At 37.8% G+C, this 144,179-nt stretch overlaps 1 protein-coding gene, 1 non-coding gene and 1 pseudogene across 4 annotated transcripts; 1 reads left to right on the top strand and 2 right to left on the bottom strand.

The window, feature by feature from the left end:
• Window positions 1-50,842: 50,842 nt before the first annotated feature.
• On the bottom strand, window positions 50,843-61,176 carry LOC136152679 (large ribosomal subunit protein uL1 pseudogene; annotated as a pseudogene).
• A 294-nt stretch (window positions 61,177-61,470) lies between these two features.
• On the bottom strand, window positions 61,471-143,220 carry CENPC (centromere protein C). 3 transcript variants are annotated; one of them, XM_065914013.1, is made up of 19 exons: window positions 142,999-143,220; window positions 137,789-137,835; window positions 136,171-136,244; window positions 135,233-135,327; window positions 132,428-132,533; window positions 125,671-125,941; window positions 124,204-124,419; window positions 119,512-120,116; window positions 98,814-99,005; window positions 94,988-95,252; window positions 87,988-88,131; window positions 86,776-86,858; window positions 77,313-77,372; window positions 73,514-73,618; window positions 71,835-71,963; window positions 71,344-71,439; window positions 69,043-69,197; window positions 63,393-63,483; window positions 61,471-61,866 (listed from the first exon to the last, which is right to left on the bottom strand). In XM_065914013.1, exons 1-19 carry the CDS (start codon window positions 143,014-143,016, stop codon window positions 61,796-61,798), a joined length of 2,823 nt encoding a protein of 940 aa, XP_065770085.1. In that variant the 5' UTR covers window positions 143,017-143,220; the 3' UTR covers window positions 61,471-61,795. The 3 variants fall into 3 exon arrangements, with proteins under 3 accessions (XP_065770085.1, XP_065770087.1, XP_065770086.1); XM_065914015.1 differs by having other exon boundaries at window positions 61,471-61,616; XM_065914014.1 differs by having other exon boundaries at window positions 136,171-136,241.
• LOC136153105 (U6 spliceosomal RNA) lies at window positions 85,633-85,739 on the top strand. The gene has a single exon (XR_010660345.1). It is a non-coding gene; the product is annotated as a U6 spliceosomal RNA (small nuclear RNA).
• Window positions 143,221-144,179: the final 959 nt, after the last annotated feature.

Here is a 144,179-nt window from a genome sequence, read left to right as displayed (position 1 = left end):
AAATTTATCCCTTTTATATTTTTGATGTCACACATTATCTTTTTATGCTATGATTTTATTACCAAGTTGTAGTAGGTATGGTTATTTTTAATGCTTTTTTCCTTTAAGCTTTTTGCTCGTTAGTTTAACACACTATTCTTTAAAAAGATACAGTATTCTAATTCTGACTAGCGAATTATTACCTTAATCATCTTTTCATTTCAGCTTGCAGAGCTCCTTTCAACATTTCTTGTAAGGCAAGTGTAGTGATGGTAATTTCCCTGAACTTTTGCTTGTCTGTGAAAGCTTTATTTCATATATGACAGATAACTTTGCTTAACAGAATATTTTAGGCTGGTAGTTTTTATCTTTCAATACTTTAAATAAGTATTCCACTCTTTACTAGCTTGCAGAGATTTTGCTGAGAAATCTTTTGATAGACTTATTGGGATAACCTTTGTAGGTTACTGTCTTTTTACCCCTGGATGTCTTTAAAATTCTTTATCATTGACCTTCATTAGTTTTAATATAATGTGTCTTGGAGAAGGTCTTTTTGCATTGAGACAAGATGTTCCATTAACTTGGTGGACTTGTATATCCAGTTCCTTCCCAAGTTTAGAAAGTTTTCAGCTATTATTTCTTTAAAAATGATCGCTACTCTCTTCTACCACTCTTCTTCTGGGATACCTATTATTCTTGTGTTGACTCTTCTACTGGAGTCAGATAGTTCTCATGGGTTTTTTCATATTTTAAAAATATTAGTTCTCTCCTGTTCCACCTGAATCATTTCTACATTTCTATCTTAAAGCTCACTAATTCTCCCATATAACCTGCTGTTTCCAATGCATTCTAATGCATTCTTCATCTCATTTATTGAGTTCTTCAACTTCAGAATTTCTGTTTAGTTCTTTCTTAGACTTTTAATCTCTCTAGTATTCTTCCTATTTATTAATCTTATTACTGAGATCACTGTATTGCCTTTCTGAGTTTTCTTGTAGCTCACTGGATTTCTTTATAACAGCTATTCTAAATTCTTTATCAGTCAGAGCATGATACTCCATGTCTTTGGGTTTAGTTGCTGGAAAACTGTCATTTTCTTTTAGTGATGCTATATTACCATGATTTTTCATAGTATTTGATAAAAAGTGCCTCTGTTGATGCAGTTAAAGTAGCAAACACCACTCTTATTTAGGCAAAGATCTGTTTACTTTGATTCTGACAATTCAACTGGTTGGTATTTAGGAGCATTCCTTTTGTTTTTTAAAAGATGGTGGTATAGTACAAGTGTTTGGTTTCTTTTAGGAAAGGTGACTTACTACTAAGGTTGGAAGCTACATTTCAAAAAAAAGTAGCAGGAGGGCAGGACTTGGAGGTGTGTACTTAGCACTTGGGGCTTTGGCTATGCCAATGGCTTAGTGGGGTGCTCCTCAAGTTGGCAGATCTCAAAGGTCCATGGGTGGTCCCATTACCTCCCAAGGCAGACAGCAAGAGACATTTCTCTTCAGTTCTCCTTGTCTGCCTACTTCCCTTTTTTTTTTTTTTTTGCCTCCCCTCACTCAGTGTCGTCTCCTCAGAGAGCAACTGGTTCCTCCAGCTGTAGCTCACGTGGCAATGCAGACACCCTACTCACCACCTTCACCCTCCACTTCCTCTGGCCAAAAAGTCCTGCTGCTTCACTGCCTTCTCTGCCATCATGAGTTCCCCCCACCTCCTTCACTCTCCCTCCACCTCCATAGTTCAGTCCACCCACTTACAGGTGCACAGATGGATGAATCTCTAGGGTTTCCTGGTATGCTGTACAGAGGTGCTATTTTTCAATTATGGATGCATCAGTTCAGTTCAGTCGCTCAGTCGTGTCCGACTCTTTGTGACCCCATGAATCGCAGCACGCCAGGCCTCCCTGTCCATCACCAACTCCCAGAGTTTACTCAGACTCATGCCCTTTGAGTCGGTGATGCCATCCAGACATCTCATCCTCTGTTGTCCCCTTCTCCTCCTGCCCCCAACCCCTCCAAGCATCAGGGTCTTTTCCAATGAGTCAACTCTTCGCATCAGGTGGCCAAAGTATTGGAGTTTCAGCTTCAGCATCAGTCCTTCCAATGAACACCCAGGACTGATATCCTTTAGGATGGACTGGTTGGATCTCCTTGCAGTCCAAGGGACTCTCAAGAGTCTTCTCCAACACCACAGTTCAAAAGCATCAATTTTTCAGATCGGGGGGGGGGGGGCGGGGGGAGAAAACACCAACATGATGCTGACATCCCACTTCAAGATAGGTTTCTTCACATTGTTTCTAAAATCCAAATAAAATTATTTGAATTGCTGGTGGGAATGTAAATTGATATAATCACTATGGAGAACAGTATGGAGATTCCTTTAAAAAACTAAAAATAAAACTACCTACCATGTGACCCAGCAATCACATTCCTGGGCATATATCCAAATAAAACCATAATTCAAAAAGATACATGCACTCCAATGTTCATTGCAGCACTGTATATATAATAACAGGACATGGAAGCAACCTAAATGTCCATTAACAAAGGAATGGATAAAGAAAATGTGGTACATGCATATAATATTACTCAGCCATAAAAAAGAATGAAATTGTGCCATTTGCAGAGACATGGATGGACCTAGAGTCTGTCATAAAGAGTGAAGCAAGTCAGAAAGAGAAAACAAATATCATATATTAAGGAATATATGTAGAATCTAGAAGAATGGTATAGATGACCTTATTTGCAAAGCAGAAATAGAGACACAGATGCATAGGACAAACATTAAGGATACCAAGGAGGGGGTGATGAATTAGGAGATATTGATACTGTGTATAAAACAGATAATTAATGAAAACCTACTGTGTTGCACAGGGAACTCTACTCAATGCTCTATGGTAATAAATGGAAAAAAAATTTAAAAGAAAAAGAAGATATATGTAATCATATAGCTGATTCACTTTGCTGTGAAGCAGAAACTAACACAATATGGGAAAGCAACTATATCCTAATAAAAATTAATTTTAAAAAGTATATATGCAATATATATATTTTACAAGCTTACATGTCTTATTTTTCTGAAAAGCTCATTTTAAATTGATGGTTCATCAGATAATAGCATCTTAAAAGTGAACATTAAAAACATTTTAATTTAAAAATATCCCAAAATGAGTGTTATAGTACATGCTGTTAGTGTTGATGACTGGGGAGCCCAAGAAACTTCTGCGATATATCACTGATGAAGATGAAGTTCCTACTACTCTTGATATATGACTATGTCCACAATATCACAGCTCATGTGTGCTAACTGATGTTTTAAGCCAAAAAGGTCACACATCAAGAAACAGACTTGACGTGGGATATTAAACTGTATCTACACATAAATTTCAATAAATGAACCATTTTATAATCCATTTGTGGAAAAAAATCCATTGCTTATATTTGGCACATAAGCAGAAGCTTATGTTTAAATGAATTTAGTGTCCACAGTCTCCCTGTCAATATCAAGTCATAAGGTAAGATTCTTTTTCTTTTAATGCATTGAAATTTTTTATAAGTCACCACTGTGTACATTGGAATCATTTGATAACTGGTGAGAAACCTGGGTAAATTAGTTACTTAAAAAACAAAGTACATGTATAATGAGCTAGACTGACAAAACTCAAGGATCTATACTCACTTTGGAAAACCCTAAAGAAGAATGATACTTCATCAAGTAATCACACACACATATTTTCAAAACTAAACAATGGTCAAACAGTTGTTCTACTCCAGATATGTCTATAGATCAACAAACCTCCTATTGTTTATTAAAAGTTGTTTCTATTTATCTTATGTGTTTAACCTATGTCTTTAAAAGGTTGTTTCTATTTGTCTGATGTGTTTAAACTATGTTTACAATTGGAAGAATTATCCCTAAAAAAAAAAAAGAAAAATAGGCTGAACAAGACAACCAAGTCTTTGCAGTTCTCAGCTTCTTTGACTCTGCAGGTAAAGTTCTTTACAATGCACAAGTCTTACAAATAGTAAGGAAAAGTTGGCAAGTTCCTCAGGGAAAGGAAAACAGCTAGATATGGAAAGTGCTAGAAATAGAGTAAGCATAGTCTAACTGAACAAACTCCAGTCATAGGAAAGTCAAGGGAAATATCCCTGCCTTATTACAAGGAGAGTTTCTAAGAAAACTCAGAAGGACCACTAAAAAAACAATTGACCAAATTCTGCTTCTGCAGTTATGACTAATCCCTAAAGATGAGCAGTCAATCTGATGTGACAACTTTTGACCTTTCCCATCAAATACATACTAATAGTTTCTAATACCAAAGTAAAGTCAGAACCATTTGCCTGAGTTTGAATCCTGACTCCGCCGCTTCCTAGCTGTTGTGATCTCAGGAAATTCACTCAGCTTCTCTCTGCAACAATTTATTTTTAAAATTGATGCAAGTATATTATCTGTCTCGTGGGGTTGACATAGATTAAACAAGTCAACACATGTTAATGCTTACAGTGGTCCCTGCCACATTCAAAGAACTAGGGTTTTCTATAGCTAAATATATAGATGTTTTATTCCTTTACCTTTGCTTCAGTTGGTATTTTCTCTCCTAGTTTAGCAGTGTTTGTGAATTAGCAACCATTAATTCACATTTTGGAGAAGGGAATGGAAGTCCACTCCAGTATTCTTGCCTGGGAAATCGCATGGACAAAGGAAGCTGTCGGGCTTCAGTCCACGGGGTCAGAAAATGTTGGATACGACTGAGCGACTAACACAGTCCTTTCTCTAACACAATCCATATTTACTCTGTAAAATAATGAATACATAGTATAGAAACATAATATACACAATATATTTGCATTATATATATTAATACATTTCATCCACTAAAAAAAAAAAGATTTGAAAATCTGCCATTTGTGACAACATGGTCAAACCTTGAGGGCATTATGCTAAGTAAAATAAACCAGACTCAGAAAGACAAATTTTTTATTTGCCAAACTCCTAGAGGCAGAGATAAGATTGGTACTTGCCAGGAGCTTGGCTGGGGGAAATGGGGAGATGCTGGTCAGAGGGTATAAACTTCCAGTGATAAGAAGATTAAGCTCTAGAGATCTAATACACATGGTGACTATAGTCAACAACACTGTATTGTATACTTGAAAGTTACTAAGAGAGTAGATCTTAAATATTCTCATCATAAGAACGAGAACAACAAAATGGTAACTATGTGAGTTGAAGAATGTATTAACTTTTTGTAGGAATATTTTGTAATAGGCATGTATCAAATCATCACACTGTACACATTAAATTTACACAATATTATATGTCAGTAAAGTTGGGGGAAAAGTAATATAATAGAATATATTTTATTTATCCTTTTGTCAAGTAATTTATAACTTCTAAATATTTAGACTTATAGTATTATAGGCCTCAATGTCTTTTACTTCTCTGGGTCACACACATGTAATCAAGGCCATGCCCCCTGAGTAGGGGAGGGTAGCCATGCCACTGTCTCATGCACATTTCCAATTAACTATGGGATTTCTATAGCCTAATCCAAGGGGTTATAAGCTAGACTTGAAGACCCAAAAGGCAAATATCATATCTGTTTTACTCATTGCTATATACCAAGTGTTAGCAAAATATATCCCACAGGCCAAATCCAGCCTGCAGCCTGTTTTTGTACCATCCATGAGCTAAAAAGGCTTTTACATTTTTAAATGGTTGGGGAAAAGTCAAAAGAATACTATTTCATGAACAACTAAAAATTATTTAATACATGAAACTCAAATTTTAGTGTCTATAAATAAAGTTTATCAGCCACACTGATTTGTTTATGTATCATGCATGGCAGATATAATGATATAACGGCAGAGCTGAGCAATTATAACCAGAGATCTTATGACTCTCAGCCTAACATTTGCCCCCAGCCCTTCATAGAAAAAATTACAGACCTCTGCTACATAACCAGTGCTTTTCAGAATATCTGGTACATAAGGTATTCAATAAATGTTTCTTACCTGAATGAGTTAGAGGATAAATGAAAGTCATCTAGTAACAATTCATGTGAATCACTGTCAGATGTCATAATTGTAGCCACTTTTTAGAGGAAAGGGCTTCCCCTCACATAGCATAGAATTAAATGTCATAACCACTTGCTTTAAGCAACAAATTTTGAAATAGAAATTTGATTTAAAAAGTTGTCTGGTGCACTTGGAAATACAGAAAGTGTCTCCAAGATGCCTCACAGTATAGCAAAATGGACAAAATGGATAAGTTTACTGAGGTCCAGGGCTCAGAGACTTCATGAAGGTTGAAGTTCAAACTTGGTTGATCTTAAAGAGAACCAGAGAGAACCATCTTAGGAACAGGATGCAGGAGACAGGAATCCCATTAATTAATTTACCTCATAAAATACAACTGTTATTCCCCTCAGAATCCTAGCATATTCTCCCTCTAAGGAAGACCTACCTGGAAGAACAAACTATGAACATGATATTAGCTGGTTCAATGGATTAGCAACATGAAACTGGACTGCCTATTGTACTTGCCTCCAAAGAGTTGGAGGTGATTCTGTGTGACCCAAGCCTCTTTTTCTGTGGTCAGTGCTCAGGTGAAGATCACCAGCCCCTGATGATTGATATTCTCCTCTTCTATGCTTCCATGGCTGACCTGCCTCCCCTTATCTGTGGCATATTCATTACATACATGTATTAATTTTATTATGCTACCATCAATTGTAGAAGCCTGGGACACATTTTGACTTCAGTTGACTTTGCCTATTTCTACTATAATGTATAATATATGTGTTGATTTTATAAATTAACCTAATGTAATAAATATTATTTTCCAAATTGCTGCAGAAGAATGACAAAAACCTCACTACATTATACTGTCAACTAGGTATGTAACACACACACACAGAGTATGTGTGTATTTTCTACATATGACCCATTCACCACATATATACATAAGAACAAAAACTTGCTAACTTTAATTACTCTCATATACATCTAGAAGAATATTTTGTTGCATTTGGCTTTGAGGCTCTCAAGTGATTAATACTGGATTTATATAAAGTTGCAACAACTAACTTTCAAAAGGAAACACATTACAACTACCATAAATGGTGTGTTAATAATTATAAAAAGTCATAAATGGTTTTATAAGTAGCAAATTGCAGTTAGAACACTAAATGATGATAAAATCGTTGTGGGAGAAGCCAAGGCATTTAAGCAATTACTTAAGTGCAGTGATGAGCTAAGTGTAGTTTCATATTTAAAAGCAGCCAACATGAAAAATAATTTTAAATAACTTTAGCTAAAATTTCCCCAGTGCTTTCTGCGTGCCACACATTTTATGTGCATTGCCTTTTATTTAATTCTCATAGCTCTGTGATATAAATGGGCTTCCCTGGTGGCTCAGAGGTAAAGAATCTGCCTGCCAATGCAGGAGATGCAGATGCAATTTCGAGCCCTGGGTCAGGAAGATCCCCTGGAGAAGGAAATGGCAACCCAGTGCAGTATTCTTGGAATATTGGAAAATTGGAAAATCCCATGGAAACTGGAAAATCCCATGGACAGAGGAGCCTGGCGGACTACAGTCCATGGGGTCACAAAAGAGTCGGACACAACTTAGCGACTGACCAACAGTGATATAAATACCATTTTCTTTATTTTTCCTGGTAATAAAACTGAGGCAGTATTGTGAAAAGATTATACTTTAAGTGCTTGAGTCAGAGTATTTCAGTTTAAACTATGGCTCCACTACTTATAACTGTGCCATCTTAAGCAAGTTATTATCCTCTCTGCGCTCTACATTTCTCATTGGTAAAATGAGGTAATATTTGTAATTACCTCAGAACATCTCACATTCTAGTAAAGTAATGCTCAAAATTCTCCAAGCCAGGCTTCAGCAATACATGAACCGTGAACTTCCAGATGTTCAAGCTGGGTTTAGAAAAGGCAGAGGAGCCAGAGATCAAATTGCCAACATCCGCTGGATCATCAAAAAAGCAAGAGAGATCCAGAAAAACATCTATTTCTGCTTTATTGACTATGCCAAAGCCTTTGACTGTGTGGATCACAATAAACTGGAAATTCTGAAAGAGATGGGATACCAGACCACCTGACTTGCCTCTTGAGAAATCTGTATGCAGGTCAGGAAGCAACAGTTAGAACTGGACATGGAACAACAGACTGGTTCCAAATAGGAAAAGGAGTACATAAGGTTATATATTATCACCTTGCTTATTTAACTTATATGCAGAGTACATCATGAGAAATGCTGGGCTGGAGGAAGCACAAGCTGGAATCAAGATTGCTGGGAAAAATATCAATAACCTCAGATATGCAGATAACACTCCCCTTATGGCAGAAAGTGAAGAAGAACTAAACAGCCTCTTGATGAAAGTGAAAGAGGAGAGTGAAAAAGTTGGCTTAAAACTCAACATTCAGAAAACTAAGATCATGGGATCCAGTCCCATCACTTCATGGCAAATAGATGGGGAAACAGTGGAAACAGTGGCTGACTTTTGTGGGGGGGGGCTCCAAACTCACTGCAGATGGTGACTGCAGCCATGAAATTAAAATACACTTACTCCTTGGAAGGAAAGTTATGACCAACCTAGACAGCACATTAAAAAGCAGAGACATTACTTTATCAACAAAGGTCCGTCTAGTCGAGGCTATGGTTTTTCCAGTGATCATGTATGGATGTGAGAGTTGGACTGTGAAGAAAGCTGAGTTCCGAAGAATTGATGCTTTTGTACTGTGGTGTTGGAGAAGACTCTTGAGAGTCCCTTGGATTGCAAGGAGATTGAACCAGTCCATCCTAAAGGAGATTGGTCCTGAGTGTTCATTGGAGGGACTTATGTTGAAGCTGAAACTCCAATACTTTGGCCACCTGATGCAAAGAGCTGACTCATTGGAAAAGACCCTGATGCTGGGAAAGATTGAGGGCAGGAGGGCAGGAGGAGAAGGGGACGACAGAGGATGAGATGGTTGGATGGCATCACCGATGGCCATGGGTTTAGGTAGACTCCACAGTTTGTGATGGATAGAGAGCCTGGCGTGCTGTGGTTCACGGGGTTGCAAAGAGTCAAACACAACTGAGTAACTGAACTGAACAGAATGTTGTCATTAAAGAAAAAATTAGATAAAAAGATAAAATAGTGAAATAATTAGTTGAACATAGGCACATAATTAGAGAAGGAAATGGCAACCCATTCCAGTATTCTTGCCTAGGAAATTCCATGGACAGAAGAGCTACAGTTCATGGGGTCACAAAGAGTCAGACAGGACTGAGAAATTGGGCACACACACGGGCACATAATACCTACTTGAGAGATGCTTGACATCATTAAAGAAGTTAGATAACATTCATGAGATCACAAAACTTACAAGTTATAGGAGCAGGATAGGACCTGGGTTCATTTCATTCAAAACCCATACTCTTGATGTCTAAACTCGAAGGCCTTTGTCTACTTAACAACTGATGAATTTACTTTAAATGATTCTAAGACATCTTAAATTCTATTACCCTTCTTCAAAGATCTCCAGATTGTTTTCAGGCTTTTTTCCCCACCTTCCCTACCCTCAAATCAATGTCTGTAAGAGGAAAGGAAGGAAAGTGGCAAGGAAGGATGTGCATTTTCTATGGGTGGAGTAGACACCACAAAAGATAACCTAGCTTGAAGTGGCTGTTGCGCCTTTCCCTAACATCTTTCCCTAGCGAGTGAACAGCCTTGCAGCTAAGGGGCTGTGCACAGGGAGCGATTATCAGGAGCACCAATGCAGGCAGAGTGGGAGCTGAAGGGGAGCCGCCACAGTGACAACCAAGGGTCACAAGAGGACCACATACAGCACTAGTTGTTTGAAAAAAATCTCTTGTCCCTTTTCTGTAATTCATCCCCATTCCCAGCTCCCCTCATCCCCAACACTCTCCCAGCCCACACAACACTGAAAGGGTAAAGTGACAGACCTGGGTTTGGGGAAGGAAGCAAAAATAGATCACGCTCCTACCCCAGTGTAAGTGACAGAGGCCAGGCCAGAGCTAGCAGAGGGAAATAGTGAGTCACACAAGAGAGAGGATTTCTAAATTAGTCTACACCAAATCCTTGATACCTTCAAGTGGCTGGCAAGTTATGGAATCCCCCCCTGAAAGTCAATAAGGAGTGGAAAAGGGAGAATCAACCATATAGGGAAAGGTACTGACTAGAGTAAAGCAAAACTGTTTCGTGCTTGTACCCTACCAAATTCAGGCATTTTAATTAACTGATGGGATAACTATATAGCTTTATAAAATTATCAGTGTGTTTATTTGCTTAATGTGCATATTTCTCTCTAGACTACAAGTTCCACAGGGGCAGAGGTTACTCTCCCAGTAGCAGTCCAGCACTTGCACACAGCACTTCTCACATCAATATTTCTTAAATAAATAATTGAGTCTACAGAAGATAAGTCTCTTGAATTTTTCATTTTAAAGTTCTCAACAGCTCAGAATAATCCCCCCCCAAAATGTACCTTGTTGTATTTACATATGAAAGATATCCTAATTATCAGATGAGTTCATTAAAAAATGAGACTTTGAGGCAGGAAAACATTTTTGAGGAAAAAAAGAGAGAAAGGAGAGAGAACTTTCTGCCAGAGGTGTCCTTTCCTCTGGGAATGTTATTTTCCGTGTGATATTCCTTGGAAGGAGAGGACTGTGGAAAAATAGAATAAGATCCGTCTGATGGGGAAAAAAGTCTCCAATAAGTAGCTGTTGCTTGTTCCAGAGAAAAGGCAAATGGGGTGGGAGGGAAAGGGAGTTACTTTTTCCTATACTTTCCTTCTCGTTATAATGTCTCTCAAGGTGATATTTCATCCCAGAGTGATCGAAGTCCCTGAAATTTCAAGAACAGGCAGGCCTTCTTTTACAAGCAACAGTAAAAAATTTTGAGCAGCTAAGCATGTTACTAGGGAATTAATAATAAATCTGTACAGATTGATATTCCCCTGAGATAAAAGGAGAGAGAAAATATTAAAAAACCAATGCTCTTGGCAAATGAAAAACTAATGGAGTGTTTATTTCTCCAGGGAGGGAGGGACGCAGTGCTTGCTTTTATTCCCAAGATTGAAGGCTGCCAAGTGGCCTAACGGGCAGGGAGATGGTCATGTGATTCTATGAGACCATTAATGCTGACAGACCAAAGCATATTGCCAAGGAAAGAGCCAAACAGACTTGGGTCAGAATGCCACTTTTATTGCTCATTAGTTGTGTAACCTCAGCCGAGTAATGTAGTGTCCTTGAGCCTTAGTCTTTGCAAGAGAAAATGGGGATAACACCTACTTCCTGATGTGTGGAGAATGAAACAGGAGTATCTGCCTACTGGCTAAGATCTAGTAAGGACTCAAGAAATTCCTATTTTTTTTTCCCATTATGTACATTTTTATACTTAATTTTCATTCAAAAGAGCCTCTTTACTCCACATAAACTACCTATTATTTCACATACTACTCTACTTTGATAATGCAAGATCCATAATCTTGGAATATCTTTCTTATCCAACTTCATCATATCTGATTCAATAGACATCAGTTCCTTAAAAGTACCGATCATGCTTCTTTGGATTTCATCCCAAAAGATGAAAAGTTGGATTTCACCAACTCTCAGTCCCCACTGCCATTAGTCACTGGTGGATTATAAGATCTGTGAAGCCAGATCTATATTTTTTTCACCATTTTACCCCAGTAGCTAACACAGAACTGATTACTTGGAGGTTCTCAGTTGGAGAAGGCAATGGCACCCCACTCTAGTACTCTTGCCTGGAAAATCCTATGGATGGAGGAGCCTGGTAGGCTGTGGTCCATGGGGTCGGTATGAGTTGGACACGACTGAGCAACTTCACTTTCACTTTTCACTTTCATGCATTGGAGAAGGAAATGACAACCCACTCCAGTGTTCTTGCCTGGAGAATCCCAGGGATAGGGGAGCCTGGTGGGCTTCCTTCTATGGGGTTGCACAGGGTCGGACACGACTGAAGCGACTTAGTAGCAGCAGCAGCAGCAGGTTCTCAGTAAATGTCTATTACCTGAATGGATGATTGTAAGATATACTAACCAAGACAAGCTAACTGCTGTACCAAACTATCTCAACATCGCAGTGTCTTAGGCCAGTAAATGTGTATTTTTTCACATACCCACAGTTGAAAGTAAGTTAGCATGGAACTGAGCTCTGCAGAATCATTCCAACAGTGGGATCTTTTCATCTAGCATTTCACTTCCTCCAGGCCCTCCAAATCCCCCACTGAATCTTCTATATCCACCCAGTAATTAAAGAAAGAGGAGGGCTTCCCTGGTGGTCCAGTGATTAAGAATCCGCCTTGCATTGTAGGGGACACCACTTTGATCCCTGGTCCTAGAAGAATCCACATGCCTCAGGACAACTAACCACGTGTGCCAAAACTACTGAAGCTGTGCTCTGGAGCCTGCAAGCCCACAACTACGGTGCAGCCACGACTGAAGCCCGCATGTTCCAGAGTCCATGCTCTGCAACAAGAGAAGCCACCACAAGGAAAAGCCCACACACTGCAACTAGAGGGTAGACCCACTTGCCACAACTAGAAAAAGCCCACATGGAGCAACGAAGACCCAGCTCAACCAACAACAACAAAAATAAATAAATAAAATATTTTTTTGAAAAGCAGAAAAAAAAAAAAAAAAGAAAAGGAATCCAATAAGAATTTCCAGGAAGATTACAGGAGCCAGGTCTGGAAGTGACTCATCACATCCCTTCACATTATGTTGACCAGAACTCAGATGTATGGGCTCATCCCCTGCTAGAAAATGTAATACAACTATGTCCTCAGCAGGAAAAGGGGAACTCCTAGTCAGGCTCTCACTTAACAAGTCAGACCATATCTGTTGAGTGACTAAGTGACTAGCATTAAGAACTGGGCAGACAGCTATCATCTAACAATTACAGTCATGGTTTGGGAACAAGATTCTAAGATCACAGAGGCTAAGGAGGAAAGAAAACAATAAGGTAGAAGAAACCAGAATCCAAAATAAGGGACCAGAACTAAATACAAGGCAAAAGTTCTACAGGCCCAAAGACAAAGGCTGACATCATAGCTCAATATCATCAAATGTCAACACCAAAACAATGGCAGTAAAGGTAACTATTCAAGTTATACCTGCTTCAAGTTCACAATATTCTAGAAACTGAGACAGGCTGGGTTTCATGTGAGATCATATGCCTCAATGTGCAGATTTAGGAATTTAGAGGCAGGAATTTGTCAGTAATGCAAGTAACCAAAGCCATAAAACCTGCACTAGATATGATGGGGAAACATATGGACCCTCCAGAGCCTTAATCTCCTGGATTCCTTGTTTCCTCAGATCAAGGGACAGATTCTAGAAAGATCATGCTTTTCTGGAAGGGAAAGGCCTTATCTTAATCAGTTTGAGCTGTTATAACAAGATACCCATAGACTGCTGCTGCTGCTAAGTCACTTCAGTCGTGTCCAATTCTGTGTGACCCCATAGACAGCAGCCCACCAGGCTCCTCTGTTCCTGGGATTCTCCAGGCAAGAATACAGGAGTGGGTTGCCATTTCCTTCTCCAATGCATGCACGCATGCTAAGTTGCTTCAGTCATGTCCGACTCTGCGATCCTATGGACAACAGCACACCAGGCTTCTCTGTCCACAGGATTCTCTAGACAAGAATACTGGAGGGGGTTGCCATTTCCTTCTCCAACCCATAGACTAGGTGGCTTAAACAACAAACACTCCTTTCTCACATTTCTGAAGGCTGGAAGTATGAGATCAGGGTGCAAACATGGTTGGGTTCTGGTGCAAACCCTCTTCCTGGTTATAGAAGGCCATTTTCTTGCCACGTCCTTCCTCACATAGTAGAGAGCAGAGAGAGAACCAAGCTCTCTCATGCCTCTTGCTAAGAGGGCTCCACCCTTATAACCTGATATCACCCACAAGCCCCAACTCCAAATACCATCACATGGAGGGTTAGGCTTCAATACACAAATATCGGAGGGGGACACATTCAGTCCATAGCCGACCTTATCCTGGAGGACAGGTAACAGATGCCCTGCATTTACCAAGGGGGCAGGGACCTGCATCTCCAGCTGTCATCTTAATGAGGTCCCTTTGCTTGAACGAAAACAGGACCAGCACTTCCTACACAACTGCCCTGCGCCTCTGCCCTCGATAGAACAATGACAGGATCGCTCTCCTTTCTCACTTTTGGGTTTCCCTTTTCAGCACATTCCCCCCCTCCCCTGCCAAGCACAGTAATTAGTGGGCTTAACTGTAAATTTGTTTTGATTAATTAGTCTCAAAGCTGACTTGGCATGTATTGAGACAGTGGAGAGGGTTCTAGATTTATTTAGTGTTCAGATCCCTGCACTCTCTGGGATGCCTCTGTCAGCAACAAAACTTAAAGCTCAAAACTGTCTATGTTAAAAAATGCTTTATGTACCTAATTAACTATTTGTCACTTTGAGGTAAGTCCAAAGATAAAATCTCACCATCCTGTGTAAGGTGATGGATGTGTATCTTTTTATAGTGCCATGGACCAGGAAACTCAAGAATCAATTTCTAGACTTGGGAACGACGACAAAATTGTCTAATGTATTAATTTGTGCTGTGACACATTACTCATGATGTAACCTTCCAAATGGCTTCTAAAATCTTAAAGCCCCCCACCAAGGAAGTTTTCTTAGGTTTCTACCTCCAGGAATCAATGTAAAAACTGAAGCTGGTAGTATTTAGCCCAGCAGAGCTGAGTTGAGTCATAAGATTTGTGGGAAGAGAGTTCAACTAATAGGTTGAAAGCCTGAATTCAGACATTATTCCCGCCAGTAACTGGCTGATGAGGAACCTCAGACAAACAACTGAAATGAGTTTAAAAGTAAAATAGGGAATATTTTAGCTCCTATAACTAAAACGTCCAAGAATTGGTCTTTAGACCCAACTGACTCAAGGAGGTTGAATCATGTTAACAAACCTCTGGATATGTCCTGTCCTTAGCCTCTCTTTACTTTTGTTTCTAGCTTTATTCTGCAGACAGCATGTCAGAGATAGCTAGGGCAGACAGTCCATGGCAGTTCCACGTGTAGCAAGTCTTATAGCTGTCAGTCCCATTAGAAGAGAGTGCTTCTCTCTTTGAACTTCCATAAGCAAATCATTATACTAGTCTCTGACTATCTCATTTGGGTCATGCACCCACCCCTGAACCAATCACTGTAGCAAAAAAAAAAAAAAAGAAAAAGTAAAGGTGTTATTGTTCAATTTGGTCTGACTCTTTGGAGTCAGTGGACTCCATGGACTATAGCTTGCCAGGCTCCTCTGTCCATGGAAATTTCCAGACAAGATTATGGGAAGGGGTTGCTATCTCCTTCTCCAGGGGATCTCCCCACCCCAGGGGTCAAACCCTCACCTCCTACAAGTCTCTTGCATTGCAGGCAGATTCTTTACCACTGAGCTACCAGGGAAGCCCTAGGATAAAATAAGTGGAATCCTACAGGCTATGTCTTATATCCCTTCCTATGGTAAGATACAGAGGGGGGAGGGGATTGAAATTTTCATAGAATTTTCATAGCCATATGCAATTTGGAAATGTTGTCCAAGAGATGAACGGTCAGATGCTATTATCAGATGCAAAGGAAGGATAGGATGGACAGACAAAAACACCATTAATTTGCACTATCACTTATTTAAACCAATAACTTATTTGATCTGAAAAATAGGCATAAGAATGTCTCCATTCACTTTACATGGGAGCATAAAAATAAATCACAAAAAAATGGCTCAAAAAAAGAACTTTAGGGAATAAATACACCTGTTGTATATTTCTATTGATATAAATTTGTATTAACACTTTGGAAGACAATTTGGAAAAAGTCTTGTAAAACTAAATATTCATAAACCCTACAACCTGGAAATTTCACTTCTAAATGGTAGAAACAAATATTCCGTCTGCTCCCTATGGTTCTCACTATTCCTCTGTTGCATTAGGTTTGGTCATATGGCTACTTCAGGTAAAGGAAATGTAGAGAAAAGTCACCTGTCACTTCTGAGATAAGGCACCATAAAGCCCTGGGCAGTTCCATTGTGTCCCTCTTCACTTCCTAGGAATTGAAGTTCTTTAAGACACAGCCAATGAGGAGTCTGGTGGGCTACAGGTCATAGAGTCCCAAGGAGTCGGACATGACTGACCATGCACATATATGTAAAATGATGGTGTAACCTCAGCCCCTGAGGCTCTGCCACCAAGAAATCAACCTTTGTTGTATGAAGCCATCTATGTCTAAGGGTTGATTTGTTATCACAGCATTATCTGCTCATCCTGTCCGACATAATACAATCCTCAAAAGAAATATTCACACAGGTACAGGATAATCATAGCAATTACCTTTTTTTCAAAGATTTTTTTGATGTGGACCATTTTTTAAAGTCTTCATTGAATCTGCTACAATGCTGCTTCTGCTCCATGTTCCTGGCCCTGAGGCATGTGGGATCCCAGTTGCCCTGCTGCTGCTGCTGCTAAGTCACTTCAGTCGTGTCCAACTCTGTGCGACCCCATAGACGGCAGCCCACAAGGCTCCTCCATCCCTGGGATTCTCCAGGCAAGAATACTGGAGTGGGTTGCCATTTCCTTCTCCAATGCATGAAAGTGAAAAGTGAAAGTGAAGTTGTTCAGTCATGTCCGACTCTTAGTGACCCCATGGACGGCAGCCTACCAGGCTCCTCCATCCATGGTATTTCCCAGGCAAGAGTACTGGAGTGGGGTGCCATTGCCTTCTCCGCCCAGTTGCCCTACTAGGGACCAAACCCGCATCCCCTGCCCCCATTGGAAGGCAGAGTCCCAACCACTGGACCATCAGGAAAGTCTACTAAAAATGTTTACACAACTCAAATGCCTACTGACAAATATGATGCATTAAGGAAAAAACACAGTATATTTCATAGTAGAATATTATACAGCCATAAAAGATATTGCTACAAGCAACATTATGTGTACATTTTAACAACATAATGCCAAGTGAAAAAATCAACTCCTAGGAGAATGCATATTTGGTTTAGTGCCCTTTATACACTCTACCACGTGTAAAATAGACAGTGGGAACCTGCTTACAGCACAGGAAGCTCAGCTTAGTGCTCTGTGAGTTACTTAGATGGGTGGGATGGGGGGAGAAAGGAGACCCAAGAGGGAGGGGATATATGTACACATATAGCTGATTCACTTCCTTGTACAATAGAGACTAGTACATTGCAAGCAATTATATTCCAATAAAAACAATACATTTTGTTATTTTAAAATAATAAAAGTTTTCCCATTGAAAAAAAATTTAATTAAAAAATAAGCAAAGAAAAATATATTATCTAGGCACACAGGTAATTATGTTTTTAAGCAAGAATATGATCACAAAAATCAGTATTATTTACCTGGGGAGATGAGACAGGAGATAGGAGATAACACACAGGTAAATATGGTTATTGGTAATTGCAGTGGACTGAATATTTGTGTCCCCACCCCCAGACTTCATATTGGTTTGGTCTGAATCTAGGAAGATAAAGATGGTATTTGAAGAATGAGACTCAGAGCTATAGAATCTTATCAAGGGAACTAATTCCTCCAAATTTTAGTTTGCAAACTTGCCTCCTCCATAGAAGGGGCAGACATTGCCAAGCCTGGAACACTGTTGGAGTCTGTCTTGGGCTAATCAATCTCCTAAACTTATGCCCATTTTCCCTAATGCTGACCCTCTCAGCCTGTTACTTTAAGATGCCATTTATCATCATACTTTCCCAGTATCTCACCTACCAAAACATGGCTTTAACAACAAGCCTGAACTCTTTTTCTCTCCTCTCCACACTCTAAACACTCACCCAGGGCAATCTCAACAAAAAACAGCTTCAATACCCTCAACATGTTGATACATTCCAAATTCACACAATTCTTTCCTGAAGAATGGAACAGTAACTCGGCTCATTTATCATCTCCATTTGGTGTCTGAGAAACACCTTTAAATCAAAACATACAATATTCACCTTTAATCCCTCCCTCCCAATTTTTATTCCTTCTCCTCTTTGATTAATGCTACCACTAGTTACCCAGTTTCCAGAATCATGGATCTGAGGTTCATCATAGGCAATACCCTATCTCTAGATGCCTTGGACAATGGTGTCACCTTTCTCATGGGACCATCACCAGTGACCAGGTCAAAATGAAAGTCTAGTGGAGACATGTGGACTTTAAGACTCTTCTTAAGGACATGTGAGTCACCCCCAGGAGTCCCCACAAGCAACCAGGAGGGATTTTAAAAAGACCAGGTTCTAGAGTATGAGGTAGAACTATGAACCAGGGGAATTTAAGTTATGTAATTTTACCAATAGACTGGTAAGACCTAGACATATTTAAATTACATAGTTTGATATTTGTTTCTTCCACTATATTGTAAATCTCTAGAAATTATGGATTGCATTTTATTAATCTTTACCTCAGTGCCTTCCATGGTATCCAGCATATTGTAGATACTTGACAATACTATTTAAGTGAATAAATCAGTACACCATGTAGCTTCATTGGAGCTGTTTACATTTGTATGATTGAGGAAGTTTGGTGTCACGGTGAGCCTTCCCCCGTGTCTCTGATCCCAGGAGGAGCCCATACATCAGGATCCATCCCCATAAAAGCATCTTTCAGAGCAGGGCTTTCCAATTGCTTGTCAGCAAGTCATCTTGCCTTATACTTAACCCGTTTTCTAGCTCCACAAAAAATAAGCAAACAACATAAAAAGGAACGGGAGATGCGACAGTTCAGGAACAAATCACTCACTCTGTTTTGGAAGCATTTGCCTCAAGCATTTGGCAGTGTGATTCATAACAAATTTTTTCTCTCTCCTTTTTCTTTTCTTTTTTTTTGTTTGAAGCATCAATGAATAATATCATAAAAAGAAGCATGATACTTTCATAGAATGTAAATGAGGCGAAATAAAGAGGATGTTGTTTCTACTAGAATCAATATTTACCAGTCTGGTTAAACTTTATAGAAACCATGATGAATGGGTGCCTGCTTACGGTCAGGGGAGTGTAGTGTGGTGTATCTGTTATAAGCTATCCACTGGAAACTGATTATTTTCCCTCTTCTATAATTCTAGAGTTGTTTTTTTAAAGCACGTTCATTTATTTACCTTGTGGGATTCCACATTTTTGTCAGGTCATTTCCTTTATGTTATAAGAACCAATGTCAGATGTTCATTGTGGTGACACTTGTAAAGCCACCCAGTGGAATATAATGAGGCCTGCAGTCAATAAATAAATAATGTTGACCTGAAAAGAATAGTGAAAGCATAACTTCTCCCCACTAGTCACTACTGACTGTTAACTGCTCTACAAATGCCAGGAAAAGAATACCGTGCCCATGGCAACCCAGCAGTTGAACTCTAATGGTGAAGTTCTTTTTTTTTTTTTTTCAGTCTTGGAAGAGGGGCAGATGTGTGTTCACATGCCTCCCATAGTTAATAATAACTTCTAAATCTGGCATTTCCTGATAATGCAACAAGCTTATAAAATAGCTTTCATCCAAGACCTTAAAAAGACCTAAAATCAAGCAAGTATTATCAGCATTTGAAGGATAAGAAAACCCCCAAAGATTATTCAGCTCGCCCAAGGTTAGACAGAAAAACTTATGAAAGCAAAAATACAGCTCAAGGTAACCAACTCCCAGTCTGCTGTTCTAATTAGACAATCCTCTCCTGGGCTGGACTCGGAGCTCTGCCTTAGGTTCTCAAAAACTTCTGATAGATCCGTAAGTCCAGGGAACACTCCCCATGGGCAGCTGTGGTTAATTGAACACCTTGCAACTTAGAAGTTTCTGTTGTTAGCCTCGTTAATTAGTTTAAAGCATTTCTCACACACACACAAATTCTCAAACACATGAAAATTAAGGAGTTTCACCTTCTTGTTTTATAACCTCGATAATTAAGATGTTAGAAACAAATTATAGTGGAAATGAATGTATCACACCTCTACTTACAACTCAGTAGAAAGTAAAGCCACCAGCTGTATTTGTTACCGAGCCCAAGCTCATTCTGCTCACCTGCCCAACAGGCTAACAAATCAGGAGAGGAGTTGTTGGAATAAGGAATAACGACTTTAATCAGAAAGCTAGCCATGGGAGATGGCAGAGTAGCTTCTCTATCTTCCCTCAGTCCAAATTCAGGCTCCTTTTGTATACAAGAGGGGGAGGGGGAGGGACCCACTGCAACACTGACCAATAGCTGAGCTGAACCACTAACGGTCACGGGTTGACACTGACCAATAGCTGAGCTAACCACTAACGGTCACCGGTTGACCCTTGATCACCAACGGTCACTTGCTTGGGGGAGGGGCTCACCGTGGGATCACTATGGAAGCTGCGCGGGGCTTCTCTAGTTGGCGCCTGCCTGGCTCCCAATGCACCCCGAGCAGAAAGGTGTGACTCCAGAAAGCGGCAGGGTCCAAAGAAGCACCTGGCCGCTCCAGCATCGTGATCCTCCAGCCCTGCATGGAGCGAGGCGTGCAGGCACAGGGTCTGAGGAGGCAGGCGCCCTGGGCTCAGCCTGCCGTTGGCCGCATCCCAGAGAGCTCTTGATGGGCTAGGTCGATATGGCAGCTGGCACCCCGAGAGCAGAGCTCCCACCTGCCAGCTTGTGCAGTGGGTGGGCAGCAGGAGCGGGCCAGCCTGGTGGGTTAGGTGCAGCATGGAGCAGAGAGGTGTGGCAGAGTGGCCCCTGCCTCCGCAGAGCATGAGGGCAGTGCCAGGGAGCGGGGAGGGAACGGACCAGCACGCCTCGGGGTCGGCAGGGGAGGCCACAACTACATACTGAGTTAGGGTAACTGCGAAGAGGCTGGAGGTGCAAAAGCCATCCACAAACACTCCCTTCATGATGCAGAGAGTGTTTCGAACAAAGTAGCAGCAAAGAAAACAGGAGTAGGGCTTCCCTGGTGGCTCAGTGGTAAAGAATCCACCTACCAATGCAGGAGACATGGGTTCGATCCCTGGTCCAGGAAGGTCCTAAGTGCCACAGGGCAACTAAGCCCCTGGTCACAACTATTAAGCCTGTGCTCTAGAGTCCAAGCTCCACAACAAGAGAAGCCCCCGCTCAACACAGCTAAAGAAAAGCCCGAGCAACAGCGAAGACCCAGCACAGACAAAATAATAATAATAATTAATAATAAAGATAATAAAATATTGCTTACAACCGGCAAAGCACTCAAGAACACTAAGTGATAATGTCTTAGACGATTTTCCTTTCATCTCTGTGTTGCTGCCATTCCCTACACCGTGACCACCTCTCCTTTCTCATCTCTCCAACACATTAACTCCTCAAAGACCCAACTTATGAATCACCTCTTTCCTGAATGCTTACCTGCCCTCTCCAGATGCTGTCTCATGCCTCCAGTCTAAAATATAGCCCTCTCTGCTCCCATCAGAGAAGGCAATGGCACCCCACTCCAGGACTCTTGCCTGGAAAATCCCAAGGACGGAGGAGCCTGGTAGGCTGCCGTCCATGGGGTTGCAGAGTCGGACACGACTGAGCGACTTCACTTTCACTTTTCACTTTCATGCATTGGAGAAGGAAATGGCAACCCACTCCAGTGTTCTTGCCTGGAGAATCCCAGGGACGGCGGAGCCTGGTGGGCTGCCGTCTATTGGGTCACACAGAACCGGACACGACTGAAGCGACTTAACAGCAGCAGCAACTCCCATGGTCTTCCTGACTTCTATTAACCACCCCTCTTCCTATACTTAAATGGCCTCTCGTACATTAGACTGAGCTCCCAGAAAGCAGGAAAAATGCTTTCGTTGGTAAAAGTGGGAGAGAAGTCAGGAACTATTTCTCATCTCCTGTGATCTGGCTTGAGACACAGAGGGATTTTAGGAAAATTGTCCAAATCTGGAAAAGGGGATTTCAGCTTCAACAGGTAAAGAGTTTAGAAGTTGTAGCTCTAATTATCCTTACAACAAGGAGAAAGCTAAGCAAGCTGAAAATCAATGACTTTTCTTGAACCCAGCAGAGAACGGAGGTTGCAGAGAAAACTGCCATCCCAAAGTCTGGAGAGACAGGTGAAACCAGAGTTACAACTAACATCTGCTTACCTGTAGTAGAAGCCACCGGAGCCATTAACCAAAGGGAACACTAAAAAGGCAATTTTGATGAATTGTTGGAGGCTGAGTGTGGGCCAGGGTGATTGGCATAAACTCCTGTGAGCGGCAGTCTTAAAGGACCCACACACCTTTGTGGGTTTTCTCTCTAGGAATCTGCCAGGTTCTGGTAAGAGCCAAGAAAAGACCCTATTGTGGCTTTGGCAGGGACAAGAGGAAGGTAACTGTAACCAGAGTGAAATACCCAGAGCATTCTCCTTACAAAGACCTAGAAAATTTCTAAGGGAAAAGATGAGACTATCACACTGGGGAAGGCCTTTTTCCTGACTCCAACACCCTCTAGCCTTGTTGTATCAAATAAGGGGTAAAAGTAACACTGAAGCAAAAATGAAAAATACTTCTGATAATCGTAGCCCAGGCCCACAAAAAGATTAAAATTTATTTTAAGATTGTAAAACACTTTCCTTGCCTATCCCTTCGCACCACATCGACAGAGCTCCAGTAAAACGGTAATGGATTACAGCGAAGACGGCTGTGAGGTGAAAACTCTTACGTAAGGAGTTCTTAGGGAACAACAAAGACAACAGGGGTTGTAAGACAAGGACATTCAAGGAATCTGAAGACTGATACAGCACAGCTACAGCAGACTAAACAGTCCGTCTCCCAGCCATATGAAAAAAGGAAAAAAACCTATTTACCTCAGTTTCCAAAACTTCATACAACAGGTAAAACTTTCAACAAAAAATTGCAAAACATGCCAAAAAGCAGGAAAAATCAACTTGAAGGGTTTATGAACATTAAAACCAGAGTCAGATCTGATACAGATTTTGAAATTTGTCAAACAGGGAATTTAAAATATCCATGATTACTATGTTAAAATCTCTCACATAAGAAGTAGACAATATGTCAGATCAAATGGGTGATGTAAACAGAGAGATGGAAACTCTAAGAAAGTAACAAAAGAATACGTTAAAAATCATAAACACTACAAAAATGGAAAATGGCTTTGATGAGCTCACCAATAGACAGGTCACAGACAAGAATCAGTGAGCTTAAATGTGTTTAAATAAAAACTTCACAAACTTAAATGCAATGAGAAAAATGAATTTAAAAGAAAAAAACAGAACACCCAAGAAACATAATTTCAAAAGATATGACATATGTGTAATTACACTACCAGAAGGAGAAGAAAAAGAGAACAGAGCAAAAGAAATATTTGAGGAACTAATGGCTAACAATTTTTCAAAATTAATGACTGACACCCAACCAACACATCCTGGAAGCTCAGAGCACATCAATCAGGATAAATACCAAAAAACTTTACACTGAGAATATCATATTCAATTTACAAAAAACAAAAGACAAAGTCTTGAAAGAAGTCAAAAGGAAAAAAATCTTACCTACAGAAGATCAAGGGTAAGTAGTATAGCAGATTTCTCAGAAATCATGCAAGTAAGAGGAGAACGGAATGAAATATTTACTGATGACAGAAGAAAACTAAAGCTGAAAAATAAGAGTATTACTTTATTAATGAGGGGGTGTTACTTTTTAACAACTTTTTAATGTACAATTGATATATATTAAACTGCACATCTAAATTATATAATGTAATAATATTTGAAATGTGTATATGCCTGTGGAGCCATTACCACAACCAAGGTAATAAATATATCCATCACCCTCTCAAAGATTTGTCTTGTGCCTCTCTGCACTTCCTCCTTCCTAGGCTACCTTGCCTCTCCTCCCCAGGAAATCTGTGATCTGCCTTCAATCACTATAGATTAGCTTGCTTTTTCTATAACTTCATGTAAATGGATTCATACAGTATATTCCCTTATGTGTGGCTTCTTTCACTCAGCATAATTATTTTGAGAATTATCCACATTGTAGTTTGTATCAAAAGTTGATTTCTCATTATTGTGATCATGGATTCTATTTATGCATATTCCACAAATTTTCTGTTCACCTATTTGGCTATTTGAATTGTTTCCAGCTTAGAGCTATTATGAGTAAAGCAGCAGTTAGCATTCATGTAAAAGTCTTTTTGAACATATACATTTTCATTTCTCTTGTGAAAATACCTAGTATTAAATAGTAAAATAGATGGATTATGCTGTATGTGTACGTTCATTTAAGAAACAGCCAAATTGTTTCACAAATTATTTGTAACACTTTTCAGTCTTGTAAGCAATGTATGAAAGTTGATCTCCTCCACACCCTCACCAACATTTGATATTGTCAGTGTTTTTAATTTCAACCATTTTAATAGGTTTGTAGTGGTACCTCATGGTTTTAATTTGCATTTCCCTTATGACTGGCCAGCAGGAAGAGCTAGCCAGCAGCCTGAGCAGTACACAGACAGCATCAAGGCCCTGGGGCGGTGTTAGTCACTCAGGCATGTCCGACTCTTTGCGACCCCCATGGACTAGAGCCCACCAGGATCCTCCAGCCCTGGGATTTTCCAGGCAAGAGTACTGGAGTGAGCTGCCATTTCCTTCTCCAGGGAATCTTCTCGACCCAGCCCAGTCTCCCGCATTGCATGCAGACTCTATGATCTGAGCCACCGGGAAGCATTATGACTAATAACGTTAAAGCACTTTTTCTTGTACTTTATTTATTCCCATGTTTCTTCTTTAGTCATATATTTGCTCAACTCCTCTGCCTGTTTTACATATGTTTTTGTTTTCTAATTGAGTTCTAAGAGAGCTCTTTACATGTTCTTAACACAAGTCCACCATCAGATCTATGATTTGCAAATGTTTTCTCCCAATCTGTGGCTTGTCTTTCATTCTTTTAAAAGTGTCTTTCAAAGAGAAGTTTTAACGCTGCTTAAGTCCAATTGATCAATTTTGTCTTTTATGAACCATACTTTTGGCGTCGTATTTAAGAAATTTTGCTCGACTCATGGTCATAAAGTTTTTTCCAAAGTTTTTTCCTAGGAGTTTTATAGTTGTAGATTTTGCATTTGGTTTTATGATCTATTTTGATCTTGTTTTGTATATGATACAAGGTATGGTTTGAAGTTCTTTGTTTGGTGGGGTGGTGTGGCACACGCCTGTTATGCCAGCACCATTTGTTGAAAAGTCTATCCTTTCTCTGCTGAATTGTCTTTACACATTTGTCAAAAATCAGTTGGCCATATACGTGTGCAATATTTGTGTGGGTCTGTTTCTTGACTTGCTATTCTATTCCACTGATGTCTTTGTTTGTCTTTACACCAGTACCACCTACTCCTGATTACTTAGCTTCACAATAAGCCCTGAAATCAGGTGTCAGTCCTTCAACTTTGTTTTCCTTTTTAAAGTTTAATATACAACTGGCTATTCTAGGTCCTCCGCATTTCCATATGAATTTTAAAATCAGATCATCAATGTCTATGCAAAAAAAAAAAATCTTGCTGGACTCTTATTGGATTTCATTAAATCTGTTGATCAGTTTTGGAAAGCTTTACTTCCTAACAAGAGTGAGTCTTGGGACTTCCCTGGTGGTCCAGTGGTTAAGAATCTGCCTTGCAATGCAAGTGACTTGGGTTTGATTCCTGGTCAGGGAACTAAAATCCCACAGGTCACGGAGCAGATACGTTCCAGCACCACAACTTTTGAGCCTGCACACTCTGGACCCTGCACTCTGCAGTGAAGGGCACATGCCACAACTAAGACCCAATGCAGTCATAGAGAAGTGTAGAAAAAAGTAGTGAGCCTCCCAACCCATAAAAACAATATATCTAATGAGGTCTTCTTTAATTTCATTAATTTGCAGATCTCAGTATACTCATATTGCTTTTCTTTTATAATAACAGATTTATTCCTAGGCATCTTATGTGTGATGCTATCATAAATAATACTACTTAATTTGAATCTTTAATTGTTGTCAAAGTATATAGAAATACAACTGATTTTTGGATATTAATCTTGTACCTTGCATATGTGGTAAAGTTACTTAATACTTCTACCATTTGGTGTTTTTTTTAACATTCATTAAAGTTTTACTCTCAGAAAAAAAGGAGAGTTTTACTTCTTTCTTGCCATCAGTATGGCTTTCTCCCCCTTGCTTTACTGCCCTGGCTTTATTCTACTATAATGTTGAGCAGAAGTGATGAGAGCACAATTCCTTGTCTTGCTGCTGAAGTAGGTGAGAAAAAAGTCACTGTTATGTTTGATGTTAGATGTGAGTTTTTTGGTAGCACCCTTTATCAGATTAAGAAAATCTTTATTTATTTCTGTTTTACTCAGCAGAGATGTTAAATTTTATCAAGTAATTTTTGCATCTATTGAGATAATCATATGGATTTACTTTTCAATTTTGTTGATATGATAATTTAATTGATTGATTTGGGGATATTAAAACAACTTTGCATTGCTAAGACAGTCTCACTTAATCATGATGTAGATGCTTATGCTATATTTTTCAATTTAGTTTGTTTTGTTTAGAATTTTTGCATCTATATTAATGAGGGATATTAGCCTATAATTTTCTTATAATGTCCTTGTCTTGTTTTGGTACACTAGTTATGATGACCTCATAGATAAGTTAGGAAGTACTATCTTCTTCTCAATGTTCTACATGAACTTGTGTAGAATTACTATTATTATCCTGGGTTAAAATAATGGAAAGTTACAAGTCTCTAAATGTGCAACCATAGAGAGATGGTTCCATAAATGTGATTCATCTATACAAAAGAATATTATGCAGTCAATAAAAATACTGTTTAAAGTATTTTCAATTATATGTAAGTTTAGTTAATGGGATGGGATGGTGGGCTTTTGATTGCTGATTTAGGGGACTTGTTCTTATTTTGCTATTGTTGTTTTGTTTTTCTGTAATAAAACCATAACAATATAATCTAGTAAAATGATTTTTTAAAGATACAACAGTGTTCTGCCTCCCCATGACTGAGAATTCAATATACCTTTGGATTAAATTTGGTTTTTTTATGTTGAACATGATCATTAGTTATATAAATGTAAAGGAAGTATTTCCTTGAATAGCCTTGAAGAAAACTGTAACACTGTGACATTATCTGCATTCAGCTGATTTTTACTTAGTTTTTTTCTTTTTTTAGTGTCTGTGGTTGAACAACTATCTCTGTCCCTATTGTGTTTATACAGGGAGGGAAGGAAAAATCCCTGTAGAACTTATGTCTTATCTCTGTATACATAACTAGACACTGTAAATTGCTAGCTGCTTTTGTAAAGATGTATGTTCTTATTCAATTTCTTATGAGTGATGTAGGGTGAGAACCACGGCACTGCCCAAGAGACATTTATGAATAATATTTGATGCAAGAAAAACAGAAAGTAAAACAACTGAACTTTTGATGTCCTTTATGTAATGTTAATTAAGATTAAATCACCCCAAACTAGCCCATCTAATGTAACTTTCTTGCAGTAGTTTTTACACCACTCTGGATGGGATAGGGTTTCCTCTAAATGAAGCAAGTACTTTCTCTCCAGTCATGCTGGGGAAATGCCACTTAGGATGGGAAGTAAGAATTAGGAACTTAGCTTAGACTGAGACAAGGACCTGAACTCAAAGATGGGGACATTTAATGAAGCGGATACCTGTCCAGTGCAACGGGCAGCAGGAGGCAGGGAGGGAGCCCCCTGCAGGACGCTGAGGGTACATAAGTTTCCAGAGGAGCCTTCGCGGCCACCTTACATTAACCCCTGTGTTAGACTAATGGTTCCATATTAGTATTATTCCAGGAGAGTCAGCAAAATCTTGCTCCAGGAGGCAGCTGGGTTTACGCTGTGAGACATGAAGGGAAAGGCCTGGGAGTGAGACACAAAAGGAAGAGTGCTGTCTGCTTCCTGGAGGCCCAAGTTGAGGGAGAAACTGCAGAAACTAACAGAAGAAAGTCCAGAAGAGCAGTTGATGACAGAGACAGTGACAGGCTGAGTGCAGGTAGCTGGAGATGACGATGAGGATCCTGTGACCAAATGTATGTGGGAGAGCAATGGGGAATTCTTAAGAGTGTGGGTGGTTTGAAGAGAAAGAAAGTATGAGATCATGTGTAGGACAGAATAAAAAGGAGAATTAAGTTATGAAACATAGTTGTGCTTAAATCCTGGCTTTGCCGCATATTAGCTGAGTGACCTAGGGCAAGTAGTTTAGCCTCTCTGACCCTTATTTTCCTTATTTGTAAAATGGGTATAGCAGTAACACTACCATAAATGGATCGTTCTGAGGAGGACGTGAATTAACACACAAAAAGGGGTCACCATAGCATTTAATGATGGAAATATATTCATGATGTATTCAATGAAAAATGTCACAAAATAGTATGTAGATTTTAATCACATGTGAAGTGACTTAGCAGCAGCAGTCAATACACAGAGATAAATAAAGAGAAATTATGGAAAAATATACTCCAATATCTCTGGATTGGGAGATTATAGGCCCTTTTAATTTTTCCTTTTCACATTTCTGCTCCTGAAGTTACCTATAGTTAACTTTTGTAATTTTATAATAACTTTTATAAAAATATATATATATATATTCATCATGTAATAACAGAGCAGTGTAAGATTTTGGAAAGTTGAATGATAAAATCAGATTCTCTAATTATGCCCCCAAGAAATTAACTTTAAAGCTAACATGCCCTAAGAATTCACGGAAAAGGAATTTCCACTTGTTTGTTTACTATATGATATTTAAAAGTTATAGTACTCGCTGTTACCCTTTTAAGATGCCCTTTTTTAAGGTGACTCCATCCTTATCAGCAAAGGAGTCCATGCTAGACTCACTCTCAGGGACTAGGCAGGGAATGAACAGACCTTTAAAGATGGTCACCTAGGGACCTCCCTGGTGTTCAGTGGTTAAGACTCTGCACTCCTAATGTGGGGTGCAAGGGTTCAATCCCTGATCAGGGAACTAAGATCCTACATGACATGCCACATGGCCAAAAAAGAAAAAGATGATCACCTGGTGACACAAAAGAGGCTATATGTTAACCTTACCTTTTTGAAATACTGCACAGCACTGGCCACTTAGTATTGGATAAAAAATAAAGATACTGTTTATACATCGGCTGCCTGCATATTCACAACAATCTTATAAGGAAGGTACTACCTTTGCCAAAATGTTCAGTGAGGCCCAGGAAGGTTAAATAATTTGCCTAGACCACACAGCCAGGAAAGGATCAAACCAGTATCCAAACAAAAGCCAGTCACCCAGTTGCTCTCAGGCTTTCAACCACAGGAACTCAGAAGCCCGTGTGCACACACACTCTACATGGGAAGTGAAAGAATGCTCAGCAGACATTATAACCCATGATTCCCAAGGTTCTTCCAGCACTTACCTGCAGACTTCAGAATTCTATATTAGCTTACAGTTTTGAAGCTAAATGGAAAAGGAAGGAATACTATCAATAAAAACATTGAAAAACAAGAATGGCAATCACCTTCTTATGCAAACAGTCTAAAGCCATATATTACAGTGCTCTGTGACAATGTAGAGGGGTGGGATGGGGGCGCTGGAGCGAGACTCAAGAGGAAGGTGATATTTGTATACTTATAGCTGATTTATGTTGTTGGACAGCAGAAATCAACACAACATTGTAAAGCAATTATCCCCAGTTAAAAATAAATTTTTTAAATAAATTAAAAATAATAAAATAAAAATAACTTCATTTTTTCTTAAAAAAACTGCATAAATTTAAGAACTAAATATTACAGCAGATCTACTTTTATTTTCCTTAAAAACAAGACAATAGACCCAAAATGGAGTCACTTATGCTAAGCCCCATGTCACCAAACCAAACTTAAGATCAGTTTTGACTTTCCCAGAAATGGAATCTTAAACCAGTCAGTCAGGATAATGTAATCAGCACCAGTTAGGTAATCTGCCTGATAAACCCTTACAATCCCCTAAAGGAAAGTGACTTTGCCAAAACCAACTTCTCTTTGTCTAGTATAACTTCTTCATTTTCGTTCACTCCTGACTATAAAATCCTTCATTTTGTACAGCTCCTAGAAGCTCCTTTCTCTCTGATAGACAGGATACTACCCAATTCATGAATCATTGCATAAAGCCAATAAGATCTTTAAAATGTACTCAGCTGAATTTTGTTTTTTAGCATTGTGATTATAGAATGTAGTACCATTCATTCATTTGCTCATTTATCCCACAAATATTTACAGAAGGCCATTATATTCCAGATACTGTGTGGCAGGCATAGAGAGTGTCTCAATGGCTCACTTGGAGGTGAGTTATTATTTCAAACTCCTCAGATCACCACCCTCTGAGATTCAGCATTAACAGAAAGAGAACCACACCAGCCTCCACACACAAGCTTCCCTCTGCAGTCACGTTCACATAGGCACAGGTTCTCCCATGTGCCCTAAACAAGGCACAGATTCTGTAGTCTGCCCTGTTAACAGTCATTAAAATTTTATATCCATCTCTAGGAATTATGATGGAAGCAAATACACGTGTACGGATAGGGTTCCAGACAGGTTACTCCCCAGACATGGCAAAGTGAATATTTTAAGTGGAAGGAGTTTCAGAAAACAGTAAAAGCAGGAAGGTACAAGTTTCTCCCCAGAAACAGATCATATAACCTTCATGTGGGAGGTGCCCTCCCTACACACAGAGGGAAGGAGCATCCTCATCTCCAAAGACAACTGAACACCAAGAAGACACAGAACCAGCAGGCCTTGCTGCGTTTCCCCCAGTTCACTGCCCTTGCCTCATACTCTGACTCATCACACGTCTACATGAAGGCCTGCTTTTCACCAAACCTAGCGTAAATACGCAAGTGTGTTTCTTAGGGTCTGCGTTTCCTCAATGAAGTCTCCCATGTCACATAAAACTTACATAAATCTGTACACTTTTGGTTACTTGTCGTTGTCTGTTTAATTTTTAGACCCAGTCAGGGAGCCTAAGAAGATGTAGAAAAACTTCTTCCTCCTTCAATATACAAATAGAGGGGATTTTAATGGAAAGACACTGATGACCAGCAGATATGCGCATAACCTGAGTGCCTCTTTATCTCCAATGATTTTTTTTTAAGGGTCTATGAAAATTACCGTCTTCTGTGAATGATAAATCCAGGTCTGGTTTTACACATTGAGGGCACTGTGTTTGCAGGGGGATGGTGTCTTTCTCTCTTCAAATGCAGGGAAAGCTCCCTTGGAACACAGCTTGCATCCTTTATTGTGGAAGGCCTCCTTGGTGATGGAGTCATTATCTTGCTCAGCCCTAAGAGAAAGTGTCCCTTCTTTCCTGTATTAAAGTGCCTGCTCCTTGACTCAGCTATTAAAATGAGGGAGCAAATAGCTCCTTGTTCTAATTTTCCTTATCAGCCTCCACAGGGCCCATTTCGGGCTGTCTGTAAAGTGTTAGAATGCAATTGTGTGCTTGAATAAAAAGGAGAAACTGAATTAGAGCCTCTTAAGACCATTATATTGTCTTATTTAGTGACACTGTTTGCCTCTTCATTACTAAGCAATGAGCTAAGTGTTCTTTCTGAGTAATAATGACACCACATTTAACCACCACTCTCCTCTTTGCAAAGCACTTTCGCATGTGCTATCCCCTTTGATCCATGCAACAACTCTGGAGCAGATCAGGATGGTGCTCTAATCATCAGCTTACAAAGGAGGGGACTGCATCAGGGTTAAGGTATAGCTTTAAAACTTCAAAGCCAGGATTTAAAAGCAGATGAGCCCGGAATTGGAGCACAGCTCATCTAGCCTTAGTTGGATGCCACAGGTCATCTTCCCAGTTCATCAGAAACTCAACACTGAGCCTCCCTGCCACCTCTGGGTAGACGCCCTCTGCCCTAACATATATGATTAGCCTTTGAGAGGACAGAAGCGAGGGAAATCAGGAGCACATTAGTGGACAAAACATATTTGTTACTAATCCATACATTATGGGGAACAGGCCACCTTTAAGGGGTTTAAGTTTTTGACCAGCAACCTTAATTGTGGGTATTAATGTGAATATTCTCATAATCTGCTTAGATACTCTATTGTAAGTTAGGAAAGGTCCACATTTTTTAGAACATTTCCGCATTGTCACAAATAATCTTTGGTTGCAAATGACTCTAGCAGGTACATATGTTTCTTTCAAAGGTAAACCTGATCCTGGAAATATTTGTACAGACCAACTTTATGACAAACTATATTTCATAAGGAGTTTTTCATATCTAATACAATTCCCCAAAGAGGTTATTTTATGATGCAAATAATTTCTCCTTGACTAACTACATCAATCAATTTACATTGTAAGTAGAAGGTTATATTCAAGCAGAAAAGCACATATAAGACAGTTAGATATTTCGGTTGCTTCGTTTAAATCAGCTTTAGTCTTTGCTGAGCACCTCCTGTGTGCCAGAAGTCTCTAGAGATTGGGATTTCAAAGATAAAAATACAAACCCTTGTGCTCTGGTTGCCCACAACCCTAGATGGAAAAGAAACTAACTAGGAAGATGTTCTAATTCCCCCATTTGATGGTTTGCAAATGCCCAGCAATTTCTAAAAATAATTGTGTCGTTACCAAAAATGAGTTGCATCATTACCAAAGATAGCATCTTATCTAAAATGCGAAGCTTTGGCAAAGATCGACATGGTAATAGTCTGGTTGGATGTTGAAAGGCCAAGGCAGAGAGTAAAAGGGCCAGGGGAAGACGATCAAGGGGAGATGTGATGTAAGACCTCCACGCACCACCAGGGGGCTCTCCCTTCACAGGAGCCAGCGCCTTGTCCCGCAGCTGTTAAAAGGTCGGCTGAAGCATATTTATGATTTTAAGAATTTATCTGAGCGAAAATTGACTAAACATGAACAGCACCAAACTGCAAGTGGTTAAGAATGTCCCTCTTACAGGAGCTAGAGGAAAAACTTTTACAGAGAAGAAGGGGAAGCAAAACAAGGACATTATTTCCTTGGCTATGTCACAAGCAGTTCTACTATTTGGGAAATTTTTGTTGCTTGTTTGTCATTGGTTGCCCTTAGGTTTTGATTTCTTAACCTGGAGGCACTGTAGTCTAAGCCTTGGGGTCTCTTACACGGGCTGCTAAGGTATCAGTCTAATGGCCTCCTTGTTCAATTACCTTAACACAAGCGTGTTTATTCTACTTGGGAACGTCTTTGGAAAGGCTCAGAGAAACGTCTCAGGAGCTACTCCCCAGGGTGGTTCCTGGAAGAGAGAAAAGTGAGTGAGCTTATGTGCCAGGCTCCCCCCGTTTTTATAACTTTATTTATTTTGGGCTGTGCTGTGTCTTCGTTGCTGCTCAGGGGTGCTCTCTAGTTGTGACCGTGGGTTTCTCACTGCCGTGGCTTCTCCTGTCGTAGAATGCAGGCTCGAGGGCACGCAGGTTTCAGCAGCTGTGGCTCCGTAGCCTTAGTTGCTCCGCGGCATGTGGGATCATCCTGGACCAGGAATCAAACTTGTGTCTCCTGCATTGGCAGGCAGATTCTTTACCACTGCAGGCTTCTATTTTTTATTGATCAAGGTTCACCTCCATGGCAATCTATAATAGATGGTGCAAATCAGTCCCTTCTGTTCACTAAGAAAGACAGTCACCACTCCCATGAGCTGATGTTGTGTACTAATTCAAGCACAGAGGGAATACCTGGTGAGGTGAGGGTGAGGCAGCAACTGAAAAAAGACAGGGGAATGAGTCGGATAGAAGGATGAAGAAGGGAGGAAAGAAGACTCTGAGAATCATATTTACCATTGATCCCAATACAGCATACCTTCTCATTTCTTTTTTTCAGACAAAGTACATAAAATAATTGCATGAATTTCCCCCAGAACATGCTAACTGGAGACTATAGGTGAGAATGCTTTTTTATACGGTCTTAAGGAATCAGGTTTCTCTCCTTGAAACAGTTTCCAGTGTACGGTCATTAGCATTATTTATTAATATCTATAGCTTCCACTAAACAGTAAGTTTTTGATAACAAGGATCACATTTGATTTTTATTTCCATTATACCCTCGAGTAGCTGCGACTTAGTAGGAGCTCAGCAAATGAATGAATAAGTGAATGAGTGAGCTGAGGGCTCCAGATTGAATCACTGAGTTGTAGGCACTCAGTTACACCTTGGCTAGCTTCTCTGGTGATACCATTAAGTAGGTGTAAACTGTATTTATTCTTTGTCTTATTTTTTGAATAGTCTGTTTCAGCAGTGTGTAAACATTAAATGGTCTTGTTTTTTATTTCCTCTGTGTGTTAAGTCCTCCTCTCCTCTTCTGTTTTAGCTCTTGGCATTTTTGAGCAAGAAAAAAGAAGGAAAATGCTTTCGTTTTATTTGTGGCTGCTGCTGTAGTCTCTCTAATACATGGATGCCCTCTGGTGGCAGGTGTCTAAATGCTGGGGCTCTGCTGGGGAGTGGTGTGTGTGTGTGTGTGAGTGAGTGGAGGGTGGGGCGTGGGGGGTTCTGCCAAGGCCTCTACACTTCGGAGTCCCTTGATGTGGGAGATCCAGTCCAGCTCAACTTCCCCCCATGACCCTGAGCCCCTATTTCTGGTTGCCTATCCCTCAGGTTCCTGCAGTCGCCTCACTTAGCAATCAAACCTTTTAGACAGATGAGGGCAAAGTACTGGCAAGAGGGCTCAGGCCAAGCTACTCCTAGTGTACTTGTCAAGGAGGATCCTTTCACACTGTTGTGGCGATGTGACGTGGTGATTCCTCTCCACATAAACAAAGGGAAGGGAAGGAAGCGAAGAAGGAGAGGGAGAGAGAGAGAGTGGAAGAGGAGAGAACAGAAGGTGTAAAACTGGATAAAATTATCAAAAGCAACCTTTTCAGGGAAATAGACATCCTCACTCTGAGCTATGATCTTTCCTATTCCTCTCCTCCACCTGATTTTCTGGACTTGGTCCTTTGCCTTCAAATCACCGCCAGGTGATTAGAGGCCTGCAGCTAATGTAATTCCTGTGGTGCTGATGGTATTAATGAGTGCTGTAATGGTTTAGCCTATCCAGATAACATATTTGCAATTTACTGGTTTCTTCAAAGATTTACCTATAAGGAAGAGGAAAAAAAATTATAATTTTGAACGCTATTGCAAATCAGTGAGGGAGATATATTAGAAGAAAAAGGTAATGACTCTTTCAGTTCTTCTTAAATCTATCATTAATCTAAGTTGCTGCCTCGTCTCTTTCCTAAAAGCACTGCAATGATATTTGTAGAGTTAACGAAAATTATAATAATTTTATAAGATTTTGTGACACATTTTAAAGTAATTGGAGACCTCCTGATGTGCCATAAAGTCAGGAATTTAAATTCACTGCACTAAATAATTAGATAGTTTGTGGAAAGCTTATGCATTAAGGGACATCCAAAATGAGGCCAAATACCCAAATTCTTCCTCCAGAACCTTGGTTTTAAACATTAAATCATTATGATATGCTCTTACAGTAGCTGCATGTGACAACTGGGTATAACCGCTAGAAGTTCTGTAAATTAGATGATGTGCTATGTCTTTATCTGCAACAGTTAAACTTTTAATCCAAACTGGAGTTGTTTAGCTTGCAGGGTCAGAGCGCCACCTGCTGGTGCAATATGTAAATTCACACACATTTCCTTGATAATGAATGTCTCCCCAGTCTTTTGAAAAGTTCAATTTGCAGAGAAAGATAAATATCATATATTACTTGTGTATGGAATCTTAAAAATGATACAAATATTTACAAAACAGAAATAGACTCGCAGACATAGAAAACAAGCGTATGGTTACCAAAGGTTGGGAGGGGAGATAAATTAAGAGGTTGGGATTAACAGATACACACTACTGTATATAATTGACAAATTGCAAGGGGGCTTTCCCAGCAGCTCAGGGGTAAAGAATCCACCTTCCAATGCGGGAGATGCTGGTTCAATCCCTGGGTCAGGAAGATCCCCTGGAGAAGGAAATGGAAACCCACTTCAGTATCCTTGCTTGGAAAATCCCAAGGGTAGAGGAGCCTGGCGGGCTATAGTCCACAGGGTCGCAAAAGAGTTTGGCATGACTTATCAACTAAACAACAACAAGGACTTACTGTATAGCATAGGAAACTAACTATATTCAATATTTCATAATAGCCTATGATGGAAAAGAAGCTGAAAAAGGATAGATATATATTCATAATTGAGAAGTTAACTATATTTCAATATTTTTAAATATCCCAGAAAAAGAAAGTTTGCTTTATACCATTCCACTTTTATGGAAGACCTACATTTAGTATCTGTTGCTAATGGAAAGAAATCCAAAGAGGATTTTTACCTTCACGAAAGAGGGTAAAAAGCAAAAATAGCGTTGTTTCTTTTGCAGTGAGCACTTAGGGAGGCAGCTGGTACCCCTAGTAGGGAGAGTGGTTCCGCCAAGCTCCTTCCCTGGGCATTACATGCAACATCTCAGCATCAAGCCCCCATAGCTGTGGACTGTGTCTGCGAGCATCTGTGCTTCATGTGGGTTTATTTCGTGTGTCTGTTAGCAAGATGTGTCTTAAGGTTGCTTCATTTTATGCCATTTCAGCTTAAAAGGGTTTCAAAGGAACACTCAACTTTTCAATAGCAGGGAACCTGTCCTCTGGTTAGATTTTTTTATTACCAAAAATCAAAACAATAAAATTTAATTTCAGAACAAAAATAATGAACATAAAAATGTGTTCATCCTTTTCCTGAGATCATTCAAAACCTTCTAAGTTTCTAAAAACCCACTGAACTCAGAATTAGAAAACCTGGCTCTACCAATTTCTAGCCAGGAGACGATGTACAAGTTTTTAACATCACTGAGCCTCAGGTTTCTAATCCATAAAATTTGGGTTAAAAAACTGCTCTGGATGAAACAAGATGACACAGCATGCTGACAAAGGAAGAAAATATGCTGAAGGTTGAGAAGTGAATGTAGAATGAGGAATTTACTCACGTTGATCACTAGTCCTGCAAGATAAGATCTGTGGCTAGTTGAAAAAAGAGAAGTTACTAGTAAGAGGATCACAGACATCATACAATGAATATAGCCTGATGGGGAAAAACTAAAACCTAGACTTGGAAAAAAGATGAAAAGACAAGAGACCAGAGATCATAATGAAGTGAAAGAAAAGGTAAAAAGGGGAGAGAAAGGTCCAGAAGGATGCAAGATGATGGTCAGTGATTCATCCCAGAGCATCCAGAGGATGACAATGTCACAAATGCAAATAAAGGTAAATGTCACAGGATTACAGGTACCACAAGACTGGGCATTGGCTCTGTTGTCCAGTGGATGCTGATGGCTGCAGGAAGACAAGACCACCAGCAGGAGCCAACATCCTTATGAAAAGCAAGGGTGAGATCAATTCAACCAAGAGCAATAGAGAATGATGTAAGGGGGAGGCATCAGCACCCAGACAGGTGAGATTTTTGCTGGAGAAGTCTCTCCCTCCTTGTCTCCCTCTCTATATATACATATATGTATATATAGAGAGACATATTTATATATATATGAATTAATACACATATATGACTTAACAGAAAGACTTCCTTACAGGAAGTCTTACAGTTGTTTTAAGCTTTACTAATTCCAAAATTATAAATGCTACCAACTTCCAAAACACATCATTTAAGGGTTTAACTATTTAAATTTTATTCACCCCTATTAAGTTTTGTGGGTTTTGAATACAAACTTCTCATTTTAATTTGCAGTTTCAGTCAGCATTTGCCACCTTCAGTAAAAAGGACTGAATACATTTATTCAGTCAAGTTGATTCAGACCTACTAAGATTCACAAGAGTCCCCATCATGGCAGAGGTGACTGTGGTCCCTACTTCATTTGATACAGGAAGGCTGAGTCTCCTTTCCTTCTCAGTATGACCATCTTCATCTAGCAACACATTTTCATACCTTCAGATATACACAAGTATACAGAGACCAATTCAAAAGCCTGGGATATGGGAAAGCTTCCAAGTTTGTTCCTGGAGGTGCATAAAACAGCTGGTCAGCTATTAAGATGCAGCACCATTTCAATTTCCAAAAATAAGGTTCTACTCCTGGGGAAATACTGCTAAATGTCCCAGGAAATGGCATAGATTCCCTGGCTTTCAACTTGTCCTTTCTCCCTTGTAAAAGAAGTCAACTGTGTTTAAAAAAAAAACAACATATTTTAATAAAATTGCAATCAATTTTACTGTATGTAATGTATACGTTAGGTTGTGTCCATATATTGTTCATATATTATGCAATGTATGAAACAAATTTTCTTCAAAAGTACAAAAATTGTGGCTATGCTATTTTTAGCTTGTGTTCAGGGGTGGAAGAGTAGAATAGCTAAAAGCAAGGACTCTGGACACTACCTGGGTTTAAAATGTTTCTTTTACTAACTGAACTAGGTAATCTCTGGCTAATTAACCACTTGAGCCCCAGTTTCTTCTACAGCAAAATGAGGATGGTAATAATACTCCTGGTAATAATAACCTGGCCTGGCTCAGCAATAAATTGAAGTGGAAAGTTAAACCTAACTTACTCTTGAATCTTCTTTCTTCCAAATTCACTCAAGAGTTATTCCCTTTCCCTTGATCTCTTCTCCCTATATATGAATTTGGGGCTAGAATGTAAGACAATTAACTTCATTCAAATTTCAGGGAGATCTTAGTATGTTTGAGCTCTGTGTCTACTCACTGTAATCAACTTTAAATGTTAGATTCTAACATCAGAATGTCACATTCTCTTTAAACCAAAAAGAAATGTGGATTTATTCTCAGCAAGCCAAATCTTCATTCCTTGGTATTCCCTGAACACAAACAAACTGGAGATTTTTTAAAGGTTAAAATACCTTTGGAAACTGTAACTATTATGCCTTGCTTTAACTAATTAACCTTTCTATTGAACTAATGACAGGGTTAATTAGCTCAAACAGATAAACAATTTAGTTTGGAGAAGGAAAAAAGCGTTGGAGATTAGAATCATTCTTTTGCCATCTAGTGGTTTCATTCTGGTAAATAGATCTCTATAAAAGCTAGATGATACATTGTTCATCTATATAATTATTATATCTCCTCATGGTAAAAGAGCCTGCTGATGAAAGTGAAAGTGGAGAATGAAAAAGCAAGCTTGAAAGTCGACACTCAAAAAGTTAAGATCATGGCAGCCAGTCCCATCACCTCATGGCAAATAGAAATGGAAAAAGTGAAAACAGTGACAGATTTGAGGGGGGCGGGCTCCAAAATCTCTGTGGACAGTGACTGCAGCCATGAAATTCAAAGATGCTTGCTACTTGGAAGGAAAGCCATGACAAACCTAGACAGCATACTGAAAAAGCAGAGACATCACTTTGCCCACAAAGGTCCATAGAGTCAGAGAGATGGTTTCTCCAGTAGTCATGTAGGGATGTGAGAGTTGGGCCATGAAGGATGAGCACCAAAAATTGATGCTTTTGGATTGTGGTGCTGGAGAAAACTCTTGAGAGTCCCTTGGACTATGAGGAGATCAAACTAGTCAATCCCAAAGGAAATCAGTCCTGAATATTCATTGGAAGGACTGATACTTGAAGCCGAAGCTCCAATACTTTGGCCACCTGATGCAAAGAGCTGACTCACTGGAAAAGACCCTGATGCAAGATTGCAGGCAGGAGGAGAAGAGGGCAACAGAGGATGAGATAGTTAGATGGCATCACCAAATCAGTGGACATGAATTTGAGCAAACCCTGGGAGATAGTGGAGGACAGAGGAGCCTGGTGTGCTGAAGTCCATGGAGTCACAGAGTCGGACATGACTTACTTAGCAGGTGGACAACAACAAAATAGTATTTAAAGCTGCCATTTAAAACTGCTAGATGATTGCATTTGATCCTTTTTCTAAACATGTAAGATACTCAAATGCTTACCATTGATATCCCTCTGAAGGAAAGAATGCTTTCATATACAGTTGGTAATAAATGAGACAAGATGATGTAAAGAATAGCTCAGTTCACAAAGAAAGACTGAAACGTGTTCAGCTCTGTGGGCATCTTACTAATAAGCTACATCCTCTGCAAGTGTATAATTTCTAATTTTTATCAGGACATTTAAGGATATCCTTGGAAGACACAATGAACACAATTTAGACTGTTTAACTTGCAGATAGAGTATTGTTGTTGTGATACTGTTGTTAACTTTCCATTCTCACCTCATGATGGCCACTTCCTTCACATCCCTCACTTCTTTCTGTTAAGGAGAGAACCTGGAAGTTACCCTTGTCTGCAGAGACCTCTGCATTAGCTCAGAAGACACAGCCTCAGGGTATCAGTTGAAGGTCAAGAAAAACATTAGATTCTCTAAATAGTGGTTCACTTTTATTTCTTCCAGAGACTTGAAACATCCTCTTATTTACATAGCACATATAAAACAAAATTCTCCTGTTTCCATGGCTTCATAAAAGGACTACCAGAGATAAGCTTTGAAGTTAAAATAGAACCCACAGCTAAAACAAGCAAATCTATAATTCCACCAAAACTCTAAATGCACATTGGATTACAGGCACATCCATCCTTAAATAATGACTTAGTGTATCTCATAGATAATGTTATAAATGAAATCACTAGAAAAGACTTCCTAACCTGGACTAAAGTAAATGGCCATTACCTAGCTACTAAAGTAAGTGGTCAAGCCACTTATGACTGCCTAAGACTGTGTCTTCATTGCAAAACCTAAGGACTATGTAATTATCTGAATTCATAAATTCCATTGTAATAAAATAAAACAATCTGCTGAAGAGAGGAGAGGTAGAAATGATGATGGAGAGGAATAAGGCAAATGATTTTCCTGAAATACTCTTACCGGGAGGTAGCCCTGATGGAACAGAAAGAGCACCCGGGCTCTGTTACCAGCTCTACCACTTATTTGTTGGTGACCTTGGGAAAGAACCTCATATTTGAAGGGCAGTGTTCACTCATTTCTGTAAATAAACAAAATGGATCTCAGAAATCCCCAACAAATCTTAAACAAACAAAAATATGTGCTGACTGTGAAGGATCCTGATTTCATCTGTAATTACTATGCACAATCCCCATCTTTCCCAACCCTCCCACTCCCTCCATTCCCCACCCATTCTGGAAAAAACTTTCCAAAAATATGCATGCATAAGAAGGGCCTTAATCCAGTTGGGCTGAGAGTGGTTGCAACATAAATGGGAGGATTCAATATGCTAATATTGGTAGTGAGTGAAAGTTGTCTGACAGATTACAGAACAGAAAGACAGGCTGCCAACAGCAGCAGTGTAGGGGGGGTGTAGGCAGGGTGGGAAGGGTGAAGAATGACAGCGACGTGAAGGACACAGAGAGTCTTCTCAGAAAACAGATGATCCAACAGAGAGTAAAAATGAAGGAACTTGGTAACACTTCCAGGTAAACTCTTTGAATGACTAATTAACCTCCTCTATTGAATAGGGATTGGTGATTAGAAAAGGTTTGAAAGTCAAAAGTCAGAATGGGAAAACAGAGCACTATATGGTTATCCTCTTTCCCCACCCCCGCTGCAGGGAGCTGAACGAGGCTGTGTGCCAGAAAAGAAGCAATTCAGAGAAATTTCTAGAAATGAAATTCCAGGAAAGAGCCAATACTACTCTAGTCAATAAATTCAACAAGTGTGTGTTAACAGCCTACTTTTTGCCAAGAAATATTCTTGCAGTAAAAGAAAAAATTTTAAACCCGTTTCTTTGTCCTCATGGAGCATTTTAGTAAGGAAGGACTGACCACAAGCAGTACCAATTTTTAAAATTCACGTGTGAATTAGAAAGTGCTATGGGGATTGGTAGACTACTGGTGGCTCAGACGGTAAAGCGTCTGCCTGCAGTGCAGGAGACCCGGGTTCGATCCCTGGGTTGGGAAGATCCCCTGGAGAAGGAAATGGCAACCCACTCCAGTACCCTTGCCTGGAAAATTCCATGGACTGAGGAGCCTGGTGGGCTACAGTCCATGGGGTTGCAAAGAGTCGGACACCACTGAGTGACTTCACTTATGGGAATTGGGGATTCTCCGGCAGTCCAGCTGTTAGGGCTCCACTTTCACTGCTGAGGGCCTGGGCTCAGTCTCTGCTCTGGGAACTAAGATCCCACAAGCTGTGCGGCACAACCTAATCAATTAATCAAGTGCTACGGGGATATATAAAGTAGGATATGGGTTCCGGGGTGGGATGGGTAGACTGAAGTTTTTAACTGGGAAGTCAGGACTGGAAGGCTTCAAGGAGGTGGCATCTGAACAAAGACTAGGTAGTGGTGGTGGGGGTGGGTTCTGTGGCTGGCCATCTAGGGAAAGATGGTGAAAGCAGAGCATGCCACATGTCTTCCAGGACCTGCAAAGGAGCCAGGGCGGCTGGACGGAATGAGCAGAGAGGAGAGATGTAAGAGAGGAAGGCGAGAGCTGGTGTAGGGGCATGTTGGAAGCCACCGAAAGGACTTACACTTTGACTTGGAGCGCCTGGAAAATGAGCAGATTGTTTGAGCAAAAGTCTGACTTGATTGCTTTAGGGATCTGGGCTCAGTCTGGCTTGGTTTGTTTCATAAAATTCTTTGTATAGAAGAAGGGCAAACATAAAACAAAACTGAGATCTCCAAATCAGTTCACTCTTCATTCAATTAACAAATAACTGTTGACCGATCAAGGGCTTTCCAGGTGACACAGTGGTAAAGAATCCACCTGCCAATGCAGAAGACACAGGAGATGTGGGTTCCATTCTTGGGACAGGAAGATCCCCTGGAGTAGGAAATGGCAACAGACTCCAGTATTCTTGCTGGAATATCCCATGAACAGAGGAGGCTGGTGGGCTACAGTCCATGGGGTTGCAAAGAGTCAGACCCAATTGAGCAATAATACTTTTACCAGTGAATTTAATGAAAACTTGACGTTAGAAATTGAAATTGTATTACTAATGATCTCACTTTTTGCATTGTTAAGTTTATGATAGTTTACATTATAATCTGTAACTAAAATTACATCTCTGAGATTTTACATAGATTTATTTTAAAACCAACAACAAGCATCCCTTAGAAGATAATTGTAATCTCATAATTTGCAGCATAGAACCAAGAGTAACAACCAGAGAGCTGTATGACTTAAGACATACTGATCCGTACTATTTCTGCTATCTTCTGTGTTCATCTTTGCAAATTTTTTTTCAGTAGTACAATCTCAGTTTTCTTCACATGAGGTCTATTGGTCATAAACTTTGACTGTTTTCATTCTAACAGTCTATCTTATCTTCACTTGACTGTGTGACTCGGATATATTCTAAGTTCAAAAATCTTTTAATCTCAGACTTGGAAGGAATTTCCTTGGTTTTACACTGCAAAGTATTGCTAATGAGCTGTCTGAAGCTGATTCTTCTTCCCTTGTAAGGATCTTTTTTTTATTTGTCTCTGAAAGCTTTTATTTTTATTTATTTTTTTCTTCTTTTTTTTTTTTTCATTTATTTTTATTAGTTGGAGGCTAATTACTTTACAATATTGTAGTGGTTTTTGCCATACATTGACATGAATCAGCCATGGATTTACATGCATTCCCCATCCTGAACCCCCCACCCTCTGAAAGCTTTTAGAATTTCCTTTTTATCCTTAAGAGTTCAGAAAGTGTTATCAAAATGTTTCTAGATACATCTTTAAAATTTTTTCTCCTTGCCTCTTAGAGGATTCTTGCAATATGAAGACTTTCTTCAGATCAAGAAAGTTGTCTTCTGTTGTTGCTTTTCTCCTTTCCACTATCCGTTCCTTCCTTACAGAATTCCTATTTATGCTGTACCCACTGAATCTATCTTCTCTGTTCCTTAGCTTGTCTATCACATTTCACATTTTTTTTATTTATCTCTGTCTTTCAGAATGCCAATTACTTTGTTGACTATGTTCTAGTATTTATCATATCTACTGAATGTTTAAATTTCTAACAACTGACTTTTCCCAATTGTTTTTTTTTCCCCCCCCACCAATAGCCATGCTTGTTTTATGGATCAAATTTCTTCTTTCATAATTCAAAGACACCAACTGAATTTTTTTACTTTTTTTACATTTTCTTATCTAGGTTGTTTCTGTCTCTTCCAAGATGGTCGTTGCTTCAGTTCATCTTGATCTTTCTTTTTCAGGCTGTATTTTTTCCTCCTTTTATGGGTTTATTCTGCACTTTGACTGTCTCCTTAAAAATCCATTCATTTGAAGAAGAAGGTAGGTGTCACAGAAGGGCATGGCATTTATTTTTAGGCAGGCTTCTCTGTAGGGTGAATACCCTGCGAGCAGCCAGCAGGCCAACAGGGGTTGCCATTTGACAAAATAAGGACATAAAGTATTTTAGAATTTTGTACCCATGGATGCAGCTGTCTGTCCTTTAAACTCTCCTCAAATCTATTTTTGAGGACTTAAGCTCTGTTCAACATCTTTCTCAGGGTACAATACCCAAACCAGGAACCTGTTCAAGAACTGACTCCATAATATTGAGATAGTCTGTCTGGTACGTAACAGAAATACCAAAATTACCTAGCTGATTACTATTATGACAAGTTTTTTGAGTAGCTTTGGGTTTACAGAAAAGAGTGTAAAGTACAGAGAATTTCCATATGCCTGTTCCCTTCCTGATATATATACCAGTTTCCTCTATTATTAATGTCTTGTGTGGTGTATTTGTTACCATTGATGAACTATTTATACCTTGCATTTTTTATTGAGCAGTTATTGTCTATGTTTGACACAGAACATTATATTAGTTTCAAGTGTACAATATAATGATTTGATATTGGTTCAGTTCAGTTCAATTCAGTCGCTCAGTTGTGTCCGACTCTTTGTGACCCCATGGACTGCAGCATGCCAGGCTTCCCTGTCCATCACCAACTCCCAGAGCTTGCTCAGACTCATGTCCATCAAGTCGGTGATGCCATCCAACCATCTCGCCCTCTGTCGTCCTCCTCTCCTCCTGCCTTCAATCTTTCCCAGCATCAGGGTCTTTTCCAATGAGTCAGTTCTTCGCATCAGGTGGCCAAAGGATTGGAGCTTCAGCTTCAGCATCAGCCCTTCCAATGAATATCCAGGATTGATTTCCTTTAGAATTTGATGGATTTGATTTCTTTGCACTCCAAGAGACTCTCAAGAGTCTTCTCCAACACCACGGTTCAAAAGCATCAATTCTTCTGTGCTCAGCTTTCTTTATGGTCCAGCTCTCACAGTCATACGTAACTACTGGAAAAACCATGGCTTTGACTAGACAGACCTTGGTCGGCAAAGTAATGTCTCTGCTTTTTAATATGTGGTCTAGGTTCGTCATAGTTTTTCTTCCAAGGAGCAAGCATCTTTTAATTTCAAGGCTGCAGTCATCATCTGCAGTGATTTTGGAGCCCAAGAAAACAAAGTCTGTCACTGTTTCCATTGTTTCCCCATCTATTTGCCAGGAAGTAATAGGACAAGATGCCATAATCTTAATTTTTTGAATGGTGAGTTTTAAGCCAGCTTTTTCACTCTCCTCTTTTACTGTCATCAAGAGGCTGTATTTGTATATATTGGAAAATGGATCACTTCAGTAAGTCTAGTAAACATATGTCACCAGACACAATTTTCTTATGTTGAGAACATAAGATTCACTCAGAAAATTTCAAACATGCAATACAGTATTATTAACTATAGTCACCATTTGGTACGTTATATTCCCAGGGCTTATTTATCTTATAACTGGAAATTTTTACCTTTTGACCCTCTTCACTCATCTACCATCCCCTACCTCTGGTAATGACCAATCTTCTTATCAATGGGTTTTGTTTTTGCTTTAGATTCTACATATAAGTGAAATCACACTGTATTCATTTTTCTTTATCTAACTGATTTAGCATAATGCCCTCAAGGTCCACGTTGTCAGATAGCAAGGTTTCCTTCTTTTTTATATCTGAATAATATTCCATTTTATATGTATGTATATGTACATATATATGTGTGTGTGTGTCTCTGTGTGTGCGTGTATATATATATATATACCTCTCATGTCTTCTTTAGTAACTCAGATAGTAAAAAATCTGCCTGCAATGCAGGAGACATGGCTTTAATCCCTGGGTTCAGAAGATTCCCTGGAAAAGGGAATAGCCACCCCCTCTAGTATTCTTGCCTGGAAAAGTCCATGGACAGAGGAGTCTGGCTGACTACAGGCCACAGGGTAGTCAAGAGTTGGACACAACTAAATGACTAACACACACACACATATAGATCACATCATCTTTATTCATCCACCAATAGACACTGAGTTTGACTCTATAGCTTGAACCTTGTAAATTATGCTGCAATGAACATGGGAGTGCAGATATCTCTTAGAGCTGGTGTTTTATTTCCTCAGATAAATATTCAGAAGCAGAATTTCTGAATCATATGTGGTTTTATTTTTAATTTTTTGAGGAGTCTTCACACTGCTTTCCATAGTGGCTACATCAATTTACTTTCCTATGAATAGTCAAATAAGGAAACTAACAATTTTCTTTTCATTTATGTTCCACGTGTTGACTTGATTACAGAGTAATCAGGATGCCTGAAAAAATAACTACCTATGAATCCAGAAGGGCAAGGAATATCAGAATAATAATAGCATCAGAAGCCTGGAAAGATTGAGGAATTAAAAATGTGTGTCTCATTATTGTAACAAAATGTGTTTCTGATATTTTTCTGCACAAATTTTACACATTGAAACACTGTTAAACCTTCATATGTGTGCTCTATGCAATAAACTTTGCAGGTAAAGCAAAAAAAAAAAAATGTGTGTCTCATCTATCATAAACTTGGCAAAGGAACAAAAAACAATTTGGTAGGCATGTAGTGAGCTTGTCAACTTCACATGCCAACTACTGTCCTAGTGCTTTATACAGTGATTTTTTACTGATTAAACTTAATATAAACCAAGAACTATGACATAATACTTAGACCCACTTTCCTAACAAATCCTTTAAAATTGAGAACAGAAGACTATTTCCTTAACAATGTAAAGAATATGAAGAATATTTATCTTAAATCAGCATCCCCCTTAACAGTGTAAAACTAGATACTTAACTTTTGAAATCAGGAACAAAACTTTGCTCTGATGCTTCTGGCCAAAGCACTGAAATAGAAAACCTAAATAAATGTATAACTTTCTTATAAAAGAGAAAAAATACACAGACATGCACACATACACATACAGACACACACAACACATACACATACACACATATATACATGTATATATTCTTTGCAAGTAATTTATAGACTGAATTTATATTTACCATATAAGTCTAAGAAAAGCAGCTGAAAGTTTATCAGAATTAACAAGTTCAAGAAAGTGATTAGATATTAAATACGGGAAATCAATTATTCTCTACTATCTCAGCATTAGCATTAAAATATTTCATGAGAAAAAGTAATGTTTCTTTTTTCCAGTTTTATTGTGTTATAATTGACATATATCATTGCCTTAAACTGTACAACCTGATTTAATACCCAACACCTCACACAGTTACAAATTTTTTTCTTGTAATAAGAACTTTTAAGATCTACCTTCTTAGCAACTTGTAAATATATACAATAAACTATTATTAACTATAGTCACCATGCTATATTTTATATCCTCAGAACTTGTTTATCTTATAACCAGAAATCTGAACATCTGATCGCCCTCACCCATTTTGTTGAGCCTTTACTTCCCCCTCTCCACCTCCCCTCATCCTCCACTCTGCCTGTAGCAACCACCAATCTGTTCTCTCTGAGTCTGACTTTTTAGATTCTACATAAAAGTGAGATCTTGTAACATTTGTCTTTTTCTGTCAGTTTTATTTCACTTCGCATAAAAATAATCTGTCTTAATAAAAGCAACAACAAAAACAAAATTAAGTGTCAAATGGTAAACTGCTAATAAGGCTCCAATTATTTAACCTTCCTGTATCCATGCCGTTTGCCACGTGACTTCACAGCTCCTCTTACCAAAGAGGTGGAGGCACTGTATTTCCCCTCATAAAATCTGGACTGCCCTTGGTGACTTGCTTTGGCCAAAAAAATAAGTCTAGGGGTTTTAGAAACTTTAAATATTTTTTCTTGCTTGCTCTTTTCCTAAAAGGAAAAGAGCCAAAAGAACATACCTGGGACAGCCATCTACCCTGCTAGAAGAAGAAATATGCACAGAATGGCCAAGTTATACTGATCACTCAGGCAAAGTCATCCTAAATCAGACAACATTCAGGGGACACCCCACTTCAGATACAAGTGGCCCAGCCAAGACTAGCAAATTTACCTAACCAATCAACAACTAACCATAGACAAATATGAAAACTCAGTCAAGACCATTCAAATCAGGTCCCAATTAGCCAACCCACGGAGATGCATTAAGAGAAATATCACTGAAGTTTTGCAGTTGTTACAACAGTGCTATGATGACAATAGATAATACATACTATTTTAAAATATCACTAACATAGAAGCAATGCCACTGGCTATGCTATTAACTGCCTCTCTTGAGACTCTGACCCTGTGTCCCTAAGGATGAGTATTTAGAGTATTCTTGTCTCTTGGGAGAGAGTTGCCCAAAAAAGAGGCATTCCGGAAAAGATCACCTTGGGACTTGGCATGAAAAAAAATTAAATTTTACTATATTAAGTTATTGATATTTTTGTGTTTTTTGTTACAGCAGATAACCTATCCTAAATAATATAATGGGTGTGTTCGGTCATGTTCAACTCTTTGCAACCCCATGGACTGTAGCCCTCCAGACTCCTGTCAAAGGGATTTTACAGACAAGACTACTGGAGTGGGTTGCCATTTCCTTCTCCAGGGGATCTTCCCGACCCAGGGATTGAACCCATGTCTTCTGCATCTCCTGCATTGGCAGGCAGATTCTTTACTGCTGAGTCACCAAGGAATCTCCAAATAATATAGTACCTAAGATCAAACTGACTTTCACAATCTTCTGTTTTACTTAAATTCAATAACAAAACACTCTGAGCTTAATTATTCCCTGCCTTGCTTATATTCATCATGTCCTCCTTGATTCAGACCTTTCAATACATAATGAATTATATACAATATATAGAGATTATATCCATATTATATCATAAATATATTAATTATACATATATATGTTCTTTGAAATAATTTATATACTGAATTTATATTTATAATAATATATATAACATGCTTATTATAAATATAAATTCAACATAAAATATTGAGATAATATAACAATAATATAATAATAATGTGTCCTTGAACTTACACATTCTTTTTTTTTTTTCATTTATTTTTATTAGTTGGAGGCTAATTAGTTTACAATATTGTAGTGGTTTTTGCCATACATTGACATGAATCAGCCATGGGAGCTTACACATTCTAATGTATTGCCTAACACAATAATAGTTGGTAAATCATTAAGTCCTTTGGGTCAAGGGGACTGAGAAGTACCAACTTAAGCCAAAAGAGTGGGTCTAGATCAAACCAAAGATAATTTTACTGAGAAAGTAGCTATTGTACACTTACTAGATGCCCAGGCATAAAATGAACATTATTGGAAGATACAAAGAATTATGCAGAATTGTCCTTATGTTGGCACATGTATAGGTTATTTTCCTAAAAAGATGTAAGCTTCTTATAGGCAGTTACTGGGCCTTACGTATCATTTGTTTCATAGTTCTAAGCATTAGGCAGTAAACCACTAGCAAGACCTATGTGTACAGTTTTTCACTAGATATGGTATCTCCTACAAATCCTTAGAGTGGCTTTCATTAATTTTGAATCAACTGCAAATAATCACAAAACATGTAAAATTTAAACTAAAACCACTACAGTATTGTAAAGTAATTAGCCTCCAACTAATAAAAACAAATGGGAAAAAAAAGGAAAAAATAAAATAAAATAAAATTACTCATTAGGAAAGAAAGTAAATTGAAAGAACATTTGGATTGCAATTTATAATGTGCAAATTCAAATCAAAGTAAGTAGAGAAAAAGAATCTATGGCGTTTTTGACACTGCCTTAGCTATGATTTCTTGGATATGACACCAAAAGCATACAAAATAAAAGCAAAAATAAACAAGTGGGACTATTTCAAACTAAAAATCTTCTATATGATAAAGGAAACAATCAACAGAATGAAAAAGTAATCAACAGATTGGGAGAAAATATTTTCAAAATGTATGTCTGATAAGAGGTTAATATTCAAAATACATCAAGAACTCATACAATTCAATAACAAAAAAATGGACAAAAGACTCAAGAAGGCAAATGGCCAATGAGTATATGAAAAGATGTTCAGTATCACCAATCATCAAGAAAATAAAATCAAAACCACAATGAAGTATCACCTCTCACCTCTTAGAATTGTTTTTATCAAAAAACAAAAGACAATAAGCCTTACAACAATGTGGACAAATTGGAACCCTCGTACACTGTTGGTAGGAATATAATATGGTGGAGTTGCTACGGAAAACAATATAAAATTCCTGAAAAAATAAAAAACAGAACTACCATATGATCCAGCACTTCTTTGTATATATCTTAAGGAAATGAAAGTAGGATCTCAAAGAGATATCTGTACCCCTTGAAGAATTATGTTCCTTGAAGAATTATTTACAGTAGCCAAGATATGGAAACAAAGAGCCATCAGTGATGAATGGATAAGGAAGATACAGTATATACATTTAAATGGAATACTATTTAGTCTTTAAAAAGAAGGAAATCCTTCCATATGCAACAATGCAAATGAATCTAGAAGACATTATGCTAAGTGAAATAAGCCAGTCACAAAAGGACAAATACCACATGACTCCACTCATGAGGCATCTGAAGTAGTAGTGGATTTTGCCAAGGTCTTAGGGGTGAAACAGGGAGTTGCTGTTCAATGAATATAAAGTTTCACTTATACAAGATAAACATGTTCCAGAGATATACTGTACAACACAATGTTATTAACATGTTAACAAAATTAAATTGCGCACTTAACATTTTGTTAAGAGGGTAGATATCATGTTAAATGGTCCTACCACACCAAACAAATGAGCACAAGGAAACTTTTGGAGGTGATGGATATGTTTATTACCTTGATTATTGTGAATTCATGGGCATGCATATACATCCAACTCATCAATTGTATACATTAAATATGTGCAACTTTTTAATATTACAACTCAATGCTGCTGCTGTCCAGTCACCAAGTCATGTCTGACTCTTCACGACCCCATGGACTGCAGCACACCAGGCTCCCCTGTCCCTCACCGTCTCCCCGAATTTGCCCAAGTTAATGTCCACTGAATCGGGAATTTCATCCAACCCTCTCATCCTCTGTCACCCCCTTCTCCTCCTGCCCTCAATCTTTCCCAGCACCAAGCTCTTTTCCAATGAGTCGGCTGTTTGCATCAGGTGGCTAAAGTATTGGAGCTTCAGCTTCATCATCAGTCCTTTCAAAGAGTATTCAGGATTGATTTCCTTTAAGATGGACTGGTTTGACCTCCTTGCTTTCCAAGGAACTCTCAAGAGTCTTCTCCAGCACCACAGTTCCAAAACGTCAATTCTTCAGCACTCTGCCTTTTTTATTGTTCAGCTTTCACATCCATACATGACTCCTGGGAAGACCATAGCCTTGACTAGACAGAACGTTGTCAGCAAAGTGATGTCTTTGCTTTATAACACTGTCTAGGTTTGCCATAGCCTTCCTGCCAAGAAGCTATCGTCTTCTAATTTCATGGCTACAGTCACCATCTGCAGTGACTTTGAAAGTCAAAGTGTTAGTAGTTCAGTCGTGTCCGACTCTTTGCGACTCCATGACTGTAGCCTGCCGGGCTCCTCTGTCCATGGAATTCTCCAGGCAAGAATACTGAAGTGGGTAGCCATTTCCTTCTCCAGGGGCTCTTCTGGATCCAGGGCTCGAACCCAGGTCTCCCACATTGCAGGCAGATTCTTTACCATCTGAGTCACCAGGGAACCACCGACTTTAAAGCCCAACAAGAGGAAATCTGTCACTGCTTCCAACTTTTCCCCTTCTATTTGCCATGAAGTGATGGGACTGGATGACGAAATCTTAGTTTTTTAATATTGAGTTTTAAGTCGGCTTTTTCACTCTCCTTCTTCACCCTCATCAAGAGGCTCTTTAGTTCCTCTTTGCTTTCTTCCTTTAGAGTGGTAACATTCGCACATCTGAAGTTGTTGATATTTCTCCCAGCAACCTTGATTCCAGCTTGTAGTTCATCCAGCCTGGCATTCTGGATGATGTGCTTTGCATAGAAGTTAAATAAACAAGCTGACAATAACAGCCTTGTTGTACTCCTTGCTCAATCCTGAACCAGTCAGTTGTTCCATACGGGGTTTCTAACTGTTGCTTCTTGACCTGCAACCCGGTTTCTCAGGTGACAGGTAAGACAGTCTGGTACTCCCATCTCTTTAAGAGTTTTCCACAGTTTTTCATGATCCATATAGTCAAAGGCTTAGCATGGATAACCAGAGCCAGACATTCTGGAGTGTGAAGTCCAGACATTCTGGAATGTGAAGTGGGCCTTAGGAAGCACTGCTGCCAATAAAGTTAGTGGTGGTTTTGGAGTTCCAGCAGAGCTATTTAAAATCCTAAAAGGATTACAACTTGATAAAGCTTTTTAAAAAGTGAAAAAAATTCTCCTGTCATCCAATTAACCTGGAGTGTCTTATTAACCTAGGGTGGTTGAAACTGAAGAGGCAAGACACTGCAATAGCTGATAAGTCATAGGTATTTTTAAAACGCTCAGATAAATGAATTTATCTAAACTATTAACAGGTGGCAGAAAAAATATTGAGGAAAAATAAAAGAATAAATGTAAAAGGCTGTAAAGGTTATAAAAGACAGAGTCAAAGGAGAATATACATTGTATGGGTTGCCAATGGTGAAAGCAACATTAATGCAAGGGTTGAGAAGATAAATGGAAAAACAAGGACAAGCTGTTTTCAGAGTATAAATATCCTAAGGCAAGGTTTTATAAAACAACATTTGGCAGTTTTACAAATTGAGCATAATCATACCATACAACCCATGCATCACATTTCTAGGTAGTTGACCGAGGTGAAAACTTATGTTCACACAAAACCTAGTCTCAAATGTTTATAGTAGCTTTATTCATAACTGCCAAAAACTGGCAGCAACCAAATGTCCTTCAGTAGGTGAATGGATAAAAAAACACTGATGGTTCCATACAATGGAATTGTTTACAAGTTAAAAAAAAAAATTATTTATCAAGCCCCCAAAAGGCATGTAAGAATCTCAAATGCCTATTGCTAAGTGAAATGACCCATTATAAAAAGGTTATATACTATATGATTCCAAGTACATGACATTCTGAAAAATGCAGAACTAAAGACTATAAGAAGATCACTTTTTGCTAGGCTTCAGGCAAAGGAGAAGGTGGTTAAAGAGGCAAAACACAGGGAATTTTTAAGTCAGAGAAGCTATTCTGCATGATTCTGTAAGTGGTGGATACATGACACTATGCATTTATCAAAACCCATAGGAATTTATAGTACAAACAGTTAAATAAAATATATGGAAATTTTTAAAGAATTATTTAGGTCAGAATATCTCCAGATAGAATGCAGATGTGACAAAACAATCTAACTGTATTAGAAATGCATCAAACAACTTCACTGGTGAGAGAGATATGGGTGCTGACCCAAGTAACTCTGGAAATGAGTGGAGTCTATTAGACTAAAGGCAAAATAATGGTGCATAAGCATTATATTATAGTTGACTGCTCCTTCATGGATCACAACCTTGGTCTGGCAAAGGTGCTTGCATAACTCAATGAAGCTACGTGCCATTCTTTAGAGGGTTACCCAAGATGGACAGGTCACAATGAAGAAAGAGTTCTGACAAAACGTGGTCCACTGGAAGAGGAAATGGCAAACCACTCCGGTATTCTTGCCTCAAGAACCCCATGGACAGTGTGAAAAGGCGAAAAAGACATGATGCCAGAAGATAAAGCACCCAGTTGGAAGGTGTCCAATATGCTCCTAGGGAAGAATGGAGGGCAATCACTAATAGATCCAGAAAAAATGAAGTGGCTAGGCCAAAGCGGAAATGACACTCAGATGTGGAAGTGTCTGGTGGTGAAAGTAAAGTCTAATGGTGTAAAGAACACTATCACACAAGAATCTGGAATATTAGGTGAATGATCAAGGTAAACTGAATGTGTTCAAGCAGGAAATGGTTAAGAGTGAACATTAATGTCTTTGGAATCAGTGAACTAAAATGGATAGGAATGAGTGAATTTAAATCAGATGACCATTCTATCTACTACTGTGGCCAAGAATCCCTTAGAAGAAATGGAATAGCGTTCCTAGTCAACAAGAGTCCAAAATGCAGTACTTGGGTGCAACCTCAAAAATGACAAAATGTTCTGTTTGTTTACAAGGCGAACCATTCAACGAGAGAGTAATTCAAGTCTATGCCTCAACCACTGATGCCAAGTAGCTGAAGTTATTACCAGTTCTGTAAAGACCTATAACACCTTCTAGAATTAACACTAAAAAAAGAAGTTCTTTTCATCATGGGAGACTGGAATGCAAAAGTAGGAAATCAAGAGATACCTGGAAAAACAAGCAAGCTTGGCCTTGGAGTGAAAAATGAAGCAGGGCAAAGGCTAACAGAGTTTTGTCAAGAGAACACGCTGGTCATAGCAAACGTCCCTTTCCAACAACCCAAGAGACAACTCTACACATGGACATCACTAGATGATGAATACCTAAGTCAGAATGATTAGGTGCTTGGCAAAGATGGAGTTCTATACAGTCAGCAAAAACAAGGCCTGGAGCTAACTGTGGCTCAGATCATCAGCTCCTTCTTGCAAAATTCAGGCTTAAATTGAAAAAAGTAGAGAAAACCACGAGGCCATTCAGTTCAGTTCAGTCGCTCATTCATGCCCAACTCTTTGCGACCCCATGGACTGCAGCATGCCAGGCCTCCCTGTCCATCACCAACTCCCAGGGCTTGCTCAAGATCATTCAGGTATGACCTAAATCAAATCCCTGATAACTATAAAGTGGAGGTGACAAGTATTAATAGAATTAACAGATTAGGTCTGGTAGAGGGAGCATCTGAAGAACTATGGACAAATGTTTGTAACATTGCAGAGGAGGCACTGACTTAAACCACCCCAAAGAAACAGAAATGCTAGAAAGCAAAGTGGTTGTCTGAGGAGGCTTTACAAATAGCTGAGGGAAGAAGAGAAGCAAAAGGCAAGAAAGGGAAAGATATAACCAACTGAATACAGAGTTCCAGAGAATAGCAAGGAGAGATAAGAAGGCCTTTTGAGATGAAAAATGCAAAGAAACAGAAGAAAACAATAGAATGGGAAAGACTAGAGATAACTTCAAGAAAACTGGAGATATCAAGGGAACATTTTGGTTTGGATGGGCATGATACAGGACAGAAACAGTAAGGACCTACTAAAAGCAGAAGAAACTATGAAGCGGTGGCAAGAATACACAGAACTATACAAGGTGTTAATGACCTGGATAACCATGATGGTGTGATCACTCACCTAGAGTCTGACAGTCTGGAATCTGAAGTCAAGTGGGCCTTAGGAAGCGTTACTACGAATAAAGCTAGTGGAGGTGATGGAATTCCAGCTGAGCTATTTAAAATCCTAAGATGATGTTGTTAAAGTGCTGCTACACTGAGTGTGTCAGTAAATTTGGAAAACTCAGCAGTGGCCACAGGACTGGAAAATGTCAGTCTGTATTCCAGTCCCAAAGAAGGGCAATGACAAAGAATGTTCAAAGTCCTGTACAATGCACTTATTTTACACACTATCTAGGTTATGCTCAATATCCTTCAAGTTAGGCTTCAGCAGTATGCGAACCAACAAATTCCAGATGTATAAGCTGGGTTTCAAACAGGCAGAGAAATCAGAGTTCAAATTGCCAACATTTATGAGATCATGGAGAAAGCAAAGGAGTTACAGAAAAAGATACTTCTGCTTCACTGACTATGCAAAAGTCTTTGACTATGTGGATTACAACCATCTATGGAAAATTCTTGAAGAGATGGGAATATCAGACCACCTTAACTGTTTCCTGAGAAACCTGTATGTGGGTCAAGAAGCAACAATTAGAACTGGACATAGAACAATTGAGTGGTTCAAAATTGGGAAAAAGAGTACAAGGCTGTAGATTGCCACCCTGCTTATTTAACTTTTATGCCACGTACATCATGAAAAACGAAAGGGCAGATGAATCACAAGCTAGAATCAAGACTGCCAGGCGAAACATGAACAAATTCAGGTATGCAGATGATACCACTCTAATGGCAGGAAATGAAGATGAACTAAAGATCCTCTTGATGAGGGTGAAAGAGGAGAGTGAGAAAGTTGGTTTGAAACACAACATTTGAAAAACTAAGATCATGGCATCCAGTCTCATCACTTCACGACAAACGAAAGGGTGAAAAGTGGAAGCAGTGACAGATTTTATTTTCCTGGGCTACAAAATCACTGCTAACAATGAGAGGAGCCATGAAATTAAGACGCTTGCTTCTTGGAAAGAAAGCTATGACCAATGTACACAGCATATTAAAAAGCAGAGACATCACTTTTCTGATGAAGTCAAAGCTGTGATTTTTCCAGCAGCCATGTATAGAAGTGAGAGGAGGACCATAAAGAAGACTGAGCACCAAAGAACGGATGGTTTTGGAATTCAGGGGAGAAAGTGTTCTCAGTGAATTTAGACAAAGTGTAAGTTGAACTTTAGTAACAGCCAGATGGGCTTTAACTTTCATTCATGTTTAAACTTCCACAGCTAAGAAAATATGACAAGTGCAATGCTTTATTCCATTTTTGACTGGTTGTGAGCATGTGAAATGAGAGCAATTATACATTAGTTTGAACTTTCTTTGGCATTGCCCTTCTTTGGGACTTGAATGAAAACTGACCTTTTCCAGTCCTGTGGCCACTGAGTTTTCCAAATTTACTGACACATTGAGTGAAGCAACAGGTATATTGTTACTCTGCTTACATAATTTCTATGCAGAGTATATCATGCAAAATGAAGGTGTGGATGAATCACAATCTGGAACCAAGGTTGCCAGTAGAAACACCAACAACCTCAGACATGCAGATGATACCAGTCTAATGACAGAAAATGAAGATGAACTAAAGAGCCTCTTGATGAGGGTGAAAGAGGAGTGAAAAAACTCACTTGAAACTCAAAATTCAAAAAACTAAGATCATGGCATCCAGTCCTATCATTTCATGACAAATAGAAGTGTAAACGGTGACAGATTTTATTTTCCTGGGCTCCAAAACTCACTGACAGATGTGAAATTAAAATATAAAAATGTTCCCAGTGCACCAGGCCCGAGCACTTGTCTCATGCATCCAGCATGACAAAAACCACTACAATACTGTAAAGTAATTAGCCTCCAACTAATAAAAATAAATGAAAATATATATATATAAAAATTTTGTCCCCTCTTTCCTCTTTCCCCAACTCCCATTACACTTGTTGGAATGCTTGTATCATGGGTTTTCGGGGTTCTGTTCATTTTTTCAATCTGTTTAAATTCGTTGTATACTTTTTTTTAGAATTCACCTTTTTTTTTTAGATTTCACTTTTTCCATTTATTTTTATTAGTTGGAGGCTAATTACTTTACAATATTGTAGTGGATTTTGCCATACATTGACATGAATCAGCCATGGATTTACATGTGTTCCTCATCCCGATCCCCCCTCCTACCTCCCTCCCCATCCCATCCCTCTGGGTCTTCCCAGTGCACCAGCCCCAAGAACTTTCTATTGATATACATTCATATAAATGATCTCTACTATCTCAAAATATCTATGCTATTTGCTGTTGAGCCCATAATTTTTATTTTTAATTCAGCCATGCTTTTCAACTCTATAAGTCTGATTATTTTTTAGTCTATATTTCTCTATGGATTATGTTATTTATATATTTTTTTTGTTGACTCACTTTAAAATTTTATGTTTTTTTGAGCTTATCTATTAATTCTTTATTGAAGTCTTTGCTAATCTATCATCTAAGCCCATGCAGACTCAGTTTCCATTAATTGCTGCCTTTTCCTCTTAGTACGTTTCACACTATTTCTTCCCATTTGTGGTTGAAAACTGGGCATTTTAGTTAATTTATTATAGCAACTCTACACCATGTATCAAAGTAATGCTCAAAATTCTCCAAGCCATGCTTCAGCAATATGTGAAGCATGAACTTCCAGATGTTCAAGCCGGTTTTAGAAAAGGCAGAGGGACCAGAGACCAAATTGCCAACATCCACTGGATCATAGAAAAAGCAAGAGAGTTTCAGAAAAACATCTATTTCTGCTTTATTGACTATGCCAAAGCCTTTGACTGTGTGGATCACAATAAACTGTGGAAAATTCTGAAAGAGATGGGAATACCAGACCACCTGACCTGCCTCCTGAGAAATCAGTATGCAGGTCAGGAAGCAAAGTTAGAACTGGACATGGAACAACAGACTGGTTCCAAATTGTGAAAGGAGTACATCAAGGCTGTATATTGTCACCCTGCTTATTTAACTTGTATGCAGCGTACATCATGAAAAACTCTGGGCTGGATGAAGCACAAGCTGGAATCAAGATTGCCAGGAGAAATATCAATAACCTCAGATATGCAGATGACACCACCTTTATGGCAGAAACTGAAGAAAAACTAAAGAGCCTCTCGATGAAAGTGAAAGAGGAGAGTGAAAAAGTTGGCTTAAAGCTCAACATTCAGAAAACTAAGATCATGGCATCTGGTCCCATCACTTCATGGCAAATAGATGGGGAAACAGTGGAAATAGTGGCTAACTTTATTTTGGGGGGCTCCAAAATCACTGCAGATGGTGATTGCAGCCATGAAATTAAAAGACCTACTCCTTGGAAGGAAAGTTATGACCAACCTAGACAGTATATTAAAAGCAGAGACATTACTTTGTCAACAAAGTTCTGTCTAGTCAAGGCTATGGTTTTCCAGTAGTCTTGTATGGATGTGAGAGTTGGACTGTGAAGAAAACTGAGCTCTGAAGAATTGATGTTTTTGAACTGTGGTGTTGGAGAAGACTCCTGAGAGTCCCTTGGACTGCAAGGAAATCCAACCAGTCCATCCTAAAGGAGATCAGTCCTGGGGTTCATTGGAAGGACTGATGTTGAAGCTGAAACTCCAATACTTTGGCCACCTGATTCGAAGAGCTGACTCATTTGAAAACACCCTGATGTTGGGAAAGATTGGAGGCAGGAGTAGAAGGGGACGACAGAGGATGAGATGGTTAGATGGCATCACTGACTCAATGGACAAGAGTTTAGGTAAATTCCAGGAGTTGGTGATGGACAGGGAAGCCTGGCGTGCTGCAGTTCATGGGGTCACAAAGAGTCAGACACGACTCAGCGACTGAACTGAACACTGTGTATCAAGATGCTAAACAGTGTATTAAAAAGCAGAGACACCACTTTGCCAACAAGGTCCATCTAGTCAAAGCTATGGTTTTTCCAGTAGTCATGTACGGATGTGAGAGCTGGACCATAAAGCAGAGTGAGTGCTGAAAAACTGATGCTTTCGAATTGTGGTGCTGGAGAAGACTCTTGAGAGTCCCTTGGATAGCAAGGAAATCAAACCAGTCAATCCTAAAGGAGATCAACCATGAATATTCATTGGAAGGACTGATGCTGAAGCTCCAATACTTTTGGCCACCTGATGCAAGGAGCCGACTCACCGGAAAAGACCCTGATGTTGAGCAAGATTGAGGGCAGGAGGAGGAGGAGGAGGCAGCAGAAGATGAAATGATTGGATGGCATCACTGACTCAAAGGACATGAGTTTGAGCAAATTCCAGGAGAAAACAAAGGACAGGGTGGTGGGCTGCAGTCCATGCGGTCACAAAGAATCAGACACAACTAAGCTACTGAACAATAGCTGCCATAATGAATTCTCCAATGGATCTGAACAAAACAATTTGAAAACCTTCTGGAAAGGATCCCATTAAGAACATTCGTGATTCATCGTTAAGAGGTCAAAATATCAACATGAACACAGAAGTCTGGAAGAATTTGATCACAACCCTCATGGATGACTGAATGGTTCAAGATTTTAGTGGAGGAAGGAACTGAAGATGTGGTGGAAACAGCAAGAGAACTAGAATCAAAAGTGGAGTCTGAAGCAATGTGATAATTGCTACAATGTCCTAAGATATCCTAAGATCAAGATTGCTTAAGGATGAGAACAGAAGGGTGTTTCTTGACATGGAATTTATTCCAGGTGAAAATGTCAGAAAGACTGTCAAAATGACAGGATTGTTTAAAATGACAACAAAGAATTTCGAATTTTATCATTGATAAAGCAGCAGCAAGATCTGAGAGGACTGACTACAATTTTTTAAGAAGTTCTTCTATATGGAAAACTATCAAAAAACACTGGCATGTTACAGAGAAATCATTTGTGAAAGGAATGCAGCAATTGATCAGTGTGTTTGTTTTTTTTTTAATGGGGCAATATCATTAACTGGCTTAAGGCAGTTAAGCTGTGCCTTAATACAGATGTTGGGGCTTGCCTATGGTGCTGTTAATGTACAAAGACTGGACATTCTGCTAGCTTTTCTTGTGCAATGACACCAGAAAGTTAACAGCTAAGTGGATGCTGTACACAAGCTCATCATCCATCATCTTCACATGGCCAACAGCCACTAACAGACACAGCATCTTCTTCATCTGAAACTTGATCATGGACTTTACTTCATCAACTTTGGCCATCATGTTCTCATTCTGGGTCAGCAAGGAAGGGAATTTGCCAATATTATTCAGGTGTGGGCCCAGGATTTGTGGGACCTGCTTAAACAGAGATTCTGGAGTCAAAAAGTCATACTTGTTGGATAGCTTCTTGACCCATTTTCTATTCTTATTGAGTTTCTTCAGTGCCTTGATGTTCATGTGGGAGATTTATCCACAGTCTTAGACTCATCACAGTGCTGCTGGTCTCCCAGAACATATACAGAGAACTTGGTAAGGGGAATGAACTTAAGCCTGACAGTGCTGAGAAGTGTTTGTCCTTCTGAGGTCACAGTTCTTCAGGCTGATCTGAAGACCCACCATTTCCAGAACATTTTGATACTTGTGTTGATTTCCATGCAGGACTTCCTGCACTGTCTCCATACAGAGTGTCACAGGAGACTTCACTGCTCATGGTGCCTTGTGCCACAATAACTAGAAAAAAGTTGCTGTCTTATTTTTAAAAATTGCCACAGCCACTCCAAACTTCAGCAACCACTACCTTGATCAGTCAGCAGCCATCAACATCAAGCTAAGACCCCCCACCAGAAAAATGATGATGACTCATTGAAGGAATCAATAATGGTTAGCTTCCTTGAAGTATATGCATTAATTTTTAGACATAAAACTACTGCACACCTAAAAGATGATAGCATAATGTAAACATAACTATTATATACACTGGGAAATCAGAAAATTCATGACTCACTTTATTACAATATCTGCTTTATTGTGGTGGTCTGGAATCAAACTCATGACATTTCCAAGATTTGTCTGTATATCCTCGAGAGCAGTGATTTTGGTATTCATGTTATTTACTATGAATATGGGCAACACTACAGGTGATGTGTATATCTGTAAAAATTAGAAAATACATACATACAGACGTTTGATGTTTACTGAAACAAATATACAACACAGAAATTTTAAAACTTAACAATTACAAATATACCCATCTCAACTGTACAATGTGTTTTATATGTATGTATGTATGTTTATATATATACACATGTACTTAAACTTTGCTTCATCTTTCAACTTTTTATCTGAGTAAAAAGAAGAACACTTTCCTCATTCAGGAGATTTTTGATGTTATAATAATTACCTAGAAATAAAATAAGAAAGTTAAAAATTACTTCCATAGGAATCATTTCCTTTTGATTAAATATTTAGTCATCACTATGTCAGTTACAATATATAGTGTCAAAAAAATTAACTCATCTAACTTCAAATAACTTTTATCTAATTCTACAAACTGAAAAATCTAACAGTTAACCACCACCTATGATCTAGATAAAGCTTGAAAAAACACAAACAAACTTCACATCATTCTAATAATGAATGCAAAAACAAATTAGACAAAGGTGTAGGTAGGGGAAAAAAAATCTCTCTCTGAGCCCAATCATGTTTTGGGGTTGTTGTTTTTAACTGAAATATAGGTGATTTAGGTGATTTCCAATGTTATCTTAGTTTCAAGCATACAATAGTGATTCAATTATTTCTGTAGACTATAACCTATTTGAAATTATAAAATATTTTCTAGACAGCCTTGTATCTTTTTATTTTCCTAGCAGTGTGTACCTCATTCCTCTTCCTGTCTCTTGTCCCTTCTCTTTTTCCCTCTCTGCTGGTAACCACTAGTTTGTTCTCTATGACTCTTGTTCTTGCTTTGTTATATTCATTTATTTTTTAGATTCCACATATAAATGAAAACAAACAGTACCTGTCTTTGTCTAACTTACTGAACACAATTATTACGTCTTTGGAACCACTATGGATTCCTCTAAACAAGACATAGACAATATATAGATAAGTATAAAAGATACTTATAAAAGATAAGTAGAGTATAAAAGTAAAATAAAATTTCAAAGTTAAAAGGCAGCAAATGTAACTCAAATAAATGAGATAATAAATAACAGCAAATGCAAAATACACATGGACAGCTGCGCATAAGGCAAATTTATAGTGCTGAGTACAATACTGTGACTTTTCTTAAGACTTTTTATTAGAAATTCATACATATTAGGATTAACTTAGTTAATGAGTTTCAACTGTTCACAACAGTGTTGGCACATATAAAGGACTACATAAACTTGGCTATTATTATAGCTTTGTTTTTTCATTAGAATGTAAGCTCCACAAGGGCAGGGATTTTTTGCCTGTTTGTTCATTTATGTATCCCGCTTTCAAAGCAATGTTTAGTAGACTCTTAATCACATTTGTTAAATGAATGAATGAACAAATTAAAATTCCTACTTCAAAGACTTTTGCTCTTCAACAGCTGATGAAGGACACTATTCTGTATGTTTAAAATAACCAACTAAAAATTGTTTGATTACATAATGTCCTTGCATAGGGGAAATAATTTTCCTTCTACACTGGAGACAACATTATCTTCCAACTAAGTATTTTTATATTCAGCAATTAGCAACTCTTATTCAATTTTCATGTATCAAAATACATATATACCAACATTTATCTAAACAAAAAAATTAAAATATGCACCAAAACGTTTGAAATCAGTTGCATCATGCTTCATTTTGACCATTGTGGTTTCCATTTTCATGGTGTTCATGAGCAACTATACAAGTATTGAGCTATGTGAAAGAAAAAGTTTTTAATTACTCTTACCTGAAGGAACATAGAATGAATCCCCAGTGGTTATTATATAAGGTGTTTCATGTAAGGTACATAAAAGGTGACCAAGATTAACATAAAAAACCTGGAAAAATAAAAATTAAAATCTCAATTTCAAATTGTAATACAACAACTACACTCCAAAGAAACTTAAAGTAAACATTGAAGGCAAAATAATGGTCCAATCTAGTCACATAAACTTTACGTGAAAGTGAGTAATTTTCCTAGTGGAAGCAGAGGGAAGATTAAGCAGAGAAGTTAGAGAAATCTGAAGCATGAAAAGTACTTTCACTGTTGCTGGTGCTGAAGATAAGACAGTCATGAACCAAGGAGTGTAAGCTATTTCTAGACACCCTGGCCAGGAACCTCAGTCTTACAATGACAAGTAACTGAATTCTGCCAACGAACTGAATGAATTTGAAAGCAGGTTCATTCTAAGAGCATTGAGAGAGGACTATAGATCTCTGGACATCTTGATTTTAGCCTAGTGATACTCTAAGCAGAGAACTCAGTCAAGCCCACCCAATTTCTAACTTATACAACTATGAGATAATACATGAATGCTGTTTCAATTGTGTAGTAATTAAGTAAAGCAGTAATACAGGAAACTAATACAAGAAATTTCTTTTGTTATTATTTACTGTTTTTTTAAATTCAGAACCACTGTAAAGAACATCACTTAAGAAGAGTAGCTAGGTTTTACGTATACCTCTATAAAGGTTACATGCTTTGGTATATGTAACTTAATCTGACTGATGAATCTAAAAGATCAATAAAAAAATTTTTTTAAGTACACTTAAAGCATCAAGATTAAGAAAGTAAAAGAGGATAAATGTAGTGCTCAATTGTACAGGCTTCCATAGTCAAGCAGGGCAAATTTTACATTTTACAGAGATAGCACCTGATAATAGTCTGTTTTATTTTGACAACTAAATACAAAATGTAGGGCCCTCAAACTTTGATATTCAAATTCTGAGATTCAGCCATCAAGAATATTTGCCTCAGAGAATTATGCCTCCTGCTCCTTCTTTTCTTACCACTTTTGTTCATTTAATGTATGCATCTATCAGTGAGACAGCACTATCTTAAGAGCTTTTCACAAATGAAGAAGATGAGGCACAAAAGAGTGTAAATTTCCAAGGTCACAATGTAAATGGAAGAGCAGGAATTTGAACTCGGGTACCTTGACTCCAGAATCCATGCTCTTAGTCACTACAATAAACTCCCTCAAAGGAAAAAAAAGTTCTTAAAGTGGTTCTAAAGGTACTTTTATAATTTAATAAAAGAAATAAATGTTTATTATATACCAAAAATAGCCTTAAAAAAAAAAAAGTTAACACACACTATACCCAGAGGTCAAGTACACGTTTCTAAATGTTGTTTGCATGTCTATTCAATTTGGCTCTCTAAGCATACCTCTCCCCATTTCTGTAAACATTTTACTAAGAATGCTTTTGAAATACACAAAAACAGAATGACACTCTCCCACAAATAAATATCAAATCCCAATAACCCTCTCTTTTCAAAATCTGTTTTCCCTATCACATATTATTTTGAAATGAATGCCCAGCACCATAATCACCTGTAAGGATTTCAATGTGTACTGAAAGATCAAAGTCCTCTTTTAAAACACAACAACACTGTTGTCACACGTAAAAATAAATGAATATTTAGTATTAATATTAAATTTGAATTTGAATATTCAAATTTTCAAATGTCCATGGAGATAATCAATGTCCTGAATTTTGTATTTATTATTCTCTTGTTTTCATTACAGTTCTTACCAGGCAAAAATGGATCTTTAAAAAATAACTTTTTTATTTTGTATATTTCTGAATTTATATAAATAGAATTAGATTGAATGTATAACTCCTTGATTTGTTTTTCACTCAGAGTATGGGCATTTTTAGTACATATTTATTTGCTTCTTATGTTTTTGCTTCTGTAAAATATTTTTTTTTTAATAACATATCTGCTTCCTATTGAGTTATCATTCTCTTTGAAATTTTAAAATATTTACATTCTGGATACTAATCACTTGTTGGTTATCTATATGACAAGTATTTTGTCCTAGTTTTAGCTTAAGCTTTCTTTGCTTAAGCTTTCATTATAGTCTTTTGAATAAGAGCTGTTGTTAATAATTTAATCAAATAAAATTTTCTTTTTCATTTGTTTCAATTGGGATTCAACTAAGAGGCAGTGCTTAATCTATGGTCAGTGCTTGATCTATCTTTTAAAACACTCAGTCTATGGCATGGTTCTCAATCTGGGGGTGATTTTTCCCCTCAGGGGACAAGTGGCACTGTCTGTGGACACTTTTAATTGTTACAACTAGAGCACTCCTGGAATCTAGTGCAGAGAGGCCCTAGATGCTTGTGAACATCTTACAAGGCACAGGGTAACAAAATGTCGACAGTGTCATGGTTGAGAACCCTGATCTCTGTACATTCCACTTGGTTGTCTTTTTTATCCCTTGCATCTTATTTAGTAAGTAAATCAAGCAGCAAAATTTGTTTTTAAAATCTTTACACAGGTGGATTTTGCTGGGTAAACCCAGGGTGTCATTTGTAAAGTCTGCTATTCTTCGCTTCCTATAAATTGGCTGCTAGATCCAAGGACTTAACTTCAGGTGGTGTTATGTACAGGTTTTGTTTTGTTTCTTAAAGGAGGTGGGGAAGACATGACTATTTCATATGCAGTGTTGTATTCTTCCATAGGAGGCACATAATGTTTGGCAGTGTTCTTTTTAGATGTTAGTGTACAATGATGCTAGATCCATCAGTTTATTGGGTGTTGTAAAATGGTAATATTCCATCCTAACATTCCTTCTTCTATTAACTGGAATATTTCTAAAAGGGTAAACTTCCCTTCCTCTATTATTTGGTTACCTAGTAGTACAGTTTATATTAAAACAGCAGATTAAATGTTTAATTATTTCCCTTTATTTGCCATATTTGTTGTCAAAGTGAGTTGTCATAGTATTTGCCAACAGCGATGAAATAAGTTTTTCTTTTTGTAGTAGTCTTACAAATTCACGGATTTAGATATAATTGATATTTATCAACCCAGTGAAGTTATTCTTATTGATACTCAAGTTTTCACATCTTTGTCCAGAGAAAGCATTTTCAAGCTGGATTCTGAAACCTTATGACCCAATTCTAATGGTTTTTGATAGTTTGCTATCAGATATGATAAAATAAGTTTATTTAGTCCCAGGACTGGGATCAGACATTTCTTAAGGAACTCTGGTTCCTTTAAGTGTGTTGTGTCACCTTTTGGTCTTTTAGTTCTGGAACAATTATTGTCTACTTTTTCAAATATTTCTCCCTTTTGTTCATTTGGGTTTTTTCTAGATTCTGTTTTAACCTGTTCTTCCATATCATCTAACTTTAATATCCATTTCTTAATATCCTCTTGTCCTCTAGGAAAGCCCCACAACAAACTCTCACAGTTAATTTGTTAATTTCTCTGTGGTTTGATTTTACTAAATCTACCACTGCTACTTTCTCCCTTATTAGTAGTTCTCCATCTTGCCCTTTTGCTTCTCAAAAGCATATACTTAAAAGTGTGCTTCACTCTTTCAAAAATGTAAAAATATTCCCGTTATTAAAAAATTTAACTCTGATTTTCATTATAAAAAGTTAAAGGCAATATTTAGAAGAAATAAAAATAAACTATAATCACCTACTAACATGTTATATTTCTATAGTTCCTTCAAATTTCTGTCATTTTTATTTTAGTCAGAAAAAACCAAAAAGAATTTTCTATCTTGTAATTTGCAAGATAAACATTTAAGGATTAACCTTTAAGGATAAACATTTAACCAAACTGCAGATAGAAAATTTTTCCAATACAATTATTCTTCAAAATGTTTCATACATTACCTGGAATATTTAAGTGCTATATAACCGATTAAAATATGTGTGTGTGCTAAACTGCCTCAGTCGTGTCTGACTCTTTGCGACCCCATTGACTGTAGCTCGCCAGGCTCCTCTGCCCAGAGGATTTTCCTGGTAAGAATACTGGAGTGGGTTGCCATTTCCTCCTCCAGATTATTATATATAATGGTTTATTTCATTACTAAGTCAAAAGATACATATAAGCATTTTCTTCCCACATTTCAGTGGTTTCCAATGTCAGAAATCACTCTCAATGTTAAAATAAGTAACTATGTTCAGGTTCCCTAGCTTTTATTTTCCTAGGAAAAAATTCTGAAATGACATTCATAACTGAAAGTCTACAAATCAGTTATAGGTTATAGTTATAAATCTACAAATTATAAATCCAAAAATGTCTACTAAACTCAGTAATTATAAAGTATGCCTTATTTTTAATATGGATTCCTTTGAATGTTAGGTTAAACATTTTCAAATATTTACTAGATATTCAATATTCCTCCCTTCTAAAGGAATAAAAACATTATATCTTATTAATACTATTAATAGTATTAATACTATTAGTTTAATGATGACATTTCATAACACTTATTTTCATTATTAACTGTTTCTTAATGATTACACAGGGATTATCTACTACTTCAGTTAGTTTAATATGTTATTTTTACTCTTTTAATATGACCTGGAGATCTGCAACACTTTAAGACTGGATTAAAGAAAACCTTTAAATACTTTAGATCTGGACTCCACATGCCATGTGGCGGTGGCGGTCTAGTTGCTAAGTTGTGTCCAACTCTTGTGACCCCAAGGCCTGCAGCCCACTAGGCTCCTTTGTTCATGGGCAAGAATACTGGAGCGGGTTGCCATTTTCTTCTCCCGAGGATCTTCCTGACCCAGGTATCAAATACGTGTCTCTCGCACTGCAGGCAATCTCCTGCACTGCAAGCAATTCTTTACCACTGAGCCACCAGGGAGAAGGAAATGGCAACCCACTCCAGTGTTCTTGCCTAGAGAATCCCAGGGACGGGGGAGCATGGTGGGCTACAGTCCATGGGGTGGCAAAGAGTCGGACATGACTGAGCGACTTCACTTTCACTTTCAGCCTTTCCTTTCTCCAGGAGATCTTCCTAAGCCAGGGACAGAACCCAGGTCTCCACACTGCAGGCAGATGATTTACTGTCTGAGCCACCAGAGAAGTCCAAGAATACTGGAGTGGGTAGCCTATCCCTTTTCTAGCGGATCTTCCCAACCCAGGGAGCGAACAGGGGTTGCTGCATTGCAGGCGGATTCTTTACAAGCTAAGCTACCGGGGAAACCCAGGTACATTATTTAGTACTTATTGAAGTAACTAGTTCCCAGTCTCAATGTGCTGTTAATCAGTTACATGATTTTGAAGTCTTTTAAATGCTTTATTTCTAAACTTCATGATTGGAGAAATGAGATTTAGACTTAATCTCAATAAACCTCTCCAGCTCTAAAATTCTAATGACTTGTTTGCAAATCTAATTTTGAAAATACTTTTAAGACTATTCCCTAAACTTCTAAATCTCAAGGCTACTACAAGTACTTTTAAATATCCTTCGGTTGACTGATTTTAAACAGATGAAAAAAACTAAAAAATTACCTATGTACTATAGTAACAATATCATTTCTGAGAAAATATATTTTCAATGCTTCATCAAGCCCAATAACTCAGAGTTGTGCCAAGATCAAAACATATATATCAATATATGGAGAAATGTACTCACCAATGTATCGAGGCCTACATGCTGCTTTCCCTTTTCTTGATTTGGTCCTAATATCAATTTTCCAGTAGAAAAAAATGGTGTATCCAATGTTTTATATACTTTCAACTCATCATGTTCAACACAAAATTGGTATGTATCTCGTGGCCTTATAAGATCTAAAGGAGAAAAATTAATATAAGTATAAAGTAATAACAATGACATTGATATAGCATATACACACATGTGTGTGCATGCTAAGTCACTTCAGTCAACCAACTTTTTGTGACCCTGTGGACTGTTAGTAGCCAGCCAGGCTCTTCTGTTCACAGGATTCTCCAGGCAAGAATACTGGAGTGAGTTGCCATTCCCTTCTCCAGGGAATCTTCTCAAACCAGGGATCAAACCTGCATCTCTTATACACATTCATAAATAAAAACATAAACCTGTCCTAGAAAGATAGATGTGATTAAGAGCACTGACTCTGGACCTAGAAAGGTGACATCATATCTTTGTCTTCCAAGCTGAATGACCTTAGCCAAGTTGCTTATCCTCCATCTCACTTTCTTTTCTATAAAATGTGATAAAAATAGTTTATCTATATTAGAGTTGGGAATATCAAATGAGTTAATGTGTATAAAGCATTTAAAACACTGGTACAAAGTAAGCATTCAGTAAGCTTTGCTAATAATATTATTTTATTATTATTAACAATGGCGGTATTATTATTTCCCCCATAATAACTCAGATGGAAAACAAAATCAGCTAAGAGACAAGAAAAGATTCCTTATTCTTAAAAAGTTCAATATAACATAGCCACACTACAAATGTATCATCATCACACCAATAAATTTACTTTTGTGACTGATTAAGTAACAATATTTTCTATTTATCAGGTAGAGGCTCTAAATAACCAGAGTTCTAGCTGTAGCTTCCAAATTACTATATCATTTTTTAAATTTCCCTTTTACTTACAAACTTTTCCAGACGTATAATTAATACATTTTTTATCATCAGCTTCCGACTGTACTCCCACAGACGACAGGATAGAGACAATACATATGCTCAGCAAATGAAAAGTGATGAATTCTTGAAAACACACCTTTTTTACTAATACAGTATACCAATGTTTTCAGTTAAGACACTTCACTAAAAAAAAATTCTCTGTACTTTTCCCTCTATAGCCAAATCAACAACTGAATATAGAAATATCTTTGCTACTTAAGATATCAATGGAACCTATTCCACAGTCAAAATTTTAAGTGTAAACTGTCTCTCTGCTTTGACATACTTATCTTTTGATTTAGGATAAATAGTCCTCAGTACTCACTAGTACAGTCATGACAGTTGTTAAAACACTTAAGTATTTCCTATATGTAAATATTGCCTGGCTGGGAATTAGTTGAGTGTCCATTACTTAACCCCACCACACTATAGCCCATCTCTTAGGACCTCCAATGGTATCCTAGACACTAAATGTTTAGTACCTGTTAAGTGCAGGAGGAGGCTTTTGGACCCTATGTCTGCCTTAAACATGACATTTGTTTGACTGACTGATGTCCTTGCTACATAGCACCAAGGGCTGTCTAAACCCAGCCACAATCCCTACCTGATCTCTGAGATCAGGTAGGGAGTATATCCAGTGTATCCAGGAGTCTGCCAGTTAGTTTGCTACAATTCCCCCTGAATGTGCTTCCTGATAATTCAGTTGGTAAAGAATTTGCCTGCAATGCAGGAGACCCCAGTTCAATTCCTGGCTTGGGAAGATCCGCTGGAGAAGGGATAGGCTACCCACTCCAGTATTCTTGGGCTTCCCTTGTGGTTCAGCTGGCAAAGAATTCACCTGCAGTGCAGAAGACCTGGGTTCAATCCCTGGGTTGGGAAGATACCTTAGAGAAGGGAAAGGCTACCCACTCCAGTATTCTGGCCTGAAGAATTCCATGGACTACAGTCCATGGAGTCGCATAGAGTTGGACACAACTAAGCGACTTTCACTTTCACTTTCACCCTCAACAGCCCTTGTCCCCAAGTATCCTCCTGATCAAAGAAGGCCTGGATCCTACTAGAGGAGGCAACATTCCTGATGGTAGCACTTCTATCACAGAGGACAAATGCATGGTACTCTATGTCCCTGGAGGTTGTCTACCATCAACTTCCCCACAGTAGTCCTCATACAGGCTGCTTATTTGAATCAGACTTGCTACTGGACTTTGGCTCTGAAAGATCTGAGGAGAGAAAGGGAAAGTAGAAAAGCCAGCCTTCAAGAAAACAGTTTGTTCTTACTAGATATTAAATTAAGCATTCTCAGAATCAATCTGAGCTTACCCATAAGAACAGTCTCTCGTGTTTCTGGGTCCTTTACCCTTGTTGGCTGCAGAGGATCTCCCAGAGGTATATTCAGATTTACCATGAATTTATTCTCTGCAAAAGAAGTATCACTGAAATACTATTTACTTAAAACTCTTTTCCATTAAAAAAAAATCTAGTATGAAACAGAGCTAAGGACAAGTTTGTAAAGGAGAATGGAAGAGGCATATTTCTTCCTGTTTATCAATGACCACTTTGATGCGTGGACAAGATAAGTTTCATTTGACAGTGCAATTTACCCATGTGGAAATGTTTTACACTATGATATTAATGATTTTTTAAAAAGAATAAAATTAGTTTACTTTCAAAATCTGAAGAAAAGTAGGCATTAAAAAGAGAATTTACCCTTAAGTACTATTATATTCTGAAACCTTTAGAGGTATATTTCAAAATCTGCAAAGAGCTATTTTTCAAAATACTGTTATTTAAAATAAGGAAAAAGTTCATACTTCTTTCATCATTTTCAAGACAGATTCTTTTCCTATTAGCTGTTGTAATGACTCTTCCCAAGTTTCCTTTTGCTTTCCTTTTAGATGATACTGTGTCTGGGGACAGTATTCCACCAATCACAAATCCTCCTGAAATTTAACCCCAGAAAAGGTAAATTATCATACCTAGCAAAGTGAAAATCTTGAAACAAAATTCATTACATTAATACAGCACATTTCCTTTCAAAGCACAGAAGAATACATTATTATTACTACTCTACAGCTAATTCAAGTAACACAAATAGCAACCAATTTCACTTAAGTCTCTCTACTATCCTAAATCTGGTGGCTCAGTCAGTAAAAAATCCACCTGCAATGCCGGAGACCCGGGTTCAATCCCTGGGTCAGAAGATCCCCTGGAGAAGGACATGGCAACCCAATCCAGTAATCTTGCCTGAGAGGATCCTAGCAGGCTACAGTCCACGGGGTCACAAGAGTCAGACACAACTTAGCAACTAAACCATCACCACTATCCTAAATCTAGACATACTGATGAAACATAACTGAATGATCTCTATTGCTTGAAATAAATAGTCATCAATGGAGGTATAAAAAATGAAGGACACAAAGATTAGCAGTGAACTATTTATAGTAATCCACATGTCAGTTTAGTCCTTTGACTCAGAAATATCGATTAAAAAAAAGGAAGTAACTTTAATATAACACTATTTTCTCTCACCCTCTATAATTTTTGTACCGAAATATGATAAGAAAATGGAATGAGAAAAATAATGGGGAATATTTAATCTTTTCCAGTTAAAATTTTCTCATGTTCTGATCTAATGTTTCATTTTATGCAATTAGAAATCTTATTGAATTGTATAAAAATAACGTGCTCTATGCTCAGTCGTATCTGACTCTTTGCTACCCCATGGACTGTGGCTCGCTACGCTCCTCTGTCCATGGAACTTTCCAGGCAAGAATACTGGAGTAGGTTGCCATTTCCTTCTCCAAGAGATCTTCTTGAATCAGAGATCGAACCTACTGCATCTCTTGGGTTTCCTGCTTTGGGGGTCAGATTCTTTACCACTGGGCCACCTGGGGTAAGTGTTAGTCACACAGTCATGTCCAACTCTTTGCAACCCCACGTACTGTAGCCCAACAGGCTCTTCTGTCGACCGAATTCTCCAGGCAAAAATAATGGAGTCGGTTGCCATTTTCTTCTCCAGGAGATCTTCCCAACCCAGGGATCAAACCTGGGTCTCCTGCATAGCAGACAAATTCTTTACCATCTGAGACACTAGGAAAGCCACCTGGGAACACTCTATAAAACCACACAATCACTTCAAATTGGTAGCAAAGAGAAAAAAAAAAAAAATCAGCATCTCTATAGTAATCAGAGAAACCTGGACTTGACTCTATTCTTGTCACACTGTTGGAGGATGATGATTAAATAAGGTAATGTTATACTTGTAGTGTTATACAGACTTGGCTTCCCTGGTGGTTCTGCCTGCACTACGGGAGACCTGGGTTCGTTCCTCAGGTCAAGAAGATCCCCTGGTGGGCTACAGTCCATGGGGTTGCAAAGAATCAGACACAACTGAGTGACTTTCACTTTTCTGGCACAACACATATCTAAATAAATTAGAGCAATTATCATTATTATTTTTTAATTTGAGACACCAAAATACAAATTTTACCTGATGGCCTTCCCTGATAATTTATTCGTTCCCCTCGCCAGTATTCCAAAGGTTTTGATCGTGTTCTCACAGTTCTTCGAACATTTGGTGTATTGGAGGGCAATACTGTAAAAGACATCACACAAAAATATACACATGTGTTGAGCTGGACAAAACTCCAGTGAAAAGACTGATATTACTTTCTAGAATAGGAATGCTTCTAGACAAAACACTAAAGATACAAATTTTAAGATATATTTGGGCTAGTAAAGAAATGCCAATGAAAAAATATACTACTAGATTGGAAAGATGTAAAAATTTGGTAACATTCATGGTTAATGATGTTAAAGGTACACGGAAATTCTCATATATTCCTGATAGAAATATAAACTTAAGACAATCTGACAATACCTATAATTGTAATACTCTGAGATGGCAATTTCATTTTTAGAAAATGAATTTGCAAAATATTCATAAAAATGGGCAGATCTAGGTATAAAAACATTCATAGTAGTACTGTGTATACTATGGAACCGAAACAGAAAGGAACCGAAAACAGAAGTCAAATTGAAAACCATCTAAATGTTCCCAATAGGAAATGTGTTACTCAGGGTAGTCATAGACGCATGTGTTTGTGTGTATACACACGTATCTACACATTTTATCTTACCAATGCAAAGTTCTACATGCTAAGTTTGCTGGCTATATAATCAACTTTCTATGTTCTTTCTTGTTTCTAGTTTGCTGGATTTCTCCAATTCTGAAAGCGGTTTATCAAAATCTCTAACTGTATTGCTTAAAATCTCCTTGCTTTTTCTCAGGTTTTTTTTTTTTTCCTTTATACATTTTAGTTGCTAGGCTGTTTGGTACATAGTAGTTTATAATTTTTCTATCTTCTTCAATAAACTGCTTATTTATTATTACAAGCCCTTTATTCTGTTCACATTTTTAACTTAAAATTTCACTTCACCTAATATTAAAAATGCATCACTACATTCTTTCTGTTTATATTACTCTACTTAATTCTTTGATAATCTTTTATTTTAAAACCTGTTTTACATGATATAAACATATAGGTCAGTTTGTATTGTTTAACCAAATCTGTTAGTCTCTATCTTACTAGAGGAATTCAATCCATTCATGCTTATTTAGTATAACAAATATGGTTCTTTCTATTCCTTCCATTTTACTTTAGATTTTCTTGTTATTTTACATCAATGATTCTTTTTTAACCCTCCTTTTCATTGGTTTGTTCAGAATATCATTTCTTTCCTCATACTCCAAACCTTGGTCATTTCAAAGTTTTACTGTGCTTTTTCAGTCTAATTTACCTTCCTATTCCTGCCATTCAAATCATACTCATTTCTCTATGATTATATTAAAAACTATATTCCTTACCAAGACATCATCTTCTTTCTTCTCTCACTTAGTAAAACAAAACTTTTAGGCTACTTTTATCACCCCTCTGCCACTCCTACTCATTATACCAAGTTTTGTTAAGATAGTGCAGATTTCAAACTATCATTGCAAAAATTCTTACTTAGTACTTATAAATCCTCAATCATACTAGCATTAAGTAGTAGACACACCCTCAGGTGTGAACAATGAGATGCCCCTTCCCGAGGATACATGTGGAACTTATGATATACTCAACTGAATACGGCAAAAGGAAAGGGAAGTCACTCCTGTGATTATATCATGATTCTACACATAAGACACTATCTAGCAGAAGCAGAGAAAAATTCTTCCTTGCTCACTGTGAAGAAGCAAGCTGCCACACTGAGAAAAGAGTCTATGAAAAGGGTCATGTGGCAAGGAACTGCAGGTGACCTCTAGAAATTAAGAGGCCCATGGCTCACAGACACCAAGAAAACAGGTATCTCAGCCCTACAATTCCAAGGACCTGAATTCTCCTAACAACCACATGAGCTAGAAAGAGGATCTTGAGCTCAGATAAGACCATGGTCCAGGCTGACACTTTTGACTGCAGCCTGTGAAACCCTTTAACAGAGAACCCAGCTAACTTGTACCTGAGCTCCTGTCCCATGGAAACCACAGGATAACAAACATGTTGTAATCTGTAGTAATTTGGTACATGGCAACAGAAAATAAGTATACATTACTTAAATTTAACCATATATTGAGAATCATTCCTCTCTCTCTCCTCTCTTTGAACTCAGTCCTGATTTATATGCTACTTGGTTAAATGACCTTACATGGCTATTTTCCATGGAGGATGATAATCCTGCATTATGTGCAAAATAAATTCAGTTATCAGAAGGAAAGATATCTTGGCTAATTATAACATGGATTGTAATACATTTCTGAAAGTAGGCTACTTTATTTTTCCAGAGTTACAAAGATGAATAATGCTAGTCTTTTTTTTTTTTCCTCCTTTATATATAACTGCTGTCTGGAAGCTTCCTTCTATCCTTGAAATTTAGGAATTTTATTCAATTCTGTCTAGAGATGTATATTCTTCATTAATTTTTACTAGCAGCTGATAAACTCTCTCAAATTGCAGATCAAGCCTATCTTTATTCCAGTAAAGTTTTAAGTAGTATTTTAATTTTTTTTCTGAAAATTCTATTATTTGCATTTTTTATATGTTGTCTCCATGTTATTTCCATTGCCTATATTTTCCTCATGGTTTCAATCTTTTTTGTATTTCTGTTCTGATAAATTTCTTCCATGTCAACACCAGCTACTAATTTAGCACTCAACAGTATTCATCTTTATTTATCAGTTCATGTACTGAATTTTTAAACTGAAAAATTATGCTTTAGCAACCAGAAAGCCTTCTGTGATATATCATATTTCCTTCATTGTTAAAACTGTTATTTATCTACAAAGGTTCTGGCTCACTAGAATTTGTCTACTGTTGATTTTTCTCTCTTGTGTTGCTGCAGACCCTCTCAGGGACATTTATATTTCTCTTTGCCTACTCTGACTCACAGCATGTTCCACTTCAAGTCAAGCAAGTGTGTGTGTGTGCACACATGCACTTAGTTGTGTCTGACTCTGTGACCTAATGGACTGCAGCCCACCAGGCTCCTCTGTCCATGACACTTTCCAGGCAAGAATACTGGAGTGGGTTGACATTTCCTACACCAGGGGATCTTCCCAACCGGGAGAGAGAAGCTGCATCTTTTGCGTCATCTGCATTGGCAGGTGGATTTTTCACCACTGCACCACCTAGGAAGCTAAGCATTGAACATTGAGAAGTACAGCAGTATCTCTTCACATGGACCCACAAAATACTAACTGACAAGATGTGAGGTTCTGGTGGAAGCACTTAGAGAAACCTTCATCCCTACAGGTCTTGTCAAGTATAAATGCAGAAGCCTTAAGTATAGGGAGAAAAATAAAAAGTCACTCCAATCCTCCAAACATGAGAGGCTGCATGAATCTTAATCCCCAAGTAGGCCTCTCCATGGGTTCCTTAGCTCCTGGCTTACTCATCCTAGTTACTGTTCTGTTTAGGTGTGAACTGGAAAAAAATGAGAGAAGTTGTCATGGATGCCATCTACCCAGAAGTTACATTTTATAGAATTCTCTACCCTAGCTTCTTACATTAGGTAAGATCAGCTCCCTACTACTGAGCAATGAGTGAGAGGATTATAAGATTTATAAATGGACAATAAAGAAACTCTGTGGTATGTGATGATTTACCATGAAATTAATGAAACAAAATATGAAGTTTTACATTACCTGACAATTAATCCAAATAATATTTCCCCCACTTGAGAAAAAATTAAATTATATTTAGAAACAGAGGTTTTATAATAATGTGAAAATATCAAGGGAAAAATAACCTTACCTAATTTGTGATGCATCTTGCTCTCTGGTGGTGAATTAGATATTTCTTCTCTTGAATCATCTGTAAATTGCAAAAGAAATATCATGAGCAATGGCTCCTAATTTCATGTTGAGTTAAAGTATGTAATAGGTCAACTTCAGAATAAATATTAAAAAAAAAAAATTCAACCCAACAATACATTTTACCACTCCCTTTGCTTTCCACTGCTGAGGATAAAAGGCTAATGAAACCAGTATAACATGTCTACAGGTTTTGTTACAATGAATATATCTTAAGAGGATAATGGTTACAAGTAACAAAAACAACAGGTTTTAAATTGCTTGTGGACTTCAAGTGAAATAAGCCACTGGATGAATAAAAATGCTGGGTGTGATTACGAACAACTGCTGACTTAATAATGCAACCTATGATTCTTAAAGTTCTAAAACAGTGCAAGTGTACTGAATTTAGTTGGCAGGGTGACAATTAGTGTGGCAAATAGCATCTAAACATAGCAGTCATTAATTCTTTTATCAACAGGCAAAGTTTAATTGTCTTCTTGAAGCTCCACTGGCCTCAGTGAGTTGCTTGACTAATGAATGCAGAAGAAGTGACATTCTGGGGCTTTGAAGGCTAATTCCTCAGGAGACATTCAGGTTCCACCTGGATCGCTTGGGATGTCAGTCTGGGGAAAGACAGTCACCATTATGAAAACTGACTATCCCAAGACTGCCGTGCTGTGAGGAAACCCAAAACAACCATGTGGAAAGGGCATGCGGAGGAAAAGAGATGCTTGGCCAACCCTCAGTTATTTCAGCCATCCTAGCTGAGTATCAAATATATAAGTAAATAAGTCACTGTGGACTTCCAGCCCAGTTGATCTTTCAAATGACTCCAGCCCCAATGGCTTGCATCTAACTATAAATGCATGAAAGAGCCAAAATGAGAATGGCCCACCTAAGTCACCCCACAGAACTATGAGAGATAAATCGTTAAACTAAGGCACTAAAATTTGGATAGTAAGTTATGCAGCAATCTGAAACTATAACACTGAACATACAATGAACCACCTGAGATTTTTAATACAATTTTTATACACCATACATTTCCTGAAAAGCAGGTCTAAGCTTTCATTTTATTCCCAGGTAAACAGTAGAAGGCTTCTTTTTGGGAATCATGAAAATGTTCTAATATTTACTGTTTTTTCGCTTTTTTTTGGTATGTGTGCTCAGTCATGACCACCTCTTTACAACCCTATGGACTTTAGCCCATCAGGATCCTCTGTCCATGGGATTTCCCAGGCAAGAATACTGGAACGGGTTTCCATTTCCTTCTCTAGGGGAAATTCGTGACCCAGGGATTGAACTTGAATTTCCTGCACCTCCTACATCCACAGGCAGATTCTTTACCACTGAGCCATCAGGGGAGTCCAAATCTACTGTGGTGAGTCATAAATCACTGTATATACACTGTAAATGGATTAACTGTATGGTATGTCTATCTTTTAATAAGGGAGCCTTATCTTAATAAAGCCACAAGGGAAGCCCTATCTTAATAAAGCTATTATCAAAAAGAAAAAAGAAAAATCCAGTCTCCCATGTAATTCCCATTAGAACAAGTAGAGAGCTAGTAATTTCCAGAAATTTCCTAAAGCAGTTTGCCTTAGAGGCAGCTATTGGGGCCAAAAAAGGAGCAAAGCAAATGAGCAAAATATACTGAAATAATGGGAGTCAGGCTTCTCAGTATCTTTGAGAAAGGGTTTATTAAAATGGAAAAGTCAAGCATGCTGGACTGGAGTTGGAGGTAATGACGTGCATGCGTGTAATACAGACACACCTCAGAGATACTGAGTGTGTGCTTCCAGTGCGCACATGCTTAGTCACTCAGTCCTGTCTGACTCTTTGTGACCCCATGGACTGTAGCCCATCAGGCTCCTCTGTCCATGGAATTCTCCAGGCAAGAGTACTGGAGTGGGTTGCCATTTTCTTCTCCAGGGGATCTTTCCAACCAAGGGATTGGACCTTCATCTCTCGCATCTTCTGCACTGGCATGTGGTTCTTTACCACTGAGCCATTGCAATAAAACAAACTTGGCAATAAAGCGAGTCACATGAATTTTCTGTTTCCCAATACATTATGTTTACACTATTTTCCCCCCAATATTTATTTCCCAATACATTATGTTAACACTACAATGTAGTCTGTTAAGTCTGTAAAAGTGTTATGTCTAAAAAAAATCAATGTATTTTAAATATCTTATTGCTAAAAAATGCTAACCATCATCCTGAGTCCTCTGTAGGTCAGAACTTTTTACAACAGTAACAAAGACCACTGATCATGGATCACCACAGGAATAATGAAATATCGCATGAATTATCAGAACATTACACAGACACTAAGTGAGCAAACGCCACTGGAAAAACGGTGCCAATAGGCTTGTGTGATATGGAGCTGCCATAAAACCTCAGCCTGTAGACAACGCAAACCTGTGAAGCACAATGAAACAAAGAGCAGTAGAGCCAGGACTGCCTGAATAAACACAGAAATAGATATAGATGCTTATGTATGTACAGTGTACATATATGTGTGCGTGTATCTATTGCCTGTCTCAGTCCACTGAGAGCCTAGAAGCAGTAATATCCCAGGAACAATGAGCACACCTAGTACCCAAATCTAAGTTTCTAAATGTCATCCCTCCACCAGGTTCCTTTGGCGAAATAACTGATTCCAGAGTAGAGACAGGGAAAACAGTCTGGAACATCTTATGCTAAAAAATAAAAGTATTAAGAAAAAAAAGATAAAAACATGACAAAAGATCACAAGGACCAGCTGAAAGGATGCTTCCTCCTAGTCAAATCTGACACAATTTTTTTTTTTTTAAACATCTAAATGTCTGGGTGCTTCTTTATTTTTTTATTATTTTTATTACTTGGAGGCTCATTACTTCGCAACATTGCAGTGGGTTTTGTCATACATTGACATGAATCAGCCATGGAGTTACATGTATTCCCCATCCAGATCCCCCCTCCCACCCCCCCCCCCCCACCCAATTCCCCTGGGTCCTCCCAGTGCACCAGGCCCGAGCACTTGTCTCATGCATCCCACCTGGGCCGGTGGCCTGTTTCACCATAGATAATATACATGCTGTTCTCTCGAAACATCCCACCCTCGCCTTCTCCCACAGAGTCCAAAAGTCTGTTCTGTACTTCTGTGTCTCTTTTTCTGTTTTGCATATAGGGTTATCATGACCATCCATCTGAATTCCATATATATGTGTTAGTATGCTGTAATGGTCTTTATCTTTCTGGCTTACTTCACTCTGTATAATGGGCTCCAGTTTCATCCATCTCATTAGAACTGATTCAAATGAATTCTTTTTAACGGCTGAGTAATATTCCACGGTGTATATATACCACAGCTTTCTTATCCATTCGTCTGCTGATGGGCATCTAGGCTGCTTCCATGTCCTGGCTATTATAAACAGTGCTGCGATGAACATTGGGGTGCACGTGTCTCTTTCAGATCTGGTTTCCTCGGTGTGTATGCCCAGGAGTGGGACTGCTGGGTCATATGGCAGTTCTATTTCCAGTTTTTTAAGGAATCTCCACACTGTTCTCCATAGCGGCTGTACTAGTTTGCATTGCCACCAACAGTGTAAGAGGGTTCCCTTTTCTCCACACCCTCTCCAGCATTTATTGCTTGTAGACTTTTGGATAGCAGCCATCCTGACTGGCATGTAATGGTACCTCATTGTAGTTTTGATTTGCATTTTTCTGATAATGAGTTATGTTGTGCATCTTTTCATGTGTTTGTTAGCCATCTATATGTCTTTGGAGAAATGTCTGTTTAGTTCTTTGGCCCTTATTTTGATTGGGTCATTTATTTTTCTGGAATTGAGCTTCAGGAGTTGCTTGTATATTTTTGAGATTAATCCTTTGTCTGTTGCTTCATTTGCTATTATTTTCTCGCAATCTGAGGGCTGTCTTTTCACCTTGCTTATAGTTTCCTTTGTTGTGCAAAAGCTTTTAATTTTCATTAGGTCCCATTTGTTTATTTTTGCTTTTATTTCCAATATTCTGGGAGGTGGGTCATAGAGGATCCTGCTGAGATTTATGTCAGAGAGTGTTTTGCCTATGTTCTCCTCTAGGAGTTTTATAGTTTCTGGTCTTACATTTAGATCTTTAATCCATTTTGAGTTTATTTTTGTGTATGGTGTTAGAAAGTGTTCTAGTTTCATTCTTTTACAAGTGGTTGACCAGTTTTCCCAGCACCACTTGTTAAAGAGGTTGTCTTTTTTCCATTGTGTATCCTTGCCTCCTTTGTCAAAGATAAGGTGTCCATAGGTTCGTGGGTTTATCTCTGGGCTTTCTATTCTGTTCCATTGGTCTATATTTCTGTCTTTGTGAAATATGGCACAATTTGAGTACCAGAACAAATGATAAAGATTACAACCCACTGAATAAAATAGGAACCTAGCAATAGTCTGTAATAATATAAACAAATATATAATGAATAAACAAATGCTTAACATGCAAACTAAATGACAGAGAAAGAATTAGGAAAATATAAAATAGTAATTTGGTACCATCATTAGTGAATTCAGGTGAGATTTTTCAAAAGATATGAATACTGGTGTAGAAATTTGAAAAGGACAAGTTATTAAAATAGTGTCACAATATCATTCCACAAAATACTTATAAATTACTAAAGAGAAAAACCCTATCTGAGTGGAGAAACCTGGAAGACAATATCTCAAACAAGTAATGAAGATTAAAATCACCAGTAGAAGATGGGTCAGCACTACTCCTGCTGCTGCTGCTAAGTCACTTCAATCACGTCCGACTCTGTGCAACCCCATAGGTGGCAGCCCACCAGGTTCCCCCATCCCTGGGATTCTCCAGGCAAGAACACTGGAGTGGGTTGCCATTTCCTTCTCCAATGCATGAAAGTGAGGTTGCTAAGTCGTGTCCGACTCTTCATGACCCCATGGACTGCACCCTACCAGGCTCCTCCATTCATGGGATTTTCCCAGCAAGAGTACTCCAGTGGGTTGCCACTGCCTTCTCCGGGGTCATCACTATATACCTTCTAAAATGAAGCATCATGTCTGCAGCATTTCTGTCAAATATGCATGGTTCACATCTAATCATGAAGGAGTATTAGAGAGACTCAGATTGAAGGTCATCCTAAATAATGAAAAGTCTGTACTCTAAAAAGCGTCAAGGTCAGGAAAGAAGAAGCCTAAAGAACTATCCCTTAAGGAAACCAAAGGGACATGAAATCTCAACAACCCATCATCCTAGAATGGATCCTTAACCAGAGAGAAAAAGGAATATTGACTGAACTCCTGATGAAATCTACATGGACTCAATGAAGGAAGATTAGTGGCATATTAACGGTGAATTCCTGACTTGGATCACTGAAGAGTGATTATGTTCTTGTCTTGTATCATGTCTGCACACTCATACATAAAAATATGTATGTGACCTGCTCCCAAACAGTCCAGAAAAAGACTAATAAACATATATAAACATTTATGTAGAGGTGACAGAGAGGAAGATGAAACAAATATTATAAAATGTTGACAACTGTGGAATCTGGATGAAAAGGATATGGTATTTGAGTAGATCTGAAATTATTTCCCAAAAAAGTATGAGAGAAAAAGAAAAAAACAAAAAACAAAAAACAGAGACAATTCCAGAATTTCAAAGGCTAACAAAGTCTAATAAACATGAAAATGAAAGAAACAGGTTATCTACAAAAATACCTAAAATCCTAATTCTGCTCTCTCCACCTTCCACTTCTACCACCCTAGTCCAAGTTACCACCTCACACAGGAATTACAAGTCTCACGAACTGGTCTTCCTGCTTTCAACCTTACACCTGACTCCTTGAACTCATTAGTCCACCTATTAGTCCAACTCATGTAGTCTACAGCAGCCACAATGATTGTTTATAGGTTAGTCACGTCTCTCCTCTGCTCAAAATCCTCCAATGGCTTCCCATACCGCGTCCTAAAGCCCAAAACCTTGTAAGTAGTCTTTAACACTGTAGAAGATCTTTCACTCTTGTTCCCTCTGTGACATCATCTCCTACCACTCTCTCCTTTCGTTCTCTTCCTCCTCCCCCACCTTCCCAGCCTCCTTGGTGTTTTTCAATCAGAACTGAGTCTTCACCACATCAAAACCTTTGCCCTCATCTTCTATCTGCATGGAGCGCTATTTCCTCATTCAGTTCAGCTCAGTCACGTCCGACTCTGCGACCCCATGAATCGCAGCATGGTAGGCCTCCCTGTCCATCACCAACTCCCAGAATTTACTCAAACTCATGCCCATCGAGTCAGTGATGCCATCCAGCCATCTCATCCTCTGTAGTCCCCTTCTACTTCTGTCCCCAAACCTTCCCAGCATCAGGGTCTTTTCCAATGAGTCAACTCTTCGCATCAGGTGGCCAAAGTACTGGAGTTTCAGCTTCAGCATCAGTCCTTCCAATGAACACCCAGGACTGATCTCCTTTAGGATGGACTGGCTGGATCTCTTTGCAGTCCAAGGGACTCTCAAGAGTCTTCTCCAACACCACAGTTCAAAACCATCAATTTTTCAGCACTCAGCTTTCCTCACAGTCCAACTCTCACATCCATACATGACCACTGGAAAAACCATAGCCTTGACCAAACGGACCTTTGTTGGTAAAGTAATATCTCTGGTTTTTAATATGCTATCTAGGTTGGTCATAACTTTCCTTCCAAGGAATAAGCGTCTTTTAATTTCATGGCTTGCAATCACCATCTGCAGTGATTTTGGGGCCCCAAAAAATAAAGTCTGACACTGCTTCCACTGTCTCCCCATCTATTTTCCATGAAGTGATGCCATGATTTTAGTTTTCTGAATGCTGAGCTTTAAGCCAACTTTTTCACTCTCCTCTTTCACTTTCATCAAGAGGCTTTTAGTTCCTCTTCACTTTCTGCCTTAAGGGTGGTGTCATCTGCATATCTGAGGTTATTGATATTTCTCCCGGCAATCTTGATTCCAGCTTGTGCTTCTTCCACCCAGCGTTTCTCATGATGTACTCTGCATATAAGTTAAATAAGCAGCCTTGACGTACTCCTTTTCCTATCTGGAACCAGTCTGTTGTTCCATGTCCAGTTCTAACTATTGCTTCCTGACCTGCATACAGGTTTCTCAAGAGGCAGGTGAAGTGGTCTGGTATTCCCAAGCTGCATAATTTGATTTTTCACCTCTCTCATATCTCTGCTCAAATTACCACTTCTTCAGTAAGACTTTTTCTGCCCATCTACCTAAAAATCTAACTCCTATTTTCTACCCCAAAATCTGTACTTCATTTTCTTACTCTCAATATCCCAACAAACCACAAACTTGGATATCTTTTCCCTATAGAAGAATGTAAAGTATTCCATAATATTCCATAAATATATAAGAAATTCAAATATTTACTATTCAAAGTATATTAAAATGTATATTCACTTGCACTAATAATGAGTGTATATACATATTTTAATCCATATCTGCACACAAAAAGGGGCTTCCCAGGTGGTGCTAGTGGTAAAGAACCTTCCTGCCAATGCAGGACACCTAACAGATGAGGGTTCAATCCCTGGGTTGGGAAGATGCCCTGGGAGAGGGCATGGCAACCCACTCCAGTATTCTTGCCTGGAGAATCCACAGACAGAGAAGCCTGGTGGGCTACAGTCCAAAGAATCACAAAGAGACACAACTGAAAAGACTTAGCACACATGCATTTATGTACACAAAAAGTAGTATTATCTTTTTTTAAGCATCCACAGAAGAATTATGAAATTCTTCCATGAGTTATGTGTTCTAAGTATATTCAAAGACTTAATAATACAGGCCAAAGTTATCCAGAACAATGAATCAAAACTAGAAACTATAAACAAAAAAACAAAACAAAGCACAGCTTCTCAGGATAAGAGTGAACACTGCATACTTAACATATACCAGTATTAAAGCTAAGCAGAGGGCTTCCCTGGTGACCCAGTGGTTCAGAATCTGCCTTCCTAGGCAGGGGATGCAGGTTCAAGCACTGGTCAGAGATGTGAAGCAACAAGCCTGCACACCCCAACTACTGAGCCCATGGGCCACAACTATAGATCGTGTGCCACAACAAAAAATTGCCCATGACTCAATGAAGACTTCACGTGCCGCAACTAAGACTCGACAAAGCCAAATAAAAGAATATATTACAAAAAGAAACTAAGCAAAGAATGTATATTCATCTTTGTATCAATTCATATGATGAGAATTGGTACCACCATTTTATAAATAAGGAAGCTGAAGCTAAGAACACTTAAAAAACTTACTCAAGGGCTCGCTTCGGCAGCACATATACTAAAATTGGAACGATACATAGAAGATTAGCATGGCCCCTGCGCAAGGATGACACGCAAATTCGTGAAGCGTTCCATATTTTTTAAAAAATAAAAAATAAAAAAATAAAATAAAATTTAAAAAAATGAAAAAAAAAATGAAATGAAAAAAAAAAACAACTTACTCAAGATAACATAGCTAAGTGGTAAAGCTAGACTCACTTCCAGGTTCCTGACTATGGAGACCACGCTCTTGATTAATGTACTCTTTTAAAAAACATTTGGGTCAAAGAAAAATCACCACTGAAATTTAGAATATTCAATAGTAAAAACACTATTAAAAAAAAAATTAACTAAAACTATACTCCAGAAAATTAAAACTCTTTACCAAATAAAAAGTAGAAAAATAAATATAAAAAGCATTCCACTTAGTAGAGAAAAATAATAAAAGTAAATCTAAACAGAGAGAGAAAAGACTATTTAAAAGGAAGAAGAAATTAGGAAAGAAAAAAATGTATAAAAGATCATATGTCAAGCACATTCTTTAGGGGCATAAAAACTCTCTATAAAGAGGCATTTTTAAAACTTCAACATTTAGCTTTGGTAATCATCAATATATGGCGAATCTTGCTTCATTTATACTTTTATCAGCCTGACATTTTAAAATTCTGGAGTAGGCACCTTAAATGCCAATTATATTAGTATGTCCTACTTTAAAGAAAGGACTGTCACTCGTCTTACTCCTTCTCTTTATCTTTCCCTCCCTCCCTCTCACACCCCGTTGTAAGGTCTTACAAATCTCTAACCATAAAATAAGGCTCTTAAGGGTAGGTACTCAATACATTTATGCCATAAAAATGTCAAAGGTGATAATTTAAATGAAACATAGCACTGGGACTCCCCTGGTGGTTGGTGGCTAAGAATCCGGCTTAAAATGCAAGGGGCCCAGCTTCAATCCCTGGTCGGGGAACTAGATCCCACATGCTGCAACTAAGTGTTCACATGCTGCAACTAAGACCCGGTTCAGCCAAATAAATAAATAAAACAAAAGATATTAAAAAAAAAAAAAACACAGCATACCTTACTCCAATTTCCATAATGCTATAAAAATTAAGACAGTAGAAAATAAATCATAACTTACTCAAATTTTCCTGAACTACATTATCATCCACATCTGAATTATTCTTTCCAGACGTTAAATAATTCTTGAGCCGAAAAGGTCCACTTAAGAAAAAAAGGAAACCACAAAATTTGTGCTTTTGTAATATATCTATGTAACATATCTATCTTTATGGTCATTTTTCTCCTAAAACTGCAAGAGATTTTTTTTCTTATAAAACCAGTAATGATGTTATAGGACATTAAGAATATACCTACTTGATTCATAAAACAAAAAGTCTAAAAATCTACAGTTTAATCCCACATTTGATTTAAACACAATACCACTGAATTTTACAACCTTTAAACTAACTCATGAGTCAGAGTTATTCATTTAAGTTAACTCAGTAACACACTTTGATAAAAATCAAATCATTAGAAATAAATCAGCTTATCTTTTTTTAAAACTACCAACAAAAACAAGTAATTTAAAATTGTTCAGAGATGACTTGGTTTATCCCAGTCCTAGTTCCTCATCCATCCTGAGCCCAGGACAGGCCTAGTAGTCAAGGGCTCTCAAACAGTAAAGAAATCTTAGTTATCCCTTTAAAGTCTGAAAATCTGCTATAATTTACCATTCCTTCATTTTGAAAAAGGGTTTATGACTTCAGATATTATAAGAGTAGGGTAATTTGGTTTACTTGCTGAGTATGCTCTCTTTAAACATATACCCACAAATGCTTAGATAATGCTTCTTTCAAAAGGTACAGCCCAATTCTAACTCCCTTCTGAGTATGATATAGACTGAGTGACTTGTTTCCAAACAGAATAAAATCCAAGACTTCAAAGACTAGGTCATTAAAAGACTATGACCTCCGTCAGAGTCACACTTTCACTTGGATCATCTGCTTTGTGGGAAGTCAGCTGCCTTATTGAATACCCCAGGGGAGACAGCCACATGACAAAGAAACCCTGGCCTCCAGCTAATAACCTGTGAGCAAGCCGCTTGATAAGTGGATCCTCTATGCTCTAACTAGGACTGCAAACTAGACAGATATCTTGATTGCTATACGTCATAAGAATCCCTGAGCCAGAACTAGCCCGCTAAGTCACTCTCAGATTTCTACCACAGAAACTGTGAAATAGTGTTTGCAAGGCACTAACAAAATTAAAATGAACCTTTGGGAGTAATTTGTTAGTCAGTGAGTAACAAATATAGTGAGTAAATTCTATTATCTTTAGGACACATGCATACCTTCCTTCCAAAACTGAAGTCTCAGGCTCTCCAGAATCCAAGTTAGACTTTGCTGGTGTCGTGCATGTATATCCACTCATTTGAGACTTTCGATAAACATTTTGTGCAGCCATACTATCTTGGTTCTCTGAGTTTCCTGTATCTCTATGAAAATGAAAAGTCTGTAATTGTTCACATTTCTTCAAAATTTAGTTCTTCCAGAAACATAACACAGGTGGGTAGACAATACAATACTGACAAATATCAGATAATCTTGTTTAGGTCCTAAAACTTAACAACTAGTCCAGGAAGGAAATCTGATTTTAGAATCTACTGAAAGTTTTAATTTAAAAAATTCTTATAAAAGAAATGATAGAGAACTGACCTAACTAAGATAGAAGTGACTAACTGGGAGTAATTACCTACAGGCAGCTTATGATGTAAGAAAGTGAAAGTGAAAGTCGATCAGGGGTGTCCAACTCTTTGCAAACCCATGTCCATGGAATTCTCCAGGCCACAATACTGGAATGGGAAGCCTTTTCCTTCTCCAGGGGATCCTCCCAACCCAGGGGTCGAAACCTGGTCTCCTGCCATGCAGGCGGATTCTTCACCAGTTGAGAAACAAGAGAAGCCCAAGAATACTGAAGTGGGTAGCCTATCCCTTCTCCAGAGGATCTTCCCAAGCCAGGAATGGAACTGGGGTCTCCTCCATTGCAGGTGGATTCTTTACCAACTGAGCTATCAGGGAGTTAATCTATCACAGTTTTTGCTGAAAATCCTTAAAGAACTGAAATTTGTTTTCTTTGATATCTCTACCCAGCCTCCTGACAAACAGTACTGTTCAGAGGAACATAGGCTCACCTCTTTGGTAGCTGCCAACTAGTTAGCTTACTGCAAATATACGCAAACAAGATACATTATTCCAAGATGGTATAATTCTCTTCTCTCACATCTCCCTTACAAATCCCATGTTTTGTTTCTTGACTCAGTCTACTAGCTTATTCTTATCATTTGTGGGGATAAAACTGCAACATAACTAAAGAGCATGCAAACTTCTAAGTATTCTTTGATAATTTATTTCTGGAGTTTCTAGTCTCCCTCTAGGTCCTATCATCAGTCAAAACAAAACAAAAGGATTGTTAGAGACTACTATAAACAACTGTATACCAACAAATTAGATAACCAGAGTGGAATGGACAAATTCCTAGAAACACAGAAATTGCCAACACTGATTCAAGAAAAAAATAATCAATTTCAAAAGACTTAATTAGAGAATAAATCAGTAGAAAGAAAACTGCCCAGATGATTTCACCACTGAATTCTACCACCATTCAAAGACTTAACAGGACTTCTTCACAAACTCTTCCAAAAAATAGAAAAGCACTTCCCAACTCATTTTATGAAGTCAGTGTTATCCAGATACCAAAACTGCACAAAGACATCACAAGAAAACTACACACCAAAAGAAAACAAAACCCCTCAACAAAATACTAGCAACAGAATTATGTATCATGATCAAATAGGATTTAAACCAGAGATACATGTTTGGTTTAAGCCAAAAACCAATTAATGTAGTACATTTTATCAATAATTTTTTAAAAAAGTGTCACATGGCCACCTCAGTATACAGATGCCAAAAAAAAAAGCATTTGACAAAACACATTTTTTTCACTATAAAAAACACTCAACAAACTAGGAATAAAAAGGAACTTCCTCAATCTGATAAAACAACATTTACAAAAACCCCACAGCTAATAACATTTTGAATAGTGAAAGACTGGATGCATTCCTGCTAAGATTAAGAACAAGACAAAGAAGTCTACCATGCCACTCTTACTGAGCCCAGTATTAAAGACTTTAGCCAGACCTATAATGCAAGAGAAAGCATCCGGATTGGAAAACAAAAGTAAAACTATCACTGTTCACAAATGACATTCATGATCTTTTACTTAGAAAGTCCTACAAAATCTATTTTTAAAAGCTATCAGAACTAATACATGAGTTCAACAAGATTGCAGGATAAAGATCAACATAAAAATATCAATTGTATTTCTATACATTTGCACTGATCAATCCAAAATAATATTGAAAAAGCAATTCCATTCACAGCAGCATCAAAAGGGATACTTAGGAATGAAATTAACAACAGAAAATATAAAACTTATACTGCAAAAACACTGTTGAGAGAAATTAAAAAAGATCTAGCTAACAGGAAAAAAAAACCTGTTCATGGATCAACTGACACTATTAAGAGAGTAATAATCCTTAAACCAACAGATTCAAAGCAATCCATATCAGAATTCTGACATCTTTGCAGAAACTGATATGCTGATTCTAAAATTTATATGGAAGTACAAGACTCAGAATAGCCAAAATATTCCTAAAAAAAGAAAACTCACATTTCCCGATTTCAAAACTTACCTCTAACCAATAGTTATCAAGACAGTGTGGTTCTAGAACAACTGATATGTAGACAAAAGAATAAAATTGAAAATTCAGAAATAAGTCCATACATCTATGGTCAGTTGATCTACAAAAAGGGTTCTAAGACTATTCAATGGGGGGAAAATGTCTTTTCAACAAACAGTTATGGGACAACTGAATAGTCTCATGCAAAAGAACAGGGCTGGACTCTTTACAGCATATACAAAACTTAACTCAAACTGGATCAAAGAATTAAATTTAAGAGCTAAAACTACAAAACTCTTAGAAAAAAACATAGGGGTAAATCTTCATGAACTTGAATTGGACAAAGAATTTGTAGATATGACACCAAAATACCAACAGCAACAAAAGCAACCAGACAAAATAGGTTAATGGGGTGTGTGTGTGTGTGTGTGTGTGTGTATAGTATGTATAATATATATATTTTAGAAAATTAATGAATTTTTGCCAAACCAAAAAAATTTATGACATTATGATTCCACTTGTTTGACTCAGTATGAATAGAATGCTAGATTTCTAATTTATATTCACTCAAAACTTTGATATAGTTCCATGTACTTTGACATCTAGTATTACTGCTACAAGTCTAGAAAATTGATTATCTTAGTGATTAACTAAAGTACAGATTTTGTTCAAATTCACAAAATTTTATGCCACTGCCCACTGTTTGTTTTCATACATTATTCAAGGCTACATACTGTATTTAATTGCACTGAGTAGCTTCAATTGTATGCAACAAATTCTGTTAAAATCTCTTTTCATTTTTATTCTATTACAAATATTTCCTAGCTTTCCTTGTTATGGCCTTTTAGATACACTCATCATTTAAAAGTGGCCATTTAATTTCCAAATACATGCGATTCTGTCTAAAGTATGAATGAATGAAAGTCGCTCAGTTGTGTCCAACTCTTTGCGATCCCATGGGCTATACAGTCCACAGAATTTTCCAAGCCAGAACACTGGAGTGGGTAGCCTTTCCCTTCTCCAGGGGATCTTCCCAACCCAAGGATCAAACCCAGGTCTCCTGTACTGCAGGCGGATTCTTTACCAGCTGAGCCAGAAGGGAAACCCACAAGGCAAGGGAAGTTTAAAGTATCCTTAACATTAATTTCTCATTTTTATACTAATTTCCCATTCAAATGCTTTCTCCTCTGCAATCACCCTCTGTGTTTTTTCAGTATAACTTTATTGAGGCTTTCAAGGGCTAAGTTGAAGATCTCTCTTGGTAAATGTTACACTGTACTTGTGACATCATACTTGAAGATATGTGGGTTATTATCAAGTATCTTTTGATATTGATTTCTAACATAATTCCACAGGAATAAAAGAACAGACTGTAAGATTTCAGTAACTTTAGACCATGAAATTTTTGTACTTTGTTTTACATTCCTGGATATGTTCCTGTGTCTCCTAGTTTACAGCCTATAAGGAACTTGAATAGAATTTGTATCCTGCTGTTGTGTCAAAATTGTATAAATCTTAATTATGTTGAATTGATTCACAGTGGTTTTCAGGTCTACTATATCCTTCTACTTCTCTGTATACTCATTCTATTAATTTTTGAGTTTTTATTGAAATGCCAACTAAAAATCTTAATTTATCTACTTAAAAAAATTGTAATATATAGTGGAACTACATGTAACCTTGTTCTATATTTTCTAAGTTTTCTGTAAATGTGCTAGCATACTTCCATAAATTAAAAAATTAAAATTAAAAAGAAAAAAAAAAAAAACTTTCATGCTTCAAAGAACACCATCAAGAAAATGAGACAACCCAAAGAATGAAAGATTATCAAATATCACTTATTTGAAAAGAGACTTATATCTGGAATAAATAAAGACCTCTCAAGACAATTCAATTAAAAAAAAAAGACAATCCAATTAAAAATCTGCAAAGGATCTTAGTCTTCACAGAATGAAAATAAAAATCACAATGAGATACAACTTCATACCAATTAGGATGGCTAGAATCAAAAAGCCAACAAATGTTGACAAGGATGTGGAGTCACTGAAGTCAACTGCTAATAGGAATATAAAATAGTGCAGATGCTTTGGAAAATGATCCTGCAGTTCCTCAATGGATTAATGTAAAGTTACCACGTGACTCAGGCTTCTCTAGTGGCTCAGTGGTCAAGAATATGCCTGCAAGGCAGAAGACGTGAGTTCAATCCCTAGGTCGGGAAGATCCCCTGGAGAAGGAAATGACAACTCACTCTAGTATTCTTGCTTTCTTGATGGTGTTCTTTAAAGCACATTCTGTTATATTTTGATTATCCATTCATCCACTACTGAACATCTGGGAAACTATCTTTTGACTATTATGAATAATGCTGATAAAAACATCTGTGTACAAGTGAAACTGCTGAGACATATGCTTATTGTTGTTTAGTTGCTAAGTCATGTCTGACTCTTTTGTGACCCCAGGCATTGTAGCCCACCAGGCTCCTCTGTCCACAGGATTTCCCACTTTATGACATGCAAAATATCAAGACAATTATGTGTTTGGTCATCTACACATAGTAAGTAGACTATACAAATGTCTCAAAGATCTTCCTTTCTATGAATCCAGATACCCAACAAGTTTCCTAAGCAGATACGGTAATAACTACCAACTTTGGATGTTTCTAAATAGTCCTGTTATGTGTAAGATAGGGATGCTAGATCAAATTCAGAAACTCAACATAAAAACTTTATTTTTATACCTTATTATTTCTCTCAACCCATAGCTAAGGCTTATCTGCTTTGTTTAATAAAACAGTGATTTATTATTATTAAAACTGTTTATTATTATTAACACATTCAAGTAAAAACAACTGGGCTAATAAAAGACCTAGATACACTTATTTATCTTAAGTGTGCCTTCCTTACATGTAAAAAGAGCTAATACCTATCCTCTCAACCTCTCAAGATTCTTAACAAAAACCAAATAATACAAAGAACAGAAAAGAAAGTGCAAGTGAAGTCGGTCAGTCATGTCCAACTCTTTGCGACCCCATGGACTAATGTAGCCCACCAGGCTCCTCCGTCCATGGGATTCTCCAGGCAAGAATACTGGAGTGGGTTGCCATTTCCTTCTCCAGGGAATCTTCCCGACCCAGGGATCGAACCCAGATCTCCCGCATTGCAGGCAGACGCTTTAACCTCTGAGCCACCAGGGAAGCCCTGATATAAAGAATAAACTACTATAAATATGGAAGTCTGACATAAGACAGAGGGAGCACTGCAAAACATTGGGGGCAAACGTACAACTCAGTGAACTACTTATAGATAGTATGCACCATAACACCATACAGTAATGTATTTTAGAGTATTCTATCATGTATTCACTACATCCCCAGCACCTGCAATTTTTCATACATAATATGCATTAAGAATTTTTTGAATGAATGAATAAGCAAATGCTATATCAAAAAGCAAAAATGCTTAAGAGCAGTATTTACTAGTTGTCAGGACTGATGACAATTCATTGAAAGCATCTAGTGAACACTTGATAACAATAAGCACTAAAATATGTTAACTATTATCATCTTATAGGAAAAGAATTAATGCATTCCCAATTACTAAAATTATATTAATCTCACTTCAAAAAAAGCAACTTGGACTTCCCTAGTGGTCCAGTGATTAAGAATCAGTCTGCCAAAGCAGGGGACATAGGTTCAATCCCTGATTTGAGAAGACTCCACACGATGCAGGACAACTAAGACCTTGCAGCAGAACTACTGAGCCTGCGTTGCAGAACCAAGAGCCACAACTGCTGAAGCCTGCTCACCCTGGACGAGGTGCTCTGCAACAAGAGAAGCCACCACAATGAGACATCTGTGCGCAGCAACTGGAGAGTAGCTGCCCCTGCTTGCCGCAACTAGAGAAAGTCCACACACAGAATTAAAGACCCACCACAGCCAAAAATTAATTAATTAAACAAAATAAAAAAGAAAGCAACTCAAACGATACACTGAAAAACAAGATGGGGACTTCCCTGATGGTCCAGCAGTTAAGAATCCAACTTGCACTGCAGGGGATGTGGGTTCAATCCCTGGTTGCAGCACTAATATCCCACATCTTGCAGAGTAACTAAGCCCAAGCCCATAGCTCTGAGCCCACACATCACACCTAGAAAGTCTGTGTATCACAACTTTTACGCAAAGGAGACGTGACAAAACATCTCCTGTGCCACAACTAAGACACAATGCAGCCAAATAAATAAATTTTTTAAAAAATTTAATTAAGATGATAAATTGTGTTATATGTTTTTATCACAATTTAAAAAAAGGGATTGTTGGGTGACAATAACACCTACCTTATTAAATTTATCACCATACCTCATGTGCTATATATTATTCCCCATTTTAATAAGAATAAACAAATTCAGAGTACTACTGAGTCTGGGGGTCCACCCAGCTAATGGGAAACCATGGATTTACTACCAGGTCTGTCAGACTGTAGACTCCTTTATGCTAATATTGCTTTCTATAAATGATTAAATAACAGAGACATTTATTAAGTGTCAAACAAAAATAATTACTTTGTACATATAAGAGACATTACCAAAAAAACAAACAAAAAAAAAGAGACATTACCCAGAAGGATTAGGACTTTTCTTCTTAGCCAGGTCTGCTTCATTGCTTCCCAATGATTCATTCTGGGAACCACCAGAATCTTTAGCACATAAAACCTTCTGTGCTCCTGAGCTGCCTTCATTAGCTCTCTTTTGCTTTTTAAATGGAACAGCTTTTTTCCCAATATTCTTAGATGATTGGTTTGTTTTTTCAGCAGGTGGTTTTTGTCTACTGTTATAATACACTGACAGTTCATTTCTTACTGAAGAATTGCTAGAAAAAGAACCTACAGGATTAAATGATAACATAAAGTGAGTATACGTTTGATTATCTGGCTCACTAAAATATCAATATTATTTATATTTTTCATGTAAACATATGCATGCACCCCAATTCCATAGTAATCTACATTTGCTTTCAAGTTAAATTCATAAACTATTCAGCTCTTCACTTTATATATTGTTGTTGTTGTTAGTCACTAAGTCGTGTCTGACTCTTTCCCAAGATCACGGTCTTTTCCAATGAGTTGGCTCATCAGGTGGCCAAAGTACTAGAACTTCAACTTTAGCATCAATGAATATTCGAGGTTGATTTCCTTTAGAATTGACTGGCTTGATCTGCTTGCATTTTACAGATACATGGACAAAATCTTTTAAATTGATCACAAGTTTTCAAAAACCATCCTCTCTGGCTCTGCCCACTGTTCTTCTTAACATCCTGGTATATCCCCAAGGTCCCAGTTTCATCTTCTCAGTCTCTGTGTACTTTCTTTGAAGGATCTATCTATACATAACTTTAATTACTATCTATATTCTGATATAATTATTATCTACATGCTGATATCTATAATATTGACCTACCACTCTCCCCCAAATCTGCCACTCTAGCTTTATTTTCTATCTTAATGAAAAGTGTCACTATCTCATATATATGAGTCATCTGAGACTCCTGCCCCCAACCACAAGGAATCCTAAATCCTGTCACTCTACTTTCTTGTAATGCTTCTCAAATCCTCTTCTTTTAAGCTCTGCTACCTGTCATTAGCAGGCACCTTTATCATTTCTTATTTGGATCATTAAAACACCTTCTAAACTGATATCCTTTCTCTACCCTTGCATTCTTCGATCCATCCTTTACACTATTTTAAGAATCATCCTTAGAAAACGCAAAATGAATCACTACAATCTGGTTAAAATTTTTTACTGATTACCCATACCTTAAGGATTAAGTTCAAATATGTTTAAGTCTAATTTATTACTACATCTAAGTTCTTTTTCATTAAGCGTAACTCAACACTCTTCTCCAAACAGACAAATCAAAAAAAGGCAGCAGTACTGAACTATTCGCCTTTTTCCAAAGCACTGATCTTAAACAGTAGTCCCTAGACCAAAAATCAGCCTTACCTGGGAATCTGTTTGAAATGCAAATTCTCAGGCCTTAGCTCAGACCTACTAAATCAAAATTTTCAGAGTAAGATACTGTAATTTGTGTTTCAACAACTCCCCCAGATAATTTTAACAAAACAATTTTAAAAGGTTGAACTCTCAGCACCAGATCTCTACACCATACTTCTACTTCAAACATTCCATCCTCTTTCCTCCCCACAGCTCTCATCTTCAGGAAGCCTTCTCTAAACCCCAAGGCTAAATTAAGCAGCTCTTCTCAGTCCTTTGATAATGTTTATCATACATCTTGATACATGCGAAGAGCCAACTCTTTGGAAAAGACCCCATTGCTGCGAAAGAGGGCAGAAGGAGAAGGGGGCAAAGGATGAAATGGTTGGATGGCATCATCAACTCAACGGACACAAGTTTGAGCAAACTCTGGGAGACAGGGAAGGACAGGGAAGCCTGGTATGCTGCAGTCCACGGGGTCACAAAGAGTCAGACACGAACGAATGACTGAACAACATACAGCTCATTGTTTACTTACCACTCTCTTCCAGCAGACTGACAATCATTTAGACCAAGACCTATCTTTATATTCCTAATGTGTAACAGCAGGGGCAGGACTGTGGTAAAGCAAGAATAGCCTAGGGTGGTAAATAATTTTTCCCAGTTTTATTGATATACAACTGACAGATATCAGTTATATATCAATATATAACTGACATATATCATAACTGACTATGCAGGTTTAAGGTGCAAAACACAATAATCTTATATAGTATATACTGCAAAATAATTATCAAAGAGTACATCTTAAAAGTTCTCATAAAGAAAAAAATAAAAAATTCTAACTAGGGTATAAAATTTAAGAAGGTGTTTACTCCAAGTTGGGCTTCCCTGATAGCTCAGTTGGTAAAGAATCTGCCTACAATGCGGGATACCTGGGTTCATTCCCTGGGTTGGGAAGATCCCCTGGAGAAAGGAAAGGCTACCCACTCCTGTATTCTGGCCTGGAGAATTTCATGGACTGTATAGTCCATGGGGTCGCAAAGAGTCCGACACAATTGAGTGACTTTCACTTCACTTTACTCCAAGTCAGTCACACAGCCCTAAGAGCAAGTGTCTTCTTAAATCTCCCATTCGAGGTTGCTCATTTGCCTCACTGAGTCCTGGCCCAGCCTAACACCATTCCTGCCTCACCATGGGGACACAATAAGTGTTTCTTACGTACACTACAGGCAGATGAAGAGTAAAGAAATATGAGTTCTGTTGTTTCAAATTCTAGCACAAAGGTCTCTGACCTTAAGGGGAACTTATGCTGCTTTTCTATGCTTCAGACTTAGTTTGTTCTTCCATCAGATGAAGGAGTTTGGACCAGGTCATCTGTAAGCATTCCTCTACTTTTGTGACTACCTACTTGATCCCAACATGTCTCAGGACTAATACATGTTTCAAGTCTTTTTTGATAAATTATGGAGCTCAAGCATGCTTATCCCAGCTTTGTAAGATTTTTATTAGTCCATATAATTACACGTTCATTTACCATAGTACAGTTTCCAGCAACCTGGGGCAAAAAGATGAGTTCTCCAAAGTAGTAACAGTAGTATTTAACATTTTAATACTAAATATATGCCATTTAATACTTATAATTTAATGAGGTTAGAAGTAATGGTAGTCACATTTTAAAGAGTAAGAAACTAAACAAAGTAATCTACTCAAAGTTTACCTTCAACATTTATCCTCCCAGCATCAACCCCACCAACCTACTTCTAAGTGTTGCCACATACTCTGCCTTTACCTTTTCACATGATAATGTCTTTGCTTCAATCTAGAGCTAACCCTTTTATTCTGGGGTAGCCCACACCCATTCCTTGCCTACACAAAGACTGTGATCATGTACTTTTTCACACAGTCGTTTTAAAAAGCAGATGAGCTGATATAATATCTTGCATATTAGAGAGAGAGAGAGACCCCACATCTGCCACATCCCTTTATTTTACTGTCTCTTGGTCTCACTTCCAAACTCCCTTGAATCCACCTCAATCAGAGACGTTTGGTCTCATCATTCTACAAAAATCAATTTTATCAAGGTGATAACAACCCCCAAAATCACACTGTCAATTCTTAGCTCTCATCTAATTCACGCCATGAGCAGTATTTTAAAAAGTTCCTCACCTCATTCAATATACCTATACTGCTGGTCTTCCTTCTGTAGAATATAAGTCATATAACAGCAGCAATGTTTCAAATTTTGGTTTTATTTTTCCACAGCTGTGTCCCTGTACCTAGAATACTGTATATGATAAAGCTTCATGAATATCTATAATGAATTGATTTAATATTTATATTGATGATCCAATTTAATTTTTTCCTCATGAGATCTTTCTCAAGCAAACAGGAATGTAAATCAAACACAGAGCCTCTGATAGAATGAATATGATTTAAATAAAAATACTTACTCTGCTCTGATTTTACCACCCACCAATTAGATGGGCGTCTAGAAATTCTTCGACTTCTTGTGACAGTTGAAGTTAATTCTTCAGGCTCAATTTTGTTCTTCTTGGATCCACTTGAAAAATGCTTCTTTTTGCATTCCTTATCTTTTTTCTGATTCTTTTTGTGAGGAACATTGGTGTTATCTTTCTTGCTTCCTAAAATAAAGAATAAAAATAAAAATCTACTGAACCAAAGAATATTCAGAAAACCACAGCCAATTAAAAAAACAAACAAAAAATACCTCTCAATTATAGAAACTTAAATTTATCCTATGGACTTCTTTTTTCTTCTATTTTTTAAAAGTCACACATTCTCAAAATCTACAACTTCCTCTCAGCTAAATGCAAACTTGCACATTGCTTGATAAGCAACATATACTCCTGAGTCAAAAAGAATAGTATAGTATGTAAAGGAAAAACGAAATATATGACTCCTTCCACTACTTAAGAAAGTCCCATGTAAGAAAAGGTTAACCACTGCTTTTCTGTTTTAAAATAATTCATGACTTTAGTCAATCTAATTTATGGAAGAGAATACTTAAAGGAAGTTTTCAATAAAGATATATTTTCTACCTGAAGAAAAAAAGAACGTTTCTTTGAATAGAATTTAAAGAGGAAAAAGAATTTAAAACAAGAATGACTATGGAAAGTAACAAAAAGTTAAAGGTGTCAATAGCAGTTTCATTTTACTACAAAAGCAGGTAGAGAAGAAAAGATCTTCTTCAAAAGGGACAGATGAACTGTAGTTCTGTTTTTGAGACTGACAACCAGGAAGAAGGGGAAATCAGAAATACAGGCTATTTGAATACAAATATTTGAATACAAATACATCTAGAACGAAATGTGTACAACCACCAACATGAGTTTAACAATGGAAAATTCTTAATTAAAACATTAGATGTTATATAATGAAAAATTTTCTTGACCACCAAGTCAACCAAGAAACCTGCATTTTTAAGTTTCTGACACAAATATTTCTATGAGATCCAAATAAATTAAAATCATTATCAAATAGGAAACTCATATAGTAAATAAACTGCATAAAAGTACGTAAGATCAGGGGAAGTGGCCAGATGGCAAAACAGGAAGATCCTGAGCTCACCTCCTCCCACAGGCATACTAAAATTACAACTACTATTTACAAAGCAAATATTAATGAGAACAATCTGAATGCTAGCAGAAAAAGACCTTCTACAACTAAAGACATGAAGAGCCACAAGACAGGCAGGAAAGGCAGAGACAAGAGACAACCAAGACCCACGGTGGGAAACCTACACAGAAGAATAATTACGGTTGCATGGCTCTCCTCAGGGAGCCACATGGTGTGAGTCCCACGCTGGGCTCCCCTGTGTAGGATTCCTGCACCAGGAAGACAAGCCCCCTAAAGTTTGGCTTTGAAGGCTAGTAAGGCTTACTTTCAGGAGAATCTGAGGGCTATAGTAAATACAGATGCCACTCTTAATAGGCATTTGCATTGTAATTAAAATGGCAAAATCTCAAACACTCCAAGGCCCAAGGCAGAAGTAGCAGTTTGGAAGGAGCCTGGGTCAAAACCACTTGCTGATCTCGGAGAGCCTCCCAGAGAGGCAGGTAGTAAGTGGAGCTCACAGGGGACCCCGATGCTGGTTGCAGTCATTGTTCTACCACAAGGACACTGCTGTCGGCAACCACAACTTTGGAATCTTCTATCTAGCTTACTAGAGCTTCCCAGTGGTCAGTGGTAAAGAGACCGCTTGCCAATGCAGGAGACGTAGGTTTGATCCCTGGGACAGACAGATCCGCTGGAGAAGGAAATGGCAACCAGCAATGGCAACTCCAGTATTCTTGCCTGGGAAATGCCATGGGCAGAGGAGCCTGCAGGGCTGTAGACCACAGGCTCACGAAACAGTCAGATACGACACAGGGACTATTAATAAAACAGCAGCATCTAGCTTACTAATGCCAGACCCCCTCCACCCACCAGAAGGTCAGCATCAGTCCTGGGACAACTCAGGCCAAGAAGCCAACCTAGCTGGGACCCAGCTTATCAATGGGCCAGCACTAGCCTCTGGACCCCTGGAACCCCACGGCCAACCATCAGGATCAGTCCTACCCACCATCAGTCTGACACCAGCTCCAGGAATCCCAGGGCCTTATAGCCAGAAATCCCAGGATCCAGCTCTGCCCACCATTCTGCTGGTGAATTTACACCAGCTCCAAAACACCCTGGACCTCACAGCGACTGGTGTAAGGAACAGGTCCTGCCCACAAGCAGGCAACACCAACCCCAGGCCACAGCCCTGCCCACCAGCAGCAGGCCAACACTAGCTCCCAGACCGCAGGCACCACCCCAGACACCCCAGGACCTGGCTGAGCCCACCAGCAGCAGCCTCCACACGATGCAAGGCCAAAGAACTAAGTGGGGTACAAGCCTTCCTACCAGCACTTTAAGTCATCTTTATTACCTACAGCATATAACACTGTTTGGTATACAAGCTCTCAAACAGACACCAAAATAACAAGTTCAGGTGAAAGCCTATATTTCACTAGGCAATGATATCAATAAAACTGCTACCAAGCATGAGCAATTTTAGATACTACCTAAATTTTGATACTTAAAATGTGGCTCACATCAACTACACTAGCATCACCTGGGATAGACTGTTTAGAACAAAAGAATCTTGAGTCCCATCCCAGACCCACTAAATCGTTTATTAATCAATATTTTAACAAGACCCTCAGTGAATTCAAATGCACATGCAAATATGAAAAACGCTATTCTAGGTTCTTTATTAGGAAGTAGAGGGATACAGGATAAAATGAGTGAAATTCTGTCATGAAACCTTATAGCAACATCACTCTGTGATTCTATTTTCACAAAGTTATAGGATTTGGCAATACTGTAAATTCGGAATGAAGAGAACTGATTGATACTGATAAAGAGAACTGATCCGTGCTTATAAAGGAGTAAAAGAAGACTATTTGCCTTACTTATACTGTTGTTGTTCAGTTGCTAAGTCATGCCCATCTCTTTGGGACCTCACGGGCTGCAGCACGCCAGGCTTCCCTGTCCTTTGTAATCTCCTGGAATTTGCTCAAACTCACGTCCATTGAGTCAGTGATGCCATTTAACTATCTCATCCTCTGCCGCCCACCTCTCCTCCTGCCCTCTCTCTGCCAGTGTCAGGGTCTTTCACAGCATCAGTCTTTCTCAATGAGTTGGCTCTTCTCATCAGGTGGCCAAAGTACTGGAGCATCAGCTTCAGCATCAGTCCTTCCAATGAATATTCAGGGTTATTTCCTTTAGGACCGACTCATTTGATCTCCTGGCAGTCCACGGAACTCTCAAGAGTCTTCTCCAGCACCACAGTTCAAAGGCATTAATTCTTCAGTGCTCAGCCTTTTTTATTGTTCATCTCTCACACCCACACATGACTACTGGAAAAACTATAGCTTTCATTATATGGACCTGGATGTTGGCAACTTATCTCTGGTTCTTCTGCCTTTACTAAATCCAGCTTGTACAACAGGAAGGTCTCAGTTCACATACTGTTGAAGCCGAGCTTGAAGGATTTTGAGCATTACCTTGCTAGCATATGAAATGAGCACAATTCTATGGCAGCTAGAACACTCTCTGGCATTGCCTTTGAGATTGGAATGAAATCTGATCTCTTCCAGTCCTGTGGCCATTGCTGATTTTCCAAATTTGATGGCATACTGAGTGCAACACTTTATCATCATCTTTTAGCAACTAAAATAGCTCAGCTGAAATTCCATCACCTCCACTAGCTGTGTTCATAATAATGCTTCTTAAGGCCCACTTGACTTCACTTGACTCCACACACCAAGATGTCTGGCTCTAGGTGAGTGACTGCACCATCATGGTTTTCCAGGTCATTAAGACCTTTTTTGTATAGTTCTTCTGTGTATTCTTGCCACCTCTTCTTAATCTCTTCTCCTTATGTTTGGTCCTTGCCACTTCTGTATTTACACTGTTCCGCAATTATACTGGATCAGGCACAAAAATTTTTTATAAAAAAAAATAGAAAGAATCTACTGTACCAATATTGTGTTTAGTAAGAGTATCAACCAATACTTTCAAGATGACGAGAATAGGAAACACTACAAGCTACCACAAAGTAAAAACTTGTAAATAAATAACATATTTTAGGGAGTAGATATAGAAAATAATAAAGGGTCAATTTACAAAACACCAAAGCAAGAATGAGAACTTTCAACATAGTTGTCACTATTTGAAAAATTATTTGCACAACAGCAAGAATTTTCACTGATAAGCATCATTTTCCAGCTCCCAAGATTCCATCCACATCTCGCTTCTCTAACTCCTTTTATTTATGTCTTTCCTTCTTGTTTTTCCCTTATGCTTCTCAAAAATATCCTCAGGAACTGCTTCAATAAATGAGAGGTACTCGTGATGACAGAGATTATTGTCCATATTCATTGAACTGATTCAAAAAAGAAAAAACACCAATGTGAACAATGATTTAAAGCAAAAGAATATGAAGAGGAAAATGCTACCATCAAAGATTTATTCAGACAATGATATAAAAAAAAAAAAAATCATACAAAGTAAAAAAGAAACCAATTAAGAACACCATTTCGGAATTCAGCTCCAAATCAAGAAAGATTAGAGAATGAATGACATAAAAAGGAACGTATACAGAACATTAAGCTGATATATGAAACATCTAGTAATATGAAAAGAGGTAACTTAGAACTGTAGGGACACAAGTCATAAGCAGGGCAATAGCTAGAGAAAAAAGTGACTACTGTAGAAAATTTTGCATATTTACATGTACAGGAACAGGATTCTGAAGATGGGGCATGTTCAGATAAACACAGCAAGAGTATTCATCCAAAATAGAGCAATATTTCTGTCACTGCTGATAATATATTCCAGTGAGCCACAGAAATGCTATCGCAAAGTGGTTTTAGGAACAGGAAAGATATAGTTCCTATTCTTCTGGAGCTTTCAGTCCAGACTCTATAGTACAAGACAAATTCAGCATTTTCTTATTATGTTTGAAAATGAAGAGTGCTTTGGAGCAGATGTAGGAACATACAGGGTAAGTGATAATAATCAAGGAAAGTAATATTTAAACTTATTACACAGCTTGGTAGGGAACCCACAGTATATTTTCTTTTCCTTTTAAATTTTATTTTCTAAGTAAAAGGAAGAGCATACAAAAAGACCCACAGCTGAGAAAGTGGCCTGTTCATGGAATTGGAAAAAATTCATTATAAACCAGTCCAGGAGATAAATCTGGAGAGGAAAGAAAAGCAAGGGTATATGCATAAAATGCTAAAATAATCTAAGAAAGAGGTTAATGTAACTTGGCCAAAGGGGGTAGCTGTAGCAATGGAGGGAAATAATAAATGTGAAAGCTACTAAGGAAGAAATCAAAAGACTTATTGACTTTATACAGTTTGCCAAGTAAAGAAAACAGGAGATGAATCAGATTTCTTTTTTATTATGTTTCTGCTTAAGAAGATACTGAAAACTAGCAGAGGAAGAAGTTGGGAGGAATTTAGTTTCCAATATGTTGAGTCTGAGAAGCCTATGGGACAACAAAAGTAGAAAAGTTAATTTGCTCAATCCAAGTCATCAGTTTAGGCATTACAATTATTTTAAGTGCCTTATGAATCAATGGAAAAAATTATTTTCAGAATTAGAATTATCTCCATATTTTTAGTCTTTGAAAATGATATGGTTGGTAGAATAATGACTTCCTAATTCACCTGCCCTAATCACAAAATCTGTGAAAATGTTACATTATGTGGCAAGAAAGTTTAGAGACATGATTAAGGTAATAAACCCTAAAATAAGGAGATTATCCCAGGATAAGTGGCTGAATCCAATTACAGTGAGAAGGCTGGCATTGCTGGTTTTGAGACTGTAAGAGGACAGCCATGATTTAAGGAATACAGGCGATTTCAGGAAGGTAGAGAAAGCAAGGCAACAGATCTTCTTCCAGAACAACCAAAAAGGAACAAAAACCTTGTAAACACCTGGATTTTGATCCAGTAAAATCCATTTCAGACTCCTGACTCACAGAATGGGAAGATAATGTTTGTTGTTTTAAACCGCTAAGTATGTAGTAAGTTGTTATGAGAGCAAAAGAAAATTAAGGCAGAATGCTATATTAGTTAATCAATCTAGATAAATACAAGTTTTATATACACTAAAACCAGTGTACAAAATATAGCAGGTACTCAATACAGGTTTAATATTTATAATTTAGGAGAGTATCGTCCAAGTACACTTTCTTGATGCAATGTTTTTTACTAAGAAATTATAAATACACATCTTCCAAATTTTGTGAATTTATATTCTACTAGTTTTAAGAAATATGCTTTCTTATAATGTTAACTATCACCTTCAGTTTAGCCAAATTCTCCATACAGTGTTTTCTAAAAATGACCAAATGCTGATGAGAAACTGAAGGAATCAAAAAAATAAAGAAGAATTCAAATAAAAAGGATATGGTACATGTCTAACATTTATAAGAGATCCATTAAATAGGTCATTTTTCCTTCTATTGCAAGCAACAGTTGTCAAATATGCAAAGGCATATATAGGCAAAACGGAAGTCTGACAACTATTATTTCAGGTGATATAAAGTCTATGTTATAGACAATACAAAAAGAAAGCTAAAATAACTGAGTGTATGCATGAGCTTAGTCGTGTCCAACTCTTTGCAACCCCATGGACTGTAGCCCGCTTCTCTGTCCATGGGATTTCCCAGGTAAGAATACTGGAGTGGTTTGTCATGCCCTTCTCCAGGGGATCTTCCTGGCCCAGGGATGGAACCCCTGTCTCCTGCATTGCCAGGCCGAGTCTTTACCACTGAGCCACCAGTGATAACTATATTACAGAGGATTTTTTTAAAAAAAAGGTTAGGATAAATATTGAGCTTCTAATATACTCTCCCTTCTATATTAACAACAGAGTTAGAAAATCCAGGCACAAAAACAATTCCACTTAAGCACTAAAAATTTTCACCTTTTCAAAACTTTTTGATGTAACAAAAAATATGGGCTCTAGGTTGAAACAGATCTTAAGACTAATATTTAACTTCTTTTGAGTGTTATCTCTTATTGGATAGGATTGTCAAGGATTAAGCTGTATTTCATACATACAAAGTGCAAATAAATCTGGTAAGTGTTTTCTAGTCCATTAACTATTCTGGAGAAAGTTCTTTCTATAATACCTTTTCTCTCTATTACAGAAAAAGTGATACACTTCATCCATTTACAATCAAAATTCTTCAAAGAAGTGGCCACAAAGGGAACATACCTCAGCATAATAAAGGCCATATAAGACATATATGACAAAGCCACAGGTAACATCATACTCAACGGTGAGAAGCTGAAAACATTCTCTAAGACCAGGAATGGTGAAAAGCTGAAAACGTTTCCTCTAAGACCAACTCTCACCACTTTTGTTCAACACAGCTTTGGAAGTCTTAGCCACAGCAATCAGGGAAGGAAAAGAAACAAAAGAAGTCTAAATTGGAAAGGAAGAAATAAAACTGTCACTGTCTGCAGATGACAAGATACTACTAAGTTGGTGCAAAAGTAACTGCGGTTTTTGCATTGTTGAAATTTGCTATTTGATATTAAAATATAGTCTTAAATAAACATATTTATGTTATATATCATTTTAATGCACACTTCTATGCTTTTTTGCTAACAACATTATTAGTTGCTGATTATATTATATAAATAGACTATGTAAATGATGTTAGACAAAAAGCAAATTCAAGCAATTTTCTTATTCAAGTTCAAAACGGGTTGCAAAGCAGCGGAGACTACTTGCAACATCCACAACATATTTGGCCCAGGAACTGCTAATGAACATACAGTGCGATGGTGGCTCAAGAAATCTGGCAAAGGAGATGAGAGTCTTGAGGATGAGGAACACAGTGGCCAGACGTCAGAAGTTGACAATGACCAATCATCGAAGCTGATTCTCTTACAACTACACGAGAAGTTGCCAAAGAACTCAACGTTGACCACTCTACGATCACTTGACATTTGAAGCAAATTGAAAAGGTGCAAAAGGTCAATAAATGGATGCCTCCCAAGCTGACTGAAAAGGAAAAAAAAAAAAAATCATGCTTTGAAGCATTATCTTCTTTTATTCTACACAATAATGAACCTTCTCAATCAGATTGTGACATGTGACGAAAAGTAGATTTTCTACAACAACCGGCAACAAACAGCTCAGTGACTGGACCAAGAAGCTCCAAAGCACTTCCCAAAGTGAAACTTGTTCCAAAAAAAAGATCATGGTCCATGTTTGGTAGTCTGCTGCCTGTCTGATCCACTACAGCTTTCTGAAGCCTGACAAAATCGATATATCTGAGAAGTATGCTCAATAAATCAATGAGATATACAGAAAACTGCAATGCCTGCTGCTAGCATTAGTCAACAGGAAGGGTCCAGTGCTTCTCCACAACAGCGCCTGACCTCACATTGCACAACTAACAATTCAAAAGTTGAATGAATTAGGCTACAAAGTTTTGCCTCATCTGCCATATTTAGCTGAACTCTTGCCAACCAACTATCACTTCTTCAAGCATCTAAACAACTTTTTCCAGGGAAAAACCTTCCGCAACCAGCAAGAGGCAGAAAATGCTTTTCAAGAGTTTATCAAATCCTGAAGCACTGACTTTTTTTTTCTTTCTTGAAACACAGAATTTTATTTAGAAACTGTTTAAAGTAGAAAAACTCCCTGTCAAGAAAGACCAGGTGGAGAATGGGTTCCCAATAAAATGGAATTTTAGGACAATGAAAGTCTAAAAGGCCACAAAAGAGAAACAGCACCACTGTTATTTGAACAATGGCTAGTTACTTACATTTTTTGGCATTGTTATTCACTGAATCTGAGTTTTCCTCTGAATTCCACATAGAGCATGCACTACACAACAGTTTTATCCTAAAATACCTGCTTGCTACACATATTTCAGGACAAGCTACCACCAGAAACAAATCTATACAAATACATCAGGGGCTAAACAATCTCAGCAGTGGGTGACACAAATTTGTAGAATTCTGCCAAATAAAGGAACTGAGTCAGCTGTGAGCAAAGTAAATGAGGGAGTTAAGGAATAAAATGTTTTAAATATTAATAATTAACTCAGATATGGTACTATATTTTCTGCAAAATAAAATTAACATTTGGTAACATGCTAACATTCTTATCTCCAAAGAGATTAGTGCACTGGCAAAGTATTCTGATAAAAGTGGAGGGCTAAGGACAGCAGGTACCAAAAACACCCAGTCTTACAGATCCCAAGAGTGGTGGCCCTCACTGATCACTCCCTTTGCAAAGGTCCAGAAAGAACTTGCAGCATGATCAACTACTGCTGATCTTTCACTCTAAGCAGCAAATTTTAAGGAGCCAAACAGGAGTCCCCAGTGGGCAAGGGGAACAGAGAAGAGAAACATGTTAAATGCAAACTTAAAACAGAGTAAAACGGGACACAACCCTCATTCAAATCCCAGAGATGCAGGCAAGTCCCCAAAAGTAGATGTTAGGTTTAGTTTAAAAACTGGACACATCTCATTTCCCCCCACCCCCCCGCTCCAAAAAAAAAAAAAAACGATACATAGAATTATCAGGGATAACTGGAAAAATCACCAGAGAAATGCTCAATGAAAATCAAGCTCTTCCAACCAAATGTTAGGCCTGAAACACATCCTATATTCATCCAGGCAACAAAGCCTCTTGCCAAAGCATGGATTTTTAAGCTACAGGAATAAAACTTATTACTCACTGGCAAAAAAGTAATGATCCCTATTTTGATTAATAAAGATGTGTTTGAGCCTTGTTGTAATGATTTAAAATTCACAGTTCAAAACTGCAGTTATGTTTGCACCAACCAAATACACATAGCAAATCCTAAAGATGCTACTAGGAAATTATGAGAAGTCTTCAGTGAAAAACAAAATTTGCAGGATACAAAATTAACATACAAATCTGTTGCATGTCTATACACTAACAACAAAAGATTAGAAAGAGAAATTAAGGACAATCCCATTCACCACTGCATCAAACGTAAAATACTTAGACCACTTAAGGAGGCAGAAGACCTGTACTCCAAAACTATAAGATGCTAACGAAAGAAATCAAAGATGACACAGATGGGAAGATATATCATGCTCTTGAAAATGAAAAATCAGATTTCTCACAATGACTATCCTACCCAAGCAATCTGCAGATTCAATACAATCCTTATTAAATCACCAATGGCATTTTTTGCAGAACTAGAACAAAAACACTTTAAATTTGCATGGAAACACAGAAGACTGTGAATTGGCAAAACAATCCTGAAAAAGAAAAATAGAGCTGGAGGAATCAGTTGCCCTGACTTCAGACTATACTACAAAGCTACAGCAATCAAAACAGTATGGTATTGAAACAAAAACAGACATACACATCAATGGATCAGGATAGAAAGTCTAGAAATAAACCCATGCACCTACGGTGAATTAATGTATGACAAAGGAGACAAGAATATACAGTAAAAAAAAAAAAAAAAGACACTCTCTTGAATAACTGGTACTGGGAAAACTGGACAGCCACCTGTAAAAGAATGAAATTAGAACATTCTCTAACACAACACACAAAAATAAACTTAAAATAGATTACAGATCTAAATATAAGACCAGATACTATAAAACTGCTAGAGGAAAACACAGGCAGGACACTCTTTCACAAAAATTACAAGTATCTTTTTTGATTCACCTCCTAGGGTAATGAAAATAAAAAGAAAATAAACAAACGTGACCTAATTAAACTTAAATGATTTTGCACAGTAAAAGGGAATACATATACAAAATGAAAAGACAACTCACAGAAGGGAAGGAAATACTTGCAAGTGAAGTCACCAATAAATAAGAGATTCATTTCCAAAATACACACACTAGCTCATACAGCTCAATATAAGAAAAAACCAAAAACACCCAAATGAAAAATGAGCATAAGATCTAAATAGACATTTCTCCAAGAAGATACACAGATGGCCAATAAGCACATGAAAAGATGTTCAATACTGCTAATAATTTGAGAAATGCAAATCAAAACTACAAGGAAGGATCACCTCAAACCGGTCAGAAGGGCCATCATCAAAGGTCTACAAATAATAAATGATGGAGAGGAAGTAGAGGAAAAAACCCTTCTACACTGTTGCTGGGAATGTAAACTGGGCCACCCACTGTGGAGTATAATATGTTAGTTCCTTAAAAAACTAACAATAGGATAAGCCCTGCTACAAAGAGGGCAGGCGGTGAGCCGAAACAAGTGCACCCAAACCCTGCAATGCAGAGAGCAGGCAGGGGGAGCCAGAACAAGTCCACACGAGCCCTGCAATGCAGCACGAGGGCCCCGGAAGCCAAGAGAAGTGCACACAAACCCCTCAATGCAGACGGCGGTCTGGGGAGCCAAGATAAGGGCACACAAGCCCCGTGAAGCAAAGGGCAAGCCAAGGGAACCAAAACAGGTACACACAAGCCCCGCAACACAGAGCAAGGGCCTTGGGAACCGAGACAAGTGTACACAAGACCCGTGACACAGAGGTTGAGCTCAGAGGGCTGAGGGAAGCCCACACAAGTCTCTGTGACACAGAGGGCACAAGAAAAGATCCACATAAGCTCCTACCTAGCAAGCTTTGGCCAGCAGTGCAGGGCAGGATGGGGAATGATCCCAGAAATAAGCAGGGGGCTGGTGGCAGTGAAGATATCCTGAGAGAGCCACTTTAAGTGGCTGCAGAAACAGACATGTCAAACACTTCCCTCATAGCTCAGTCGGTAAAGAATCTGCCTGCAGTGCAGGAGACCTGGGTTCTATCCCTGGGTCAGGGAACTCTCCTGGAGAAGGAAATGGCAACCCACTCCAGTATCCTTGCCTGGAAAATCCCATAAACAGAGGAGCTTGATGGGCTGCAGTCCACAGAGTCAGGCATGACTGAGCAACTAACACACACACAACACTGCCAAAGCCAGAAAGACTGCCCAAAGGCATACTGAACCCACAAACTCTCCAAACCTACTAATCTACACTGCACTGTCCTTGAGAGACAAGATCCAGCTCCATCAACCAGAACACAGGCACAAGCTCCCCTAACCATGAAAACGTCACAGGACACTAACCCAATCCCATCCACAGGGGTAGACGCCACAACCAAAGAGAACTACAACCTTGAGAACCTTTTCTTCTCTTATAATTCACAGTTTATATCCCCCTACATATTTCCACCTTCACATTCGCCTTCTACGGTACTATGGAGCTTTCCTCTTTACTTTTCTTGTTAAAAAAAAAACTCATTTTAAGATTTTTTTTTTCTCTTTTTCACCCTCTTTTTTAATGAGTTTTTCATTTTGCTTTTTATATATTCAACTGCTTTTCCTATAGTTCTTTACCGGCTATATCTACTTCTGAATATACATATAAATCTTCTCCACTTATGTCTATTCATCTTTGCTTTTCTATTTTTTCTGTTGCTCTTTTTTTAAACTTCTTTCCACCCCCTCCTTTTCTCTTTTGCCTCCCTTCTCCTCTTTGTCTTTTTTCCTTCTCCCTGTATTCCTTCACTCTTTCTTTTTTCACCAAGTAGGTTAAATTGCTGAGCTCTCTGTTATATTCCCCAGTTGGCCCTCTGCTATGCAGTTTTCCAGATTGAGCAAGACCTAGCTCTGCTTTTAATTGGTTATCACTTTTGACTCTCCTGGTTCACCAAGTCAATCTCCTGTACTCTTTTCTTTAGAACACTTTGGTTATAACTATATGTGTGGAAGTATGTGTATATGTCCCATTATCTCTGTAATTACCTGCTTGATTTGCTTGATCTCCAACCAGAACACAGGCACAGGTCACCCCTAACAAGAAATCAACACAAAGCCCCAACCAACATTTCCCTCCGAAGGCAAAAACCAAAAGCAAGAAGTTAATACAACCCTAAAGCCTGGGAAGAGGAGACCGAAATGAAGCAAGTCAGAAAAAAAAAAAATGACAAAAATACAGAGAATACAGCACAAATGAAAGAGCAAGGTCAAAACGCACAACACCAAATAAAGAAGAAATAAGCAATCTCCTTGAAAGAGAATTCAAAATAATGATAGCAAAGATGGTCTGAAGACTTGAAAACAGAATGGAGAAAATACAAGAAACATTTAACACAGTTAATACAATCATCCAGGACATAGAATAAAGAATAAGCAAACAGATGAGTAACACAATTACTGAAATTAAAAATACCTTCCTCTAGAAGGAACCAACAGCAGAATAACTGAGGCAGAGGGACGGATAAGTGAGCTGGAGGATAGAATGGTGCAAATAACTGCTGAAGTGCAGGATAAAGGGAAAGGCACAAAAAGAACTGAGGATATCATCAGACCTTCGGGACAATATTAAACGTACCAATCTTCGAGTTATAGGGGACACAGAAGAAGGAAAAAAAGAAAGCACCGAGAAAATTTTTGAAGAAATTATAGTATGCAGGTTAAGTAGTATAACTTAAGTTATACTAAAGTTATATAAGTAGTAGTATAACTGCATAACAGTATAGTATGCAGTTAAGAAGTAAAACCGGACATGGAGCAATGGACTGGTTCCAAATTAGGAAAGGAGTATGTCAAAGCTGTATATTGTCACCCTGCTTAGCTTATTTAAACAGAAAGCAAAGAGGAACTCAGGAGACTCTTGATGAAAGCGGAAGAAGAGAGTGAAAAAACTGACTTAAAACTCAACATTCAAAAAATGAAGATCATGGCATCTGGTCCCATCACTTCACAGTCTCATCACTTCATGGCAAATAGATGGGGAAACAATGGAAACAGTGACAGAGTTTCTTTTCTTGGGCTACAAAATCACTGTAGGTGGTGACTGCATCCATGAAATTAAGACACTTGCTCCTTGGAAGAAAAGCTATGACCAACCTAGACAGCATATTAAAAAGCAGAGACATTACTTTGCTGAAAAAGGTCCACCTAGTCAAAGCTATGGTTTTTCCAGTAGTCATATATGGATGTGATAACATAAAGAAAGCTGAGCCCAAAGAACTGATGCTTTTGAACTGTGGTGTTGTAGAAGACTCTTGAGAGTTCCTTGGACTGCAAGGAGATCCAATCAATCCATCCTAAAGGAAATCAGTCCTGGGGTTCATTGGAAGGACTGATGTTGAAGCTCCATTACTTTCGCCACCTGATGTGAAGAACTGACTCACTGGAAAAGATCCTGATGCCGGGAAAGTTTGAAGGCAGGAGGAGAAGGGGACAACAGAGGATGATATGGTTGGATGGCATCACCGACTCGATGGACATGAGTTTGAGCAGGCTCCAGGAGTTGGTGATGGACAGGGAAGACTGGCATGCTGCAGCCCCAGGTCGAAAAGAGTCAGACACGACTGAGTGACTGAATTGAGAGCTGAAAACTTTCCCAACATGGGAAAGGAAATAGTCAATCAGTCCAAGAAGTGCAGAGAGTCCCTTACAGGAGAAACACAACAAGACATGTTAATCAAGCTGAGATTGAGTACAAAGAAAGAATATTAAAAGCAGCAAGGGAAAAGTAACAAGTAACATACAACCGAAAACTCATACATTTAACAGCGGATCTTTCAACAGAAACTCTACAGGCCAGAACGTAATGGTAGTATATATTTAAAGTACTAAAAGAGAAAAATCTACAACCAAGATTACTATATCCCGCAAAGATCTCATTCAAAATTGATAGAGAAATCAAAAGCTTCACAGACAAGCAGAAGTTAAGAGAATTCAGCATCATCAAACCAGCCTTGCAACAAATACTAAAGGGACTTGCATAGTCAGTAAACACAAGAGAATAGAAAGGCCTACAAAACAAACCCAAAACACTCAAGAAAACGCCAATAGCAACACATGTATCACTAATTACCTTAAATGTAAATGGATTAAATGTACCACCCAAAAGATACAGACTGACTGAATGGACATTAAAAAAAAGATCCATATATATATGCTGCCTACAGGAGACCGTTTCAGACCTTGAGAAACATACAGACTGAAAGTAAAAGGATGGAGAAAGATATTCCGTGAGAATGGAAACCAAAAGAAAGCCAGAGTGGCAATCCTTATTTCAGACAAAATAAGACTTTAAACCAAAGAATATTATCAGAGACAAAGAAGGACACTACATAATGATCAAGTGATCAATCTAAGAAGATATAGCAATTGTAAACATTTATGCACCTAACATAGGAGCACCTCAATTCATAACACAAACACTAACAGGCATAAGAGGGGAAATCAACAGTAACACGATAGTAGGTGACTTAAAAAACCCACTTACACCAACAGACAGATCATCAAAACAGAGAATCAAGAAGGAAAAACAAACCTTACATGAAACATTAGACCAAATGGACCTCACTGATATCTTCAGGACTTTCCATCCAAATGCAGAAGAATATACTTTTCAAGTGCACATGGAACATTCTCCAGGACAGATCACATATTGGGTCACAAATCAAGCCTCAGTAAATTTAAGAAAACTGAAATTGTATCAAGTATCAAGTATCTTCTCTGACCACAAAGGTATCAGACTAGATATCAACTACAGGGAAAAAACTGCAAAAAACACAAACTCATAGAGATTAAATAAGACATTAATAAATAATGAAGAGGTAACTGAAAATAAGAAAGGGAATCAAAAGATTACTAGAAAGAAATGACAATGGAAAACATGACAACCCAAAACCTATGGGATTCAGCAAAAGCAGTTCTAAGAGGGAAGTTTATAGCGATACAATCACACCTCAAGAAACAACAAAAGCACTGAATAGACAACCTAACTCTACTTCTAAAGCAGCTGGAAAGAGAAAAACAAAAAACGACCAAAGTCAACAGAAGGAAAGGGCTCATAAAAATCTGAGCAGAAATAAATGAAAAAGAAATAAAGGAAACAACAGCAAAGATCAATAAAACTAAGAGGTGGTTCTTTGAGAAGATAAACAAAACTGACAAACCACTAGCTAAACTCATCAAGCCAAAAAGGGAAAAAAACCAAATCAACAAAATTAGAAATGAAAAAGGAGAGGTTACAACAGATAACACAGAAATACAAAGAATCACAAGAGAATATTATGAGTAACTATATGCTAATAAAATGGACAACCTAGAGGAAGTGGACAGATTCTTAGGAAAGGTCAATCTCAGGACTGAACCAGGAATAAATAGAAATTATAAACAACACAGTTACAAACACTGAAATCGAAACAGTGATCAAAAATCTCCCAAAAACCAGATGGCTTCACAGGGGAATTCTATCAAACACTTAGAGAAGAGCTAATGTTTATTTTTCTGAAACTCTTAAAAAAAAAATTGCAGAGGAAGGAACATTTCCAAATTCATTCAACAAGATCACAATCATCCTGATAACAAAACCAGGCAAAGACAACATGAAAAAAGAAAATTATAGGCCAATATTACTGATGAACATAGATGCAAAAATCCTCAACAAAATTCAAGCAAACAGAATTCAACAACACATTAAAAAGCTCATATACTATGATCAAGTTGGGTTTATTCCAGGGATGCAAGGATTCTTCAGTATACACAAATCAATCATGATACACCATATTAACAAACTGAAAGATAAAAACCGTATGATCATCTCAATAGATGCAGAAAAAGGCTTCAACAAAATTCAGCATCCATTTATGATAAAAACGCTTCAAAAAATGGGCATAGAAGGACCCTACCTAAACATAATAAAGGCCATATAAGAAAAGCCCATAGCAAACATTATTCTCAATGGTGAAAAAGTAAAAGCATTCCCTCTAAGATCAGGAACAAATCAAGGGGGTCCACTCCCACCACTATTATTCAACATAATTTTCTAAGTCATAGCAATGGCAATCAGAGAAGAAAAAGAAATAAAAGGAGTACAGACTGGAAAAGAAGAAGTAAAACTCTCACTGTTTAGAGATGACATGATACTATACATAGAAAACCCAAAAGAAACTGCTTAAAATCAGAAAATTGCTAGAGCTAATCAGTGAATTCAGCAAAGTCATGGGATACAAGGTCAAAACACAGAAATTACTTCCATTCCTATACACTAACAATGAAAAATCAGAAAGAGAAATTAAGGAATCAATCCCTTTTACCATTACAACAAAAGAATAAAATATTTAGGAATAAACCTATGTAAGGAGACAATACCTGTATACAGAAAATTATGACACTGATGAAGAAATCAAAGACATCGTAACAGATGAAGAGATATTCCACGCTCCTGCGTAGGAATATCAATATTGTGAAAATGACTATACTACTAAATGAAATCTATAGATGCAACACGACCCCCGTCAAATTACCAATGGCATTTTTCACAGAACTAGAACAAAAAATTTCACAATTCATATGGAAACACAAAAGACCCCGAACAGCCAAAGCAGGCTTGAGAAAGAAGAATGGAGCTGGAGGAAGCAAGCTTCCTGCCTTCAGATTACATGACAAAGCGACAGTCACCAAGACAGTGGGGTACAGGCACAGAAACAGAAATACAGACCAATGGAAAAAGATAGAGAGACCAGAGATCAACCCACAGCCATGGGTACCTTCTTTGTAACAAAGGAGACAAGAATATACTATGGGGCAGAGAGCTTCTTGAACAAGTGGTGCTAGGAAAACTGGACAGCTATGTGCAAATGAATGAAAAAGTAGAAAACTACTTGATGCCATACACAAAGATAAACTCAAAATGGCTTAAAGACCTAAATGTAAGACTAGAAGCTGTAAAACTCTTAGAGGAAAACATAGGTAAAACACTCGATGACATAAATCAAAGCAAGGTCTTCTGTGACCCACCGCCTAGAGCAGCACAGTGCAAGTGGCTCAGTGTGTCCCACTCTTTGCGATCCCGAGGCCTATCCAGTCCATGGAATTCTCCAGGCCAGAACACTAGAGTGGGTAGCCTTTCCCTTCTCCAGGGGAGCTTCCCAACCCAGGGATCAAACCCAGGTCTCCCACATTGCAAGTGGACTCTTTACGAGCCACAGGGGAAGCCCCACCTCCTAGAGTAATGGAAATAAAAACAAAAAAAACAAGTAGGACCTAATTAAACTTGAAAGCTTTTGCAGAGCAAAGGAAACTATAAGCAAGATGAAAAGACAACCCTCAGAATAAGAGAAAATAATAGCAAAGGGAAAAACTCACAAAGAATTAATTTCCAAATTATACAAGCAGCTCATACAATTCAATACCAGAAAAACAAACAACCCAATCAGAAAGTGCAAAAGGGAGTTGAAGAGACGTTTCTCCAAAGACAACATACAGATGGCTAACAAGCACATGAAAAGATGCTTAACATCACTCATTAATTAGAGACATGCAAATCAAAACTACAAGATACCACCTCAGATCAGTCAGAATGGCCATCATCAAAAAGTCTACAAATAATAAATGCTGGAGAGAGTGTGGAGAAAAGGGAACACTCTTGCATTGCTGGTGGGAATGTAAACTGATACAGCCACTATGGAAGACGGTATGAAGATTTCCTTAAAAAGCTAGGAATAAAACTACCATATGACCCAGCAATCCCACTCCTAGGCATCCAACCTGGGGAAACCAAAACTGAAAAAGACACATGTAACCCAATGTTCACTGCAGCACTATTTACAGTAGCTAGAACATGGAAGCAACCTAGATGTCCATTGACAGATGAATGGATAAAAGTTGCAGTACATATACAATGGAATACTACTCAGCCATAAAAAGGAACACATCTGAGTCAGTTCTAATGAGGTAGATGAAGCTAGAGCCTATTATACAGAGTGCACTTAAGTCAGAAAGAGAAATATACATATCGTATACTGACACACATATTTGAAATCTAAAAAGATGGCACTGATGAATTTATTTTCAGGGCAGCAATGGAGAAACAGACACAGAGAACAGACCTATGGACATGGGGGGACAGGAGGAGGGAGAAGGGGAGATGTATGGAGAGTAACATGGAAATTTAAAATACCGTCTGTAAAATAGACAGCTAGTGGGAATCTGCTGTATGGCTCAGGGAACCCAAACAGGGGCTCTGTGATGAGCTGGGATGTGAAAGGTGGGATGTGGAGGGAGACAGGAGGGAGGTTCGGCAGGGAGGGAACATGGGTGTACCTATGGCTGGTTCTTGCTGACGTATGACAAAATAGCACAAAATTCTGTCAAGTAACTTTCCTTCAATTAAAAAATTTAAAAAAAAAGAAAGAAAGAAACTAACAATAGCATTACCATATGATCTGCAAACCCACTCCTAGGCATGGATCTGGAGAAAACCGTAATTCAAAAAGATACACGCAACTCAACGTTCATTGCAGCACTACTAACTATAGCCAAGACGTGAAAGTAAACTAAATGTCCATCCACAGATGAATGGATAAAGAAGGTGTGGTAATTACATACATACATACACACACAAACACACATGCTCACAATGGAATATTACTCAGCCATAAAAAAGAATGAAATTATGCCATTTGCAGCAACATGGATGGATTTAGAGATTAGCATACTTAGTGATACAAGCCAGACAGAGAAAAACAAATATCATATGATATCCCTTATTGTGGAACCTACAGAAAAAATAAAAGAGATACAAACAGGGGATGGAGGTAAATTAGGAGTTTGGGATTAACATATACACACTACTATAAATGAAACAGACAACCAATAAAGACCTTCTATACTGCACAGGGAACTATATTAAGTATTTTGTAATAAGCTGTAAGAGAAAAGAACTTGAAGAAGAATGTGTTTGTGTGTGTGTGTAACTGATTTAGTTTGCCATAAACCTAAAACGAACACAACATTGTAAGTCAACTATACTTCAATTTTAAAAAGTGATTAAAAAAAAGCACAAGTTGATCTTTTCTTCATGATACTGTCACCATTATAAACCTCAATCACCATGCAGAGAGATGGCGTTAAGAGAGCGGTTGTATTTCAGGTTTCCCTGGGCAATTGGAGTTTATGCTCACAGTCATGACATCCTCTCCCATTTTCATGTGTCCCAGTTTGAAAAATAAATAAAATACTGTCCCAAAATAGACAGTTTTTTGAGTTATTAATTAGTTGATTATTCTCTGTGCTTCCAATATTATCCTGTGGATGTATGTATATTTATCTGTTGGTCTACAGACATTAACAGATGGATCTTTTTTAATGATGAAAATTATTTATTAGCAATCTTTGTAAATTCAGAGCCTAATATAGAGTCTTGACATTCAATAATTTTTAGATAAATGAGTAAATAATTGAACAGAAGAGTATTAATTTTTATCTGCAAGAACTAGACCAACTAGCTGATTTCTTATCCAAATTTATATTTTAATAAGCCTCAAGAATATATGATGCTGTCATACTTGTGTTCTGGTAACTACCTGGTTTATTAAGCATTTGCCTTTTACTTCTCCCTTTCCATATGCTGTAATCTTAGAAGTTACCCCAAAATCAAGAGATCTGGAGCTGAAGTACAATGTAAAATAAAGAGACTCTAGCAAAGAGCTTGCAGGCTTTCAAGGCTTTGTACAGATTAAATGCCTACTTCCCAATGCTAAATAGGAATATTATAAAAAGCAAAGTGTTAGATTAATATTCAGTTACATTTAATATAAACACTTACCCACAGAGAGCAACTGATTTTTGGAAATGCTAACGCTTATCTCTTCACCCTCTTCCATATTTTTGTCTGAATTTTTTTGTAACTTGTCTTGGACAGTATGTGATATATTTATATTTTTATCTTTAGATTGCCTCACATCAACTTCTTCTTCAGGTACATTGGCCTTAGATTTTGTTCTCTGTTTTGGTTTTATAGTCCTTTTGGCTCCAGATGCTTTTTCTGCATTCTCAGAATATATTTCATATTTTGTAGATTTACAATTATTTTCTATTTCATCTGTCAAAGCACAACTCCCACCCAGTATGTTTTGTTCAGAGGGTTGCGATTTCTCTGCTGGGTGAGCTTTGTCAGGGTGCTTGTTACTTGAGAAAGCCACAGATGATACATTGTCATGTTTTCCTCTTGACTTCTTCTGAAGGACAGTGCTCTCAGCAGGGGGTGCTGTGTGCTGCTTCTGAGGTCCAGTCTTTCTTGGTATAGTAATCCAAGGTTGACTGACAAAACTTTTATCTGATTCATCAATTATAAACTCATCTTCCAGTAACTTCAAATTATTTGCAGGAGATAAATGAGGTGGAACAGTTGCTATATGCCTAACAACAGAACTAAAACAGAATGTTACAATAAATAATAGCTCAAAAAAGTAAAGTTTATATCTTTGCTTTAAAGAGCAGTTGACATGTCTCTTCAATTTTTTCTTACACTTTAAAATCTTTCCCTCCTTTTACATTTCTATAATATCTGAGCATACTCATTTATAACATTGATGGGATCACAAAAATTTAAAGCTGGAAGCATCTATACAGACTTCATCAACTAATTTCAGGTTACCCATTCATTAGAAATATTAAACAGATGAAACCCAGAGATGTATAAATACTGCTCAGATATACTCACTCACAGTATAAAAATGCATGCCATTATTATAATGTTAAATTAAATTTTGTTTTTATAGATGTCTCATGGGCATGAATTTCTTAACATCCAAAACAAGATTATTTTTGAGACACCTTCCAGTTTAACAATTTAAGAAAACACTACTAAATTACAGACTAAATTATAAATTATATTATATAAAAATTCATTCCAAGTTTGAAAATTCACATTTTTGTATGTGTTTAATCTGATAGAATAATTTTGCATTTCCTTCCTCTTTATGACAATAGCTGTGAACAAACCATATCCTAGAGTGAAACATGCAAAAATAAATAGGGCAAACATTCAAATTCCGAAGGCAGTGCATGTACTCCTTTTTCTGCCTTTTTCACTTGAGTAAGGATGCTTACGGAGAAGGCAATGGCACCCCACTCCAGTACTCTTGCCTGGAAAATCCCATGGACAGAGGAGCCTGGTAGGCTACAGTCCATGGGGTCGCGAAGAGTCGGACATGACTGAGCGACTTCACTTTCACTTTTCACTTTCATGCACTGGAGAAGGAAATGGCAGCCCACTCCAGTATTCTTGCCTGGAGAATCCCAGGGACGAGAGCCTGGTGGGCAGCCATCTATGGGGTCACACAGAGTTGGACACAACTGACGTGACTTAGCAGCAAGGATGCTTAACTATTTTTTACACAGTAGAAGAAAAGCTAGGATGGAAAAATTGGATTATCATGTCTATATTTTTTCCCTTCATAAAAAAATTATGAAAAAAAAAAGATTATGAGATGAAAATGCCTTCTATACTTCTCTAATCTCAAACACCTCATAAATCTTCCAATATAAAAAAATATACATATATATGCTAAGAAATATATCTTAATAGGCAGAGTCTTACAAGTTTATAGTTTATAAACTATAAATTATAGTTTATAAAGTTTATAGTTTTAGAAAACTCTAGAAAATCTAATAAAAAAAGTATAAATAGAAGACTATATAATATATAAATAGAAGATCACATTTAAACAGAAATATTATTTTTCAGCACTATTAGCCAATCTGATAGAAATATGTTTAACTTGCTTTATTGTGTATTATCTGTAGGGCTTCACAGGTGGTTCAGTGGTAGACTCAGCCTGCCAATGCAGGAGGGTATGATCCCCTGGAGAAGGAAATGGCAATCCACTCCAGCATTCCTGCCAGAGAAATTATGTGGACAAAGGAGTCTGGTGGGCTATAAGTAGTCTTTGGGGTTGCGAAAGAGTTGGACACAACTTAGGGACTAAAGAACAACAAATATACCTGCAATATCTATTAATTCCACACATTAAAGAAGTAATCCTAGGGACTTTCTGGAGGTCCAGTGATTAGTACAACTCTGCACTCCCACTGCAGGGGACATGGGTTCAATCCCTGGAGAAGGAACAAGGATCCCACATACCAGGCAGCCAGAAAAACAAAAAATAATGCTATGTATTTAAAAATAAAAGTTTTCCCAAACCAGCCAATAAGAACTTTCTATATCCCTCCTTTATTCTATTTCAAGAGACTTTCATGACTTTAAGGTTATTCAAACCAAAGATATCCTTTGGAAACAACCTTCACACTTACTATAGATCAAATGTCTATATCCCTCTGAAATTAATAAATTAAAACCTAATCCCCAATATGATGGTATTTTAGGGTGGGGTCTTTAGGTAGTGATTAGGTAATTAGGGTGCAATGGCTCATGAATGGAATTAGCATCTTTATAAGAGAAACCCCAGAAAACTCCCTCACTACCTTTTACCATTTGAGGTTATAGCAATAAGATAGCCATCATGAACCAGGAAACAGGTCTCACCAGACACTGAATCTACTTGAGCCTTGGCTTGACCTTGGACTTCTCAGCCTCTAGCATTGTGAAATAAATTTCTGTTGCTTATAAGTCATCCAGACTATGCTGGTCTATTTAGCAGCCCAAATTAAAAATACAATTTTAATTAAATATTAAAATTCAGAATACAGAAAGATGACTTCTGGCTCAGTGGAAAAATGCCACTTGAGTTGGATCTGGAAGAACAGATATGATTTCGCCATGAGGACATGCAAGAAAGAATCAGAAGGAAAAGCATAAGCAAAACAAAGAAGGAAGCAAACATGAGGAATAATGAACAGTTATATCTGATTATAGCAATTAAACAAACTATACTCACTAGTTTATCAAAAAAAACTGACACATTAAAAAATAATTACTCTTTTGGACACACATATAATTAGTCCATAAATGTAACATATTTGTATCAGATACCAGTACTCTTCCTAGAAAATCCCATGTACCAAGGAGGAGCCTGGTGGGCTGCAGAACATGGGGTCGCAAAGAGTCAGACACGAATGAGTGACTTCACTTTCACTTTTCACTTTCACTTTTCACTTTCCTGCATTGGAGAAAGAAACGGCAACCCACTCCAGTGTTCTTGCCTGCAGAATCCGAGGGGCAGGGGAGCCTGGTGGGCTGCCATCTATGGGGTCGCACAGAGCCAGACACGACTGAAGCGACTTAGCAGCAGCAGCAGCAGAGACAACATGCATACAGGGGTAAAAATGCCATATGTACCTATGTGTACACACACACACACACACACACATACAGAAAGAGAAGGAGAGATGGGAGAGAAGGAGCAAGACTATGGAGGTGGAGGGAGGGAGGAGTCAACTGTGGAACAGAGACTGAACCAAAGAGGAATTTCATTCATTAAATGTTTTTATAAAACCTTCCTAATAGATTTGCAAGCACTCTGACAGATCTCATAGAAAATACAAAAGAAACTACACTCCCAGAAAGATGGGTTTATGTCATAATCTACTAAGACAGACATACATAAAATAGTTAAACCATAATACAAGGTAAGAAATTATTTTAAAAAAACACTGGAGTGAAACTTTCAGAAGAAAATATAAATTGGCATATGACAAGGGGAAAGGGTGTGCAAAGCCAGGACAACTGCAAATACATATGACAGAAACAGTTCACGAGTGAGAGTGAAGGCCTTAAATACCAGCTATAAAGTGAAAGTGAAAGTGATAGTCACTCAGTCGTGTCGACTCCCTGCGACCCCATGGACCGTAGCCCGCCAGGCTCTTCTGTCCATGGAATTCTCCAGGGAACAATACTGGAGTGGGCTGCCATTCCCTTCTCCAGGGGATCTTCCAGATTCAGCGACTGAACACGAGTTCCTGCATTACAAGCAAATTCTTTACTGTCTGAGCCACCAGGGAAGCCCCAAATACCAGTTGACAACTCTGAAACTTATTCTGTAAACCAGTGGTTCTCAACCCTAGCTGCTGTTAATTCCAGTTAACTCTACGTGCAGCCAGTTAAAAATCACTATATGGACACCGTGGAACTACTGAAGGCTTTTAAGTAGGCAAGAACAGATTAAAATTTATTTTAGGATTACCATTTTACTAACACAATCAAAAGAAACAGAGAAAAATATTTAAAACACTTAACAATGACACACAGGCACCTTGACAATTTTACTTCTAAATACTGCCTTTAATTTTTGATATCATATATACTAGAAAGTGTTGATGAACAGAAGTAATAAAAGCTGAAGAAACTTATTTTCTTTCACATTTAATTTAGAATCCATTAAATGATGGCTTTGGGGTTAGTTTACTGGTAAGAAATTCACTCTCCTTATGGGTTAAACATAATTTCAATTAAAAATATGTCAATTAAGATTAACTTCTAGTTAAATGTTATTAAGAATCCTTAGGTATCATTCAAAGAATGTGAAAGAAAAATCTGGACCATTTCTTAATAACTTACCTGGATTCACTTTTTCTTTTTACAGTTTCTAAAAACAACGTTGAAAAACTCTTCCTAGCTCGTGGTTGATTTTCATATTCTGAATCTTGTGTTCTTTTTTGAGATGTTTCTGACTGTCTCCTTTCTTGTGGTCCTTCTGATACTTTATCCTCTATTTCTGATACTTCATTCATTATTTCTACTTTCTTCAAAACATCTTTATCTTCAAAGTTTAACCTAAAAGGTTAGAAGGACGACAAGCTGAATGTTTCCACCATTTGCTGAGTTATAAGTTTTCCTGAACTTCCCTACAGTGATAATACAACCACTTACAAAATTTTCCGATGGGCCTTTATTTAAACTTTATAAATGCTGATGTGTTTCTCTCACACAAATTACACAAGACAAATTGTTCAGAAAAATTAAATTTTGTATTTGCTGATAGAAAAAAAATAAAAGAGAAAAAGGATGGTTAAATCATATAACAAGTCAAATTGTAGTTTAAAATACTAGTTCTCAAACATTTCATATGAATCTGAATCCTCTGAGGAATCTTATTAAAATGTAGATTTTGATTAAATAGGTCTAGCATAGAGTTTGAGATTATATATTTCTAACAGGCTTTCAGATAATATCATTCTCTCAATCCTGAGCTGCAGAACACACTTTGGACTGCAAAATCTTAGAGTGTACTTAACTCCTCAGCTCCAAGAATCAAAGAGGAAAGACCCTATACAGATATTATACTTATGGCAGAGGTTTTCCAATAGCAAAGAACCTTGAACAATCAATTTTGCTTCTTAAAGGCCAAAGGGAAAGAAAGCCCCAGGAAATGGATGTGGGTTCACTACAATTATCTTCAACAATACTTATTCTTTGCTACCCCTCAAAGTGACCTGATACATACCTACCCTGGTAATTAAAAATGACATATGGAAAATACAAATTATTTTTCTTAGGAAGCTAGAGAAAATGTATTATGAGAAAAAAAAATATCCTGTGATAAACCATAATGAAAAAGAATATGAAAAAGATTGTCTGTGTATATATACACATATATATATGCATAACTGAGTCAATTTGCTATACAGCAGTAATTAATACATTTTAATTCAACTATATGACACTCAAAAATGTTTTTAAAAAGTATCTGAATATAACAAAATATTCACATATGTCAAATATATGAGTGCCTACTGTATTATCTTATGTCTTCAATATTTTTTTTAGATCTTAAAGAAAAAAAAAAAAATATGCTTTTCCATAGACCATAGAAAAGTTTACCACTAAACTTTTCAGAAGTACACTTTAAGGCCTTCCATAGTAAACATAAATTGAATATATACCCAATGTATGTCTACTTTTCTCATAACATGTAAATATTCAATACTTACTATAAAATACATGAGACCAAACTACCCACTTTTTAAAATAAAAAATGAAGTTGTTACAGAAAGATTAATATTTCATAAATAAATAAAACTTCACCTTTTTCTGGTTTTATGAGAAATCTCTGTACTTGAAGATAGCATATTTACTGAATTTTCGGAAGTGTAGGTCTCTCTCTTTTGGGCAACAGATGGACTACCCTTTTGCAATGAAGATGCTTTTACATCCAGGTCAAAAGGTGAGCCAATAGATAAGTAACACTCCTCATCAGCTTTTTTTAGTTTTTTACTTGATAGCTTTCTCAAGTCAGATGTATTTTTAGAACGAACATCAGTTGCCAAAATTTTCTGATGAACTTCATGGTCCTGAACTAGAAAAAAATTATATGACGATATTAGAAACTCTTAAATAATATTAGAACAAAAAAAATAATGTGCTTTCCGAAGTTCAGTAACAATTAGAAAGTTTTCAGAAGACTCACAAATCTTCAAGTGTATAATCAAAGATCTAGGAATAAAATATACAAGTACTTTAAAAATTCTAATTTATGGAATTAATAAACTGAAAGATGTATTTGGTTCCATAGTTCTGAAATGAGTAAAAGCTTCAAACATAGAAAATTCACACTTTTATTAATACATAAAATTTATTCAAGATTTGAATATAGTCAAACTCATAGAAGAAGATATTAGAAAAGTGGATGCCAGGGACTGGGAGGAAGGAGAAATTCAGAGTTGCTGATTAACAGATGCAAAGTTTCAATTGTACAAGATAAATAAATTAGAAGTCTAGTGTACAACATTGCGGAGAAGAAAATGGCAACCCACTCCAGTACTCTTGCCTGGAAAATTCCCTGGACAGAGGAGACTGGTGGACTGCATACATGGGGTCACTACAAGTCGGACGCGACTGAGAGACTTCACTTTCACTTTTCACTTTCCTGCACTGGAGAAGGAAATGGCAACCCACTCCAGTGTTCTTGCCTAGAGAATCCCAGGGATAGGGTCCCACAGAGTTGGACACAACTGAAGCGACTTAGCAGCAGCAGCAGCAGCACAACTTTGTGTCTATAGGTAACAATACTCTACTATACACTTAAAAATCTGTTGAGAAAGATCTCACTTAAAATATTTTGACCACAACAAAATAAAAAATGTTTTAAAGATTTGAATAAATCTATACATGATAAACGCTGGGCTAGAAGAAGTACAAACTGGAATCAAGGTTGCTGGGAGAAATATCAATAACCTCAGATATGAGGACACCACCACCCTTATGGCAGAAAGGGAAGAGGAACTAAAGAGCCTCTTGATGAAAGTGAAAGAGGAGAGTGAAAAAGTTGGCTTAAAGTCCAACATTCAGAAAACTAAGATCATGGCACCTGGTCCCATCACTTCATGGCAAATAGATGGGGAAACAGTGGAAACAAGTGTCAGAAATTATTTTGGGGGGCTCCAAAATCACTGCAGATGGTGACTGCAGCCATGAAATTAAAAGACGCTTACTCCTTGGAAGGAAAGTTATGGCCAACCTAGATAGCATATTAAAAAGCAGAGACATTACTTTGCCAACAAAGGTCCGTCTAGTCAAGGCTATGATTTTTCCAGTGGTCATGTATGGATGTGAGAGTTGGACTATAAAGAAAGCTGAGCGCTGAAGAATTGATGCTTTTGAACTGTGGTGTTGGAGAAGACTCTTGAGAGTCCCTTGGACTGAAAAGAGATCCAACCAGTCCAACCTAAAGGAGATCAGTCCTGGGTGTTCTTTGGAAGGACTGATGCTGAGGCTGAAACTCCAACACTTTGGCCACCTCATGCGAAGAGTTGACTCATTGGAGAAGACCCTGATGCTGGGAGGGATTAGGGGCAGGAGGAGAAGGGGACGACAGAGGATGAGACGGCTGAATGGCATCACCGACTCAATGGACATGAGTTTGAGTAAACTCCGGGAGTTAGTGATGGACAGGGAGGTCTGGCATGCTGCGATTCATGGGGTTGCAAAGAGTTAGACATGACTGAGCAACTGAACTGAACTGCTAAGGGCTTCCCAGGGGACTCGGTGGTAATGAATTTGCCTGCCCAGCAAGAGACCTGGGTTTGACCCCTGGGTCAGGAAGATGCCCTGGAGAAGGAAATGGCAGCCCACTCCAATATTCTTGCCTAGGAAACCCCATGGATAGAGCAATCTGGCAAATGGAGTTGCAAGAGTCAGACACTACTTAGTGACTAAACAACAACATACATAGCTAAAATAAGTAATAGGTAATCCTAGAGAAATTATGAAATTCAGTCTTTAGGTAGAGTCAAATAAATTAGGGCAGCTAGATGAGCACTTTAGCACATATACATACATATGTACATACTGAACAGATATAGATAGATATACAATATACATGTCTATATAGAGAGAATATTAATATGTATGTATGTATGTATTTAAAGAGAAGACACATTGGACTTCAAAATCTAAGAATGTATAAATTTAAATAAATAAATAAATCTAATAATGTACTTAACCAGTGGGAGATGTTATCTCATTATAGCTTTGATTTGCTATAACACTAATAATCTCTCATTATAAGCTATGCTAAGCATCTTTTCATGTGTTTATTAGCCATCTGCATGTCTTTTTGGAGAAATATCTGTTTAGGTCTTTTTCTCACTTTTTGATTGGATTGTTTGTTTTTCTGGTATTGACTTATATGAGTTACTTGTACATTTTGGAAATTAATTCTTTGTCAGTTGTTTCATTTGTTGTTATTTTCTCCCATTCTGAGGGTCGTCTTTTCACCTTGTTTATAGTTTCCTTTGCTGTGCAAAGCTTTTAAGTTTAATTAGGTCCCATTGTTTTTGTTTTTATTTCCTTTACTCTAGGAAGTGGATCGTAGAGAATCCTGCTTTACATCGAGTGTTCTGCCTATGTTTTCCTCTAAGTTTTATAGCTTCCTCTCTTACATTTAGGTCCTTAATCCATTTTGAGTTTATCTTTGTGTATGGCATCAGGTATGTCCGACTCTTTTGGAACCCCATGGGCTATAATACAGTCCATGGAATTCTCCAGGCCAGAATACTGTAGCAGGAAGCCTTTCTCTTCTCCAGGAGATCTTCCCAACCCAGGGATCAAACACAGGTCTCCTGCACTGCAGGTGGACTCTTTACCAGCTGAGCCACCAGGGAAGCCCACACGGTGCGAGAAGTGCTCTAACTTCACTCTTTTACACGTGCTGTCCAATTCTCCCAGGACCACTTACTGAGGAGGTTATCTTTGTCCCATTGTATATTCTTGCCTTCTTTGTCAAAAAGAAGGTACCCATAGGTTCATGGGTTTATTTCTGGGCTTTCTATCTTGTTCCATTGGTCTATATTTCTGATTTTGTGCCAGCACCACACTGTCTTGATGACTGTAGCTTTGTAGTATAATCTGAAGTCAGGAAGCTTGCCTCCTCCAGCTCCATTCTTCTTTCTCAGGACTGCTTTGGCTATTCAGGGTCTTTTGTGTTCCATATGAATTATGAAATTTTTTGTTTTAGTTCTGTGAAAAATGCCATTGGTAATTTAATAGGTATCACACTGAATCTGTAGATTGCATTTGGGAGTACAGTCGTTTTCACAATATTGATTCTTCTTACCCAGGAACATGGAGTATCTCTCTGTTTATGTCATCTGATTTCTTCATCAGTGTCTTAAAATTTTCTGTATACAGTTCTTTTGCTTCCTTAGGTAGGTTTACTCCTAGATATTTTATTATTTTTGTTGCAATGGTGAATGGGATTTATTCCTTAATTTCTCAGATTTTTCATCATTAGTATATAGGAATGCAAGTGATTTCTGTGTATTGATTTTGTATCCCACAATTTTGCTGAGTTCACTGATTAGCTCTAGTCATTTTCTGACTATCTTTAGGGTTTTCTGTGTATAGATTCATGTCATCCACAAACAGTAGGAGCTTTATTTCTTTTTTTCCGAAATGGACTCCTTTTATTTCCTTTTTTTCTCTGATTGCCATAGCTATGACTTCCAAAACTATGTTGAAAAACAGTGGTGAGAGTGGACACCCTTGTCTTGTTCCTGATCATAGAAGAAATGCTTTCAGTTTTTCACCATTGAGAATGTTTGCTGTGGGCTTATCATATACGGCCTTTACTATGTTGAGGTAGGTTCCTTGTATGCCCATTTTTTGAAGAGTTTTAATCATAAATGGGTGATGAATTCTGTCGTAGGCTTTTTCTGCATCTATTGAGAGGATCATATCGTTTTTATCTTCAATTTGTTAATATGGTGTATGACATTGATTGATTTCATATAATGAAGAATCCTTGCATCCCTGGAATAAACCCAACTTGATCATTGTATATGAGCTTTTTAATGTGTTGTTGAATTCTGTTTGCTAGAATTTTGTTGAGGATTCTTGTATCTATGTTCATCAGTGATACTAGCTTGAAGGACATAAATGTATAAGATATATATTTGTATGTAGAAAAGTTAAATGATACAAAAATAAGAATTTTCACAAAATTCCTATACAAATCAATCCAACTTTAGTGAAAATCATAACAAAATTTTACTGGAAACAATAAATAAAATTCATAGAAAGTAAAAACTTCTAAGAGTGGCAGAACAGTGACTATAAACACCTTTATATCACCATATTGCTATAAAAATAAAAATACTATTAGTAAAACAGTATTGTGTTGACATTAAGAAGAAACAAATGGACCAAAATTCAAAAGTACATTGAGGGACCTCCATGGTGGTACAGTGGATAAGAATCCATCTGCCAATGCAGGGGACACAACCACATTCCATGGAGCAATTAAGCCTGTGCACAATTACCGAGCGTGGGCACTGCAAGTACTGAAGCCCAGGAGCCCTAGAGCCCATGTGTCGTGCGCTGCACCAGAGGACACTGCAAGGAGCAGTCTGCACACCACGATGCAGAGTAGCCCTCACTCACTGCAACTAAAGAAAGCATGCACCCAGGAACGAAGACCCAGCAAAGCCAAAAATGAATTACTTTTTTTTAAAGCTTATTGAATGATATATGATAAAAGTAGCCCATTGAGATGAGAATGGATCAAGTAACTAATGAACGCACCTAGCACAAATGACCATCATGAAGAAAGTAATTAATAAAATTATAACATTATGTCACATTATATACCAAAACACATTCCAGATGGATTAAAAATTTTAATTAAGAAAAAAGACGCTAAAATGAAAATCTAAGTATTACATATACTTTCAGGATAAAACAAATCTTTCAACCAAAATAGGAAACAGGAAAAAAAAAAATCCGACATTTGACAAGCCAAATAAAAAATGTTACCTATCATATAAGATACTATAACCAAAATCTGTACTAGTCAAGGGATCATTTGGAAAAATACCTGTCACACATATTGCAGACATTTAATTACATATATTCAATTAAAGATCTCTCATAAACTAGAAGAAACAAATGGGCAAAGCATATGGACAAACAACTAAGATAAAAAGAAATTCAAATAGCCAGTAAACTTATAAAAAGGTGTTCAAACTCAGTGGTAATCACATAAATACACTAAGGTAACAGATTACTTAATAATGATCAAACTGGCAAAAAAGTAGAATAAAAGTGTATCAGGTGAAAGGTATATTCTTACATTACTGGTAAAAAGTAAACTGTGAAAGTCTCTTTCAGAAGTGTGCGTACACATGCACACATAAACACTCACATTTATATACATATATAAATATAAAATACATATATATAATAAATATATTATATAATAAATACATATATAAATGAATACATATTCATTAAGGAGCACCAACGAAGATATGAAAGGATCCAAGGTTACCTCAGCAGGATGAGGGAAATAAGGATTAGTAGTTTCTTGTTTTAAATCTTTGACTCTTACCTCAAATGAAGAACTTTTCTAATTTGAAAAGTATAAATAAAACTTTAAAAAGCAGCACCACACATAACTGACTAAAAGAAATGGAACAAAAGGAGAAAAGAGAAAAATACTGACCACATATAGTCAAACAGCAAATTATTATGGTGTATTCCTGAAACTAATACTATATAAATTATCCCTCAGTCTTAAAAAAATGCTCAATAAGTCCATGGAGAGGCCCACATGGGAGAAAAGAAAGTAAGGCTTCCTGCCAGCACGCAAATGTGTGCATGTGCACTGGACTATCACTCGACCATTAAAAAGAACAAAATAATTCCATTTGCCGTAAATGGACGGACCTAGAGGTTAAGGTCCATCTTAGCGAAGTAAATCAGAAAGAGAAAGACAAATACTGTGTGATATCACTTATACATGGAATTTTAAAATGTGACATAAATGAATATATCTATGAAACAGAAACAGACTCATAGAGAACAGACTTGCAGTTGCCAAGGGGGAGGGAGGTTAGGAAGGGAAGGATAGGGAGCTTGGGATTAACAGACGCAAACTATTGTATACAGGATGGATAAATAACAGGGTCTTACTGTAGAGCACAAGGAACTATCCTGTCTATCCTGTGATAAACCATAATGGAAAAGAATATTAAAAAGAATATTTGTACATATATATGTACAGCAGAAATTGAACACAACATTGTAAATCAACTATATTTCAATAAAAATTTTTAAAACTTATTCATGTTAAAACACACACACACACACACACACACACACACACACACACACCACACCCCCCCCACAATGGACTTGAGAGAGACTCAAAAACAACTTCATCTATTTCACAATTCTGTCTAGGCTGACCCTGACCTTGTCCCACCAAGACAACATTGTGCTACCTTAAGCATTTTTACCTTTAAAATATACCGGGGCAAATATTACCCATGGGGATGCTACCAACCTGATTTGCTGACAGCTTCATTTGGTTCTACAGTTAACTGCAGAGGGGCTTCTTTCTTCCTTGAAGAAACTGGACCTGACTTTGGATGTGATTTCTGGCTCTGAGTCTAAAAGAGATACAGCATTAGATCTACTCTATTTAATTACCAATTTTGATTAAACATATTTGCTTTTAAACGGAAAAAAAATTTTTTTAAACATGAAATGAGCTGGTAAAGTTGTATACTTAAATAACTCCGTAGAAACCAAATTCATATAACCTATCATAGAAACAATGAATAGCTTTTAAAAACCTAAAGAAGATTAGATAAATAAAGTGCCATATAGGCATTTAACATCACAAATACAAGAGAAATGAATAAAGTAAAGCAACATGAATGATTATGTTAAACAAACAAAAAAGCAAGGTGCAGAAGACTGAGATCAGAGACATGTGACAAAACCAAAGGTAAAAGTAACACACTGAAAATAGAGACATTAAGTAAAAGTATTCAAAATGCAGCTTCCTCCTTGCCCCCACTAGGCTGGGAACACTCACTGTTAAAATCAGACACCCAAGCAGGAGAGATTTCTTTGTCAGAAAAACTTATCAAGTCAGAGAAGAAAGCCTGCAGATATTTACAAGAAGCTTTTCACAATGACGTGGCCCATACATATCACACTACAGCAAAATCTAACAATGTACAGTTAACTCTTAAGTATGCAGAATTTCCAATTACCATTTTCGTTTTACATTCTTAAAAGTGAGGAGACCAATAACGATCACTGGAACATTTGACAAAGGTTTTAGTGTAAGCATGTGACTCAGATGGTAAACAATCTGCCAGCAATGCAGGAGACCCGAGTTCGATCCCTGAGTCAGGAAGATCCCCTAAAGAAGGGAATGGCTACCCACACCTGACCTTGTCCCACCAAGACAACATATGTGCTACCTTAAGCATTTTTACCTTTTAAAATATACCGAGGCAAATATTACCCATGGACAGAGAATTCCATGGACAGAGCAGTCTGGTGGGATATAGTCCATGGAGTCGCAAAGAGTAGGGCCCAAATGAGCAACTACCACACACAATGGATAATGTTAAATTAAAATTCTCTCTCCAAACTAGGGCTTCTCATGTGGTGCAGTGGTAAAGAACCCACTTGCCAATGCAGGAGATGCAGGTTTGATCCTTGGTCCAGAAAGATCCCCTGGAGAAGGAAATGGCAACCCACCCCAGTGTTCTTGCCAGGAGAACCCCATGGACAAAGGAGCCTGGCGGGCTACAGTCCATGGGGTCGCAAAGTGTCAGACATGACGTAGTGATTAAACAACAACAAAGTTATCCATCTGGGGAACCTCCAGGATTCCAACATGTCATGCCATCCCTGCACAAGTGTCAAAAGCTCCGCTTTCCCTCAGTGGACTCACTGTTTGGGCCAATCTAAAATCTTCAGCTTTTGCCCAAAATCAGCAATACTCTCAGGGAAGAAAATGACTAACAATCATCAACTCCTATTCTAAGGATTTCCCTCTCTTTTTTAGTTCATCTAGTACTTGTTGCTTCCACAACTCTCATGTCTCTAAAAACCATGAGGTTTTTTGCATGTTATTCTTTTGTTAAACTAGCTGTTGCAGCAGAAGCACTGACTTACTGCAATCTGTTACACCCTACCTGAAAGTAGAACCTCTACCCTTGGTATCAAAGCCCCACAAGAACATTTTGAGAAAAGAAAATATTGTTCATGAACATAGATGCAATCATCTTAAAATATTAGCAAACCAAACCAGAACTGGTTAATACTTCATGACCAAGCCAAGATTATCCCAGGAAACTTAGCTGATTTAACTTTCAAAAATTAATATCATTTATCACATTAAAAAAAGTCTCTCAGTGATGACAACAATGGATGTCTTCATTCCTTGGAACCAAAAGGCTATATGTGGTTAATTATTTGTTTATATAAGTTTCTAGTGAATGTTATTTCTAGCATTACAGGTATTCCTCTCAGATACTGCAAGTTCAGTTTCAGACCACCCTAATAAAGCAAGTACTACAATAAAGCAAAGCACATGAATTTTTTGATTTCCCAGTGTATATAAAAACTATGTTTCCACTAAACCATAGTACAGTAAGTGTGCAATAGCATTATATCTAAAAAAATGTGCATACCTTAATTAAAAAATATTTATTGCTAAAAAATGTTAACCACTGTCTGAGCCTTCTAGAAGTCATAATTTTTTTTGCAATAGTAACTTCAAACAACTCTGATCACAGATCATGACAAATATAACAATAATAAAAAATGTTTCATATATAGTGAGAACTACCAAAACATGACAATAGAAACATGAAGCAAACAAACGCTGTCAGAAAAAAACAGCGCTGAAAGACTGGCTTGACAGAGGGTTGCCACAAACCTTCAATTTGTAAAAAGTGCACTATCGTGAAGGGCGACAGGCAAAGCACAATATACGATGTATGTCTATATACAATTTTTCTCTTCAATTACTATTGTGCTTTTGAATAATCTGTCCTCAATCATTAGCTTCAAAATCTCTATTTCAAAGGTGGCTATTTTGTAGAGTTAAGTTAATGCATCCTCTTAAGATACATAATCAATAAAAGACTGATTTCCCTGTTTAGCAATAAACTGCCTTCAGTAACAGTGAAAAATAATTGTATTATAATTTGATTATTCTAATTCCCAGACCTCCAATTTCAACCACAGGAAATGTAGGACCAAAATTTTCATAAAATATCTCTAAATTTCATGTAAACTCAATGGAAATATAGGATTGATAAAGCTCCCCTTTTTGACTTACCTCTTTGCTTGATGACTGAATACAAATATCTTTTGTTTTAGGTGTTGAATAAGGCACTGATTTTGTGGCATTTTTGCTAAAATCATTGGCAACACCTAAAAAGTAAAAAAAAAAAAAATTTAAACATATAAAAATTTTTGGTTACAATTAAAAGAAGCCCTATATGATACATGAAGAATTCTTTTAAGCACAATTAGTTTAACTGAAGTACAGACACAATTCAATATTCAAATGTACCTAGAAGGCATCAGGAACTGAAAAAAAGACAGACAAGATTCCCCAAGAAGTACATGCCAACTCATCTTTCAGAACTAAAAAGAGATACTTTTCCACTGTGTGTGCTTTTCTTTGGTTGGCTTTTTTTGGTTTTGTTTCTTTTTGCTGGCTTTTATTCCAATTCCTTCTGATACTGATCAGCACTTAGAAAAGTTTTCTAAAAGAAAACTTGCCATAATATATCTTTTCTTTAGGAAGGGTACAAATCACCAAATGTTATTTCAAGCTCTTCAGAGATCTTAAGAATTCTGCACATTTAGTTCCATTATTAAGCTACTTCCTCTAGTGTATGATAATTATTTACAGAATTCCAGACTATAGGAATCTAGTGTGAACTAAAGGGAATAACAAATCATTCTCGTTTTTGCCAGTACTATCTTCAGTATAGAGAAGAAAATGGCAACCCATGCCAGTATTCCTGCTGGGAAAACCCCATGGATGGAGAAGCCTTGTGGGCTATAGTCCATGGGGTTGCAAACAGTTGGATATGACTGAGCAACTAACACACATCTTCAGTATACCAAAAGGTACATGAAGGACTGCACATGTACTTAAAACTCCTGGAAAAATATATATTGAAATGCTGGAACATATTTGCTAAATTTGATGTCAATGGACAAATTTCTATTTCAGCCATCCCAATCCTCAAAGTGAAACCTTACTTTTTTCTTCAAAACAGTCTAGTAAGACTTCCAGTATATTCTTGCCTTGTTCCGTATTAATGTCAGGTGCCCTACTAAGAAACAAAGAAGGGAAAATGTTAGTGTATCATTTCTAAAAGATATTTGCTAATTATTAATATCTATCTTGAAAATTCTGTATCTCATTACAAAATGCTAATTTTTACTTAGTAAGAAAAATATCACCATTAAAATCTGAGGATAAAACAAGTATTTGAAAGACCAAGAGCTCCCAAAAAGTATATGATACAGTATGTTATTGTCTACATTAACAATTATATTCCCTGATTGAATAGCCATGTCTAAAGCTGTTTTAGACTGCTATACCTAAAAAAGAACATAAAACTCTTTTGAACAAATTCAATCATTCCTGAAATGCTTCTTTAATAAAGATTCTATAGTCACAAGTCCTAACAGGTCCAAGTAACACAGTCTTCCCTACATTTCAAATGCACTTTTGATTCAATACCTTTAATCTATAAAGAAAGCTGAGCACCGAAAATTGATGCTTTTGAACTGTGGTGATGGAGAAGATTCTCGAGAGTCCCTTGGACTGCAAGGAGATCCAACCAGTCCATCCTAAAGGAGATCAGTCCTGGGTGTTCATTGGAAGGACTGATGTTGAAGCTGAAACTTCAATACTTTGGCCACCTGATGCAAAGAGCTGACTCATTGAAAAAGACCCTGATGCTGGGAAAGATTGAGGGCAGGAGGAGAAGGGGACAACAGAGGATGAGATGGTTGGATGGCATCATCAACTCAATGGACATGGGTTTAGGTGAACTCCGGGAGTTGGTGATGGGACAGGGAGGTCTGGCATGCTGCGGTTCACGGGGTTGCAAAGAGTCAGACACGACTGAGTGAATGAACTGAACTGAACTGAACCCTTAATCTTAAGGAACTAATGAATCAATACAATTTAATTAAAAATTGTAATTTTAGATTCAAATGCAATTGTAAAAATAATATAAAAGAGATCCCTTGTTCACTTTATCCAGTTTTCTTCAATGGTAACATTTCACAAAATAATATAATATATTATCAAAACCACGATCTGGATATTGACAAAATCACCAATTTTTTTCAGATTTTTCCATTTCTACATGTATCCCTTTGCATGTTTATGTTTGTGTATGTATTTAGTTCTATACACTTTATCATATTTGAAGATTCACTTATGACCACAATACTCAAGGTGCTGAACAGTTCCATCACCACAAAGATCCTTCTATTGCCCTTTAGGGTCACACCCACCTTTTCTTTTTCTTAGCCCCACAGAATAAACTGCATCTTTCTGTTAGTACCATTCAAAGTGTAGAGTGCTTTATTCATAGCTGTCATTTAGTCAGAACTGAAACTGCCTCTTCCTGATCCATCACTCATCAGGCGAATTTCTTTTATGACTGCTATTTAGTCAATGCACTGTTTGCACTAATATTTCTCTATTAATATAAAATAATTAACATGACTATACTTAACCAATGAGCATATAAATCATTATTTTAGTCAGAGGTAATAGTTTTTCCTTTCTGCATTTAAAAATTCCACTTTCTACAGATGGAAATAAAAATTATCTTAAAAGCTTAAGTATACAGATTACCTGGAAGGTCGACAAAATCTTCTTCTGTAGTCATTTTTGAGATGATCCTGAAAGACAAGTAAATCATCAGTTTGGTGAAAAATTAAGTTCTTCATTTATTCATTCAGCAAGTATTTGCTGATTGCCTACTATAATACTATAAAGAGGAATTATTCTGGATCAAGTGAAAAACAACTTGGCTCACATTCACTGTTTCCAAAGCTTTTTTATATTATTTCCTTACCCTGGATTTTTTTCATCATCTTCTTCCACTTCCTACTCCTCCATCTCCCCCTACACCTCTTCCATCATCAATATCATACTATCTGGGCTTCCAGTAACTCAAGTTAGTCCATCAACAGTATCTATTTATCTTCTTTCCCTGTAGGTCAATCCCTCTAAATAATAGTAAAGAATAGACGGGCATAAAACGACAATGAAAAATAGAATGGAACAGAGGACCATCTGCGGACAAACACACATAACAAATTTCTGAAAGATGGAAACAAATGATACATGATAATTGATGAGACAGAATAAAAGGAGAAGCAGTCTAAAGTAAGCTCAGAGGATATTGTCCTGGATGAGGAGTGAATGACCAACATAATGAAAATGCAAGAACAGTCAAACCTAGGAAACTAAGAGTGAAATATCAGAAAAACTGAGGATTAAAAAGTGCTACAATGTCTCCAAATGAGAAATTAGGTAACCCAAAAAAAGAAGAGGGATTTATTACATGGCGCTAGTGGTAAAGAACCTGACTGCCAATACAGGAGACATAAGAGACGCAGGTTCAATCCCAGGGTCGGGAAGATCCCCTGGAGAAGGGCATGGCAACCCACTCCAATATTCTTGCCTGGAAAATTCCAGGGACAGAGAAGCCTGGCGGGGTACAATCCATAACATCACAAAGGGTCAGACATGACTGAAATGACTTAGCAACAAAGAAGAAGCCCCTATCAATGGAAACAACAGGAAAAAAATAAAACACATGGACATGTTGAAAGTGGAAGTGGAAAACATATTTGTGATAATCTGGGTCCTATCTTTTAAGTATAAAATCTATAAAGTTAACTTTTCAAGTTGAAAATTGGGTAGCAATAGGATAAACCGTATGCTTTTAAAAAAATAAATAAATAATTATCAATATAAAATGCTTAGTAAGCTGTACTCTTCCTTGGTCCAATGGGATATAAATAATCCCACTTCATGTGAACACTCTCTTTACCCCACTCATGCTCTGACATTCTGACTCTCCTAACGCTCTTAGACACAACTCTAGGCCACTGTAGTTTCCACTCACAGCGACTGCTACCTTGCTTCACTTTTGAATTGAATTATTCAGAAAGATGAAGACATCTCTTAAGAGTTTAAGAAACCCGAGAGCAGAGACTTTGTCTTAAGCTAGCTTATATTCTTCCCAGAGCTTTGCCAGTGTTGTATACCACAAAAACATATTTTGTTATCTTTTTGACATGCCAAATAAATAAGACTAAAATTTATGAGATAAAAGTGTTTTTCTTTCAAGAAAATTGTTGTTTCACATAGCCTGTTAATTTCAGGAGGTACCTAAGGAGCAAAAGATTAAATCTATTTTACAGATAGCAAACTAAGGAACAAAGACATCTAACCAGTCTGCATTTTATCACAAGATAGAAAATTAATGCAAGCACTTAGGTCTCTCATCAGCACTCAACACTCTGAAACACTTAAGCAAATCCTTGATAATTAATGTTAGTTAACTCCCTTCCAAGGTCTAATTTAAGGTCATTCTTCTAATTTAACACAATAAAATGAAAAAGTCATATTTTCACACCAAATGTTTCTGAACATTAAATAACATAAAGTAACATAAAGTACTCAGTTCCTCTTTTAAATAGAAAAAATTTAAGGCTAAGACAACTCATTCCTTCAGCAAATATGAATCAAGCACCTACTAGAGGGCCAAATGCTATTTTGGTGCAGTAGAAAATGAGTGGTGAACAAGACAGACAAGGTCTTTTAATTTTACATTAAAAGTTAGAATACAAAAATTATTAATTTTCAAATACTCAAACTCTTTCAATTTCAACTCATCTTCATTCAATTTCAGATTCTTTCATGTCTCACAGCTGAGTTTCTCAAACCTAGCATTGATGACAATTTTGGGCTGAATGACTTGCAAGGTCCTGTCCCGTGCACTGGTGGGATACTTGCTGCATTCCTGGCCTCTACCCACTAAATGCCTTTATACCCCCTCCTCATCCACGCCTTTTCAAAACAACCAGAAATTTTCCCAGGCAACACCAAACACCTCCTGCAGGGCAAAATTCCACCCAGTCTGAAATCACTGAAGTACAAGAATGACTGAGGATAATCTCTCAACTCCTTTCTCCCTTTGTCTTTTAAATGAGTTATGATGCAAAGTCAGATATGAGAACTAAAAGGGTCAAAACAATTCTAACTTTGGGGGGACTTCCCCAGAAGTCCAGTGGTTATGACTTTGGGGTTCCAATGCAGAGGTCAGGTAGTGGATTCCATCCCTTCTCAGGGAACTAAGATCCCACATGCCACAGATAAGGGGTGGAGGTGGAGTGAACTGTGGGAATTTGCTCCCAGCCAAATTTTCTCAACAAACTTTCATGATCAAGTGATTCTTGGACAAGAAACAAAAGTAGAATCGTCCCATTCCCCAGTGGATTTGAATAAAAGCTGGTAATAAAATCAGGTGCAAACACAAAAGACGACACTGGAGAACCAAACGGGGTCTATACGGAGTCCTGCACGTGAGGTGGCACACACATCCATACTGTGCCAAGGGCACCTGCATCTTACCATAGCACTCTGAAAAGTCACTACTATATGAATAGATGGATGTGTTTTACTGGGAAAACGATTTTTGTCTTTGTGTCAGCGTTTCTGCACTATTGCTTTGGCTCAGTAATAAACACGAAACTTTTTGTTGGAAAATAAAAGTGAACTGCATTCAAAAGAGTAAGACACAGCAAACTGAACCAGCGGCTGCTCTTCCAGTTTTAGTACTGTCTCTCTCTCTCCTCCTTAATCTGAGAAGCCAAGTGCAGTCAATGGGGAGGATCACTACAAAGAGAAAAAAAGAGAACTTTGAAAAGAGACACAAGGGCAATGCTTACAGAAGACTGACTAGAAAAGCGCGCAGCAGGAAAAGCAGTCAATGTGAGAACTAAGACAAGCTTCAAGCAGTCTAAGCTTTCCATGTTCTGAAGGGCATCATCCTTAAACTAGGAGAAATTTGTAACAGGTGAGATCACAGTGAGAAAAGAAGTTGCTTATTAATAATATCACTGATATTATTATTATTGATCATAGATTTTAAACACACGCCAACATCAATATAAATAAAACACTGATCATGGTTTTTAAAAAAGAAAGAATGAGAAGATGAGCCACAGACTAGGAGAAAATATTTGCAAAAGGCACATCTGATAAGGGCTGCTATCCAAAATATACAAAGAACACTTAAAACGCAATAAAAAAAGGGAACTCCCCTGGAGGTCCAGTGGTTAAGGCTCCAGTTTCCAATGCAGGTGTGGGTTCAATTCCTGGTCAGGGAACTAAGATCCCACATGCCTCCCAGCACCACCAACAAATAAAAATGAATGAAAGAATTTTTTATCTCAATTAAAAAACAAATGGTCCAAAGACCTTAACAGATACCTAAGAAAATATACAGATGGCAAGTAAGCTTGTGAAAAGATTCTCTACATCATATGTCAATGGGAAATGCAAACTAAAGCCAGATACCACTATATATCTGACTGTGTGTCCAAAATCTGGAAAAATGACAATGCCAATTGTGGAAAAATGGGAACTCTCATTTTGGAAGGCAAAACAGTACAGCCACTTTTTTGGTGGTTTCTTACAAAAGTAAACATACTCTTAGCAAATGACCCAACAACATCGCATTTTTCTTTAGTCAACAGTATGAAAGTGTTGGTATAGGGAGTACTTTTTACCATGAGCACATGCACTATTTACATTATATATAATTGTCACTGGAAAAAATGCACAACTTAAAATTTATAATTTTTATTTAGTGACCTTACTTAGGACCATGCCTCAGGAGACAGACTCTCAGAGAGAACTACTCCAAAGAGGTAAGGGAGGACCTAGGATATACAGGAGTTTGGGCTGGGGGAAAAAAGAAAAATCAAGTATCAAAACTACTACTAATCACAAAAAAAGACACCTCAAGCTAATGATTTTAGTGCTTCTCTATATATGCCACTTAGTGCCAGCTGCAGTTTCTGGTGGCCTGGAGGTGGGCTACATTCTGTTTACTTAAGTGGAGGGCAACAATTCTTGTCCACAATAAACTTCTTTATGCATACAAGCATATATATATACACAACAATATAAATGGGAGTTCATCAATGCTGAAGATCTTAAACGGGGAGATAAACTAGAAACTAGGAGTTTAGGATAGGGGCTGCTAAGGGTTGTATAACATGTAATAACCGTAACAGGCTATGCGGTCGCCAATAGTCGGATACGAGTTTCAGCGGCTAAAACAACAAAACCGTAAATCTAAAGTACAGAAAAGTGAATACCAAGGAGTTCAGAAACTGTCCAATAAAAATGAGTTTCCGCCCCCTCAGTCATTCACCGCTTACACTTTTAACCAGTAGCTGCCTCTCAGAAACCTGTCAGAAACCTGCCTCTTTACACCAGCAATTCTGAAAGAAACAGGTCACTTCCAAGGCTTTCCAACACTACCAAGGACAGAAAATTACTGGGAGGACTACGAACTGAAAGCTCAGTCGCTCAGTGGTGTCCGATTCTTTGCGACCTCATGGACTGTATTCCGCCAGTCCCCTCTGTCCAGGGGATTCTCCAGGCAAGAACACTGGAGTGTGTTGCCATTTATTCCTCCAGGGAATCTTCCCTACCCAAGGATCGAACCCTCCTCTCTCATATCTCCTTGCATTGGCAGGCAGATTCTTTTATCACTGAGCGACCTGCTGAATTCCTAGAACTGAAGTTAGGCTCAAAAGTAGAAATCACAAGATTCTCAGAAGAGAAAGTTACCCGTCACAACTGGATTACAAAAAGCCTGAGGAAACACTGCAAGTAAAGTAACTCTGAATAGTGGCACCCGCTCACTTCCCAACTCAAGAAATTCGCGCCGCTTTCCATCGAAATCCTCCAGAAGCGACGACACCGGCCGGAAGCTTCATTCTTTCCGCCTCACTCGGTTCCAGGCCTGCACTTACCAGCCCCCATGCAGCCATGTTCCGGCCTGGCTCCGACCGGGAAGGGGTTTGGGGCCGTTAAGTCTACACGGGTCAAAGCTCTGGGCAGCCCAGCGAGGATTCAGTCACCCCAAAACCAGCCAGAAGGAAACCAGCAGCGCCCTTAGGCGAGAGACAGCGGGAGATGGCGGGCTCCAAGAAGCCCCAAGCTAGCCGGCGCGCCCAGACGCGCGCCGCGCACTACGCAATTTAAAACGGACTGCACATGCGCAAAATGGGCTTGCCGACTCCGACGGAGGCAAGCCGTTGTGTGCCCGCCCCTCACTTGTACTCGCCTCTCCGCCTTTTCGAAGCCCCGCCCGCCCCACCCGGCAGCCCCACCCCTTCCTCCGTAAGACTTAACCTCTCGCTCCCACAGCTTCCTGGTCCTTTTCTGGCTCACTCTCTCTCTTTCCCACTCGGAGGAGGTGTAAAACTTCTTGATGGTTACATTACACAGTAAAAAGTAACGTTTGGAAGGATTCAAGGTAAAAAATTGCTGAAAACAGTTAAAGAGTAATGTTTTACTGTGCAGGTTCATTAGCCACACCCCAGCCCACTTATGCATCACCTCTGAAAGGAATAATAGTATATTAATAATGGTGATGGATGATGTAGTTCTCCCCCCGCCCATTACGTGGTGGTAGGGGCGGGGAGGGAATTACTATTTCTGTGAGGCAGTACCAACAAAATGATCTATGTAAGTACATACCACTTAAGTGTGATGATGTCCTGAAAAGAATCCTAAATCAGAAGCCTTGAAACCTGCTCAGTGGACTAGCTATCTCATGTATGACAAGCTCTGGCACCATTTTGGCAGGTTCCTTGTTTACTTAGATGCTCTGAAGACTGACTAGACCTGACCGTTTTATGATTCTATGACATTTTTTATGATTTAATAAAAAATGTATCAGGGAACTCAAATCAGAAAATGGATTACCTTCCCTTAGGCAAGGGAAACAAAAGCAAAAATGAATAAATGGGGCTTTATCAAGCTAAAAATATTTTGCATGGTGGAGGAAATTATCAAAAAAATGAAAAGGCCACCTATCGAAGGGGAGAAGGTATTTGCAAGTGGTACATACAATAAGGAGTAAACACCCAAAATATACAAAGCACTCATATAATTTAACATCAAAAAGCTAAAGAACCCAGTTAAGAGT

This window comes from Muntiacus reevesi, chromosome 22 (assembly GCF_963930625.1).
Source record: "Muntiacus reevesi chromosome 22, mMunRee1.1, whole genome shotgun sequence".
Taxonomy (NCBI): domain Eukaryota; kingdom Metazoa; phylum Chordata; class Mammalia; order Artiodactyla; family Cervidae; genus Muntiacus; species Muntiacus reevesi.
Note: the sequence above shows the minus strand (reverse complement) of the source record. Positions and strands in the feature narration are given on the sequence as shown.

Excerpts from the sequence above, each read along its gene's own strand:
- CENPC (XM_065914013.1), bottom strand. Across the intron at positions 125,942-132,427 it reads TGAAGCTGTCAGCAAATCAG|TTCAGGACCATGAAGTTCAT; the intron begins GTTGGTAGCATC and ends ATTTTTTTCTAG. Across the intron at positions 63,484-69,042 it reads ATGTAGGCCTCGATACATTG|GTTTTTTATGTTAATCTTGG; the intron begins GTGAGTACATTT and ends TTATTTTTCCAG.